Source organism: Heptranchias perlo, chromosome 13 (genome assembly GCF_035084215.1).
Source record: "Heptranchias perlo isolate sHepPer1 chromosome 13, sHepPer1.hap1, whole genome shotgun sequence".
Classification (NCBI taxonomy): domain Eukaryota; kingdom Metazoa; phylum Chordata; class Chondrichthyes; order Hexanchiformes; family Hexanchidae; genus Heptranchias; species Heptranchias perlo.
The window spans coordinates 50534658-50640398 of record NC_090337.1 but is presented as its reverse complement, the minus strand read 5'-3'; the positions used below and the strand labels follow the sequence as shown (position 1 = coordinate 50640398).

At 43.0% G+C, this 105741-nt stretch overlaps 3 protein-coding genes, 2 long non-coding RNA genes and 9 other non-coding genes across 23 annotated transcripts; 3 read left to right on the top strand and 11 right to left on the bottom strand.

The window, feature by feature from the left end:
• Positions 1 to 8767: 8767 nt before the first annotated feature.
• Positions 8768 to 17897, bottom strand: LOC137331584 (uncharacterized). Of its 8 annotated transcripts, none has more exons than XR_010965522.1 (11): positions 17788 to 17897; positions 16888 to 16954; positions 16041 to 16084; positions 15256 to 15405; positions 14501 to 14552; positions 12192 to 12320; positions 11712 to 11752; positions 10974 to 11125; positions 10393 to 10447; positions 10053 to 10087; positions 8768 to 9119 (listed from the first exon to the last, which is right to left on the bottom strand). It is a non-coding gene; the product is annotated as an uncharacterized lncRNA (long non-coding RNA). The 8 variants fall into 8 exon arrangements; XR_010965523.1 differs by having other exon boundaries at positions 10974 to 11128; positions 15256 to 15402; XR_010965521.1 differs by having other exon boundaries at positions 15256 to 15402.
• LOC137331771 (small nucleolar RNA SNORD49) lies at positions 10173 to 10242 on the bottom strand. The gene has a single exon (XR_010965542.1). It is a non-coding gene; the product is annotated as a small nucleolar RNA SNORD49 (small nucleolar RNA).
• On the bottom strand, positions 10524 to 10597 carry LOC137331775 (small nucleolar RNA SNORD65). The gene has a single exon (XR_010965546.1). It is a non-coding gene; the product is annotated as a small nucleolar RNA SNORD65 (small nucleolar RNA).
• LOC137331777 (small nucleolar RNA SNORD65) lies at positions 11201 to 11272 on the bottom strand. Its single transcript, XR_010965548.1, has one exon. It is a non-coding gene; the product is annotated as a small nucleolar RNA SNORD65 (small nucleolar RNA).
• Positions 11828 to 11898, bottom strand: LOC137331780 (small nucleolar RNA SNORD65). The gene has a single exon (XR_010965551.1). It is a non-coding gene; the product is annotated as a small nucleolar RNA SNORD65 (small nucleolar RNA).
• Positions 12381 to 12451, bottom strand: LOC137331781 (small nucleolar RNA SNORD65). Its single transcript, XR_010965552.1, has one exon. It is a non-coding gene; the product is annotated as a small nucleolar RNA SNORD65 (small nucleolar RNA).
• On the bottom strand, positions 14952 to 15025 carry LOC137331778 (small nucleolar RNA SNORD65). Its single transcript, XR_010965549.1, has one exon. It is a non-coding gene; the product is annotated as a small nucleolar RNA SNORD65 (small nucleolar RNA).
• Positions 15464 to 15535, bottom strand: LOC137331776 (small nucleolar RNA SNORD65). Its single transcript, XR_010965547.1, has one exon. It is a non-coding gene; the product is annotated as a small nucleolar RNA SNORD65 (small nucleolar RNA).
• Positions 16165 to 16236, bottom strand: LOC137331772 (small nucleolar RNA SNORD49). Its single transcript, XR_010965543.1, has one exon. It is a non-coding gene; the product is annotated as a small nucleolar RNA SNORD49 (small nucleolar RNA).
• On the bottom strand, positions 17032 to 17105 carry LOC137331779 (small nucleolar RNA SNORD65). Its single transcript, XR_010965550.1, has one exon. It is a non-coding gene; the product is annotated as a small nucleolar RNA SNORD65 (small nucleolar RNA).
• Positions 17898 to 19761: 1864 nt separating the features above from the next.
• Positions 19762 to 59472, bottom strand: LOC137331582 (ubl carboxyl-terminal hydrolase 18-like). 3 transcript variants are annotated; one of them, XM_067995469.1, is made up of 14 exons: positions 58997 to 59468; positions 53601 to 53738; positions 53275 to 53445; positions 51887 to 52031; positions 49625 to 49721; positions 42744 to 42889; positions 41496 to 41575; positions 30692 to 30841; positions 27562 to 27657; positions 27171 to 27329; positions 25737 to 25868; positions 24369 to 24442; positions 22467 to 22518; positions 19762 to 20824 (listed from the first exon to the last, which is right to left on the bottom strand). In XM_067995469.1, the coding sequence occupies exons 1-13, from the start codon at positions 59321 to 59323 to the stop codon at positions 22476 to 22478; spliced, it is 1758 nt and encodes a 585-aa protein (XP_067851570.1). In that variant the 5' UTR covers positions 59324 to 59468; the 3' UTR covers positions 19762 to 20824; positions 22467 to 22475. The 3 variants fall into 3 exon arrangements, with proteins under 3 accessions (XP_067851570.1, XP_067851572.1, XP_067851573.1); XM_067995471.1 differs by lacking the exon at positions 24369 to 24442 and having other exon boundaries at positions 58997 to 59472; XM_067995472.1 differs by lacking the exon at positions 30692 to 30841 and having other exon boundaries at positions 58997 to 59470.
• LOC137331583 (uncharacterized) lies at positions 21145 to 43281 on the top strand. Its single transcript, XR_010965520.1, has 3 exons — positions 21145 to 21379; positions 23103 to 23156; positions 43226 to 43281. It is a non-coding gene; the product is annotated as an uncharacterized lncRNA (long non-coding RNA).
• Positions 59473 to 65333: 5861 nt separating the features above from the next.
• Positions 65334 to 66523, top strand: LOC137331095 (uncharacterized). The gene is made up of 2 exons (XM_067994697.1): positions 65334 to 65568; positions 65954 to 66523. Exons 1-2 carry the CDS (start codon positions 65424 to 65426, stop codon positions 66082 to 66084), a joined length of 276 nt encoding a protein of 91 aa, XP_067850798.1. The 5' UTR covers positions 65334 to 65423; the 3' UTR covers positions 66085 to 66523.
• Positions 66524 to 72002: 5479 nt separating this feature from the next.
• On the top strand, positions 72003 to 82466 carry si:ch211-212k18.15 (uncharacterized protein LOC563681 homolog). Its single transcript, XM_067995468.1, has 4 exons — positions 72003 to 72161; positions 77341 to 77438; positions 79154 to 79327; positions 81211 to 82466. The coding sequence occupies exons 1-4, from the start codon at positions 72074 to 72076 to the stop codon at positions 81670 to 81672; spliced, it is 822 nt and encodes a 273-aa protein (XP_067851569.1). The 5' UTR covers positions 72003 to 72073; the 3' UTR covers positions 81673 to 82466.
• The last annotated feature ends 23275 nt before the right edge of the window (positions 82467 to 105741 follow it).

The following is a 105741-nucleotide window of genomic DNA, read 5'->3' as shown; positions in this document are numbered from 1 at the left end:
TTGAGAATTACAGGAATAATGTTTGTTTAAAATACTTAAGAAAAAGGGAAAAGCAAGGTGATGACATTTGAACCAGTCTGTGGTATCTTCCTATGTAATCTGCATGTTGAGTGAGCCTTGTTCCATCTTGGGTGGTGATGCTGCCAATATCTACAAAAATAGCTGTCTCCATGGCTACAGAATGTGTAAATGCCAGCTGGGAAGTTTGACCTTTAAAGGAATTTAGATACCCATAATGCAGTATGCTATTGTTCCGTTTGCCAGTCCGGATATCAAAATTGTGATAATAACCTGTTCGATTACCCACTCTATTCATATCAGAAACTGTGATGGAAGGCATAATGCCAAAAGTTGCCTACTAGTAATTGTGCCAGATATCTGTAAGTGTTAGTCTTTTTATGCTTCATTTTAGTCATGGAAAAGTGGATCACCTGCCTGATTCTAATCTTCCTCACTCACACATGCTCCAAAATGGCACTGAATAAAGCATTAGAAAACAAAGAACACTTTCTTTGGGGCCTTTCTTCAGATAAAATTCCTTACTTTCAGTTTTATTTTTTCCACTGTCTTCCATGTTTTTTCCCGTTGTTAACTGTTAGCTAAGGTGTCACGATATCCCAGGACTTTGCACCAATTGTAGAGTTCCTACTCCACAATCAGTCATCAGATTCATACAGTCAATGATTCACTATGCTTGATTTCATGTCACACTACCAAATAAAACACTTCCATTTTGTCACTAATCAATACTGATAACATAAACACCTCAGTCCATGCTGATACTCGAATAAAATAATGCCCAGCTTATGTTAAAAATTCACAGAATACTACAAAGGTACTAGAAACACTTTAAATCATGTAATATTTCTCACAGGAATTCTGCGATCCATCTTTTTACATGGGAATTTGTGATAACAATTTAGCTTAAAGCTTCTGCAAAAGATGATTTTTAAAAGATCATATTCATTTGTGAAATATTACAAAAGATTTTGGAAGATCACATCAAAGATTCATTATGGCACTTGAGTGCCGTAACCTACAGGGCTACGGACCAAGTGCTGGAAAGTGGGATTAAGCTGGATAGCTCTTTTTCGGATGGCACGGACATGGTGGGCTGAATGGCCTCCTTCTGTGCTGTAACTTTCTATGATTCTATGATATTTCAACAGGTCACACCCAAAATGGCTCCTTAAAGCATGACCTTCCACAACAACACTACGCTTTGTTTTCCTCATAAAATTAGTTAAAACTCACGTGGAGGAAAATGCAACAGTTTGCACTTGAATTAAGGTGCCAGGATCTCGTACTAGTAAATATTTTCCAGTTTGGAGCTGGAGAACCCCATTTATTTCTCCTCCTCCTTCAATCTAAAAGCAGTAAACACCATCACTCACACCTAAGAACACCAGCTATGTCTCCCACTGAAAACTCATTAACAGGCAAGTTAGTGGTAATGGCAGAGTTAAAAATAAAATCACCTTCAAGCTGCATGTTATGCTTCATAAATTCAATGCTATGCATAGCAGCATCACAGAAGTGTAAATTGCAAAGAAAGAAACTGATTAAATAAACATATGAAGCTGAAGATTAGGAAAACAGAAAACATTCAGTCTGCTTCCAACATTAAGGATAGCAAATGCAAAAGATTATTCTAATAGGCTATTTTTGAACAAAGCAATGATGTGTTGGAGAAATGGAAATATAATATAAATATAAATATAATGAAGCTCCAGACAAACAGAAGAGAACAATGGGGCAGGTGCAACCGTGTTTATCCAAACATGTTGATCTAACATTTTGGACCCAGAAGAAGAGCTTGCATGACTAATAATGGAGGCAGCATAAATTAGACTGAGATCAGTAAGCTCAGTCATTTTAATAAGATTCCATGCATATCAAGGCAAGGAGAAAATCTCAGTACCTGACTGTGAGATCAAAATGGTAAACAGAATAATAAAAACAAATATAATTTGCTCAGGATTTCTCTGTGAATTATACTGAAAGAAAATGTTTTCTGAGCATACCAATATCCTCTGCATGAGGACGGTGTAGCCTAGATATTGTGGCGGGGTGGAGGGTGGGGGGGGGGGGGTGGTGAATACCCCCAGACATATGGCAAGGCTGGATGGTATGGGTACTGATCCCACCATAATTTCCAGAGTCAGTATGATTTGGGCAAGCTCCTGGTGTTGTAAATGATTGATTAGAAACTTACCCATTTGGGCCCAGGAATTAGCATGAGCTGCAGGCTTTAAATGTCTGCAGCAGCTTAAAGGGCTAGCCATTCTCAGAAGAGTTGCTCAATGTAAAGATCTGCTGCACTGGTGTTTAAAAGGTTTGGTGCAGGGCAGAACCTCCAGATTTATTGATGCAGATGTTGAACTACTCCTGCAGGATGTTAGGCACAGGACAAAGATCCTCTTTTGAATGGAGAGAGGGGCCCCAATGGAAGGCGCCAGTGGAGGGAGGTGACCAGGGCCGTAAGTGTCAACTTCACAATCCCACTTAATGCCTCAGTGCAAGAAGAAATTTAAAGGCCTTATCAGGTCAGGCAAAGTAAGAAGATTCAGCCACACTGTCTAGCATACCTACCACTTAAACTGATCTCTCCTCACTCTGTGTTAAAATGCTTGAGATGCTTACCATCAATGCCCAGGAGGCAGTACAACAACTTGCATTTATATGGCACCTTTAATGTAGTAAAACATCCCAAGACGCAGTGCCCTTCATGCCCCCAGCCTTCGACTGAAAATGATCCTTCATTCACAGCTCTACATGCAATCAGCTAAAAGCATTGCATAGAATCCAATTACTTAGTGTATGCATCCATTATCTCTCACCCCTGCCCCACCAATAATGGGCCACTTGCAGGTACAAGTACCTGGATTTTACTGCAAAGATAATTCTCACATTGTGCCTTTTTTTAAATGAAAAGGCAGTCCATAATAGCGAGTAGAGACTGGCAACAGGTGGGGAACCTCCAAGACTCAGACAAATTACGTTCTATTAGGTGGAAGTCATGCACATCCTAGAAAGAGAGGCCATTTAGGTTGTTGGAGACAGTGAAGTGGGTAGGCATGTGCCAGTTGATTCCTTTGAACATTCTGCTTCTCTTCCTATTGTATCCTTCATCAATTGTCAGTGAACCATATCATGAATCCCCCATATCACTTCTTTGACTGAAACTTATATGAGCTCCACTCCTTAGGAGATTCATTTTAGCCTCACTTCCTCCTCTAAATGTGCCACAGCAAAGACACAGGCCCCATAGCATCTAGTGAGGCCAGCACTTTCAGCATACATCCTCACTCACTCTATCCCTCCCAAATGTTAGCTTGGCTCAGTTGATAACACTCACACCTGAGGCAAGAAGTTGTGGATACGTGCCCTACTGCAGACTTGAACACATAATCCACTCTGACACTTGAGCACAGGGAGTATTGCATTGCTGAAGTAATCAAGGCACCATTTGTTCAGGTGGCTGTAAGAGATCTCATGGCACTTGAAAAAGAGCAATTATCTGATCATATATTTATTTGCTGTTTGTGGGGCCTTGATGTGTACAAATTGGCTGTTGTGACTACTTACAAAACAATGACGGCACTTCAAAATATAATCTGTTGTAAAACATCTACTGATATTCTGAGGGTACTATATACAGTCCCCACCGCATATAGTGGGCACATTGGTGTTGGTACATGAAGAGGAAGACGTTGCTGGTCGATGGGCCGAGAGGCATCGCCTCTTGACTGAAATATGTTGACCTGCGGGGCATTGAAGAGAACAATGCTTGCAGAGCATCAAATGTTTGTGCAGGTATCTGGTCAACATGTGTGTGCTTGACATGGTAGCTTGGGTCATGAAGGCCACCAGCAGTATGTGTAGCCCATTGGAGGACCACTGTAGTCCACCACCTGCAAAAGAAGCCCGTGACCTGGCTTTAAAGGTGGCCTTTGTTTCCTGCATGGGCACTCTGCTCCCAGAGGCCTCAGGAAGAATGGAGAGGGCTCTTTTCTGGTTTGGGCAGGCTTGGTGAATGGTTGCAGACAAGTATCACAGAGCTTCGATTATCTCTTTCCCACAGATCAGCAGTCGTGCAGAGTCAGTGCTGAGTACTATCTGCATTGTAGGAAGGCAGATGACTGCTGTCTCAGGATAGCTGCACAAGCATGACCTTATGCCAGCCCCACTCTGATGCCTGCACATGTGGCTAACAGGATGCTGGACCAGGTTTGCCATGCAGCAGCACAAAGTGCTACGGAAGGTATACTGCAGGATGAGGGCTACCTCAATCCCAAGAGGACAGAGGTTCGGCTTTAGTATTGGGAGTGGGAAGAGAGGTCAGGTAGAGTGAGCCGATGTGTCACAGGGGCATGGTCTGAGTTGGCCAGTCAATGAGTGACTTGCGATAAATGGGATTTGCCTTAGTGCTATCCGCATGTCTTCTGAGGATTTGAGTAGAAAGTGGCACCAAGAGTAGATGGTACAGTGCAAGGCGAGTCTTGTAGATATAAGTCTATAAATTAAATCTCTACTTCTTCCAGTTCTGATGAACGGTCATCAAACTGAAACGTTAACTCTGTTTCTATCTCCACAGCTGCTGTCTGACCTGATGAGTAATTCCAGCATTTTCTGTTTTTATTTCAGGTTTCCAGCATCCACAGTATTTTGCTTTTGTTTTTGTGTTTAATTCACTCCCACTTCTCTTCCAGGAATGCCCACCTTAAAGAAGTTCTGCTCTTCTCTCTGATGGGATTGCCGTTTGTCTCTTTTACCTTGTTCACCTTCATTGTTTTCTGTTCCCTTCCCATGTTTCATCAGGTATCTACTAAAACTCACTTTCACAGCCACATCTCTTTCCTCAACAACTGTGGCCGGCTCTGATTTATTCTAACTTAAATTTCACTTTTTGTGTTTCGAATCCACCCATGATTACAGATATCTCCATGATATTCAGCGTTCCTCAAACCACTGCTGTCGCCGCTTTTTGAGATCCACGCTCAACGCCATGTGCTGCCACATGCACACTGTCAACCTCTCTTCAGCAGCACCGGCTCACTCTATTTCACTCTAGTTGTCTTGGTCCGCAGTTCCATTTCATCCTTCGTCTCATCAAAAAACATTTTTCTTCCTTGTTCCTGAACAACTCTTAGTTACCAACACCCCTCCTGATTCTTCTTCCCCTCCACTTTCCTCTGATCCCATCCCTCCTTCCAATCTCACCCATTATTGTGTTTTCATTATCCCCTCTGACCTTGAATGATCAGTCCTTGGCTTCATCCCGTTATGGCCCCATCACACTGAATTGAACTCGACATGATGCTGAGCTCGTCTTCCGTCACCTTGGCCTCTGTGCCCACTCCTTTGGCCAGGAGTCTTCCACTCCCACAGGGGACCCTGTCACCCGTCTTCAAAATTCTTGTTTCACCTGGATCCTTTCCTCTAGCCTCTTACCTTCTCTTGATCTTTTCATTGGGAACTGCTGCCGTGAGATCGGCTGTCTCAATTTCTCTACTCACCTCACTTACTCTAACCTCCCTCCCTCTGAACTTGCAGCAGTCCGTTCTCTCAGGTCCAACCCTGACATTAACACTAAATCTGCTGACAAGGACAATACTGTTGTCGTTTGGCAAAGAGACCTCTATCTTGTAGAGACTGAACGCCAACTCACTGATACCTCCTCCTACCTCCCCGGGACCATAACCCCAAAGCTGAACATTAAGCCATCGTTTCGCAGATCGTCACTGACCTCATCTCCTCCCTCCTTCCCATGATCAACAGGACTGCCCTGGTAGACTCATCGTTTCAGCCTGTTCTTGCCCCACAGAACTTATTTCTTCCTACCTCGACTCTTTTTTCTCCCCTTGTCCAGTCCCTTCCGACTTACATCCGCGACTCTTCCGGCACCCTCTGCGACTTTAAGTTTCCCAGCCCTAACCATCTCCTTATCATGGACGTCCAGTCCCTCCACAACTCCATCCCCCACAAGGACTGCCTGCAGGCCCTCCACTTCCTCCTTGAATGGAAGCCCAATCAGTCCCCATCAAACACCACTTTCCTCTGCCTGGCAGAACTTGTTCTTGCATTGAACAACATCTCCTTTGACTCCATTCACTAAAATAAAAGGTATCACTATGGGAACCTGTATGGGTCCTGGTGATGCCTGCCTTTTCTTGGGATATGTGGAATATTCTTTGTTGCAGTCCTACTCAGGTCCCCTCCCTCACCTTTTTCTAGTACCTTGATGACTGCATCAGTACGACCTCCTGCTCACCCCAAACTGGAAAATGTCATCAACTTTGCTTCCAATTTCCACCCGTACCTCACCTTCACATGGTCCATCTCTGACTCTTCCCTTCCTTGACTGCTCTATCGAGGCTGTCAACCAACATCTACTCTAAATCAAAAGCAAAATACTGCAGATGCTGGCAGTCTGAAATAAAAACAGAAAATGCTGGAAAAGCTCAGCAAGTGAGGCAGCATCTGTGGAGAAAGGTAACTTTCAGGTCGAAGACTTGTCAGAACTGGAAGATGTTAAAGAGTTAGTTTTTAAGCAAGTACAGAGCTAGGGAAAGGGGGAGGGGAAGAAAAGGGTAAAGGGCAAGAGTGATTAAATGACAAAAGGGATGATGGTGCAAGGCAAGAAAGGTGGTAATGGGACAAGAAACAAAAGATCAGGTTAGAGTAGCAGTAAATGGCAACAGCAGAACCATAACCAGCAGCTGCAGTCCACTAAATTCAAAAAAATTAACATTTTTTTGAAACAAAAACAGCAGTGGTTATGGTATTAAGTTATTAAAATCAATGTTGAGTCTGGAAGGTTGTAGAGTGCCTAAACGAAAGGTAAGGTGCTGTTCCTCGAGCTTCATCAGTATAAGAGGCCGAGGACAGAGAGGTCAGAATGGGGAATTAAAATGGCAAGCGGCCGGCATATCTACTCTAAGCCCACCGACTCCCACACCTACCTTGATAATACTTCTTACCCTGCTTCCTGTAAGGACTCTTCCATTTCTCCCAGTTTCTGTCTCATCTGTTCCAATGATGCTTCTGATGTCCTTTTTCCTTAACTGAGCCCATCCCATAGTTCTGCCTCACCCCCTTCCCCTCCCTCTCAAAATAGGGGCCCCCTTATTCTCACCTTACACCCCATCAGTCTCCATTCAACAGATCATCCTCCACCATCTCCAGTGCGATACCACCACCAAACAAATAGGAGTAGGCCAATTGGCCCCTCGAGCCTGCTCCGCCATTCAATAAGATCATTGCTGAGCTGATCCTAACCTCAAATCTAAATTCATGTCCAATTTCCTGCCTGCTCCCCGTAACCCCTAATTCCCTTTACTTCTAGAAACACATCATCTCCTCCCCTCAGCAGGCTAGAGGGAGCGTTCCCTCCGCAACACCCTGGTCCATTCTTATCAACCCCAACACACTCCCGCCTTCCCACACAAGCAGAGGAGACTTAACAGCTGCCCTGTCACCTCCTTTCCCACTGTCCAGGGCCTCAAACACTACCAGATGAAAGAGTTATATACTTGTATTTTTCTATTTAGTATACTGTCTTCTCTTCATTGATCACTTTGCTTCAGTTCAGTCCACATAACCAAGCTGCTGGTTGCATTTTAATTCTGCCCCACTCCCAGCTCTGTCTGCAGCCTCCTACACTGTTCTAATGAAGCTCAAGGAACAGCACCTCAATAGGCATTTTACAGCCTTCCACTCACTGCTCCCATTTTTTCCCCCCAGGCAGCAGGTGCTGGTTCTGCTATTACTATTTAAAGCCCCTCTCGACCCATCTTTTGTTTGTCTCATTACCACCCCCTTTTCCTTTACATCATTGTGCCTTTTGTTAAATCACTCCTGCTGATCAGATCTTCCCTTTTGTCCTTTCTTCCCCTATACTTAGTAACTGTTGAATCTTTTTCCTTCCAGACTGATGAAAGGTCATTGAGCTGAACCATTAATTATCTCTGCATAGCCACTAAGTATTTCTAGCATTTTGATTATCATTTAAGTGAAAAAAATGACCATCAGGGACAATGCTGTCAGTTGTATTAGGGAGGGCAAACCTGTAGGCTCTATTAGGGATCCTAACTTCAGGGGCTGTTGCAACCTTGCACAATTTTTATTTTTCAAGTTTATTATGGGCCCCTGTCCAGCTTTATGTCCACCTGCCTGGAATGTTGACTATGTCAAGGCCCTTATATTTACTTAGTGCCTAGCAATCATCTTTCCTGGAAGAATCACTTATACACGTCTAGGGAAATTAGCCACCACTAAACTCACGTGGTCCACACTGTTAGTTCTACTATAATGTAGATATTTAAAATTCAAGATGCTCTAAAGCAAGTTTAGATAAAATTTTAAGCAGTGGCTTAGCAATTCAAAACCTGGTAAACTAGTTATAACCTCAACATTTCATAATGCATTTATCTGCTTTTTAAATGTGTATCCATTGCCACCACCATCAGCCAATAAGGTGGAGGCAGGGTACAGCCAGAACTTGTGTACTGTAAAATACATTGGCTGCAAGGTCTAGTTTCAGTGAGTGTCTACAAACTACAACCAACAGAACTTGTGTAAAAATCAATCCCAGTCACTTACTGCTGTGTGGTCTTTGGGTGTGATTAACAGGGCAGTTACCCACCATCTCCATTCTGGCCATGGATATCTAAATACATTCTAAGTGCATTACTATCACATTATAGAAACCCAATTGGCTAATCACACTATAAATGAGCTCATGTTATTGTACATATCAAAAGAATTCACAAGTTTCTCATGTATTTATTTATGTTGTTCACAAATCTACATCAGTCAACTGTTACTCCATTAGCATACAGATGTAGGAGAATTACAATCAATAACAGCACAAAACAATCTAAGATTAAATTTCACCTAGGGCACAAGCATTGCAAATCCAGCTCAATGCCAGCTACCCAATCTTGTGTTGCTCATGAACAAGGTGGACCAATGGTCAGCATTACTGGCAGAAACCTCATTGAACGTAAATCCATTATTCTCATCCAATCATACTATACTCCAACAGATCACAAGGCAACAGCCAACATCATATGAAAATAGTGGTTTATAGGTATTTTCAATAGCTCTTCATTGTGCTGTGAAGAAATTAAGAACAAAGTTTAGAACAGCAGCATTTAACACAAATGTAGGATTACTGGATAATTACTCAGCCCAACACTAATTACAGGTGCATTTGAATCATCCAAAATCTCCTAACCCAATTTAACAACCCCCACCAGCCTTTTTTTTTGTGGGGTGGGGAAGCATGATCATTGCTGGGGCAGCTCTCCAGTACCTCAAGCAAGCAATCTTCACACAAGACTAACCAGACCACAAAAGACATCAAAGCAAGAGTTCAATCATGTCCTCAACCATCCAAGCACACTTTACAGTAGGGATCATGGGACAAGTGCCATTAACACTGCCATTTAACCAACTCAGCAGATTAAGGATTAAACATATTAGCCTTCCCAGCCTTTAATGCCATCATCCAATACCTCATTTCAGAAGTAGTTTAGGCTTCTTTCAATAAAGACCTCTCCACTTTAATTTTAAACCAAATTGCACAAGCCCTCATGTCAAATCTACTATGATGGTGTCTAACCATCTTAGACATTTAAATCTACCAACCAAATGTAAAAAAATCTGAACAGACTTAATAGGAACTTGTTTACAGTGCCTTTAATGTAGTAAAACATCCCAAAGCACAGAAGATAAACAGGAGTAGCCTATTCAGCCCCTGAACCCAATACTGATGACATTGTACATAGCCCCATACAATGAAAAAGGCAGAAGCAAATCATAAGTTTCACACCAGTTAATACAAAAAGGTCTGCAATTCTAACATTTTATGGAAAGATATTCTGACAGCAGCAATTCTTCAGCTTAATGAGAAGTGTCTTAACCCCATGGCCAGCAACATTAAAAAGTCCCAACTCAATAACCAAAAAGCTAACGTCACACTCAAAAAGCACATCACTTCTACCCAATGTAGGTATAAGTAATAATTTGGGTGACTGACTACTCACCAATTCAACACCCCATTTGGCTTCTGTACAAATTGCTGGAAGAGAGTAAAGAAACAGTATTCAGAAGTCATAGTATCTTTGTTTTTTAAAAAAAGGTAGCACTTTATCCCCACCTGAAAAAGTCAGAATTGAAAAAGATCATCAGTTTTCGCATCTGACGGCACTTCCTATTTGGATTTTCATCATTTAGAGATGGGGTTGAGTGAAAATTTGGAGCACCAATTTAGCATACAAAGAATGAGATGCAATTCAATTTAAATATTGGTTAAACTTGACAGATTAACATGCATTGCATGTCTGGGCTGAGATTTCACTGATTTTAATCAATCACAAAGCTCACCTGTCAATAACTTTCAAGCATACAGATAAGAATCCAGTGTAACAACCATCAACATCTAAGGACATGAAAAGAGAAACCAGTGTTTAGAATGGTCCATTTTCCAGCATTTACACAAAATTGTCTAACATTGTGATCAGATAACCATTACTCAACACTGTTCAATCTGACGGTAATTCCAGCTATTTTGAGTTTAGTTTCATCATCCACAAGAGCAAGTCTTTTAAAAATTGCACTTTTAAAATGCTGCATTCAATATGAACACAATACAAGTCAAAAAAGGCACTCAGCTTTCAGTATTGACAAGACAACCAGAAATATTATTCAATATCCATAGCCATTAAATTAGATAATCTCAAACACTGCAAGTTTCAATATTCACAATGTCCTGTTTGTTACCCAAGGCTGCAAATAAATTTAGTTCATAACTGGTTTAAAAATTAACCAAATCCAAGTTTTTCTACCAGTCTTCAGTAAGAACCTGAATAGGTAAGAATAAGGCTTTATGTAATTTAGGACACCTGTAAACACTTCACACACAATTAATTGCAGTCATTTGTAAAGTGAATACCACAACATCCCACCTTCAGCAATATCACAAGAAGCCAGGTATACTGTTTTTGAAAGTTGCCTGTGCCACAGAGAACTCCCTGGCCATCTTCAATTATGGCAATGGACTCATATCCAAATAGGCAGTATTGAAAAGGACAACACCTTAGACAAGGTGAAAAGGTGCCTGCTTTGGAAGAACAAAAAAATTAGAACAAAAAGGCAAATCGACTCTATTTACATTAAAAATGATGCCAGACATGATCAGAAAACCATTGCTCAACACTTTCCAATCTGACGGTAATTCCAGCCATTGAGTTTGATTTCATCATCCATGTCACTACAGCACAACCTTGTACCCTGCATTTGACAATTACTCGCAACAGATTACCATAAGCACATGTAACTTCAAAAATAAATAAGGACAACAGTTCAATGTATTACTCCCCAGTGCTGACCTGAAATGTCAGCCAAAATTAACAATGGAACAGGAGTAGGCCATTCAGACCCTTGATCCTGTTCATCATTCAATGAGATCATGGCTGATCTATATCCCAATCCCACCCACCTTGGCTAGCAAAAATCTTAGCAATCTCAGGTTTAAAATTAATTGAGCAAGCATCTACTGCTTTGAGATAGTTTCACTTATACCACATTGTGTGGTATTTCCCCAAGTCCTGGAATGCAGCTTAAAGCCACAACATTACTTGACAGATTAACCAACAGTGTGTCTAGGCAGAGATTTCACTTTTTTGCCATATCACAAAGCTCACCTGTCAATGAATCTTTCAAGGACACAAACAAGCATCAGCACCTAAGGACACAAAAGAGAAACAAGTGCTTAGAATGGTCCATTTTCCAGCATTTACACAAAATTGTCTAATGCTGTGATCAGATAATCATTACTCAACACTGTTCAATCTGACGGTAATTCCAGCCATGAGTTTAGTTTCATCATCCACAAGGTCAAATCCTTTAATATATTGCATTCAATAATATGGAGTGCAATAAGTCAGAAAATATTATGCAAGTTTCATTATCCAAACTGTCCTGTTTGCTAATCCAAGGCCACAAATAAATTTAGTTCACAACAGGCTGTTTAAAAATTAACCAAATCCAAATATTTTTACCAGTAAGAAAAAAATGGAAGTTAGGAAGAGGGCTGTATGTAATTTAGGACACCTATAAGCACTTCATGCAATTGCAGTCATAAATAGTGAAGAACAGTTCAACAAAATACAATGAAGTCCCACCTTCAGCGAGGACACAAGTGCCACTGGGAGAATCCCCTGGCCATCTTCAATTATGGCAATGGGCTCTTTTGTATCCAAATAGGCAGTTAATACCAAAAGGACACCTTAGACAAGGTGAAAAGCTGCCTGCTTTGAAAAAAAAATTAGAAGACACTTCAGTTTTCTTTATTTAAAAAGGCTACCAGGCACGATCAGAAAACCATTGCTAACACTTTCCAATCTGACAGTAATTCCAGCCATTGAGTTTGATTTCATCCATGCCACTCTACAGCACAATCTCACACCCTGCTTTTGACATGTAATTTCAGATAAAGGCCATACCATGTCATTTCTAAAATTAATCCAAAGTTTTAGTTCTAAATCCTCAACTTTGTTGCATCTCATGCCTTTGGTACTTGGCTCAGTCATCAGTGACAACCCAGATATAGTTTTTGAAGGTTGGTTGTGGCATTGGGAGAGCTCTCTGGACAACTTCAAATATTGCAGTGGGATCTTGTGTATCCAAATAGGCAGCTAGTCTCTTAGCCAAAGGACAACAGCTCAGAAAATGTACTACTCCTCTATGCTGACCTGAAATGTCAGCCAAGATCTGCTTAGCATAGGAACAGGAGTAGGCCATTCAGACCCTTGAGCCTGTTCTGCCAGTGAGATCGTGGCTGATCTGTATCCCAACCCTATCCACCTACCTTAGCAGAAAATTTACAGCACAGGAAGCCATTCAGCCGATTGTGTCTGCCAGTCGAAAGAGCTTCCCAGCCTAATCCCACTTTCTTGGTCCATAGCCTTTTAGGTTATAGCATGTAAAGTGCATGCCCAAGTACCTTTTAAATATGAGGGTTTCTGCCTCTACCACCCTTTCAGGCAGTGAGTTCCAGACCCCCACCCTCTGGGTGAAAAAATTATTCCTCAGCTCCCCTATAATCCTTCCACCAATCACTAAACCTATGCCCCCTGGTTATTGACCTCTAAGGGAAATAAGTCTTTCTTGTCCACTATCCAGGCTCCTCAATTTTATACACTTCAATTAAATCACCCCTCAGCATCCTCAGTTCCAAAGCAAAAAACGCCAGCCTATCCAATCTTTCCTCATAGCTAAAATTCAGCCATGGCAATGTCCTCGTAAATCTGCTCTATACCCTCTCATCTTTCCTGTAATGTGGTAACCAGAACTGTATGCAGTACTCTAGCTGTGGCCTAACTACTGTTTCATACAGTTCTAGCATAACCTCCCTGCTCTTCTATTCTATGCCTCAGCTAATAAAGGAAACTATCCCATATGCTTTCTTGATCACCTTATCTGATCTGTGGACATACACTCCAAGGTCCCTCACTTCCTCTACACCTCAATATCCTCACATTTATTGTGTATTCCCTTGCCTTGTTTGACCTCCCCAAATGAATCACCTCACTTCTCTAGACTGAATCCCATTTGCCACTTTTCTGCCCAGTCCATTGTTATCTTCCTACAGTCTACAGCTTCCTTCCCATCAACCACAGCCAATTTTTGTATCATCTGCAAACTTCTTAATGATTTAGACTCAAATGTAGGGGACATGATTTATACCACAAAAAGCAAGGGACCTAATACTGAGCCCTGCAGGACCCCACTGGAAACAGCCTTCCAGTCACAAAAACACCTGACCATTACCCTTTGCTTCCTGCCAGTCAATTTTGGATCCAATTTGCCACTTTCCATTGGATCCCATGGGGGTTTACTTTTTTGACAAGTGCCACATGGGACCTTGTCAAAAGCCATGCTAAAATCCAGACTACATCAAACGCACTACCCTCATCAACCCCCCTTGTTACCTCCTCAAAAAATTCAAGTTAGTCAGACATGACCTTCCTGTAACAAATCCATGTTTACTATCCTTGATTAATCTGTGCCTTTCTAAATGAGTTTATACTGTCCCTCAATTGATTGCAATAATTTGCCCACTGCCAAGGTTAGACTGACTTGCTGACCTGTAATTACTAGGTCTATCTTTTTCTCCCTTAAACAACAGTACGACGTTAGCAGTCCTCCAATCCTCCACCTTGGCACCATATCCATTGGCTAGCAAAAAAATCTAATCAATCTCAGGTTTAAAATTATTAATTGAGCTAGCATCTACTGCTTTGAGTGTCTCATACTAATACCACACTGAAGTGTTTCCCAAGTCCTGGAATGCAGCTTGATGCCACAACTCCACTGTGGCAAGTGCCAACTGGGTGGCAAGGATAAATCTCCATGACCAATTTGTTGAGGGGAAAGGTGTTTAAAGTGTGTTTGATATTAGTCTAGGTGGACAGCATTCACTTAAACTCACCAATTCAAATATTCCATCATAGTATCTTGTATAGTAGTTCTTGTATCAATTGCTGAAAGAACAGATCAATATTCAGTAATTTCACAACTCAACCTTTAAGTTTCAATATATGGTATCAGCATTAAAACAGGATCAGTTCAAATCTGGCAACACTTTCTATTTGGATTTTCATTATTCAGAGATGGGGTCTAGTGAAAATTTGGAGCACCAATTTAGCATACAAAGAAATTAGATGCAATTCAATTGAAGTATTGGCTAAACTTGACAGATTAACATGCACTGCATGTCTGGGCTGAGATTTCACTGATTTTATCAATCACAAAGCACACCTGTCTGAATCTTTCAAGCATACAGATAAGAATCTAGTGTAACAACCATCAACGTCTAAGGACAAAAAAAGTCCTTAGAACAGTCCATTTTTCAGCATTTACACAAAATTGTCTAACATTGTTATCGGATAACCATTACTCAACACTGTTCAATCTGACGGTAATTCCAGCCATTTTGAGTTTAGTTTCATCATCCACAAGATCAATTTTTTAAATTGCACGTTAATATATTGTATTCAATTATGGAGTACAATAGAAGTCACAATGCACTCAAGCTTTCAGTATTGACAAAACAACCTGAAATGTTATTTATTCAATACCCTAATCACCAATAAATTAGATGATCTCAAACTAATTGGTAAGCACTTCAAAGAATTGCAGTCATTTATATAGTGAAGAACTATTGTTTTGCATACAAAGTCCCACCTTCAGCAATGACACAAGGAGCCAGGTATACTGTTTTTGAAAGTTGGCTGTGCCACTGGGAGAACACCCGGGACATCTTCAATTATGGCAATGGACTCTTGTATCCAAATAGGCGGTTAGCATCAAAAGGACAAAATGAAAAGCTGCCTGCTTTGAAAGAAAACAAAAACACTTTAGTTTTCCATATTTAAAAAAAGCCACCAGACATGATCAGAAAACCATTGCTCAACACTTTTCAATCTGACGGTAATTCCAGCCATTGTGTTTGATTTCATCATCCATGTCACTATGGCACAATTTTGCACCCTGTGTTTGAAAATTACAGGCAACAGATTACCATAAGCACATACCATGTCATTTCTAAAATTAATCAAAAGCTTCAGGAGTTCTAAAACCCCAACTTTGTACATCTTGTGCCTATGGTACTTGGCTGAGTTATCAATGACAAGGACCCAGGAATACAGTTTTTGAAAAAATTGACACTGCAAGAACTCCCTGGGCTACTTCAAATATTGCAATTGGTTCTTTTGTATCCAAATAGTTAGTATCTTATCCAAATGATAACATCTCAATGTATTACTCCTCTCATCACTGACCTGAAGCACCCAAGATCTGCTTATGCCTTGGAGTTCAGCTTGAAGACACCACCTCATTGTGGCAAGTGTTCAGTTGGCAATGTCAATTGGGTAGAAAGGATAAATAACCATGGCCAATTTGTTGGGAGGAAAAGGTGCTTAAAGTGTATTTTATATTAGTCAAGAATGATAGCATTCGACTAAACTCACCAATTCAAATAGTCCATCGAAAGAAATGGCCCCTGTATCAATTGCTGAAAAAGAATAGATCAATATTTAGTAATTTCACAACTCAATCCATGCACTTAAAATGTTTACATTTCAATGTTTGATTAATCAGAATTAAAACAGGATCATCAGTTCTCGAATCTGACGGCACTTCCTATTTCAGATTTTCATCATTCAAATAGGGTACAGTAATACAAGGCTTTTAATTCTCAAAAGCAAAATCAGTCTGTGAACACTATGGTAGCAAGAACACTGCATATATAAAGCACCTTTCAGGGCACCCCAACACACTTTACAGCCAATGAAGTGAAATTATGGCAAGTAAACATGGCAGCCAATTTGTGCACAGCAAGGCCTGACAATGAGATAAATCACCAGATAATTTTTTAAAAAAGTAATCATGGTCAAGGATTAAATGTTTGCCAGAACTGGAGAACTGCCACACAATCTTTTTCCAATAGTGGTGTGGACTCATTTACAGCCACCTGGCAGAGGACAAAGCCTCCGCACAGCAGTCCACATACAGTAGTGGCCACTTAGATTATGTTCTAGTGTCTGGCCAAGACTCAATGTTTTCTTGTAAGGTAGAAGGGGGAAAGCTTCCTTTGCCTAGAGAGCAAATTGCTTTACAATAATATTAACAATTCTCCACTACTGCACCTATGTATAAAACTAGGCTTGGTGTTAGGCAAGTCTAGGGCAAAGAGTCAACACTCACTACAGAACATGACTCAATTTTCAGATTTTAGTGCCATAACACAAAGTATGACCCTATAGGGAAAACCTTAATGCAGTTTCTTGTATGGTATGAACAAAAGGGCTCACTGACCTGTTAGAGCAGTCTGTGCTTAGAATCTATCCAGTGCCCCTTCTACTGCTGTGAAAACTGCCACCTGCTTTAAAAGAGGAAACAAAAATTAGAACAAAGAAATGATCAGATTTCAGTATTTACATTTAAACGGCCAACAGGCATGATCAGAAAACCATTCCTCAACACTTTCAAATCTGACGGTAATTCCAACTATTTTGAGTTTGATTTCAGCACAACCTATTTGGAAATTACTTACCTTAAGCACGTGTAACTTCAGATATGATCAAATCAAGACTATGCCATTTTAAACTGTCATTTCTAAAACGAGTTTTAGAAAGTCTACATTGGTGTTACTAGCTCCACGCTGCACGGAAATTACTGACAGCGACACGTGGCTTCACTTGTCTGCAGTTCATCCCGTTACCCGGACAGTTTACCCGACTCTCCGCGAGTGAGGGCTCGTTACTGGGCGGTGGAAGATCTATAAACAGAATGGTTTAGTCGGAGCTACTGCTCCTGCATTTTGTAACCCCCTCGATCCCCACCGCCGCCATTTTGTCGGTGTAACACGTGCAGCCCAGACTCGGCTGCACAGCCAAATTCACCCACCCTTTCTGGAAGAAACCAGATATAAAGATCAGTCGAAACTGCTGCCGAACCAACACTTGAAGAGTTTGGATCAGTCACCAAGTGAAAGCAGCACTGACGGCCGGTCTGCGTCTCAGGTTAAATAGACGGTCCATTCCCGAGGAACTATCACCCCCTTCCCCCCGCCCGCCGGGCCCCTCCTCAGCCAGCGAGCTCCGCTCACAAAGACTTTTAAAAAAAATAGAAAATTAGGTTGAGTGCGAGTTACTCTCTTACAACAACCTTAGATAGCCATATGCGATCGAATTACTGTTATCAGGAGAGGTTTACCGATAGAATGGGTCGGAGGAGCGAAACCCCAACGTCCGCTCTCGACCAGCGCCGTCCCCGAAAAGACCGACCAGCGCCCGCTCACTTCCCTACAGTCCGTGCGAGGGCCGATCAATGACGTCACGCCAATCTGGAACCATCGATTCAATCCGGATCATTAACAATCAGGAAAGTCATAAATGACAGCTAGGAAATATAAATCCACGGTAAAAGAATGTGTATTTAAAAATGCACTCCAATATTTTTACGTGTTTAATGATGGGAGTTGGTTTATGAATGGGACGGTCGGGACACGTCACTTCCGCTCTGCTTAAATTCAGGCGCGCGAGGGTGAGGGTTTCATAATGATAAAGATGGAGGTGGTGTGAAGAGTAATGTGGATTCGTCGTTAATGGGCTGGTCGCTGTTATACTGGGGACTGTACTATTAAGTACACATAGTTGCCTGTCTGTCATGCAATTTTTGTGACAAAGGAACGTGTAGGAAAATTTATATGTAATCCTGCAATTTGTTAGGTGAAGTTTTGCTTCTGCAATCTCTGCTGGTATTTTTTAAAATTTAATTGGGTTTCGCTATCAGGAGTCCTTTTGGAAAAATTAGCCACAAGAACGCCATTCTACGGCTAAAGGTTCTATTATCTTCAATTGCTATCCTAGCTCCTATTTCCCCCCAACCCATTCGCTTTCCCCTGTGCTATGCATCATTTCACATAAAGGAGTCTGTAACAAATATTTGGCACGTGATGTAACTATAAAATCAGAAACCGGGATGGCAGATTTAATGCTGGTGCACAAAGCCACAAGCTAATTATTCCTGGGGAGGGAATTTGCTCCCTTGAGAAATTATGAACTTTGTATTAAAATGGTGCATTTTGGAACACTTCAACTTCAGTTGATAGATTTTTAAATCTTAATTTCTGTGAAGTTGGTCACTATCTTGAGTTAGATATTTAGGGTTATAAAGGCAGAGGCATTTTTGTCAACTGGATGAAAATGGACTGGGAAATAAGAGTTTGTACTGAATATTTTGAATTTGGTTTGCAAGGTTTTTTTTAATTCATTCATGGGATGTGGGTGTCGCTGGCAAGGCCAGCATTTATTGTCCATCCCCAATTGCCCTTGAGAAGGTGGTGGTGAGTCGCTTTCTTGAACCGCTGCAGTCTGTGCGGTGAAGGTTCTCCCACGGTGCTGTTAGGTAGGGAGTTCCAGGACTTTGACCCAGTGATTATGAAGAAACGGTGATATATTTCCAAGTTGGGATGATGTGTGACTTGGAAGGGAACCTGCAGGTGGTGTTCCCATGTGCCTGCTGCCCTCGTCCTAGGTGATAAAGGTCGTGGGTTTGGAAGGTGCTGTCGAAGAAGTCTTGGCGAGTTGCTGCAGTGCATCCTGTAGATAGTACACACTGCAGCCATGGTGTGCGTTTGGTGAAGGCTGCTAGTGTATTAAGTTCATGTTTAATATTTTGGCTTTGTTTCAGTATTGACATGGTATGTTACACTGGTGAAAAATGTCCTTCAAATTTCACCAAAGAATCTTCAGAAAATTCCAGGATTTTCCACAAACATCTACTGACTGCTTGTACAAGAACCACATCAAATGAGGGAAAGTTTCAAATGCATCAATGTAGACATCAAAGTTGAGCAATGTCACATAAATAGTCTGAATGCATTGTACTATTTTCATTTTTTGCTTACAAAATGGCAACTACATTAAATCAGCACTAAACTGAGCCATTTCAGATAGAAAAACTTTAGCCATTTGCTTTATTGAGAGAGTATGCAATTATATGAAAGGTGAGAGAAGAAAATGAGCAGAATATGTAATTTATTGAAGTTTTATTATATGGTCTGAGATCCCATGAGTTGTAACAGTATTTTCAGTTTAACAGTTGTGCAATGTTAGAAAATGTCAAGATTTGAAATAGTTTTATCACCCCCTCCCCCCCCCCCCCCCCCCCCCCCACATATGCTGGTGCTTGGAATAAATGGGGTGCAGGTAGATCCAGCTTAAAAGTTTCTCGTATAGTTCAAAAGATGGAATGGAGATTAATTCAGGTGCAGCCTAGGCTTGTATCTAGCTCCGTTATTAACATTTAATTTCTTGAAGCTTCAAATAAGGTCAAAAGTAAGGCAGCATGTCCTTGTTGGGACAGGTTCCTATGTAAACTTAAAAAAACATTTGTGCTGTGCCAGCAGCGAAGTACAAACTGGTCATGTGCTATGACTGACATTCACTAGCAAATATGTATACGTTTCGAGAGAAGATTGGTAAGAAATAGAGCAAGTTATAGCTTGCTTTTTTGGGAAAATAAGCTACTAACCCACAGTCAAAGTACAAATCCATCACCTGACTCCAAACAAGAAAATACAGAACAATTTAATCTTAAATAAATGTCATATTCAATGATTCACAATAAGTACACCAAACAATACACTATGGCACAAAAATGTGAGCACAAAATGTAACAAACACTGATTTAGTTACATTAATACATTTAAACATTGGTACTTCAAGTTAAGTGTTTTACAGATTTAAAATGACATTACAGTTATAAGTATGTAAAAATACAAAATCTATTTTCACTTTTACTAGTGTCCTGTTAATCATTCTCGTGTTGAAAATCCATGTTCAAGCCTTTATCAAAATTACAGTCTTCACCCAAAAGGCTTCACGTGTGAGCCTAGGCAGTGAATACTGACTGTTGTGGTGGGGCACCAGAACCAAGTCCCTTCTCACTGCTCACACAGGTGCTTCGAGCAAGGCTTAATGTGAAGCAAGTCAGCAGTGGAACTCACCCATCCCCTAGACTGAGAACACTGAAGCCAATAACCTCTCCACTTTCAATGAACTCAGCGCAGACCTGGAGCCATTAGAGGATTCTCTACTACAGACGTTTTGCTGCAACCCAATTTAGAATTTTAACATTTCATTTAGATTTTAAAAAATTAGGAAAGAAAATTAACAACTTATGAAGATCTGAAAATGTTGCAATATCTTGATAGAAGTAAGCATCCTTAAGGTCCATCATGTTCAAGCTTTAATCAAATCAGAACAATTTTTATTGTAAAAAGTAAAGTCTTGTAAATTCTGAATATGTTTTTACATTTTTCAAAGTATATTAAAGTCACAATTTATATTTTAAAAAGATCAGTGCATTTTGCACTGTGAAAAACTAAATTAATTTGAGTATCTGTTTGCTCTGGATTGTTTAACTGACATTTTCCTATCTTCTTGGTTAATGTGAAACTATTTTTAATGCACCTTTGCTTCAAAATCAGAATACCTTTTGTAATTCGGTTAGCATGCAGATTTAATTTTGTACCTTTTTTCTCATTTCCATATGGCACATTCATAAGAGTTAATGAGAATATATTAATGTCTTCCAGCAGGTGAGACATTTTATTGAAAAAAAACTGAAAATCTATTGTAAAACCACAAACCCATAACTCAAGGAAGAGGAAAGAGGGCTTTGATCCCAGAAGGAAGGACAGCAAGGTGTATATCCTTACAGTGAAGGAGAACGAGAGTCAATAACCCCGATAAGTCAATATTTGCAAGTTGCAATGGACATCCAGGATGCAGAATTAAAAGTAAACTAACTCTATATGCTATTTAATAGGTGAATCTCATTTGTCTGCAGCACTTGTACAGGTAATTTTCTGTTTTACATTGCCGTTCCTCCAGGGCAATGCATGGTCAATCCTCCTGTGTTGTCTTTATACTGAATTTTTCACACCATTGCTGCAGTGAGATTTTAAGTACACTGTGCTAAAGGTGCAGTACAAATCTAATCATGCATGTCCAAGAGATGCTCTGCCGTTCTGCAAACCTTTCTTTTTAATTTAAAAAAATCTCCAGTGGCACAGGTAGCTGTATTTTAGTTTTTAATCAATTTGAAAAGCAAAGGCTGTCGTGTAAGACAGGAATTAACCTGAGACAGAAGCTGCCGTGCAGAACTCCTTATTTATGTTTGAATAGCCATTGGTAGAGGTCTTCCCACTACCCTTCCCCCCCTCACTACAGAGTAATAAAATGACCAACGTAACCATGCTCCCTGCTTGCATCACTGCTTAAATTCTGTCGGTAGAAAAATTATAGGTGTAATGTAACTACGGCACTCCTTACAAGTCTGGTTATATGCAACTTTATTCATATTTGACTTGACCGCATGTATATAATGGGGCTTTGCTCAATTCTCAGTACCAAGTTCTGATAATTAACTGGTGTGAAGATGTAAAAATTATATCTAAACACTTGTAGTTGGTACTGAATGGTCAATGACTTACAATGCACTCCAGAATGTGGCTTGTAATAATAGCCCCGATTTTATCCTAACCCACCCGGTGGAAACGGGGCAGGTTTGGGTCGGATGCCCGCTTGGTTTTATGCTCCAGGTGGGGTAGGTTAAAATTGGGACTAAAAGGAATGTTATATCACTCTGAACTTTTGTGGGAGAGACCTTCAATTATGCAACACCATAATACTGATGATTCTTGGGTTTTTATACTGTGACAAAAGCAATCGCATCACACCATAAATGCACCCAAAGGTGGGGGACAGAGATGAATAACACTGCAAGAAATCTTTACTCTAGTGAGAATCTTTCTTAATTGGTTTTGAAACCTGTATTTTTTGTGCATTTATCATAAATATTTCAATAAATTATGACTGACTAACCTGAAATGATCAATTGATCCTCTTATAAAAAAGAAGATAAGCTGTTCCGCCCCTAAATAGAATGAAAACTGTTAGAATTAGATAGCACATAGGAAGTCACATATATTTACATGCAGTCATAACCGATACATCAGCATGACAAAGTTTCATCCAAATGTAGGGGCAGGACTTGTTGATGATGGTAGCATGAAAAAGAACTTGTGTCAACTTAGCAGTTTTACCATTCTGTCCAGTGCTGGCAACAAGAAGCTACCATTGGCACCTGATGGAGCGAGTTGGTTGGGGGGAAAAAAATTAGAAAAGTGAGAACTTGCTACTTAGTTGCTCCACACGTACCCAGTTGGAGGCGAGTTTATAAATGCCAAAAATGGCACTAAGCCAAGTGAAGTCCACCACACCCACATTAACACTGGGAAAGTCAAGTATGTGGCAACATTGATCTGATAATTAGTAATAGGAGTTCTGGACCTTTATGATTTGAAAGTAATTTTCAACCCCTGTAGCAAGGTCAATTTGGTATATGACTAATTGAATGGTTAAATTGAACAAACAGCACATTCTTTTAATGAAACTATTTGTGTAAGGGTGTACTACATACATTGCTACATATTTGGTTCTTTTCTACCCTTCCTGTAGATTTTTTGCCCCGTGATCAACCTCAGACTTTTTGGCCTTTAATCATCCTCATAGGTGAGTCCCAATTCCCTATGCTTCAAGAGCATCTTCAGCAACTTTGATATCTAGGTAAGCTTTCAGTAACATATCCAGGATAATGAACAGAACAACCTTTCTGTTAATTAGTTCAGCTACTGGAATTATCCTATGCCTCCACAGGTTCTTTCTCTCATCTTCATTAAGCAGTAGATCATTACATCATCGGATCTTGCTTTAGGTTTAAATTATTAAGCAAATTTGTTTAACAAAAGTTGAACAAGTAAATAAATAATAATGGAAATCCTATCTAGCTTGACAGGTAAAATATAAAATGGTTGCAATCTAAATACTAAGCTATTCTTTAAATCTATCTTTTAATATGCAGTGCTTCTTTTACCATAGTATCATAGTAGGTACAGCACAGAAGGAGGCCATTCAGTCCATCGTGCCTGTGTAGGCTCTTTGAAACAGCTATCCAATTATTCTCATTCCCCATCTTCTTCCCCATAGCTCTGTAAATGTTTTTCCTTCTAGTATTTATCCAATTCCCTTTTGAAAGTTACTATTGAATCTGCTTCTACTGCACTTTCAGGCATCTTGTACATCTAATCACTGCAGGAGCTGTCTTGTGTGAAGTACATCTCTAAGAGGTTCCAAAGTGACTCTCCCAGATTTGAACAGCTACAGCTCCTTAAATATCCCCCAAACCAGTTACAGTTACAAAGAATTCCCTGGACTAATTCGAAAATAGCTGGCTGTCATACACATAACTGAACAAATCATGCAGTTTGTGTTTGTTTGAAAGTAGCTTATCTCCTCCCTTAAGTTTGCAGTGTTTGTATTGAGGTAAAGTTTGGGACATTACTAGCCAGTATTTTTAAAACTCCTTATGATTTGTGACAATTAAAGGAAACACTACCAAGCTAAAAGATAAAAATTTACTTCACCATTTTCAAATATTTATTCACTATTAATTACAACCTTTGTACAAAGCATGTATTATTTTACATGTGATTTTTTAATGCATTTCTGTTTTGGTGCCTTTTTTGAAAACAACTTGTGTGAATATATTTTGCTTTAGAACATAACCCTTAAATGTAACTCTTTTTCTTTCATTCCAAATCCTTTCTGTGAAAAAATGGTAAAAAAAATCTGAAATAATGTGATAATTTTAGATTTTCAATTAAATTTAGCATTAATCTGCTATACATTAAACAAGGTTGATTGAATGTATTGCAAAAACATTACATCTGAAGTCCATTTAGACCAGGAGAAAAGCTGTCTGATGATCCAAATGTCATTTTAACTTCTTCCCATGTTGCCTGTCAGAGCAGAGATAAACAATATTTATAATACAAATTAACTTGCACGATCTGAATATCTAGGTACAGCAGCAATATTAGCTAATTGACATAACACATTCTTTTGAGAGGCAAGTGGCTTGAACTAATCTCTTTGATCATGTTGGCTTCCTTATTCCCTGGGCAATGCAATTTACATTAAAATGTCATGGCTTTTGTGTGCCATTTATGACAGAATATAAAATGGCTATTTTTACTGCAGAAAACTATACTATTCAATAAACCACACATTGTGATTTTTAAAATTTGGATTTTATGGAAACAATATTACAAAAGAGAGCATCTGGTGGGGGTGGGGCGGGGTTTCATAGAGACCTCACCAGAAGCAACCCACAATGCATAACATTAATACACCAGTTGACAATTTAAAGTAATGATGACAATAAGCCATGGAATATGATACAATGTACTACTTGTGTCACCAAGTGTAACACCACTTTTCCATTTTTGTGGGCTATAAATCATATTCCATGACTTCTCATTATATACCCTTTTTATGGCAACTGTTGGAAAAACTGGATAAGTACACACCTATGCCTTAGGAATTTGTCAGTTTTTAAAATGATTGCATGTGAGGATTTCAAGTTAAAAGTTAGATAAATTTTAATTAGTCATACTGGTTAACTGACTACATTTTGGATAGAAGGTGTGCAGTTTAGCCAGCGAACTTTGTATTAATATGCACAAATCGGAAAGACAAGAATACTTTATTAAAGTATATGTTATACTTTATTCTCTTAGCTAAAATAACTGTCATGGGATACCAATAAATCATCTGCCTCACAGTCTATTATCCTGCCTGTTCCATGTGTCTCAAACTCCACTGTTCCACCTAATCTAAGTGCTATATAGTCCCATGTCCCCTCTACTCCACCGTTTCCTCTTTGTCTGATTCAAATTGGCCTCTTGGTCTGTTTTCCAGACATTAAATACCACTCCGAATCTGCCCAGCAAGACAACAAACATGTCAGGCCGTCTGATGCTGGAATCCACACTCCTGAGCTCATCCAAAGTTTACTTATATCTGTCCTATAGTGACAGCTACATACTGGTCAGCAACATAACCCATCTAAACAGAGAACAAATGGCTAAGTAAATTGTGTCTACAAAGGAGTTCATCTGATGCAGCACTACCAATAGTCAGGCATGGTCTACAAATAACCAGCCTCAAGCAACCCATACAGAGGCAACAGTGTGAAAAATGGGATTGATGTTTTAGTTTAACACTCTGTATCTTAAATATACCAGAATTTACCTTCGTAACATATTCATCCCTAAAGCAGTACCAGTCCATTTCTGGGAAGCTCCTTATATAAGCATAATAATGACCGAAGGATGTGCTGCCTATATGCACAATCACAGATAGGAGTTTGTATTGCCATTTGTTCTGCAAAGGAAAATGCAAACTATTAGCAACAACAGTTATATAGCCGCTTTAACATAAAGAAATGGACCAAGGTATTTCACAAACAGGCATAAGGAAAAGGGATGCCGAACCAGGGCGGGAGAGATTAGGAAGAGCGATCGAAGGCTTAGTCGAAGAAATGGGTTTTTAAGGTTGGATAGAGAGAGGTGGCAAGGTGGAGAGATTTAGGGAGGGAATTCCAGAGAGGCGATTGAGGGCTCAGCCACCAATGGAGGGGGGATATATACAAGACTAGAATCGGAGGAACAAGCAGTGGGGAGAGCTGGAGGAGATTGCAGAGATAGAGTTGGACAAGGGCATGGGGGATTTATAGATGAGGATAACAGTTTGAATTCAATGTGTCAGGGGATGGGGTGCTAGTTTAGATCAGTGAGAACTGGGGTGATGGGTTAGCGGGACTTAGTGTGGGAACGGATACGTGTGGCAGAGTTTTGGATTAGTTGGAGTTATGCAGGGTGAGAAAGGGAGGCCAGAAAGGAGAGTGTTAAGAGTAGTCATGTTTGGATGTGACAATGGCACATACAAGTGTTTTGTTGGAGAGGGGAGAAGTGGGAAATGTTGCAGAGATGGGATGTAAGGCTTTAAGCTCAGCTCAGGGTTGACCAGGATGCCAAGAATGCAAACGGTCTGGTTCAGCATGAGTATGGCTGGGAAAGGAATGGAGTCAGTGGCAGTGGAATGGAATTTGTGGTGGGAGCCAAAGACAATGTCTTCAATCTGACTGATTTTGAGCCAGAGGAAATTTTGTCTAATCCAGGATTTCATGTTGGACAAGGAATCTACAGCATGAAGGCAGTCAAGGAGTCAAGAAGTGATGGAGAGCTAGAATTGAGCATTATCAGCGTACATATCAAAGCTTACCCCATGCCTCTGGATGATATGATATGGAGATGCCGGTGATGGACTGGGGTGGACAAATGTAAGGAATCTTACAACACCAGGTTATAGTCCAACAGTTTTATTTGAAAATCACAAGCTTTCGGAGAAAGCCTCCGAAAGCTTGTGATTTTCAAATAAAACTGTTGGACTATAACCTGGTGTTGTAAGATTCCTTTCATCTGGATGATATCACTGAGATAAGCAAGAGGATGGGACCAGAAGGAGATCATTGGGAGTAATGATGCGAAGGAGAGAAGAAAAGCCATTGCTGGAAAGCACTGACTCTGTTTGGATAGGTAGAAATGGAAGGGCAGTCACTCGGAGCTGGACAATGGAGGAGAGGCAGTGTAAAATTCACATGCAAACTTGTGCATAAAAACACACCATTTGGCTGTGATGTTCTTCGTTGGAATTACCAAAATGCAAGCTCTCAGGAAATGCCATAAAATCATAGTTTTTGACTGCTTTCCCCAAATTTGTAGCAAAGTCAAAGCGTTTTAGCTGTAGGCATAGTATTTGTGGAGAAGAAAGCACTCTGTAGCCCTGTTAAAGAAAAAATAATTATCAGATAATAAAAAAATTAGTTACATTTTTAAGAATTTTCAGGCTGGACTGAATGTCTTAGAATTAAAAGCAAACATACAAATACCAAATTCAGTTGAGAGTTATATGGTACATTATTACTCTTGTAATACAGAAGTGACAAATACAATATTGACTATTTGACACAAGAATGATAAATCGTCCAAATTTGATTTGGTAGGTCATTACTTGCCTGTACTGATGTTGTCTTTTCTCCACACTGGTCACAGTAGCACTTGTTACAAGCATCCAACTGCTGGGGTTCAAAGAAGACATCAAGGGATTTCTCCTGGTTAAATGTAAAATAAAAGTATTCAATGTTAAACCAGAAAAAAACCCAGAAATATGTGGTTTACTTACTTTGGGTGGGACATTAAGGCAATCTAATTTCAAAAATATTATGGATGAAGGAGACAATGGCCTACATCCTACATTTTAAAGTGAATGATCTTACTTACATTCCCATTTATTACCCCTTCCCTGGCTCGTTTGAAGTCAGTCTTTTCTCTACATCCCCCACCCTTTCTCCCTCCCCATCTGCCTTGACTTTGTCTTGATAGGATTGCAACTAGTCCAATCTTGGACCAGACAGTTGGGCTTTTGATAGTTATGCCCAGAAACTTCTAGCCATAGCCTGAGATCAAAAGATCTATTTTTTTTTTTAAAAATAGAAAAGTTCATTTTCCCCCCACGTACATTTGTCTCATGATTTGGAGGCACTAGTTATTAAATTAAGGTTTTGAACGACTTTTCAACGACAGCAAGCAAGCAGAAGAACTTAGGCCCCTTAGCTTGTCCTTATTTCTCTCCCGGTTCAGTTCTAGATTTAGCAAAAAGTGGCTAAATCCCCCATAACATGTTTTGACTCTGCATCTGCTTCTTGGCACACATGGTATTCTTAAAAAAAAATCATGTCATTGCTTTTTAAAGGTATTCTTTAGCTTATTTTCAAAAGGGTTTATCTTTGAAAACCAATTCTTGGACCTATAGGAAATTTGACCTCAGCATATGACTGTGTGGAAACAAATAATAACTGTCATTGATGACTAAAGAGGAAACAATCTAGATTAATTTTCTCTCCTAGATATTGTTTAACTCGCTGAAGTAACACAGATTCCTAGTTAGATTTCACTCCACAACTCCCATTTGTATTGTACCTATTACCTCCTAGAGTGTACAGAAAGGGTAGTGATTCATATGTCGATCAAGACAAATCCCATCTATTTTTCTCCTGCTTCATGAAACTATCCTGCCTGTACTACATTCACAGTATTTAACCTACCTTCTCAGCTTGCTGCTTCTGTATCAGTGAGAAAAGTTTAAACTGAAAAAAATGCAATTAAAGATTGTATTGTTTTAAGTAATAGTATATCAGGTGCCTTTAAGATGTTGCTTGCTTTCATTTATTTGGGGAGGTTGCAAATGATACTGAGAAATGTAAGTTTTATAATTAGCTGTTGTACAAAACTACAACAAGCTGGTCAAAGTCAGCAAAGTTTTGCATTCCATCAGATAATCATTGAGGGAATCCATGAATACAGGGGAGGTCTGCCTGGAGTGCAAACAAACCGACATGGCACCTATTTTCAAGAAAGGTGATAAAACAAACCTGGGTAACTGGTAAAATAATGGAATTGACCATTAGGAAGAAAGTTAAGGATTATTTATATGAAAATAACCAGTAAGTAGCATCTAACACTATTTTACAAGGGACAGATCCTGCCCAGCCAACCCCCTTTACTTTTTGGAGGAAGTGACCTCTCCAGTGGACATTGGAAAGCCCTATGATATTGTGTACTTAAACTTCCATAAAGCTTTCAATAAAGTTCCACATGAAAGACTCCTACACAAGCTTGAAGCAGTTGATATCTTAAGTAAAACTTTGAAGTGAAATAGGAAATAATGCAAGAAAGGAAGCAGCAAGTAGAAGTTAGGGGACTAATGGCCAATTGTTGAGATAAGATGAATGGATTGGCCCAGAAATTGGTGCTAGGGCTGCTATTGTTTCTGGTCTCCATAAATGACATGGATACAGAAATGCAATGTAGGTTGGTCAGTTTTACAGATAATGCTAAATGGTGGTAGGGGAGCTGGGTGGAATAGTAGTAGAGTCTGATGGAGCAGCTAAGAAATTACAGAAGAGCCAAGACAATATTTGCAAGTGGGCAAAACTATGGCAGATAAACTTCAATACTTTCAGCATGGAAAGGATTTGAATGCAAGGGGACTTTATAGAAGTAAGAAAGATACTAAGTGGAATAGAAAAGATTAATACTGAGAACTATTTATGACTACAGGATAAGGGGACATGAGTATAAATGTAAAAAGCAAGTTCAGGTCATATGTCAGGAAGCACTAATTCACACAAAAAAATGATTAATGCCTGGAATAATCATCTGAGTGGGGTAGTGAAAGCAAAATCTCTGGAATCATTTTAGTAGTTTGATGCTGTGATGAGGGGGATTCTGTGGGAGGATGAGCTTGATGGCTGAGTGGCCTTTGTCATCTGTACTTACCTTTAGGTGAAATATTCCCTTCTAGTTCAGATTACGTGACAGATAAATCCAAATTCAACATTAGCATTTTTATTTCATATGCAAAAAGTGATTTAAGTTTCTAAGTCAATATGTTAATTAATAAATGTTCTGTACAGACACAGTGACCAACAATAGGTCAGGAATGCCTATTACTGACTCCTTTGGTTCCTCAGATATTTGGGCTGTCAAGGTTATTAAAGCTCAATAAATTATTTCTTTGCTTTTGGGGAAATCAATAATTCACAGAGAAGGAATTCACATTTTTGAGATAACTGGCTGTTTCCTGATACTTGCATGAAATGCGATTGTCAGAATCACTTTTAAGATTGCCCTTATACGGTTTATTTTTGCCTGAAAGTGTGCAAAAGTGCATTTAAACTTTTTAACCACAAAAATGCTAATTTTGAAATCAATATAATCATTCCCAATGTCTGGATTTCAGAATTCATTAAAATAATTAGCCAACTGCAGACATCGATAATACCATCATTTGTGACATAATAATACTTGGTTATTGAACAACTTTCTGGAACTAACAAAGCTAGGGAAAACCATGCTCAATAAAAAAGCCAATCAAGACTGGGATTAGAATTTTGTTTCAATTCCAGTTATCAAATCAAACAATGAAGGGTTTTCAATGTCAGGTTCCACATGGGGATAAATCCACACCAGACTCCATTGAGAAGAAAAGTTTATTTTTATGAATGAGACTTCAGAGACTATTAAAGGTCTACTATTAAAACATGACATCATGAATCAAAATGGGATTTAAAAAATAACACTTACTATACACTTATAACATTTCCCTGTTGAAGGGTTGTAAAGAGAAAGAGGAATAGTCAGCAGGTATCCAACCTGCCTGAATTCTTGTAGGCATTTTAAACATTTTGTATATTCCTCTGTGATTATAATATAAAGATTATTAATATCTTCAACCTGTAGAAAAAGAAATATAAAAATGTAGAACAATATTATTAGATTTCACTTTTCAATTCTCTCCTGGCACCATTGTAAACTTTGTGCCTCTTTTTACCTGGCTTCTGCTAGGTCTTAAAGTGGTATTTTATTGTTGAGTTTTGGTTATGACACAGGGATCAATATATTTTAGAATACACCAAGTAATGACTAGTGGCTGCCTACATCTGATACAGTTGATTCCACTTCAGTGAATGTCTGCTGAGAAAATGGAAGCTGAAAATACAAAAGCCATTTCTGTCTATACTTTGTGTATTCACTCCGGTTAAGTGAATAATGTTTTCTCCTGTTAAGTGCACACCTTTTGGCCCAGGTTATATGTTTAACATTTTAACTGTTCAAATTACAAACATTCATCTAATACCTAAATTGCACCACTTCTCACTTGTACAGTCTGGCAAATATAATTTAGAAACAGCAACATTTTGGAGAATATTTCACTAGAATTTAACAGTACGTTGTGCAAAGGAAAGATTTTACACAGAACTTTTGATCAATGAATAAATACACCCAGTAAAAAAAAACAAGAAACTGCAAATTCTGGAAACCTGAAATACAAACTTCAATGCTTGAATTATCCAGCATCCAGAAGAACAAGGATATATTAATGTTTCAGGTTGGACCCTTCTTTAGAAAACTGTTGTGACAAACAGGTTGCTTGTTGTACAGGAACCATTTATTACTGGAGTTCTGGTCCTGTGATAATGTACCTTCAGGAGCAATGTTACAGTCAGCAACACTACCTGTTGTTCCACATTGTACTACCTTAATGTCACAAACATTTAGAGTGTGTCTGTTGCCTGAAGGCACCAAAAGAAATCATTTGTTTAAATAAAAATCCTAACTGCGTGTCTGTATCTGCCATGGTGTTGTTCACAGTAAGTTGGATGATATGCTTTTCTATAAGGACAGCAGTGTTGTATCATCTAATATATAGTGTATTTTCTTGCTGCTTAGGTAAAGTGGTGCACCTTTAAAGCCACAAAGTCTAAGTTATTAAATAAACGTTGGGTGGGATCAATCAGAGTTGACTGCTCTGCAGGTCAGAACCCTGATGGATTGGTGGCTGGCTTTCTTGGTAAGGTCAAGCAGATGTTACATTCTAACTCCCGTGTCACTCCTTCCTGGCTAAATCTGCCTACGACTCCAAAATTATCTTGGAGAGTAGAAACAACTCTAAATTCCTATTCTCCATTACCAATCGTCTCCTCTGTCCTCTTCCTCTGCTCCCTCCTAAGGACAAGAAGTCTAACTGCTATCAAGTAAGTTCTGAGTGAGGTCGGAATAGTTCTTGAGATAGCAGATCAGAATCCTGTCGCTTTTAAAAAATTTTCTAAGTGTTATTGGTAAGGTCACTACAGACATTAGGTTCCAGTGTCAAATGATTATTTTTGTTTCTTTATGTTTTTTTATCAATTGTGATGCAGAAATTTTAGTGTGATACTTGGTGTGACTGGAGGAGAGTGGCAGATAGGAAAGAAATGACAGGAATTGTGCACTATATGTAATGTTTTAAAAATACTAGTAAATCTCCGTGGCCTTGATCACTGTTAGTCAGATGAAATGATATGCCTTTCAGCTGAAGAGGTTTCACTTACACCTCTGCAACAAGTTTTTTTTTATTCGTTCACGGGATGTGGGTGTCGCTGGCAAGGCCGGCATTTATTGCCCATCCCTAATTGCCCTTGAGAAGGTGGTGGTGAGCCGCCTTCTTGAACCGCTGCAGTCCGTGTGGTGACGGTTCTCCCACAGTGCTGTTAGGAAGGGAGTTCCAGGATTTTGACCCAGCGACAATGAAGGAACGGCGATATATTTCCAAGTCGGGATGGTGTGTGACTTGGAGGGGAACGTGCAGGTGGTGTTGTTCCCATGCGCCTGCTGCCCTTGTCCTTCTAGGTGGTAGAGGTCGCGGGTTTGGGAGGTGCTGTCGAAGAAGCCTTGGCAAGTTGCTGCAGTGCATCCTGTGGATGGTACACACTGCAGCCACAGTGCGCCGGTGGTGAAGGGAGTGAATGTTTAGGGTGGTAGATGGGGTGCCAATGAAGCGGGCTGCTTTATCTTGGATGGTGTCGAGCTTCTTGAGTGTTGTTGGAGCTGCACTCATCCAGGCAAGTGGAGAGTATTCCATCACACTCCTGACTTGTGCCTTGTAGATGGTGGAAAGGCTTTGGGAAGTCAGGAGGTGAGTCACTCGCCGCAGAATACCCAGCCTCTGACCTGCTCTCGTAGCCACAGTATTTATATGGCTGGTCCAGTTAAGTTTCTGGTCAATGGTGACCCCCAGGATGTTGATGGTGGGGGATTCGGCGATGGTAATGCCGTTGAATGTCAAGGGGAGGTGGTTAGACTCTCTCTTGTTGGAGATGGTCATTGCCTGGCACTTATCTGGCGCGAATGTTACTTGCCACTTATCAGCCCAAGCCTGGATGTTGTCCAGGTCTTGCTGCATGCGGGCTCGGACTGCTTCATTATCTGAGGGGTTGCGAATGGAACTGAACACTGTGCAGTCATCAGCGAACATCCCCATTTCTGACCTTATGATGGAGGGAAGGTCATTGATGAAGCAGCTGAAGATGGTTGGGCCAAGGACACTGCCCTGAGGAACTCCTGCAGCAATGCCCTGGGGCTGAGATGCTTGGCCTCCAACAACCACTACCATCTTCCTTTGTGCTGGCTATGACTCCAGCCACTGGAGAGTTTTCCCCCTGATTCCTATTGACTTCAATTTTACTAGGGCTCCTTGGTGCCACACTCGGTCAAATGCTGCCTTGATGTCAAGGGCAGTCACTCTCACCTCACCTCTGGAATTCAGCTCTTTTGTCCATGTTTGGACCAAGGCTGTAATGAGGTCTGGAGCCGAGTGGTCCTGGCGGAACCCAAACTGAGCATCGGTGAGCAGGTTATTGGTGAGTAAGTGCCGCTTGATAGCACTGTCGACGACACCTTCCATCACTTTGCTGATGATTGAGAGTCGACTGATGGGGCGGTAATTGGCCGGATTGGATTTGTCCTGCTTTTTGTGGACAGGACATACCTGGGCAATTTTCCACATTGTCGGGTGGATGCCAGTGTTGTAGCTGTACTGGAACAGCTTGGCTAGAGGCGCAGCTAGTTCTGGAGCACAAGTCTTCAGCACTACAGCTGGGATGTTGTCAGGGCCCATAGCCTTTGCTGTATCCAGTGCACTCAGCCGTTTCTTGATATCACGTGGAGTGAATCGAATTGGCCGAAGACTGGCTTCCGTGATGGTGGGGATATCAGGAGGAGGCTGAGATGGATTATCCACTCGGCACTTCTGGCTGAAGATGGTTGCAAACGCTTCAGCCTTGTCTTTTGCACTCATGTGCTGGACTCCGCCATCGTTGAGAATGGGGATGTTTGCAGAGCCTCCTCCTCCCGTTAGTTGTTTAATTGTCCACCACCAGTCCGAGCCCGCATGCAGCAAGACCTGGACAACATCCAGGCTTGGGCTCATAAGTGGCAAGTAACATTCGCGCCAGATAAGTGCCAGGCAATGACCACCTCCCCTTGACATTCAACGGCATTACCATCGCCGAATCCCCCACCATCAACATCCTGGGGGTCACCATTGACCAGAAACTTAACTGGACCAGCCACATAAATACTGTGGCTACAAGAGCAGGTCAGAGGCTGGGTATTCTGCGGCGAGTGACTCACCTCCTGACTCCCCAAAGCCTTTCCACCATCTACAAGGCACAAGTCAGGAGTGTGATGGAATACTCTCCACTTGCTTGGATGAGTGCAGCTCCGACAACACTCAAGAAGCTCGACACCATCCAAGATAATCAGCCCGCTTGATTGGCACCCCATCCACCACCCTAAACATTCACTCCCTTCACCACCGGCACACTGTGGCTGCAGTATGTACCATCCACAGGATGCACTGCAGCAACTCGCCAAGGCTTCTTCGACAGCACCTCCCAAACCCACGACCTCTACCATCTAGAAGGACAAGAGCAACAGGCACATGGGAACAACACCACCTGCACGTTCCCCTCCAAGTCACACACCATCCCGACTTGGAAATATATCGCCGTTCCTTCACTGTCGCTGGGTCAAAATCCTGGAACTCCCTTCCTAACAGCACTGTGGAAGAACCGTCACCTCACGGACTGCAGCGGTTCAAGGCGGCGGCTCACCACCACCTTCTCAAGGGTAATTAGGGATGGACAATAAATGCTGGCCTCACCAGCGATGCCCACATCCCGTGAACGAATAAAAAAAAAAGTTACATCCTCAGAAAACTCCAGTAGATTAAGCATGATTTCCCTTTCATGCTGACTTTGTCCAATCCTGTTAATGCCCTCCAAGTGTTCTGTTATCACATCTTTTATAATAGTTTCTCGCATTTTCCCCACTACTGATGTTAGGCTAACTGATCTGTAATTCCCTGTTTTTTCTCTCCCTCCTTTTTTAAATAGTGGGGTTACATTTGCCACCCTCCAATCTGTAGGAACTGTTCCAGAGTCTATAGAATTTTGGAAGATGATCACCAATGCATCCACTATTTCCAGGGGCCACTTCCTTTAGTACTCTGGGATGTAGATTATCAGGCCCTGGGGATTTGTCAGCCTTTAGCCCCATTAATTTCCCTAGCACTTTTTTTTTTACGAATACTGGTTTCCTTCAGTTCCTCCCTCTCACTAGACCCTTGGTTCCCTAACATTTCTGGGAGGTTATTTGTGTCCTCCTTTGTGAAGACAGAACCAAAGTATGTGTTTAATTGTTCTGCCATTTCTTTGTTCCCCATTATAATTTCCTCCATTTCTGACTGTAAGGGACCTACATTTGTCTTCACTAATCTTTCTCTCTTCACATATTTATAGAAGCTTTTACAGTCAGTTTTTATGTTCCCTGCTAGTTTACTCTCATACTCTATTTTTCCCCTCTTAATCAATCTCTTGGTCCTCCTTTGCTGAATTCTGAACTGTTCCCAATCCTCAGGCTTGCCGCTTTTTCTGGCAATTTTATATGCCTCCTGTTTGGATCTAATACTATCCCTAATTTCTTTTGTAAGCCACAGTTGAGCCACCTTTCCTGTTTTATTTTTGCGCCAGCCAGGAATGAATAATTGTTGTAATTCCTGCACACGTTCTTTAAATATTAGCCATTGCCTATCCACCGTCATCCCTTTTAGTAAAGTTCCCCAATCTATCATAGCCAATTTGCACCTCATACTTTCATAATTTCCTTTATTTAGATTCAGGACCCTAGTTTTGGATTCAACCACTTTCACTCTCCATCTTAATGAGGAATTCTATCATGTTATGGTCGCTCTTCCCTAAGGGACCCCGCACAACAAGATTGTTAATTAATCCTTTCTCATTGCTAGGGCACCCGCTGGGCACTGAGCACGACTGGGAGAATGCAGAGAGGCCACACACAGCAGGTCAAACTGCGAGGAGAGGGAGGACGAGGAGTTGCAGGGCACTGAGCAGGAGGCCCTACCCAATGAGGGCCTTCAGGGATCAATTTTCTTACCTCAACATGACCGAGGAGGATTGCATTCAACGCCTGAGGTTCACCAAGGAAGCCGTGACCGAGATTTGTCAACTGGTGCGGCCAGAACTGCAGCATCAGAGCAGAGCAAGGACAGCATTGCCTGTGGCTGTGAAGGTCACCGTGGTGCTGAATTTCTATGGCTCAGGATCTTTCAGGCCTCTGCTGGCGACATGTGCAACATCTCGCAGTATGCAGTGCACTGCTGCATAAGGGAGGTCACAGATGCACTGTACCGCATGAGGAACAGGTTCATCACCTTCCCTCTTGACAGAGACAAGCAGAACGAGCGAGCATGGGGGTTCGCCCACATTGCTGGCTTCCCAATGGTGCAGGGTGCCATTGACTGCACACATATTGCCCTGCGTGCCCCGCATATCAACTTGGCTGTCTTCATCCACCGAAAGGGCTTCCACTCCCTCAACGTGCAGCTGGTGTGAGCCCACACGCATCGAATCATGGAGGTCGATGCCCGCTACCCTGGGAGCAGTCACACGCCTTCGTCATGCGGCAGTCCAACGTGCCAGCTATCTTTCACCCACCTCGGCAAGTCAAAGGCTGGCTACTGGGCAACAAGGGCTATCCCCTCACGCCGTGGCTCATGACTCCAGTCAGGAACCCACGCACATGTGCACAGCATGCCTGTAATGAGAACTATGCTGCCACACGCAACATCGTGGAGCACATCATAGGCCTTCTCAAACAATGCTTCTGCTGCCTGGACCTGTCTGGAGGAGCCCTGCAGTACTCCCCTGAGTGGGTGGGCAGATTCGTGATCATATGCTGCACAACCTCGCCATCATGAGGGACCAGCCTTTGCCACCAATAATCGGAGAAGACCCTGAGGCAGAGATGGAGGAGGAGGAAGACGCTAGGGTGCAACAGGGACCACATGCCTTGTCTGCAAGGGTTCTGCGTGCTCGCCTGATCCGTGCCTGCTATCAATAATGTCAACTACATCCCCCAACTCACCACCAGTCCTACACTCTCCACCCTTCCGCTCCCACAAGACAATCCAATCGCCCTCCATCTGATTGCACATTGGTTTCCTCCTCTGTTCATCGCACAAATAAAAACCACCACTAAATGCAAATTCAAAGTCACATTTATCAATGAATAAATGAAATTATGGTAACAGAACTATTCACTCTTGTGCATTACCTTAGTGCCTGTTGTTCGTGTGCCTTTACCAATCCTAGTGCTCCTACGAGGTACTTCACCAGTGGCTGAAGCATGGGTGTGGGAGGTTGCTCGAGGAGCATGCAGATGGCCTTGGAGGACAACCTCAAGCAGCTCTGGGCTGAGAGGGCCCGGCTTCAGACTGCACCATTTCAGCATGGGCTGCAGCAGTCTGGCTTGGCTGGCTGATAGGCAACAACAGGGGCAGTGGCGGAGTGGCAGGTATGGGAGCAAGAATGCTGTCATCCTGAGAGAGGACAGCAGGTCCGACTGCCATGGCGCCACAGCCACTCTCCCAGGGCGGCGCCTCAGCAATCCTGGTGATCAGCTGGAGAACGGATTGCTGGAGTGCTGTGGCGCCCTGGAAGTCCTGTTCCACAGTGGTCCCCAGAGCCACGATAGCAGCAGTCTGAGCTTCCATTGCAGCAATCTGAGCAGCAACCATAGCTTGCAGACCTTTGATAAGATCGGTTTATGTTGCAATGGAAGCTGCGACATTGGGCATCAGACGCTGCATCATGGTGGGTTCCACAGGTGTGCTGATGGAGGTGACCATCCATTCCATGTTGGAAAGGATGGGCTCCAAGCTCTGTCTAAAGCCCTGTGCCAAGTTGGAGCTGGACTCCTCCATGCTCTTTCTCATGGTGCGCAGGCTTTCTGGCAGGTTTTCCAGTGCCCCAAGCATTTGGTGGTGTATGTCCATCAGCCGTCTTCTGTAGTCTGGCCCATCGAAGTCCTCATCTGACTCCTCTGCAGCAGAACTAGTGAGCGACCTCACCCTCTGGCGAGCTGGCACCTGTGGTATCCGTTCCCTCCGCCCGGGTCCTGCGCACTTGTGCCCGGCGTCTCATCACATGCAGATCCCTTCTCTACCCTAGCCTCTAAACGACGTGCAGTGTCAGTATCTGAGCTGGTGGAAGTGAGTGTCAGATCGAGTGACGGTGTGGCTTCAGTGTTCTCTTCCTCCTCCTCCTCCTCCTCCTCCTCCTCGGACGGTGCCGCCACGTGTTCTTGGGTATCTGCAATGACAAAGGGAAACAGGTTGAGCTGTGGACCGGGGAGAGGAGCAAGTAAGATGTGTGTGCTGACAGCATCTGCAGCATGTGAGTCAGAAAAGATTATGGGAGGAGGGAGATGTGGGAAACAAGAAGGAGCATTGGATATGCAGAGCGTGGCATATTGTCATGGCTGAAGCGATGGCCCGCCCAATGATCTGAAGCACTGTCTCCTCTGGGGGGGGTGGGGGGGGTGGTGAGGATGTGTAAGTGTCCCCGTCCACCCTCAGGTCTCTCCTGCTGCTATGCGCCACCTTCTCCTGCAAGACAGAGGACAGTGCGTCAGTGAGTATCCTGCAAGGTATGTGGGTGATGTGCCTGTTGTGGTCGAATAGCTGCCAGTGTGTGTGACCTGTGAATGGTGGTTGTGTGGCCTGCAAGTGTGGTACTATGTGCGGGTGAGATGCAGCATGCCAAGTGCAGCATTGTGTATGGATGGGCAGTGTTTTTTGGTGGGTGCGTGATGGGGGGTGTGATGCGTGGAGCAGTGGTGCAGTTGGTAGGAGGTGCCACTTGCATTCACTCACCTTGACCACTCGTGTCAAATCATTGAACTCGTTTCAGCACTGCACCCACGTGCATGGCGCCATGCTCCTGGCGTTCATTTCCTGTGCCACAGCCTGCCAATGCCTGCGGAGCTGCAGACTGGAGGGTCTCCTGCCACCCTGTGGGTACATGTTGGCCCTCCTTTCGTCCACCCCTTCCATCAGGGCCTCCAGTGCATCATTCACATGGAGTCTGAAATTTACTGATCTCTAATTGACCTCAACTACAATCAGCCACAGTTATAATCAACTACAATCACCCTAGACTTCTACAGGAGAAGCTGAGCAATGATCTTAAAAAGAACAGACCTGATTTACAGGTTATCATTGCAACCACGATTATCACTGAACTCTGCTTAAAATATGAGTATTTTATGAGTGTAGCCTGCATGCTCCCATCTGTAAAGTTCCCTCACCAAACAATAGTTAAAATCTTATTGACCTGAGACTATGTTTACTTAAAAAAAATAGACCCTGTGGTCTTAAAAAAATACAGCTCCATCTTATTAGTAAAATGTGTTGTGCACTACATGGTAGAACAGTCCTGTCCTACCACCGGAGATCATCTTGTATTATATAAAATAACTTTTTACTTTCATGGTTTATGATGCCACCATAAACCTTCAACTGAATTATAGCCTTATAATTCGTTACATAGTACAGCAATGTTTGCTCTATGTAAATGTAAGAAAAAGATGTAAAAAAAAAGTCAAGCAACATGGTTACATCACTTTATTCTGGTTCCATTTATGTCTTTGCACATATAAACACTGTAAATGCTTCCCTCATAGACTAGAGAATTTTGCCCTCTCTTTGCAATGAATCATTGCTTGTAACACGATCTAATACAATACTCACTGATTAGAAGGATATTAACTCTCTGAATAGAGGTCTTGACAGATAAAGGAAACCTTTTTCTGATGAAGTGTAGATAGTGGAGAGATGTGAAGAATAGTAATTATCTCAAGGAACCAAGAAAGGAAAAGTAGTCGAGGGGGCTATAATTGAGTTCAGTGACCAAGCTACAGAGGGGGAAGGTTATCCAGGCTTCCACTCCTAATCACTATCCAGTGAAACCTGCTTGAAAAGGCATGTGTGTGGACCCTAGATGAGGACAGGATTAGCAACATAGGAACAGGAGTAGGACATTTAGCCCTTCAAACCTGATCCGCCATTCAATGAGATCATCGTTGATCTGTGACCTAACTCCATATACCCACCTTAACCAGAGGTATTAAGGGATATGGGGCTAACAAAAATCTATCAATCTCAGATTTAAAATTAACAATTCAGCTAGCATAAACTGCCGTTTGCAGAAGAGAGTGCCAAACTTCTACCACCCTTTGCGTGTAGAAGTGTTTTCTAACTTCACTCCTGAAAGTCCTGGCTCTAATTTTTAGGTATGTCCCCTAATCCTAGACTCCCCAACCAGTGGAAATAATTTCTCTCTATCTATCCCTATCAATTCCCCTTAATATCTTGAAAACTTCGATCAAATCACCACTTAATCTTCTGAATCCAGGGATTACAGCCCTAGTTTGTGTAATCTCACCTCGTAATTTAACCCTTGGAGTACAGGTATCATTCTAGTAAATCTACGCTGCTCTCCCTCCAAGGCCAATATACCCTTCCTAAGGTGCGGTGCCCAGAACTGGACAAAGTACTCCAGGTGTGGTTTAACCAGGGCTTTGTATAGCTATAGCATAACTTCTACCCCCTTGTATTCTAGTCCTCGAGATATTAAGGCCGGCATTCCATTACCCTTTTTGATTATTTTCTGTCCTGAGCATGATATTTTAATGATCTTTGTACATGGACCCCTAAGTCTCTTTAGACCTCCACTGTTTGAGCGTTTCACCATTTAGAAAGTATTCTGATCTATCCTTTTTAGGTCTAAAGTGGATGACCTCACACTTGCCTACACTGAAATCCATTTGCCACAGTTTTGCCCATTCACTTTATCTATTAATATCTCTCTGTAATTTTATGCTTCCAGCTTACAATGCTGCCTATTGTGCTTGGCAGTGATGCCCTCCACTATTGAATAACTTACTGACACTCACTCATGAAGAACGTTCATTCGGGTGAAGTACTGGTGGGCTGCCTAGTATCTGTGGAACTGTACTCTAGTAAAATCCAATCCCTTTACAAGAGCAGATAAAGCATTGGAAAGAAAAAAGTGAACATCTCTAGATTTGTTTTATTTGATCATCCCATAAAATTTAGTGCAAATTCATAACCTGCTCAAACATGCAACTTTATACAGGCCTATGGTCTCATAGAATAATAAAAGGATTTCATTCCTTCAGTACTTACAAACTCCGTCTCCTTCAGCTGATCTCGTAATAAACTAAAGAGGGAACGAAATATCTCTTCAGCATCCAGCTGAATCCCCACTTAAAATAAATGTAGAAATAAAACACCTTACACATTTGGGAATACTGTACATTCATTGCAAAAATATGACTGCACCCTATGAAAAATTACTATATCCTATAAAAAGGACTGCAACCTTTAAGAATTTAAACTAGCACTAAGTCTAAGGATTTGCATTATATACTGAAATCGCTGTTTCCTCTGTAAGACAGATTGGGTGCAGTTAAACAGATACAGTTAAACCCTTTTGATGCTGATATCTTGCTTACTAGTTCCATAAGATAATCCTCGAAGGAGAGAGTATTGTCCCAAGTGGTGCACATGTTATTTGCCAAGGTTTTTTAACCCCACTTCTTGATGCAGATTTGCATTGTGCCAACTTTTCTCCTCAATGTTTTCAACTCTTAATAAACAATACCATGCAGTACTATTTAAACCTATGAATACTGTACATTAAAGGTGGTATGTAGATATCCAAATTCCTACACAAGTCACAAAGGGTTATCTGTACACTTGTTATGATCTCTTAGTGCTACATTACTCTTACGTTTTATGTGTTTTTATTCAGTGAATACACTCCCGTTAAAAAAAATCTTTGAGGTTGGTGATAGTTTGGTGGTGCAGCACATTAGTGTATCAATGCAATGAGCCATGGAAATGTAGCACATGGTTTCAGGCCATGATTTCTCACAGGGAGTTCCCAATCCCCGTTGAGGCATCAAGGGAAGGCAATGCACAAAGATAATGGGCTTTTCTTGGCTGGGTGGAAAGTCAGATGACAAGTGAATATGGAATTCTCTGAGACCTTCTCAGAGCCAGGTTTGTCTGATCTGCAAACTGGAGAATAATGTGCTGAGGGACATAACAAGAGATGAAAATATCTTTTAGGAAATAAAATTAATGAATAGAGATGATAGGCTGAGGTTAGAAAATCGCCAGATGGGGAATTGTGGGGGGATGGGGGAAATTAAGCCACAACACATTAGTACAGCAATTTGTAGCAGTGCCTTCCAAGACGTTATTCCAAATAAAACATTACTACAAATGTATTAACTAATAAACCTGCATTATCTCATTTATTTTCAGATATTCAACTGACTTCATCAGATTTTTACAGACTCTTTGGTCAACAGGTTAAATATCCAAAGTCAAGTTAAATATCCAAACTGAAGCTGTTAGTATACTTACTGGTAATGTGGTTTAACACCAAACACTGAATAAATTTATCAGGTGCCACAATTCTCTGGGTGGTGTCTTGCAGATACTTGAACACTTTGTAAAGATGATATGGGATGTGGTTATTGTCTTTTTTCAGAACGCCTTTCTGTCGACACCTATAACAAGTGAACAAAAGAAATGAATCCCCATAAAGCTAACACAATGGAATCATGTTCAATGTAATGAATAGGAATGGACAAAAAAAAACTGAAAATAGCCATGTCTTTGGTGTTTTACTACTTGATGAAAAGTGTACCATTCAGCCATGACCTGTTTTGTCTCGGTATAAACAGACTTTCTGTTGGGTTATAAAGCGTAACTAGAAGCAATCACAAAGAAGTTTGCCTCTGCAATCCTTGAGATATTTCACAGCAAATATCCGCAGTTTTTGTTGTTTAATAATTTAATTTACTTTGTACTCTCTGTTTCTTTGCATCATGCACTTTTCCCAGGACAAGATAAAGACTTGTTTCCAGGACTGCACCAGTCGCTTTACAGCTGTTAGATGCTATGTAAGTGCAATCTTGGTAATTAGCCTTGCAAATTCTTTTTCTTTCCTTTGTGTTTGTACTTTGCTTCTGTTCTGTGCTACTCAATGGAAGCACAGTTTAGCTAAGGAATACACCATACAGGGGATCGAGAGCGTAAACCCCATCCCACCAATCAATGTATTTCCCTCTCTCCAATTTCTTCCTGTCCTCTCCTGAAGGGCATGAATCATGCTGAGGTATAGTTGCACAGGAGCCAGCTGCCCTCTGGTATCTTGAACAACTGTCCTTTCTTGTATGAGCCCAGATACTGATCACAGGGTTCATTACAGCTGAGCCTGGTCCTTTGGCCACCCAATATCCACATATGAGCCCATTCCAGCAATGCAATCAGGAATAAGAGGCTTGCTTGATTTTTCCTCCCTAGGTCATGGGGTTTGAGGGCAACTGTGGTATCTCCACTATAACCCGATTTGAGATTGGCTACCTCAGCAGAGACTGGGAATCAAATATTGGACATTCCTGGCTTGTATCAGGCGGTGCTAGGTGGGATGCTTGCCAACTGAGCTATTGTGGGAACTGTTACCAATTTTTATATCACCACATTGGGCCGGATTTTGCTGTGAAAATAACGGTGAGGCTAACAGCGCTCACCATTATTTATGCACAAATCGGACAGCAACTGCCGGTGAGCGACATGCGCAGTTAAACACGAAAATCCGGCAGTTGTTGTCCGAGATGCGCTGCCCCTCTATAAGCTGCACAAAAACGGCATCTCACCATCTGGCTCCCCATTCAAATGTATTGAACGCGTGAAGTTCCTGTACTGACATCGTAGATATGGACTAAAATCGCCACAGAAAGTTAGTGCTTAGCCATTCAGTCTAAGTACCTTTTTTAATAGTGTGGTAATAATTACAGCCCACAGCCAAACAACCTCTCTGGTGCTGAAAATTAACTTTTACAAGTGTGGAATCTCATCCCATCAGCTTTTAATTATTGTTGGTTATTTTTAAAAAATTAATACTTTTTTTTACTTTCTCTTTCTGTCTCTTTTATCTCTCTCTTAATCCAATCTTTCTTTCCCTCTCTATATTTTGCTTTCTGTACTTGATTTAACATTGATTTCACTATTCTAACTCACGCTTCCCGGTTCAGACTCTGTGCTGCTCATTAACAATTCTTCAATCTGATTGGTTGCGGAGATACACAGTTGCTTGCCCTGTTCACACAGGTCCCAGATGCCCTGTCGAGGGTGCTGCGCTGCCCTGCAAAACCCTATAGAAAGTCTATGGGCTAGTGCAAATCTAACAAATGGCTCACAGCAAAATTTGGCCCTTTAGGCCATTCCCTACCATTTATAAACAAGATGTGGAGATGCCGGTGATGGACTAGGGTGGACAAATGTAAGGAATCTTACAACACCAGGTTATAGTCCAACAGTTTTATTTTAAAATCACAAGCTTTCGGAGATTATCTCCTTCGTCAGGTGAGTGAGTGAAAGGTTCTCAAATCGCATATCTTATATTAGGCTGGGACACGATCACACCAATCAAAGGTGTCGTTGATGTTCAGACAGGTTAGCCACGGAGAACAGTACATCCCAGTATACTGAATACACAATGGGTCAAATTACAAAGCCAGAGAGAGAAAGAGACCCGAAAGGCAGAGAGAGAGAGAGAGAGAATGTCCAGTTGTATTAAAAACAGATAACTTTTTTTTCCTGCTGGTGGGGTTACGTGTAGCGTGACATGAACCCAAGATCCCGGTTGAGGCCGTCCTCATGGGTGCGGAACTTGGCTATCAATTTCTGCTCGACGATTTTGCGTTGTCGTGTGTCTCGAAGGCCGCCTTGGAGAACGCTTACCTGAAGATCGGTGGCTGAATGTCCTTGACTGCTAAAGTGTTCCCCGACTGGGAGGGAACCCTCCTGTCTGGCGATTGTTGCGCGGTGTCTGTTCATCCGTTGTCGCAGTGTCTGCATGGTCTCGCCAATGTACCATGCTCCGGGGCATCCTTTCCTGCAACGCTACCACGGCAACCTCTGCAAGACATGCCAGATCATCGACACAGGTACCACCATCACACGAGAGGACACCACCCACCAGGTACATGGTTCATACTCCTGTGACTCGGCCAACGTTGTCTACCTCATACGTTGCAGCAAAGGATGCCCCGGAGCATGGTACATTGGCGAGACCATGCAGACGCTGCGACAACGGATGAACGGACACCGCACAACAATCGCCAGACAGGAGGGTTCCCTCCCAGTCGGGGAACACTTTAGCAGTCAAGGACATTCAGCCACCGATCTTCGGGTAAGCGTTCTCCAAGGCGGCCTTCGAGACACATGACAACGCAAAATCGTCGAGCAGAAATTGATAGCCAAGTTCCGCACCCATGAGGATGGCCTCAACCGGGATCTTGGGTTCATGTCACGCTACACGTAACCCCACCAGCAGGAAAAAAAAGTTATCTGTTTTAATACAACTGGACATTCTCTCTCTCTCTCTGCCTTTCGGGTCTCTTTCTCTCTCTGGCTTTGTAATCTGACCCATTGTGTATTCAGTATACTGGGATGTACGGTTTTCCGTAGCTAACCTGTCTGAACACCAACAACACCTTTGATTGGTGTGATCGTGTTCCAGCCTAATATAAGATATGCGATTTGAGAACCTTTCACTCACTCACCTGATGAAGGAGATAATCTCCGAAAGCTTGTGATTTTAAAATAAAACTGTTGGACTATAACCTGGTGTTGTAAGATTCCTTACATTTATAAACAAAATATATTGCTGTTTCAAATAAATAATGAGTACAATTTGAGCATCAAATTAAACATTAGATTCATTTTTGATATGTCCTATAATTAATGGAGTAATCAACACAGATTTGCATCTTAACCTAGGAGATAGAAATCTATAACTTCGAAGTGTATCAGAAAATGACAGGTCACTGAAAACTCAAGTGTTTTTTTCCTTTCATGGACTGCCAGTAGGTGGCACTGCTGCCCAGCAGTGTGTGGCTGCCTCAGGATATGTGTAGAGCCCCAGTACGCAAACACCAAGTGTCACTACATGCTGGGTTTCCACCTGTTCAACACACTGAGAAGGCTGGGTCTGGCCACGCTGGCCGAGCAGGCGCAGGACGTCCATCCAGCTGGACCGCCCCCCCCACAACCTGTCCCAGGTGGAGAAGTTCCTGAGGAGGAACCCCTTCAACAAGGCCGTCAGACAGTGGTCGATATGAAACGCTCTCAGAGTCCTGCAAGGAACGGAGAGGGTGGACTCGGTCAGTTCCTTTCATGACCAGACGGTCGAGGCCATTTGGCAGATCATCTCATCCCCGGAACTGACCAACAGGCACCAGGATGTAGTCTGGATGGTGGCGAGAAAGGCCCTCGCAGTGCGGTCCTTCCAACACGCACGGAACATCAGCGCCACCGCGAGCTGCCCTTGAGGCTGTGACGGGGAGGAGACCGAATTCTACCTCCTGATGGGCTGCCCCTTTGCGCAGAGGGTGTGGAGAGAGATGTGTTGGTATCTGTCCCGGTTCATCCCAGACAGTTCGGTATCATAGGACACTGTTCCCCGGGACGCTCACCAGGACTGATATCACCTGTGGATGGAAGACCATCAACTCAGTGAAGGAGGCCCTTTGGTTCGCCCAAAACATGCTGGTCTTCCAGCTGAAGGAGTTGGCACACTCCAAGGTGCAGGAGTACGTGCTGCGGGATGCACTGAAGCAAGGTGTGACCTACACAAAGGCCACCGTTTAGAGCCCTCCCGCCATTGTATACCGAGGGCCTGGAATCAGGGAATAACCCCCTCGGGCAGAATGTAAAATGATAAATGAACATAACAAAATGTACTGTATCTGTAACCAGTAATGACTGTAATGCAATGAGGCACCCTAGGGTGCCATGAACAGTATTTACAGTGTATGGTGCGTAACTATTGATTGTACCGGGACTGTTGATTTGTACTGTATGTACCGTTGCAAATTGTATGACCTGTATTGTATTGTTTGAAGAGTGACTTGAATTGCATTGTATGTACCTTTACAAATTTTATGAATAAAGTTTATTTTGAAATAAAGAAAAAGCAGCTGGTAAAACTGGAGTGTGTTGATAACCAATTTTATCATCAATATATATTTTTTGGACTAAGTTATCAATGAAGATGACCTACAAGTAACACACAATACATGAATGCATCAGTAAACACCCCATTTGATGGCTGAACTGTACCTCAACTCCATTTACTTGCCTTGGTTCCATATCCCTTGATACACTTACCTAACAAAAATCTATCAATCTCAATCTCAAAAATTCCAATTGACCCCCAGCATCCACAGCCTCTTGGGAGAGAGTTCCAGATTTCCACTAGTCTCTGTGTGAAAAAGTTCTCACTGATTTCACTCCTAAAGATTATGTCTCCTTGTTCTGGATTCCCCCGCTAGAGGAAATAGTTTCCCTGTATCTATCCTATCGAATCCCTTTATTATTTTGGAGACCTCGATTAGATCACTTCTCCACCTTCTAAACTTAAGGGAACACAAACCAAGTTTATGCAACCTGAACTCATAATGTAACCTTTTAAACCCTGGTATAATTCTGGTAAATCGATGTATATATCTTTCCTGAGGTTCAGTGCCCAAAATTGAACGCAGTATTCCAGGTGGAGTCTCACCAAGGCTCTGAACAGCTGAAGCATCACTTCCTCACTTAAAAATTCCAACCCCCATGAGATGAAGGTCAACATTCTATTAGCCTTTTTGATTACTTTTTGTACCTGTGCACTAGCTTTTCGTGATTTGTGTACACGGACACTTAAATCCCTTTGCTTTCTCCACAGCTCCTAATCTCTCACCATCAAGAAAATATTCTGATTTGTCCTTCTCTGATTCAAAGTGGAGGACCTCACACTTCCTCATATTGAACTCCACCTGCCATAGTTTTGCCCACTCACTTAGTCTGTCTATGTCCCTTTGTAACTTTCTGCTCCCATCTACACAACTAACTGTGCCTCCTAACATAGTGTCATCTGCAAACTTGGATATACAACTCTCTATTCCTTCATCCAAGTCATTAATACATATGGTGAAAAGCTGATGTCCCAGTACAGATCCCTTGGGAATGCCAATCAGAGAACGTTCCCAGAAATCCCGTCAAATATGCTATCGTAAGACCAACAGTGATCATCTGCCATTTCATTCTTGGTCTGCCAACATGGGAGTGACCAAGAAGATAAAGGAGAAGTACCCGAAATCTTTGGGTGATCAGCCTGTGGATTGCCCTCGTGGAGCAGTACAAGATTCTCAACTTCTTTGCTGGGTGTGCACCCCTGTTGTGCAGTTACTGGCATTATGATAATGACATCGTCGGTGGGTCAAAATCCTGCAACTCCCTACCTAACATGACCCTTGCGCTGCCGGAATCTCTACCATTTTATGTTTAAATAACATTAAAATATTATCAAATTTTAACAAGATCAGGTCAGATAGGGAGGAATGTCTATAAAATAAACCATTTCTTGTCACCCGATCAATCTGACTCTTCACTCTATAATCCCACTGTGATTATTTCTACACTGATAATACTTTCAGAAGTTAACAGATGGATTGCTTTTCCATCAGCAGAGTCACATTTTGTTGGGTAGTTTCATGCTTCATGAAACATTTGACGTTCAGCTCTGATGCTCCTGCTCATCCTCTGACCTGGGATTTGTATTGATCTTTGCTGTAATTGCTTTCTGCTTTCCCTCTCTAGTAATTGGGAGATCCTAAGATGTCTCAAGTAACTCTGACTTGTTATGTGTGATCTTAATAAATAAGTCTGCTTTTGGATCCTTAAACGGCTGTCTACATGGTTACACTGTATGTCACCTGGTTTTCCAACAGATATTTACATTTGGCACGAAGAACATAAAAGATTTCACACTTGTTCTCTGCATCATCTGCTTCTCACTTCCATGACATTTCCATGTTAGTTTGGATGGAAGCAAATACCACAACACAACCTGTTTTAAACTGAATTGGGAAAAATCAAGTTTACGCCATGGCATAAAGTCAGTACTAGTGCCATGCCATAACAGCCTTATCTCTAGATTATTACTGGTATCATGAAGGGTGAAATTCAGAGTCTGGATTCCTTAAAATGAGTAACACACATATCAATTTTAAAAATATAAAATTAGTTTAATATAGTATTGTGTGTGTGTATATGGTAAAGAAATATAAAAAGCTATATCACAAATATGGTTAAGTTTGCAAAATATTGTAGAGGTTAAACTATGTGGTATGAAAAATAGCCTTGATTGTTCTAAAACAAAAACCAAACAGGTCAGCAAAACTAGAAATTACCTCAAAAGTAAGTTTTTATATTCTGGAGTCATAAACAAGGTCTGCAGAAGGGCATTAACACAGCAGTTGTTGCCTGTGTTGGTGAGTCCCACAAATACTATGAAAAGAAATTTTATATTGTTATATTATACACTTTGTTGTGATCTCCTTTATGTTTGATGATATGCTGCTGCAAACATCTTTTAATTCGATGACATTTAAAGTTCAGTCAGGCTGTCAACAAACTATGCTGTGCATTCTCCCCCAAGGTATTTAATCTATTCAGGAAGTAAGTAAGTAAAGCAATTATATAACACATTTCACATCCAATGAATTACATTTTTGTAGTCACTATCGTGACGGAGGCAAACACAGCAGTCAATTTGAACACAGTAAATTTCCACAAACCTGTTTAAATAGCACTGCTTGAGGTGCAGTGTAAAGACTGGAAATTTGGAATATTGTCATAGAATCTGTTACATCCACCTGTGCAGGCAGACAGGGCCTCCATTTAAAATCTCATTTGACAATGCACTCCTTCAGTGTTGCACTGAAGCATTAGCCTAAATTATGCAATCAGATCCTGCAGTGGGACTTGAACCCACAATCATCTGACTTCAGAGGTAAGAGTACTACTAGTGGGCTAAGCTGGTGCTCTGGAATTTCATTCCACACACAGCATTCATATGTCCACCAAATGTTTGCATATCTATGCCTAAATGGATGACAGTTACATCGAGTCTACAGCACAGAAACAGGCCAACTGATCTATGCCGGCGTTTATGCTCCACATGAGCTTCCTCCCACCCTACTTCATCTAGCCCTATCAGCATACCCTTCGATTTCTTTCTCCCCCATGTGCTTATTCCTTAAATGTATCTATGCTATTTGCATCAACTTGTGGTAGCGTGTTCCACATTTTTATCACTCTTTCGGCAAAGAAGTTTCTCCTGAATTCTCCATTGGATTTATTAGTGACTATCTGATATTTATGACCTCTAGTTTTGGACTCCCCCACAAGTGGAAACATTTTCTCTATGTCTACCCTATCAAACCCTTTCATAATCTTAAAGACCCCTATCAGGTCACACCTTAGTCGTCTTGTTTCTAGAGAGAAGAGGCCCAGCCTGTTCAGCCTTTCCTGATAAGTATATCCTCTCAGTTCTGTTGTCATCCTTGTGAATCCTTTCTGCATCTTCTCCAATGCTTCTATATTCTTTTTATAATATGGAGACCAAAACTGTTCACAGTACTCCAAGTGTGGCCTAGCCAAGGTTCTATACAAGTTTAACTTAACTTCTCTGCTTTTCAATTCTATCCCTCTAGAAATGAACCCCAGTGTTTAGTCTGCCTTTTTAATGACCTTATTAACCAGGGTTGCTGCTTGTAGTGATTTGTGAATCTGTACCCCGAGATCCCTTTGCTCCTCTACCCCATTTAGACTCTTATTAACCAAACAGTATGTGGCCTCCTTATTCTTCCTACCAAAATGCATCACCTCACACTTATCTATATTGAAGTTCATTCTGCAAGTTTATTCATGTCTTCTTGCATTTTGACATACTCTTCCTTTGTACTAACTACACCCCCCAATTTGGTGCCATCTGCAAATTTCAAAATTGTACTTCTTTGAGTAAAGATTCCATTATCTTTCCTACCACCAATGTTAAGCTAACTGGTCTATAGTCCCCTGGACTTGTTCTATCTCCCTTTTTAAATATAGGAATCATATTAGCTTTCTGTCAGTCCTCTGGCACTATTCCCTTTTCTAATGAATTTTTATATATATGTAATAGTGCCCCTTCTAATTCTTCCCTAATTTCTTTTAAAATGCATGGATGCAATCCATCTGGACCAAGGGTTTTATCCTCTCTATGTTTGATTAGTTTATCAATTATTTCCCCCCTTTCTATCTTCAATGTCTTTATTTCTTTTTTGATCTCTTCTTCTAATGTCACCTTATTAATCTCCCTGGTAAATAATGTGATGTGAATGGGGTTCTTGCTAAACATAAAGGTCGTTGTGTGCTGTAATGGCTGTATATGCTGACAATATAGCAATACAGATGACATTCATAGAAAATAAAATCAATACGGGAAACGGATTAAGTTATTCCAAGTTGCTACCATCGGCAATGTAAACCCCCATCCAGGGAAAAGAGCCTATGGGACAAAACTGCATCTACTGAAGAGGCAGATTTGTTTTTTAAAAGTCTGTTTTTCATTGTTAGCTTCACTTCCAGTGTGTACTCCAATTCAGTCTATCACATCAGCACGCACTTACTTTGATTATTACAGTATCTTGTGGGTCTCCTTTGTTCACAGTCTAGGTCAACAGTGTTTTTTTCATGGTTACTGTAATCTGTTGTGTGAACCTGGATTGTGCTTCTAAGAGAATGCTGCATTAAATCTCTGTTTAATTTTATTTCCTGAAACAGATAAACATATGGAGCTGAATCATTCTGTGCGAAAGATCATCGACCTGAAACGTTAACTCTGCTTCTCTCTTCACAGATGCTGCCAGACCTGCTGAGTATTTCTGGCATTTCCTGTTTTTATTTAACAAGAGGTCTGTGACAACATAATTATGTTATTTCAGTTGAAGGAATATGTCTTGCCAGTGTAACCTGTGTCAAGTTCCATATTTCAAATCACCATCATAGAATAATGCTGCCTATTTCACTTAATGTACAAATACCTCTTTTCATTCTGTATATTATTGACCACAATGTCATGTCACTTAAACACCAATGAATGGAAAACATGGGCAATCCTTTACTGTCAAATATTATTTATATCTGAATCCAGGGGACACGTAGTTTTTAGTGAGTATTGATATGGCCATGAAAAAGGCCAACAGTATTTTGGGTTTTATTAATAGAGTATAGAGTTCAAGAGTAAAGAATTAATGATGAGTTGTTCAAGCCAATGCTTTGGTTACAGTTAGAGTACAGGGTGTAGTACAATACTCCATTGTAGAAAATACATTAATGCCATAGACAGCATACAGAGTAGATTTACCAGGATAACAGGGACAAGAAACATAAGATAGTGGGACTATTTCCACTGGAGCAGAGAAGGCTAAGAGAGGATTTAATTGAGATTTTTTTTAAATTATAAAAAGGTTTTGAAAGGGTAAAGAGGGGAAAACTATTTCCTCTGGTTGGGGAGCCAGGGACAGAGTTGGGGGGGGGGGTCAATAATTTAAAACTGTCACTAAGAAAGTGATGAGAGGTAAAGAGAAATTTCTTTACTCAAGATTGTTGTTAGAGCATGGAATGCTTTGCCACAGTGATTATTTGAAGCAGACTTCATTGAATTTTTTTAACAGGAGAATTGAATAAATATTTGAAGCAGAGGAAGAATCAGGGCACTGGGAGAGAACAGGGCACCAGGGTCAGTTTTGGATTGCTTCAGCAAAGAGCCAACGCAGACACAATGGGCCTGCATGGCCGCCTTCTGTGCTGCAAACTTTTATGGTTCTCTCTTGCTGAATCACCTTTGTGATTCTCCTGTGGTGCCAGTACCATTTGGGGAAAGGAGTTGCATTCAACTGAGGATAAGCAATTTGGCATTTTTTTTAGGGGGGAGGTTTGTCATACTCCAACATGGTTAAACAATTTACAAATGCATCAGTCAACCAATTCTTGATATCAAAGATGAGATCACTACCTTTTGCACATCTGAGATTGTTCGGACATTTGGTTCACTAGACTTTACTAAATGTATAGAACTTGGATTCCTTTTGTCCATGCTTAACAAATCTTGTCTTATGTTATCTCTAGAGTATGGTAGTTCTTCGTAAATCAGCCCACTACACTGGACTTGACTGGTGTAATCTCTCTGTAAGAATCAGCAGAGCAATGTAAAGATTAAAGCGCATCTAACCTTACTGCAAGAATCTGTACTTCATATAAACACCAAAAAAATCATTTGATGATGAAGTTAATTTTTTAAATAAATAAGTACATTTAAAAATACTGTTCAATCACACTCACCATAGACTCCTTTTTTGAATAACAGGGATGTTGCCTTAATCTGCAAAATGTGCCTTGACTATCCACATCCTGAGTGAAATCTCCAGAAGGTATTTCTCTCATGTTTTTTCCATCATATGACTTATCTGGAAATCTTTGCTATTATCAACAAAATACATACATAGTATACATGTACAATATAATATAACCTGGCATAAAGCAAACCTGTTATAAAACTTTAGCTATTGTACAGTGCCACATTCTGCTACTATACACCTTCTCTGAACAAAATCAGACAAGATTTGTAAACTTGCCATAAATGTATTTGTCCAATAACAGTAACATAATTCTGGAGGGAACATATAAATGCTTGCCCCCAATATGTCCTGGGCAATTACATATTTTTAACAGTTTGTTTTGTAAACAATTCAATTTATAAAATGTTGTGATGTCAGGCAAGGCAAACCCTTTGGATTACTTTAGCTTCCTGCTAACCCCAAGCCTAATGCTTTGATCTACCTGCCAAACCAATTTCTAGTCACTGGATTGCTGTTACAGCTGATTCCTGCTCCCAGTTTCTATCCTCACTGGTATACCACCGTAGGCCTCTCGTCCCCACCTTCCCCTCCCACCACATCACAACCCCTAATTGTCTGTGATCACATACTCTGACCGTCCTCCACTTACCCACACACCTCCTGCTCCCTGGAAACTTTACTCCCAGCAACTGATCTTCATGATGTTAAGCCACCACTGAATTGTTAAACAGCAGGAATTCTTTACAAGCACTTAACCACAGAAGTTTACAGCACTGGAGGAAACTGTTCAGCCCATCGTGCCTGTGCCTTTGTTAAATCCCACTATCTTGTCCTCTTCCCAATAGAACCATAGAAATTTACAACGCAGAAGGTTAGAAGTCTACAGTACTTAAACTGAATATACTACAGGTATATTACATTACAGGTAGGATGGTGCCTGTATTATATTGGGGCTAAATTCTGCAGGGGTTCCATAACTCTGGTGGGAGACCAGAACTTCGTTGAAGTTCAGCCAAATACAGTTTAACTTATTGTTGAGTTGGATTTAAAAACAAAAACCAAAGCAGCACATATTGTCAATTTTTATCAGCACATGACTTTTTTTTATATATAAATGTTAATGCATTTTCAGAGGTACTTACGATCAAACCAATACTGTAGAAACTGGAATTTTCTCCACCTTGTGGCAAATAAGTGGAATTGTTGTCTCTTAGCAGTGAACCGTGATTTCCTAGAGATGGATCATGAGAGATGTGGCCTTTTGCAGGTAAGTCACTCAATCTGTGGCCTTCTAGTGGTAGATCAGGGGAATTAAAGCTTCTTCAGGATAGATCAAGGGAAACAAGGCCTATTGCAGATAGGTCGCCGGAATCATTGCATCTCGTGGGTAAGTTAGAGGTACAATGGTCTCCTGTGAGTAGTCATTGGATCAGTGACCTCTTCGATGCAGGTCTGCTGAACTGTGGCCACTTAGGAGTGAGTCACTTGACCTGTGGCCTTTAAGACACAGGTCATGAGAACCATAGCCTTTCATGGGTGAGTCACTGGAACAGTGACTTAAGGGTGTATGAGGGGAACTGGTGGCCTTTTAGATACCGGCCTGTTAAGGGGAAGTTAATGGATGTGTGGCCTCTTGAGAGTAAGTCAGAAGAAGGATGGCCTTTTAGCCAGTAGGTTGCTGGAAACATGACCCCTAATGGTTAGGTTATTGCAATGGCCATTGCAGTTGAAAACTGGAATCAAAGACTCTGTGATAGAGGATGTGAAGTAGTACCTTTTTGCAGTTGAATAACTGCTAATTTTTTGTGATCGAAGACTGGGATTGCAGTAGTTCTGAGGGAAATAAGTTAGAATCATAGAATCTTACAGCACAGAAGGAGGCCATTTGGCCTGTCATGCCTGTGCTGGCTCTTTGAAGGAGCTGTCCAATTTAGTCCCACATCCCAGCTTTTTCCCCATAACCCTGTAAATGAGTCCTCTTCATGTACATGCCTAATTGCCTTTTGAAAATTCCTATAGAATCTGCTTCTACCACCCTTTCAGGTAATGCGTTCCAAACCTTAAGAACCCTCTGTGTGAAAAAAAATCCCCTCATTTCCCCTCCAGTTCTTGTGCCAATTATTTGAAATTTATGACCTCTGGTTACCAACAAACTTGCCAGAGGAAACAGTTTCTCCATACTTGCTGTATCAAAATCCCTCATAATTTTGAATACCTCTATTAGGTCTCCCTTTAACCTTCCCTGCTCTAAAGGAGAACAATCCCAGCATCTTCAAACTCTCCACATAACTGAAGTCCCTCATTCCTGGTATCATCCTGGTAAACCTCCTCTGTACCCTCTCCAAGACCTTGACACCCTTCCTAAAGTGTGGTGCCCAGCATTGTACACAATACTCTAACTGAGGCCTAACCAGTGATTTGTAAAGGTTTAGCATGGCTTCCTTGTTTTTGTATTCAATGCTCCTATTTACAAAGTCAAGTATCCCATACGCTTTCTTAACCACCTTATCAACTTGCCCTGCCACCTTCAAAGATTTGTGAATATGCACCCCGGGTCCCTCTGCTCTTGCACCCCCCCCCCCCTCCCAAAATAGTACCATTTAGATTATACTGCCTCTCCATGTTGTTCCTCCCAAAGTGCATCACTTCAAACTTATCCGCATTAAATTGCATCTGCCATGTGTGTGGCCGCTTCACCAGTCTGTCTATGTCCTCTTGAAGACTGCTACTATCCTCCTCACTATTTACTATGTTGCCACGTTTTGTATCATCTGTAAACTTCAAAATTGTACTGCCTACACCCAGGTCCAGGTCATTTATATATAACAAAAAAAACAATGGTCTTAATACTGACCCCGGGGACCCCTCTGTATACTTTTCTCCAGTCAGAAAAACATCCATTCACCACTACTCTCTGCCTCCTATCCCTCAGCCAATTACGTACCCAAGTTACCACCATCCCTTTAATCCCATCCTACTTTATCAAATGCTTTTTGAAAGTCCATATTAACAACTTCTACTGCACTGCCTTCATCAACCCTCTCTGTTACTTCATCTAAGAACTCAATCAGGTTAGTTAGACATGATTTGCCTTTAACAAATCCGTGCTGGCTGTTCCTTATTAACCCATGCGTCTCCGAGGGAGAATCAATTTTGTCCTTGACAATGGTCTCTAGAAGTTCTCCCACCACTGATGTTAGACTGATTGGCCTGTAGTTACCAGATTTATCCCTCTCCCCTTTTTGAACAGGGTTGTAACATTTGCAATCCTCCAGTCCTCTGGCACCACTCCCATATCCAAGGAGGATCGAAAGATTGTGGTCAGAGCTTCGGTTATCTCCACCCTAGCTTTCCTCAGCAACCTAGAATGCATCGCATCTGCACCGGGGGACTTGTTAACTTTGAGTGATGCCAAACTATTTAGCACCTCACTTCCATCTATTTTTATCCTATCCAATATCTCTACTCCCTCCTCCTCTATTGCTATAGTAACTTCATCCTCTTCTTTTGTGAAGACAGATGTAAAGTACTCATTCAGTACCTTAGTCATGCCCTCTGCCTCCACAAGATTTTGTTTTTGTCCCTAGTCAGCCCCACCATTCCTTTGACTATCCTTTTACTTTTTTTTTGTTTATAAAAAGATTTTTGGGTTCCCTTTTATGTTACCCCCTAATCTTTTCTCATATTCTCTCATTGCCCTTCTTATATCCTTTTTCAATTTCCCCCTGCACTCTTTATATTCTGCCTGGTATTCTATTGTATTCTGTGCCTGACATTTGTCATAAACCTCTTTCTGTGTTGTTGTAACCTCTATTTCCTTTGTCATCCAGGGAGCTCTAGCTTTGGATGCCCCATCTTTCCTCCTTATGAGAATATGCTTGGTTTGCACCCGAACTATCTCTGCCTGAAGGCCTGCCATTGTTCATTTACTGTTTCCCTGGCCAGTCTTTGTTTCCAGTCCACCTTTGCTAGATCTCTTCTCAATCCACTGAAATTGGCTCTCTTCCAGTTGGATATTGTCACCTTTGATTTTTCTTTGTCTCTTTCCATGACTACTTTAAACCTAATCATATTATGATCACTATTACCCAGATGTTCTCCCACTGAAACACACACCACTTGCCCTACTTCATTCCCAGAACTAGATCCACCATTGCTTCCATCCTCGTTGGGCTAGAAAAATATTAATTAAGAAATTCTCCTGTACATATTTTAGGAATTCTTCACCCTCCATGCCCTTCACACTGGTTTTTTTCCCTAGTATTTTTTAGGGTAATTGAAGTCCTCTACTATTACTGCTCCATTATTTTTACATTTCTCGGTCAAATTGCCTTTGTAGCCAGCTTTAAAGCAAAATAACAAGTTTTGTATACAGCGCCTAACAGCAATAACTGCACTTCAAAATAATTCATTGCATGCACTCTATGACACGTCTGAAGCCACGAGGTGCAAGATGTCCTCTAATGGTTGGGCCTTGGGAATTTTCTAAACTTTGTATGGAATCCTTTTAATGCTGGGAGAAAAGTGACACTCTTGCTGATTCTCTCAACATAAGCAATTAGCTGCTTGGGGAATCAAAGTTCTGCACATATATCCCAGGACTTTTTACTACATTAAAGGCACTATATAAATGCAAGTAGGATGCAAGTAGGGTCTTGTAGGGTGAACTGGTGTTGACTCAGTGTACTGTAGTATGTGCACCATACAACAACTTGCATTTATGTAGCGCCTTTAACATAGTAAAACATCTCAAGGCGCTTCACGGGAGCATTACCAAACAAAATTTGACATTCAGCCACATAAGGAGATATTAGGTCAGGTTGGTCAAAGATGTAGGTTTTAAGGAGCGTCTTGAAGAGGGGAAGGGGGGTAGAGACTCAGAGTGGTTGAGGGAGGGAACTCCAGAGCTTAGGGCCTAGGCAGCTGAAGGCATGGCCGCCAATGGTGAAGCGATGAAAATCAGGGATGCGCAAAACTAGAGAGTGCAGAGATCTCGGAGGATTTTAACAGTAAAGCATTTGATTTAGAGTCTGTTAGATGCTTTATTTTGCACAGTAATTTTTCTAATCCAAATCAGATTTTTACTGTTTATCTAAATGTATTGTTTAAAATAGGCATACCCCTAAAAACTGACGTGCATAAAAATAAGTTTTACTGTGTATATACAGGATTAACCTATTAAATATATACTCTGTTCAGTGCTGCAGAGTGATGTATCTTGTTGAGGGCATAAGAGAAATAGAAATATTTGATTCGGATGGGGCGAAGAAAGCAAACCCCCAAAGTGTTTTTCTCTCCTCTGCGGCTACAGAAAGTTTTATCCAGGGCTCCAATTGTTGACAGTGAGTTTACAGTAGCGGGGATGAGTTCTGCTGTTACCTGGGTTGTTTCTGTATCCCCGAGGTGCCTCTGGACTGACCATTGCAGGGTGCCGTCCCCGGTCCGGGGACTAACTCTGGTCTCAGAGCTGCTCCGGATCCTGGAGCCGGTGCTGGTGCTGGTCCCTTGGCTGGTTCTGACCTGGGGCGTGGAGCTGAATCTGGCCTGGATTCGCCCCGTTCTCTCCCGACTGCTTTGGTTGTTACGCGGGGAGGAGGATTCCTCAACTCCAGTTTCCTCCGCAGATTTAGAGCTTTTACCGATCGTCTTTCGAGATGCAACTTCACTGTGGGCGACGCGAGGACGGGTCCTATTACCGAATGACATTATCGCGGCTTCTAAACCTCACTGGTTACATTTCACAGAAACTGTCTGTTTCACACTTTATTGTCGCGCCATTTTATAGTCAGAGCTGCAGAAAGTGAAACTCTGCGTTCTTGGTTCCCTACGACACGTAACAACGAGCTACCTCACCAGACAAGCAACAAGCACTGCTGCAAATGCACAGCAGATCCACCAACACCTGGAAAACATATTTACAGCATTTTCTGCTTTTTAAAAAAAGTTTCAGATTTCCAGCAGTCACTATTTTTTTAAATCTCTACCAAAAGAATTCTCCCAAATCAGGGCAAGATTTAAAGCTAAGATTGTCCACGTTAGGGGCTTCTGGCTGACTGGTTTGTTTTCAATGTTGAATGAAAGTCCTGCTGGCTGAAACATTGGTTTACAATGGTTCCCTCACCCTATAGGATCTGTGAAAAGATCTTAAGTGGTTCGCAAAGTGATCCCAGGTTATCTGCAAAGTCATCAGGTTTTGTCTATTTTATCTATTTGTTGATTTACTAGCAGCTTAATTATGTTGTTGCATGTTAAAAATATTTTCTGCAATGACAACAACTCACACTGGGGGTAATTTTGACTTTGGGCAATAGTGTAAAATGGGCGATATCGAATCAGCCTCCTGTTACACATCTCCCCGGATTTTCATTTCAAATTGGGAGAGATGTGTAACGACTGACTGATCCGATTTCACCCATTTCACACTATCGCATTCTTTCGGGAACCAGGACAGGGCCCTTTGGGAGTGTTAATATTAGGAGAGGCTCCATGGGACTCTGCCAATAATTGCATGCTCCCCTCCCCTCCCACCCCGCCACAGAGAGAAAATTATTGAGCTGAAATCAACAATTCTATAATTTACACATTCAGAGAGATTACAAATGATTGCTTCCCACACAAAATGCATGTCACACCCAAGTCTGCAAAGGGAGTGATTTAATTATTCAAACTATTCAAAATATTAAATTAATGTCAAAAGTAAAATACCGTGGATGCTTAAAATCTGAAATAAAAACAGAAAATGCTAGAAACACTCCACAGGTTAGGCAGCATCTGTGGAGAGAGAAACAAAGTTAACGTTTCAGGTCGATGACCTTACATCATTGACCTGAAACGTTAAATTAATATCTATAGTCTTTCACATCTTTGATTCCAATATTTCAATAAATTCCACATTCTCTTGTTACATCATGCAGTCCTGTGGTATCGAGACAAACTTAAGGTACCGTATCAATTTACTATAATTCTAATTGCATAAATAATCTCATCTGAAGAAATTATGTGAAATTACCTGCTGTTTGCTAAATGCACATAAATAGTAAATGTATTCCAAAAACCCTGTTTACAACATCACTGCACATGGCAACTATAGGAGAAGATTTTCTCTGTGTGTTATGTGTAATAAAATTTTAAACCCATTCTTTATAAATAGGTTTTATTTATCTCCATGCGTCAAATTATAGATTATCAGAAACACAAGCAGACTTAGTGGCTAACAGATGGAGTTGTGATGTAGCTCTGTGTGGTTTTAGAGATTGCAAATTAACTGCTGGATGGATTCCATGATTATTAAGCATTATTATTAAATGTGATTTAGGATTTTTATTTTTTTATATAAGAAAGGGGGGTTAGGGTGTGTTTTATTTAAAACAAATCAATAAACAAATGATAACAGTCAAATAATAATTTTATTGTATTGATCCAGGATGCACTCCAGCCCCTGCAGTGCCCACTGGCTGCGGAAAGACTCAAGTGTACCAGCAAACACCGCGTGCTCCTTCTCCAGGGGTGATTTAGGATTGGTGTAATTGACACGGGTTAAAACACTATTGTTGCTTTGAAGCCCAATGCAATGAAAGCAGGTGGATGCTGTCATCTTAAAAGAGACTGCTCTACATCAAAGGAAAAGACATCCTTATAATCCAGGCATTCTCTCGTTGTCTCCAGTCTTGTATTTGCCGAGCCTCAATAAATGTAGAGGACAACAGGATGTGAAACTAATGGAATATACAATCAGGGGCAGTGCATTGCTAAGAACATGTTGAATTAAGAATTACAAATGCTGCCTTTATTTTGAAACGGTCAACCCAGTTTGTGTAAAGCACAAGTTTGGCTATTGTACTGTTATGGCTGATATGTCTTCCTCTGTTATTTTTATCTGTAAATAAATGTGGAAAAGTAGTTTTAGCCTGTATGCAGTATAGCAGTGTACTATTTTTCAACCATCTAAGATAACAGGAAATGTGGGGGTGGGGGCAGGGGCAGGTGGGCATCCTATGTATTGTCTAATAAGTCATTAATCACTTCGGGTTAATTGTTAGACTTAGCCTATGCTGTCATACACAGCAGAGAATAAAAATACAGCTTTTAGCCTGTTTATTGACACTTTAGTTTAGCCAAGAACAACAGAATGATGTTTGGGGGAATGGGAACGCACACTGAAACATGTGATTGATCACTTTTACTAATATATTTACCACACTCAGTAAGTGAAGCCACCCAGTAGAATGCAAGATAAAGTGTAAAGCAACAATTGGAAACGAGTCATATGACCATTGCTAACAACTGGCTTACTTTGTGGTGATAGTTACTGAAGCAGGTTGGTGAACCACATTCTAGAAAGACATATGACATGTTTCAGAGAGCAATAGCTTCATATTTTAGTGAAAGTTATTTAAAAAGAAAGAGGGCTGTGGGCTAAAGAAGCCATATGCTTACACCAAGTTGTCAAAATGCCTGGTTTAATATCGCAAGAATTAGTAACATTTCAAAAAAGAGAAGACTTCAGACAGTGTTTTAAGGTCAAAGCTAGAAGTTTCACAAAAAAACTTGCTGTATAGAAAGAAAAGCCGCCAGTAAGAAAGACAACATTTTGACCAAATTCGTGAATTTTTTAAGAAGTCATTTCCTGGAATGCCAAAACAATTCTGGCCTTTTACTATATATGGGCAGGTTATGCAGACTATGGAGTCCTGTCTTATAGTATGGGATTGGACATCATTTAAATCTAAATAAGATTGCCCATTAAAATAAAAACAGATAATGCTGGAAATACTCAGCAGGTCAGGTAGCATCTATGGAGAGAGAAACAGAGTTAACATTTCAGGTCGATGACCTTTCGTCAGAACTGGAAGAATTTGAAGACTTAGCAAATTTTAAGCAAGCCAGGGATAGGTGGGGTGGGGGGGGGTGGTGGGAAACAGAAGGAAAGAACAAAAGGGAAGGTCTGTGATAGGGTGGAGGGCAGGGATGATTAAATGACAAAAGGGATGATGGTGCAAGGCAAGGAGGGTGGTAATGGGACAAGGATAGAAAAAAAAGCTGGGTCTAGAGGAGCTGTAAATGGCAGCAGAATCATTACCAGCACCTGCTGTCTGAAAAAAATGGTTATGATCTGAAGTTATTGAAATCAATGTTGAGTCTGGAAGGTTGTGAACTGCCTAATCAAGAGATGAGGTGCTGTTCCTTGCGCGTGTGTTGAGCTTCATTGGAACAGTGTAGGAGGCCAAGGACAGAGAGGCCAGCGTGGAAGTGGGACGGAGAATTAAAATGGCAAGTGACTGGAAGCTCAGGGTTACGCTTGCGGACTGAATGGAGGTGGTCAGCAAAACGATCTCCTAATCTGCGTTTGGTCTCCCCAATGTAGAGGAGACCGCATCATGAGCAGTGAATACAGTATACTAAATTGAAAGAAGTAGAAGTAAATTGCTGTTTCACCTGGAAGGAGTCTTTGGGGTCCTGGACAGTGGGAAGGGAGGAGGTGAAAGGACAAGTTTTGCATCTCCTGTGCTTGCACGGGAAGGTGCCGTGGGAAGGAGAGCGGGTGTTAGGGTTGATGGAAGAGTGTCACAGAGGGAACGGTCCCTTTGGAATGCTGAAAGAGGAGGGGAGGGGAAGACGTGTTTGGTGGAGGCATCACGCTGGTGGTGGCAGAAATGGCGGAGGGTGATCCGTTGAATGTGGAGTCTGGTGGGCTGGAAAGTGAGGACAAGGGGGACCCTATCATGCTTCTGGGAGGGAGGGGAAGGGGTGAGGGCAGAAGTGCAGGAAATGGGACAGACACGGTCGAAGGCCCTGTTAACCCTGTGGAAGGGAATCCTCAGTTGAGGAAAAAGGAAGACATACCAGAAGCACTGGTATGGAAGGTGGCATCGTTGGAACAGATGCGACAGAGACGGAGAAACTGGGAGAATGGAATAGAAACCTTACAGGAAGCGGGATGGGAGAAAGTATAATCAAGGTAGCTGTGTGAGTCGGTGGGCTTCTAATAGATATTGGTTGATAGCCTATCCTCAGAAATGGAAATAGAGAAGTCGAGGAAGGGAAGAGTCGGAGATGGACAATGTGAAGGTGTTCCAAAAAGGTTTGTGGAAGAAAATATAGACTAGCTGCCTATTGAATGGGAATGGATGTTAACCCTAGCCCATGGTTCAATGTGTTATGTAGCAATTTTAGGATAAGGGAAAAAAAGCTCCACAGTTTTTGGAATGCAAAGTCTTTGATAGCTGTTGTCCAGTAGGAGGTGCCAATGTCTTGTCCAAAGTGGGGAATAATGAACATTTGAGAGGAGTAGTAGAGAAAAATAGGGTCTGTTGGAAAACCAGCTCAAGTCATAACACAGCCAACAACATAAAGTCTTAGATTTTCCTCTGTGGTAATGTTCCAACTGGAAGTGCATTGGGGCAGGAATTCTACCCACTGGCGTCACCTTGCTCTGACTCGGAATCTTTTCCATCCCCATTAAGGAATGATTATTGGCATCTGGGTTGGATTTCATATGATAGCAAGCCATCTACTTTCTTCTGAAAGGAGAAAGTGACCATAACCAATGCCAGAGAACAACAACAGGTGATGGATCCCCCAGCCTCCAGCCTCTCACCCCATTTCAGGAGGAAGTCCTGAAGCTTTCGGACGGGCATATAAGGAGAAGCAGTGGGTGACAATAGATGGGGAGGTGCCAGCTGCAAGTTAGATCTAAATTCATATTTTCAGGTCTCTTCAACAGCTCAGCACACAAATAATCTGTCATCACAATAGACTGTGAATGTTTATAGTCATAACTTGTATTGAAAGTGCTATGGCTGCTCACATACCCATGCTAACCTCTCTTCTTCCCTGCCCTTCTAGGTGTGCCACAATAATAAGCAGAGGAAGTGCAGCAAGAAAAACCTAGCCCATCTGCATCAGAGCTACCTGCCCCCTCTTCACACACACCATCATTCACTCTCTCCCTCCCAAACACTAACCCAGAGACACTCATTGGGGTGGGGGGGGGGGGGTGTAATATGGGAAAGTAGCTTGTGAGCCTGAGAGAAGTGCACAGGTTAATAATGCACAGTGCATGATAGGCCAGGAGGAGTTGGTGGTGGAAGATGAAGAGGCACCAACTGTTGACCAGAGAATCAGGAGACATCAGCCTTGGTTGAGCCTTAGGGCTTAGATTTCACGGGTCCTGGCCCCTCAGATGCCTGCACATGTGACAGAAATAAATCAGGGCTAGGCTGCCATTGTAGTCGATGAAACATAGCCTGCAGCAAACACTATCGGAGCCTCTGCTGCCCTCAGACAAGACACCTCAATACTTAAAAGACTTGGGAGGAAAGCACAAGCAGCCACATTACCACACTGCCCCCCCCAGCCCCCCGCCAATGAGGGAGCAAAGTAGATTAGGACAGAAATGGCACAATTGTCGGCACCAAGGGAAACATCTACACCCCGAGAAGCAGTGTTAAACAGTGTTTTCCATTTCCAACTGCTCTGAAACAGTCCAAAATCGGGTAGTAAAATTGAGGAAAATCAAGCCAAGAAAGTCTGGAGGATGGCCACGTAATTTGCAGGAACTTAAATAAGATGATCTTTCCAGAGTGTGCAATTGTTCCTTTATTGTGTTGTGGAATAGTCCTAATGTGGTAAAACGCTTGTAGTTTAATAATACAATTCGGGTGGAGCATTTTAAGGAAATTGCTTAGTGCTGCAGTTCCATCAAACTGCCTGAAACTAAAAGTGAAACTGAATCTAACTTGTTTACAATAGATTTCGAGAACTACGGAGGAGAAAAATCAGCTTGCAAAACCCTTGTTACGGTACAATGGGGAAAATCTATCAAGTGTTTGTGATGGGGTTCAAAGGGGAAAAAATCACTTTAGATATTTCACAGTCAGAGACAGAATTTAATGAGATGAAGGTCCTGAAGTTCAAGGAGAAACTGCAGGAGAGATTGCCAGGACAATCAGGTACGTGGGTAAAGAAGTGCTATATGTCTAATGAGTGGCCGTGTGAAATCAAAGGGATGAAAATTGGGTGGGTTCTACAATGGGTGGGCAATCCGCTCCTCCAGGTGATGAAAGTTGAAAATTGCCTCCCAGAAGTTGTAAACACTAAATGGGAGAGTGGCTGTGTGTGTCACAGCAGAACTGCATTATGCTGATATTGAAATCTTTGGGTGTTATAGGGTTTAACCCTAACTTTGGATTTCACCTTTCTGGAGGTGATGCTGGATCTAAATGTATTTAATCCTAAAATCAGAAGATTTAGTAATGATGATATTTAGGATGTGTTTGCGGTTGTGTTTAAGTTTGGATTTTTCTCAGTTTCTCTCTTTGTTTTTTTCTGGAATAGTCAGCGCAGAGGATCTGCGTCTCCTTTTTGCCAACAAGCAATTGGAAGATCAAAGCAAATTCTCTGATTATGAGATCAAGGACAAATCCACAATCATGATGGTGCTACGTCTGCCTGGAGGAATGTTATAGTGAGAAAGTTTAGAGAGCTAAACTCACCTCTGAAGAAATCCCAAGATCCTGAAGATTCTGTATAATCGAACTTTGGTGACCCTCATCTCGCTATGTTATTACAGAGGAATGCAGTCACAACCATGGTCTTAACAACCATACATGTTATGGCTTTAAAAATTGTTCTGTTAACATTTATATGTGGAGGTTAAGTACTTGTACTGATAAATCTGTCAACTGATTATATTTAACTGAGTGCTGAACATGTAGAAAAGCTTGTTCTTTTGGTCTGCTGTCCTTTTTGGTTAAATCTATACCAAATTGTTTCAAAATGTGGATTTATTTTATGATTTGAAAATTCTCCGTGTTTTTCCAGTGATTATTTAGTAGATGAAAACAAATGTGCAATTTTTCTAACTTTCACTGATAAAAGCAAATATTAAAGTACATTTTACATATGTTCCTAGGCAATAACCTTATTTTCTGATATCATTACTATTAAGTATTATATTTAAAAGATCATATGATGATGTGGGCACTTACAGGGTTCCTTCCCAATAGGACCACATGGAATTATTATTAATATTCTCAATAATTTGGTTGTGCAGTAGCACGTGAAATTAATGGATTTAGAGGTTGATAATTATGACTATAATCAATAAAGCACATCAGATATTTGTCAGTAAGTTCCATCAGTTTCCACCCAGGCACAACATTAGTTGATGAGCAGCAACTTAACTTACTGACAGCAGCAAGTTAAGACACACAATCAATGCGTAGCCTAAATAATTAGAGCATATCACCTTATTGAGCAGGAAATGTGTTTCATGAACCCTAACAGACACCAGGTAGGTTCACCATTTTGAAAAATAAACTACTATATAACTTTAAAAATTTCCTGTAAGAGATCCCATGCCACTATTTGAAGAACAGCAGGGAAGTTCTCCCCGCTGTCCTGGCCAATATTTATCCCTCAACCAATATCACTAAAACAGATTATCTGGTCATTATCATATTGCTGTTTGCGGAACCTTGCTCTGCACAAATTGGCTCCCACGTTTCCTACATTACAACAGTGACTATACTTCAAAAGTACTTTAATTGGCTGTAAACACTTTGGGATGTCCTGAGGTTGTGAAAGGTCCTATATAAATGCAAATTCTTTCTTTCTTTAAAGTGGATGTACCTTTGGCATTAACGAATCTACATTGAAGGGAGCAATCTTGAGCAAGGGAAATTGTTGCTCTCTCCCCCAATCCATTCTACAGAAGAGAGGCCTAGGAAGTTGATCAAAACTCAAAATACTGCAATTGCTGGAAATCTGAAGCAAAAACATCAAACACTGGAGACAGTCAGCAGATCAGGCTGCGTCTGTTGAGAAAACACGTTAATTGACATTTCAGGTACAAATCCTTCCTCAGAACAGTGTCAACATCAACTGACTCACGTGTTTTCTCAACGGATGCTGTCAGATCCGCTGAGTGTTCCCAGCGTTTTCTGTTTTTGTTTCAAAACATTATTTCAGAAGGCCATTATATATTTTTTCAAAAATTCTTTGCAGATCAGCCCCCTTGCTCAGGAGGCCAAAGAGATAATGGCCAAGATCAGGTGGGTGGCCTTCCCTATGGGCTGGCGGGTACTGGAGTTTGCGGCAGGTAAGAACCAAAGATGTGTCCGAAGTGGCACATGTGCCCACCTGCCCGATGCAAATCAGGTGTCCTATCCTGACCCCACAAACGCCATGAGGTCACTGCTGGTGGATACCATTGGGTAACCACCAGGATCATGACCCGAGGTATTTAGGAATCACGGTCCTTAAATAATCCTCTTCTGATGATACACAATTCACAGTGCATTTTTGTACAGGTAGGACCAGTGCACAGAACTTTATGGTACTCAATCCCCCTCTTGGTAACTTACACCTGGACAATACTGAAAACCAGACATTGCTACTCATTGTGTAAGAGCTGGTGGCCTGGTACATTAATGCACTAATGCACTGCACCATGGAGTGATGGGAAGTAATTTCTCTCTTGTGATTATATTTGAAAAGTTCCTGATCTCAGAGGAAGGCATTGAGTGGATGCGCAAGTGGAAAATTGGGAAGTAAGCTAATCTATACCATTCACACATGCCTTGTTGTGGTCATCTCAAGAACTGTGCAGGCAGATAGTTGGGAATGGGTTGCTGCTGTTTGGTCATTTGCGAGAGTTTTAGTGTAAATAATGGGAAGGTGTCCAGAAAAGGCTGTACTACTATTTTAATATTTCTAGATGACACTTACCAAGAACAGATTATGGGAATTGTCCATAGATTTCCAGTACTCTGGCACTTGTGAGCCACGTGGCTATGCTGGCCCATAAATATAATGAATGTGGATTTAAATATTGAATTCTGTATAGTCCCTGGCCTGATCCCTGTTCTGTGCCGAACTAGCTGATCTCAGCTTAAAGAGAAAAGAGTTATAAATACTACAATTGAAAGTTTGTGTGCGTATGGACATCTGGACATCAGATGAGAATAGGATCAGTCTCGACTGTGATAGGCTTTTCTGTTGAATATTCCGCTAACACCTACTGTCTAGGCTCACATAAAATAAGGGCCACTTGAGGAAAGTGCCAGAAAGAAGCCATTGCCCATCATGAGTCATTGGCCCAGAAATCGGGCTGCGTAGCGTTCATTTTTTCAGGCTCTAGGTGGCCTACTAATGCCCCAAAATGATGGGCTGGAAGCGCACGCAAACTTCCGGCAAGACCAGTTGCGCCGAATGGCCTATTTCTATGCTGTACATTCTATGTAAGTGTGCCGCCCACTATATTGGGTAAGGACACACAAGAAGCGTCCTTTACCCACCCATGAAGCAGGCGTTAAGCCTTTGCATAGGCAACTGAGGGGCCTAACGCCTGCTTAAGGTCCCCACTCGAACATTGGTTTGCCCTGAGACAGGCAGCGCCAGCTGCACTAGGCAAATCAGCCCTACCGAATGCCTACAATAAAGAAGGTAGGTAACTTACCTGAATGTGATGTCGGGCGGCTCCTCCCGACACCACATTAGAGAACCCTCCCGATCGCTGCTGCTGCTGCCCACCCCCGAACCCGAGATCTCTGACTCTCGATCCATGAGCCATGATCTCCCACCCCCGCGGCCCTGCGTTCTCTCATCCCTCCATCCCCAGCCAGATCCCTGGACCCACTTACCTGAAGGCCAGTGTAGCACTCGCAGCAGCCCGATTTCTTCCCAGTCCTATCCACTCTTCGCCAGAAGGCTGCAGTGTTACGCAGGCTCTGTGGCAGAGGTCCGAGGCCCAATCTCAGGGCCACCTCAGACCTCACCATTCTGGTGCAGGGTATTTACCCTATGCCCCCCAAGTACCCCCGGATTTCTAGGCCACTGCCTTTAGGAGAGGAGTATAATAGGAGAAAATGAGGAGGAAGAAATAAATGTCATTGTGATTTCATTTGTCCATTTGTCCCCTTCAGTGAAGTGAAGGTGTTAATCGGAAATGGTAACAATGTCATTTTGAAAATAGACTGTATGGAAAAGTGAAAAAGCCAGAGGCACAATCTTCATAAACAAACCCCAGATCCTGTAAATCGCCAGCACTTCCTGAGAAACGAAACTAAAACTAACCAGTGCAGTTTTTTGTATTATTGTATTACATCAAAATTAAAAAAGGCAAAACAAGATTTCAAGAGGCAACACCTTTATGAATAAACTGTTTGTAATTTTGCATCCACGCTGCCACTGTCCCTTTAATCCCGTGGGCTTTACTTTTACTAACAAGTCTATTAGGTGGTACTTTATCAAATGCCTTTTGAAAGCCAATATACACCACATCAACAGTACTACCCTCATCATCCCTTTCCGTTACTTCAGCAAAGAACTGATTAGTTTTGGTTGAATATTAATATGTGTATATTATCGATTAAAAGTCTTGCATATGGCAAAAATATCTTGTCTACATTACCCTTACTTCCTGTGTTGTGATTTATTGAGAAATGTTTTTATGTCAACATTTATAACATAAAAATTCTAGCCAACATTTATAATGAAAAAGATCTATGTCAACATGTGCATGTCACGTTGTAATAACAGGCCTCAAACCACTAGGTGATGCTGTTACCCCTCCCCACTCCCATCGTCCACATCCTCCACCTCGGCTGTACCACAAACTACCTTTTTCCCTTTCCACTGTCTCTCAACATTTCCCTACTTCTGGCTCTTTGTTGGACCTCTTTAGACTTCACTGCTTACTCTACAACCTTTCTTTGCCATATTGCAAAATGTAAAAATAATTCTGGGTTGTTAAGGTGCTGCTGTGCCCTAGCTGCTGATCTTTTTGCCACTGTGCTTCTCCTGTACCCTTGAGACCATTCTGCCATTTTTTTTTCCACCTCAGCTCTAAAATGAAACATGCTTCCAAGCCACTTATGTTTTGCTCCTTGTTCTTCTGCTTTAAACCCTGCTCAGCTCTGACTGCTACCTTGCCCCACCGCTCATTCTTCTTTGCTGCTCACTGCCACTGTGCTACGCTTCTCTTGTTCTCCTCATGACCATCCTGCCACGCTCCTCTGACTGAGTATGACACCAAGGAGCCCTAGAAAAACTGAAATCAATGGGGGTCAAATGGAAAACCCTACAGTAGCTGGAGTCATACCTAACACAAAGGAAGATGCTGGGGTTGTCCGGGACCAGTCGTCACAGCCCCAGGACAACACTGCAGGGTTCCTCAGGAAAGTATCCTTGGCCCAACCATCTTCAGCTGCTTCATCAATGACCTTCCCTCCATTATAAGGTCAGGTGTAAGGCAATTCCCTAACAATTCCACAGTGATCATCTCCATTCACAACTCCTCTGATAATGAAGTAGCCATGCAGCCTACAGCTGGACGTGAATAACATTCAGCTTGGGCTGATAAGTGGCAGGTAACATTCATCTGCCACATAAGTCCAAGGTAACGACCACCTAGAACAAAAGAAAGACAAGCCATCTCCCCTTGGCCTTCAATAGCACCACCATTGCTGAATCCCCTACCATCAACATTTTGGGGGCCACCATTGACCAAAAGCTTAACTGGACCAGCCATATGAAAACTGGCTACAAGAGCAGGGCAGAGACTGTGTACTCTATGATGAGTGGCTCACCTCCTTACTTCTCAAAGCCTCTCTACCATCTGCAAGGCTCAAGTCAGGAGTGTGATGGAATACTCACTCCTCACCTGGACGGGTGCAGCTGCAGCAACACTCAAGAAGCTCGACACCACTATGATCAGAGCAATTTGCTTAATTGGCGCCTCTATCATCAGGCTCAATATCCACCCCCTCCATCACCAGCGCACCATGGTTGCAGTTTGTATGGTCTACAGGATGCACTACAGCAATTCACCTAGATTACTCTGAAAGCAGCTCCCTCCCCTGTGACCTCTACCGCTGAGAAGAACATAAGCAGCAATGTTGTGGAAACACCAACACCTCCAAATTCCCCTCCAAGTGACGCACCATCTTGACTTGGATATTCCTTTAACGTCACTGGGTCAGTATCCTGGAATTCCCTACCTAACACCATTGTGGGAGCACCATCACCACAAGAACTGCAGTAATTCAAGGAGAAGGCCCATCATCACCACCTTCTCAGTGTAACTAGTGATGGGCAATAAATACTTGGCAGTGTCACCCACATTCCAAGAACTAATATAAAAAGATCAAAAGTTGTCCCTGAGCCTCTGTGTTCAGAATTGAGTGTAACAGTTACCATGCTGAAAACAATTTGTTACTTCTAGTCCACAGTAATTTATTTAACACAAGGAAACACAATATCTAAAGAGACAGGATGTGACTTATATCCAAGATCGGCTTACCATCTGCCAAATAGGCTTGCAGCTGCGTTGTGCAATACAATTTGATTGGCAGAGAAAGCTGTTGTTTTCCGGGACTGTGTTATTGAAGGGACTTTCCAGTCAAATTGATACTCAGTGTTTCAGCACAAAGATTGGACTTTGCAGCTTGTAAGATGTCAACAGAACCACAGCAAACAGAGAAACGTTACGATCCAAACGATCATACTCTGAAATTTGTGAAAAGGAAGGATGAAATCACAGGTAAATGCAAATATATATGTTATATTATGTGCAGTATTATTGTGATATAAACCACCAGCAGAATTTACTGCTTGAGTCAAATCAAATACTTAGCTTTTACCTGTAAAAACATAATCATGGATAAACGTGATATATGAATGTTTTTATTGTTATTATGAGTATTTTGATTTGGGTAAATATTGTTGTGCTTTCAGAATGTGGCCTGACTTTATCTGATTGTTAGCCGACTTCCCGTGTACAGATGAATATTCTGATATTCACAGATATACTAAGGGAAAACTAGTGAAGCAATTAAATTATTCAATACTTTGTCTCGTACATTTTTTTTTTATTCGTTCACGGGATGTGGGCGTCGCTGGCAAGGCCAGCATTTATTGCCCATCCCTAATTGCCCTCGAGAAGGTGGTGGTGAGCCGCCTTCTTGAACCGCTGCAGTCCGTGTGGTGAAGGTTCTCCCTCAGTGCTGTTAGGAAGGGAGTTCCAGGATTTTGACCCAGCGACAATGAAGGAACGGCGATATATTTCCAAGTCGGGATGGTGTGTGACTTGGAGGGGAACGTGCAGGTGGTGTTGTTCCCATGCGCCTGCTGCTCTTGTCCTTCTAGGTGGTAGAGGTCGCGGGTTTGGGAGGTGCTGTCGAAGAAGCCTTGGCGAGTTGCTGCAGTGCATCCTGTGGATGGTGCACACTGCAGCCACAGTGCGCCGGTGGTGAAGGGAGTGAATGTTTATGGTGGTGGATGGGGTGCCAATCAAGCAGGCTGCTTTATCTTGGATGGTGTCAAGCTTCTTGAGTGTTGTTGGAGCTGCACTCATCCAGGCAAGTGGAGAGTATTCCATCACACTCCTGACTTGTGCCTTGTAGATGGTGGAAAGGCTTTGGGGAGTCAGGAGGTGAGTCACTCGCCGCAGAATACCCAGCCTCTGACCTGCTCTCGTAGCCACAATATTTATATGGCTGGTCCAGTTAAGTTTCTGGTCAATGGTGACCCCCAGGATGTTGATGGTGGGGGATTCGGCGATGGTAATGCCGTTGAATGTGAAGGGGAGGTGATTGGACTCTCTCTTGTTGGAGATGGTCATTGCCTGGCACTTGTCTGGCGCGAATGTTACTTGCCACTTATGAGCCCAAGCCTGGATGTTGTCCAGGTCTTGCTGCATGCGGGCTCGGACTGCTTCATTATCTGAGGGGTTGCGAATGGAACTGAACACTGTGCAGTCATCAGCGAACATCCCCATTTCTGAACTTATGATGGAGGGAAGGTCATTGATGAAGCAACTGAAGATGGTTGGGCCTAGGACACTGCCCCGAGGAACTCCTGCAGCAATGCCCTGGGGCTGAGATGATTGGCCTCCAACAACCACTACCATCTTCCTTTGTGCTAGGTATGACTCCAGCCACTGGAGAGTTTTCCACCTGATTCCCATTGACTTCAATTTTACTAGGGCTCCTTGGTGCCACACTCGGTCAAATGCTGCCTTGATGTCAAGGGCAGTCACTCTCACCTCACCTCTGGAATTCAGCTCTTTTGTCCATGTTTGGACCAAGGCTGTAATGAGGTCTGGAGCCGAGTGGTCCTGGCGGAACCCAAACTGAGCATCGGTGAGCAGGTTATTGGTGAGTAAGTGCCGCTTAATAGCACTGTCGACGACACCTTTCATCACTTTGCTGATGATTGAGAGTAGACTGATGGGGCGGTAATTGGCCGGATTGGATTTGTCCTGCTTTTTGTGGACAGGACATACCTGGGCAATTTTCCACATTGTCGGGTAGATGCCAGTGTTGTAGCTGTACTGGAACAGCTTGGCTAGAGGCGCAGCTAGTTCTGGAGCACAAGTCTTCAGCACTACAGCTGGGATATTGTCGGGGCCCATAGCCTTTGCTGTATCCAATGCACTCAGCCGTTTCTTGATATCACGTGGAGTGAATCGAGTTGGCCGAAGACTGGCTTCCGTGATGGTGGGGATATCGGGAGGAGGCTGAGATGGATCATCCACTTGGCACTTCTGGCTGAAGATGGTTGCAAACGCTTCAGCCTTGTCTTTTGCACTCACGTGCTGGACTCCGCCATCATTGAGAATGGGGATGTTTGCAGAGCCTCCTCCTCCCGTTAGTTGTTTAATTGTCCACCACCATTCACGACTGGATGTGGCAGGACTGCAGAGCTTTGATCTGATCCGTTGGTTGTGGAATCGCTTAGCTCTGTCTATAGCATGTTGCTTCCGCTGTTTATCATGCATGTAGTCCTGAGTTGTAGCTTCACCAGGTTGGCACCTCATTTTTAGGTACACCTGGTGCTGCTCCTGGCATGCTCTTCTACACTCCTCATTGAACCAGGGTTGATCCCCTGGCTTGTTGGTAATGGTAGAGTGAGGAATATGCCGGGCCATGAGGTTACAGATTGTGCTGGAATACAATTCTGCTGATGGCCCACAGCGCCTCATGGATGCCCAGTTTTGAGCTGCTAGATCCATTCTGAATCTATCCCATTTAGCACGGTAGTAGTGCCACACAACACGTTGGATGGTGTCCTCAGTGTGAAGACGGGACTTCATCTCCACGAGGACTGTGCGGTGGTCACATTCTACCAATACTGTCATGGACAGATGCATTTAGCGACAGGTGGATTGGTGAGGACGAGGTCAAGTAAGTTTTTCCCTCGTGTTGGTTCGCTCACCACCTGCCGCAGGCCCAGTCTGGCAGCTATGTCCTTCAGGACTCGGCCAGCTCGGTCAGTAGTGGTGCTACCGAGCCACTCTTGGTGATGGACATTGAAGTCCCCCACCCAGAGTACATTTTGTGCCCTTGCTAACCTCAGTGCTTCCTCCAAGTGGTGCTCAACATGGAGGAGGACTGATTCATCAGCTGAGGGAGGTTTCCTTGCCCATGTTTGACCTGATGCCATGAGATTTCATGGGGTCCAGAGTCAATTTTGAGGACTCCCAGGGCCACTCCCTCCTGACTGTATATCACTGTACCGCCACCTCTGTTCTGCCGGTAGGACAGGACATACCCAGGGATGGTGATGGAACAGTCTGGGACGTTGGCTGAAAGATATGATTCTGTCAGTATGGCTATGTCAGGCTGTTGCTTGACTAGTCTGTGGGACAGTTCTCCCAATTTTGGCACAAGTCCCCAGATGTTAGTAAGGAGGACCTTGCAGGGTCGACTGGGCTTGGTGTTTTGCCATTGTCGTGTCCGGTGCCTACTGGTCCGATGCCGGGTAGTCCGTCCAGTTTTATTTTTATTATGACTTTTCGTAGCGAGATTTTACAACTGAGTGGTTTGCTAGGCCATTTCAGAGGGCAATTAAGAATCAACCACATTGCAGTGTGTCTGGAGTCAGATATAGGCCAGACCGGGTAAGGACGATAGGTTTCCTTCCCTGAAGGACATTAGTGAACCAGATGGGTTTTTACGACAATGCGGTAGTTTCATGGCCATCATTACTGATACTAGTATTTTAATTCCAGATTTTTATTTAATTAATTGAATTTAATTAATTAATTGAATTTAAATTCACCAGCTACCATGGCAGGATTTGAACTCATGACTCATGGATTTTAGTCCAGGCCTCATGGATTATTGGCCCAGTAACATAACCACTATGCTACCGTACCCTCATGCAAGATTTAAACATTTTTTAGTGTCATCCACAAATTTGACATGCCAGCATAATCATGGTACATACAAAGTCCCACTCCCAGATGTGTATCGAGAAGTATAAAATAGCTGTGCAGAGTTGGATAGAATTGTGCAGAGACTTTGCTAATGTTGATTTTTAGCAGGTGGGATACAGGTAGATCCTCATTCAAGGTTGCACTAAAACAATTGATTGCTTTTCTTTCTTTGCTTCTCTCTCATTTCAGTCTGTGGAAATTAGAAGTGTACTGATTAAAATGCCTGTGGTTACAAATAAATTAACATTTTGAAAGAGTTATAATAAAATTCTAATGAAGGAATTCTGAATTCTGGAAGCCATAATTGTCAATTCTATGAGAGATTCTGCTGCATGAAAAAAATGACCCACTCTACTTGGAAAATAAAGTAACAAATATGAAAGTGTACCTTGCACAATGGTGATGGCAATTGTATATTCACACTTTTAGTTTCACAGCTCAGGTTACCAGGTAGAAAATAACTTCTCACACCATATATTAAATATTGTTTAATAATTTCCTTTACAAGGTTTATATCAATGTTTTTGTTGCTGATTAAAAAAACGTCATCAGTACTGATTTTGAAGAATGTACCTTTAGTCTAACCTACATCATTAATATTTTTTTTGTCAATGCCAATGCTCATTCAGTCTAGGGTTGCCAACTCTGGTTGGACATAAGCCCAGAGGTTTATCACATGACCTCCAACCACCCAGTCAAACAGCCATTTTCCCATCTTTAATATGTTTATAACTATTCAACAAAAGTGTTCAAAGAAAATGGAATAAAACCCACTTTTTTTTAATGCCGCTATGTTTTTTCTCCCGGGTACTCACAGCAATGTCCAGGAGATTAATCTTTAATTCCTGGAGACTCCGGTTGGTAACCCTAATTCAATCATTGTATTCCACCCCACTTCTAACTGAAGATATACCAGCCAGGCAGCCTGTGCAGCATGCTGCAAAAATGGCAATCAAGAATATTGGGAGAAAAATGCATTCAATTGTGCATTTTCTTTGAGAATATTAGCAGCTATTTTAGAAGTTTGGAAGCCATTTTGAAATCGAGTAGGAGCAAGAACACAAACAAAATTTAACTGATAAATACCATTTGATGTTTTGCTTCTCATGCCTATCTTCAAGTCAAAATTTCCATCAAATACAAGAGTCCCTGTAGATCTAGGGGGTTAATTTAAACGCCAAGAATGGGTGGGTTGGGAGCGTGTGGGAGTCGAAAATAGTTGTTTTTTTGGGTCGCAACCACAACGTTTTTGGACTTTGCATTCCCAGCGGGAAGCCTGTACTTTTACATGCCGATGTTAAACCCGGAAATAAAGACGGGTTGCAGTTGCAACCCAAAAAACAATTATTTTCAACTGCCACCAGCCCCCAACCCACCCGTTCTTTGGGTTTAAAATCACCCCCCTAGGAGTCTTATGTTTTCTAACCTGCACTTTAGTTACTGGCAGTTGGCCATTTCCTAAGCAATCTTGGAAAAGTGACTGTGCTACTTGTTATTTCAGGAGATGATGATCCTAATATTTTGAGAGCAGAAATGTCCTGCAAACATGCAGTAGATCCAAACTCGCTGACTGGTTGGTGTCGAAGCCTTCTAGATCAGGTAAGCATTTTTGGCTTTATAATTGAACCCGTGTGAATTTAAAGGAGCTCTATATCTGAGTAAAAATATAAATATAATATATCATTATTCCTCCTGCAGTATTACTTTTTTAATATTGTTTTTTAAAATTTAGATTTTGGCAAGTGAATCTCTTCCCTAACCGACTCATCCTTCTCCTTCCATGTCAGGTGGAATTAAATATGCAAGTGACCCTATCAAGGGGGTACCAGACCACATGCTGCCTCCGGAAAACAGGGCCATGTTGCAGGCGGTCAGGAATGCATAACCTTTATAAAAATTCATTCTCGGATATGGGCATCGCTATCATTTACTGCCCATCCCTAATTGCAGCCTCCTCAGCCTGGTTGCTACTCCACTTCTCATTAAAAAGTATATTTATTTCAAATTTGGCTGATTGTTTTATTGCTACAATATTTAATTCTACCATCAACAATGTCAAATGAAAACATGCAGCTTCTTTCCCAATATCTAACCAATATCGAAGCAGATTGTACCCATTTGATGCACACTGTGTGCAACACATGTATTTCCATTCACTTTTGGACTTTTCTGGATTTTTGTGCTTTTTTTCTACTAATGTTTACAGATTCATTTGGATCATTCCCCCTTCCTTACATAGACACAGGTATGTTGGCCCCAATGTAACAGTGTACTTTGAGCCTGTGATTTATTTAGAATGGTGTTATGTGCATTGCTTTACCTGTTGTAGGTGTTTTCTAACAATCTGGCAGAGACAAGTCTGAATCATTGCTCTTAACTACTACACCTCGCATTTAATATCCACCTCATTGTAGAGTCTTTTCTACCTTCAGGATTTTTCAATGCACTATCTCACACTCAACTTTACTGATATAATATTCTGGTACTAGAGAGCCTGTGGAATATCTGTCTAATGTTGAGATGAGGTCAACTATCAGGGCTACATATGGGAACACACATTAGATATGAATCATACTGTACCTTCTTTAGATGCCCTTAGAATTTCCTCCAGATGTAAGACAGCAAAGGGAGACCTAAGGCAATAAACTAAATATCCTGGAAGGATTTCCATTTAATACTGAAGATAAGAGGTAGAAACCCAACTTATCCTGTGCAACACTCAATTGAACAAAAGCACTTTCAATATCTCATATACCAAGACATGGATCTCACATTCGATTTGATAACTTTATAAATGTCTGATGTTGATGTGGTCAAAACATGTTAAGAGATACATAGAATCTACAAAACAGAAAGAGATCATTCAGCCCAACTGGTCTATGCCAATGTTTATTGGTGTTCATACTCCACATGAGCTTCCTCCCACTCTAATTACCTCTTCCCACCTGGCCCTGTATCTCTCTATTCATTTCTCCCTCATGTAAGCATCAAGTCTCCCCTTAAATGCATCAATACTATCTGCTTCAGCCGCTCCACGTGGCAGCGAGTTCCATATTCTCAACACTGTCTGTGTGAAGAAATTCCTCCTAGATTCTTTATTTGATCTTTTTGTGGTTATCTCATATTCATGCCCCCTTGGGGAAAAATAAAGCTTCACATTCCCATACCAGGAGTCAAACCCAGGCTGGGAATCCTGACCATTAGACTACATGGGAACTGAGTGAGGAAGTTGGGCACTGAGTGAGGGAGTCTTTTCTGCCACTCACTCAATTGAAGTTTTATGACATAATTTTAATTTAACTTTGGAACTGCAGGGTCAGTATAAGTTCTATTGCCCGGCGCTGAAGGAGGGAACTACAGAGAAATGTGGACAGGAATGGCCCTATCACGAAGTCCGCAAACTGGCAGTACTGAACAATGACGAGCAGCGATATTTTGAGGAAACTGTTGCTGTGCTGGCTGCGGCTGAGTACTGTGAATACAAATCAGTAAGTTTCACAATAGGAATAACAATGCAAGAGAACTGTGCTATTGAAAATGAGGATGCACATTAAATATAGGCAATAAGTAAAGGTTTTGGATTATTTTCTGATTACCAAAGTGATTTCACACATTACTGCAGTTGCAGAAAGAAAGATTTTTCAAAAGCAGTTAACGCAAAGTCAATCATTTCTGACATTTGAAAAATGATAACACACAGCACTGACTAAAGTATAGAAGTGTTGGCCACCAATTAGAAGTTCCAATAATGTTGTGTGCAAGTGCAAAACAAAGAATGGCATAAATTACAAAAGAATTTAGACATTTTTAACTGTATAACTAACCCTAGGTACCACACTTGAGTTGGTTGTGGTGGGATAGAGCTTATGGTCTAGACTGATGCTCATACAGCAGCAAATACTCAGAAATGGAAGACAGAGTCAATCTTTATCTAGAACTAAACAAGTATTGACTGAGGGATGCAACAGGTTAGCACACCAATATTTCAATGTTGTGGCCTGGGCTTAAAAAGGGTTATCACTGAGTAGTTACATACGAATTAAGAGCAGGAGTAGGCCATTCGGCTCCTCGAGTCTGCTCTGCCATTTGATAAGATCATGGCTGATCTGATTGTGACCTCAATCCTACCCTCCCGTCTACCTACTATAACCTTTGAATCCCTTGTTAATCAAGAATCTATCTAACTCAGCCTTAAAAATATTCAATGACCCTGCCTCCTCCAGTCTCTGGGGAAGGGAATTCCACAGACTCACGACCCTCAGAGAAAAAATTTCTCCTCATCTCCGTCTTAAATGGGAGACCCCCTTACTTTTAAATTGTGTTCCTTAGTTCTAGTCTCTCCCACAAGGGGAAACATCCTCTCAGCATCTACCCCTTCAAGTCCCCTCAGGATTTAAATGTTTCAATAAGATCACCTCTCATTCTTCTAAACTCCAATTTATACAGGCCCAACTTGACCAATCTTTCCTCCTCATCCCAGGAATCAGTCGAGTGAACCTTCTCTGAACCGCCTCTAAAGCAATTATGTCCTTTCTTAAATAAGGAGACCAAAACTGCACACAGTATTCTAGATGTGGTCTCACCAATGCCCTGTACAATTGTAGCAAAACATCTCTACCTTTATATTCCATTCCCCTTGCAACAAATGACAACATTCCATTTGCCTTCCTAATCACTTACTGTACCTGCATACTAATTTTTTGTGATTCATGTACCTCAGAGTTCTGCAATCTCTCTCCATTTAAATAATATACTGCTTTACTATTCCTGCTGCCAAAGTGGACAAGTTCACATTTTCCCACATTATACTCCATCTGCCAAATTTTTGCCCACTCACTTAACCTATCTATATCCCTTTGCAGACTCCTTATGTCCTCTTCACAACTTACTTTCCTACCTACCTTTGTGTCATCAGCAAATTTAGCAACCATACATTCGGTCCCTTCATCCAAGTCATTGATACAGATTGTAAATAGTTGAGGCCCCAGCACTGATCCCTGTGGCACTCCACTCATTACATCTTGCCAACCTGAAAAGGACCCATTTATGCCTACTCTCTGTTTTCTGGTAGGCTAACCAATCCTTTATCCATGCTAATATGTTACCCCCCGCCCCCCCCCCCCCCACACACACACACACCATGAGCTCTTATTTTGTGTAGTAGCCTTTGATGTGGCACCTTGTCAAATGCTTTCTGGAAATCCAAGTACACCACATCCACAGGATCCCCTTTATCCACGTTGCTTGTTACTTCCTCAAAGAACTCTAATAAATTAGTCAAACATGATTTCCCTTTCACAAAGCTGTGTTGACTCTGCCTGATTGCAGTTATTTATTTCACCAAGTTCTTTTCTTTATTTCTTGTCAAAAGTGTCCAGGATGTGGAACATTTGTTGAACGCAGCGACCTGACTAACCTGAGTGTCCACTGCACCATCTGCACCGCCGAAAAAGGGAGTGTTTCTGAGTTCTGCTGGCAGTGCATGAATCCATGGAAGGGACCTGGCCCACGTTCTGACCGATGTGACAATGAAGGATGCACCAACTTAGAATTAGAAACACTTCGCTTCTGTCCATTAATTAACCTCCCAGAAACCGTAGTGAAAAACTGCCCTTCTATTCGAGCCTGCCCTACCTGTGGCAAGCTGCTTGAACATAACCAAAAAGGGTGTAAAAATATTATATGTTGCAGGTGTAATATTGAATTTTGCTTTGCCTGTCTTGAGCTGACAGTTACATGCCAGGCAAACAGACAAGGGTCATGGTTTGATCTTTGCGCCAAAGAGATTGCACCAAGGCAAACTTCAATCCCAACCTGGAATCGCAACGTATGATGCTCGCAATAAAGTGGTACATTGGTACAAAAACATCCTGCAACACAGAGTGGTAGAATGTGGACGTGTCAAAAGTTTGCTCTCACAATTTTTTTGTGTTATCGGAATGCTTTGATGTATCACAGCACATTCTTAGACATCTGACATCTTATGCGTCATATTCATTTTAGTTACTGCAAGACCAAGCTTTAGTTGGGAATTATTGAATTTAGTCTTTAAGGTCAGTTTCCCTCTTTTGTCCCAACAACCAGATAACATTTGAATCCTTGAGCCTCATTTATCACTGCATTATCCTTATTTGTACATAACCCTGTAATGTTTTCAGACACCAAGATAAATACTTCTGTGATATACATATTCATTTCTTGGCACTGAAATTCATTTATTGTTTTGATGAAATATTCTGTGCTTGTGTGGAGGTATGTTTGATTGTGATTGCCTGAGATAATTATTTGAATTGTAGTAGCTTAAAGTGTTTATGTTGAGTTTCGTACTTCTAAATTCAAAGCACTTCGGAACTTGTGTGATTGGCTTTTAAGTTATACATGCAAGGCTTAGGTCTTAAAGTGGTTACAGGCCATCATCATCTCATGTCCAGCTTTGGCCTACGACTTCTGCTGTTGAGGCCACATGATAGCCTGGAACCACTCAACTTTCTCCTCTCTCCTGTGTAGTCTGTAATCTCAGCTGTCTTCCATTGCTGTTTTTCCTGAATCCATCAATCCATTGCTTGCAAATCCTTTGTAACTTCTAGTGCACATATTTCTGAACAATAAAATCAGATTGAATAAGTATATTAAGAGAAACATGATGAAATTTCTTCACGTGACTTTGTTAAGGCACTTTTATAGTACAGAGATTAGCCGACAGCAGAGGCAACACTGCTCTCCCTCCAGAGTGTAACTACTCTAACCAATAGAATTGTGGACTATGGCCCCGATTTTCAAATGAAATTACGGGTGCGTTGGAGGCGGTGGGGCTGCGAAAGTCGGGAAAATCCCGAGCGGGTGAGGAAGCCAGCCACCCACCGACTTCCGGGTTTCCCGCAGACGCGCCTGTGTGCACACGCGCTTCCCGAATGCGGAAGTCCTGTCGGCGGGATGATAGTTAAAGAACCAAATGTACCTTTGAGGTACTTAAGGTACTTTATTTCTGACATGGTAGATAGTTAATCTGATTTTAAACTTACCTGGGCTTTCCCACGGCTTCCGATTCACACCTGATGAAACCAGGGAAAGGCCTGATCAGACAAAAATAAAGTAAATAAATTAAATAAAAAACCATTGCACAAAGTTAAAAAAACAAAATAAACCTACCTTTCCACCGATGTCACCTGCACCCCTCTTCTCCGATGTCCGATGTCCCCTCTCCCACCGATGTCTCCCTCTCCGATGTCCCTCTCAGCCACTGATCTCCCCTCTCCGCCCCCCCCCTCAACCCCCCGATCTTCAGCGCCCTCCACTCTCTGTTCCAGCGCCGGATGACGTCTCCATCTCTCTCTTTCTCTCCCTGCCCCTCCTCGGTGTTGCAGCTCCTGTCGGCAGCCAGCCTGTCAATCAGGCTGGCTGCCGGGCACGAAACCTGGAAACAACTTTAATCACCATCAATTACATTGCGATCGTGTCGGAAAAGGCAAGTTTTTTTTATTTGGGTTTGCCCGCGCACTTTCACCACCCCCACCCCCGCCGCTGCCATCCTGCCACCATTTCAAAATTGAACCCAATGGATCTACAGATGTGCCATTGGGTTAAGGTGGGGTTATGAGTGAAGTAAATATAGGGAGCCAGGCTCTTATATTTGCAAAATTGTGCAAACATCAACTCCAGTGTAAAAAAAATACCAAACTTCTCAGAAATACATGGGTACAGGCTGACAGGAAGAAAACATAAGGACAGTGATGGTCTATTGTTCTATTCTAACTATTATGTTCACATTTTTTCACAGTTGTGAAAAGTGATTTTTTTTTATATCCAGCTGTGTGGGTAGAGATCAACAATCTGACTTGGTAAATCCAAGGGGCTTCAAACCTGCTGAAAAATTTAATCAATTATTTAAATAACAATTAAGCAGATTAAACCAGTGTAACAAAATATTTATTTTAAGCCCTATTTTAACAGGATAAACTTTACTAGAAAGCAATTGGGTCTCTGTGTTACATAGCAAGGCCCAGAGAGCAGCACCCAACTGAAATAGGGAGAGTGGCACATGAAGGTTGCTCTATCTAGAAGGGAACAATTGCACAGGTAAATGTAAAGCACCTCTATAGGGACTAATGCATTAACACCATAAGAACTTGGTTTTAACTATTACTGGGAGACACTGATACCACTGTATTAAATGAGCAGATTAATCAGTTATCAGTTGTCACCAAGGGATGTGAACTTCTCCCTCAATCATTTATGTTGACATAAAGAGGTTTTTTTTGTATATTAAAGAAATGGATTCTATTATTTTATGCAGTTATTGATCGTATATACAATATTACTGTTAACCTTACGTTCATAATCAGTTAAATAAACTTTGTGCAATAACATACAAAGGCCATGATTTTAGAATCCAATTGTGGGTGCTTTGGGGGCACGGGGGGGGGGGCGCTCCGAATATCGGGGAAATGCTGAGCGGGTTCGGAAGCCGGCTCCAACCTGCCGATATCTGGGCTCTCCACCGATGCGTCTGTGTACGTGCGTGCCTCCTGAATGCGGAAGTCCCACCGGCAATTAAAGCCTGCGGGATGACAGTTAAGACAGTTAGTTAGATAGTTGCAGTATTTGAACTAGTTAACTTCATGGTCATTGAGGCATGGGACTGATTTTCATTCAGCCTTAGCATGTTTCCCGTGCTGTGTGAAACACTCCCTGTTCTACCAGACGTGGTTCAGCCAGCAGCCAGTTGGACATTCAAATCCCTGTTTGACAGATGGGGATAAAGGGTGAGTTATTGCAGCAGGGCACTCAGTTCTTTCAGACAAACTTTTGGCTGGGAGATCCTTGTGTTTTCACTGAAAATTCTTAGTTTCCACTCAGAATTGTTCTGTTTACACATATTTACCAACTTTTCGGACTCCCTAAAACTGATACCATCAGGATGGGGGGGAGCCATGGCTGCATTCACCACTACATCCGAGGACGAGCAACATACCATCCTCGCCAGGCACGGCGTGCACTTCCGCCACTTGGAGCTCCACAACACAGTGTTGCACCACAGGCACCTGCACAAGAGCACAGAGGGCAACAACAGAGGGAGCGACCTCTCTGAGGACCAGTACATACGGAGGCTCAGAGTGAGTCGCCAGGTGGTCACAGACATCTGCAGCCTCCTTCATGCTGAGCTGCTCCCGGGCCGAGCGGCGTCTCGTTATCCGTCGCAGTTAAAGTCATCACTGCCCTCAACTTCTTCGCCTCCGGATCATTCCAGGGTGCCACTGGGGACATCGCCGGGGTCTCTAAGTTGTCTGCGGACAAGTGCATAAGGCGGGTCAGCAACGGCTTGTTTCGCAGAGCCTCGCAATATGTCAACTTCCCATGGACGACCTCAGCCTGACGGAGAGGGCAGTGGGATTCCACTCTGGCTTGCCACGGGTGCAGGGTACAATCGATTGCACCCATATAGCAATACGAGCACCTCCACACAAGCCAGGACTGTTTATCAACAGAAAGGGGTATCACTCCAAATGATAACATTTAATGTGACTTTAACAAAAACCAAATACAAATAAAAACATGACCATCTGTCAGACACCCTTCGTGATCACAAATCCTTAGCCTTCCTCTTCCTACCGCTTCTACGTGGTGCATCCCCTGTGGCTGCAGCAGAGTTAGTGGCAGGTTGCTCATGTTCATGTCCTGACTGCTAAGATGCTTTGGGCCTTAACCCTCTGGGTTTTGGAGCCCCTGAGGGTCCCTCCAAGACTGCTCCACCTACACCTGTGCAGGAGCAGACTCGGCCACCTGGAGAGGAGGCAGCATTGTGGGTACTGGTTGAGAAGTGGGCAATGGGTGAGATGGGTGAGCACTTTGAGTGGCGTCCCCACTTCCATGTCCCCTTTCGTCATCATCCCTCTCCAGGACCAGGCCCTCATCACTCCTACCACTCTGCTGGACAACAGTTTGGAGGACATGTACGATGCCTTGGAAGCCCAGTTGTAAAGTATCTGTCTGCCTGTCTAAGGCGGCAGAATGCTGTTCACCCTGAGTCCGAACAACCGTTGTAGGGCCTCATTTGTGAACGGAAGCTAACCTTCTCTCCATCGCAGACATTCCCACACTTACCTGCGACACTATCTTAGACAGTTGCTCACGTCCCTGTGACAGTATCTCAGAGATTCCCTCCCGTACCTGTGCCACTATTCCACTCATGCAGGAGTTGGACTCCTCCATCCTCTGCGCTATTGTGAAGAGTGCACATGGCACCTGTCCCAGTACCTTGCAAATGTGCTGCTGTCCCTCGATCATTCCCCTTTTAAAGGATAGCCCCTGGCGTTCAGCATCTGCGTCTAGCTGATCAGAGCCAGGAGAGGAGTGTGCCCACTGACGCGGACTCTCCACAGCTGCCCCTGCCACCAGTGTCTGCTCGTGCTCACTTGTGTGTGGTGACTCATCAGGTGCTAACCCAACTAACTGACTACTAGGACCCACCGAGGTGTGAGTATCTGGTGGATGGCTCACTATGATGTAACGGTTCACCTTCAGATGCCGGCCGGTCTTCTGAGGAATCGCCCTCTGCCGTCACTGCAGTCGTTGAAAGGCCTGTAAGAGAATAGAAGGCAATATTAAGCATCATCACAGATGTGCCATGTTGCGATGAGCATACTGAGGTGTTGAACATGGCAAGTATTGTTAACATCAATTCATATTGTGTGTGATGAATGTTAAAGTTGTGTCACCAGACATATGTGGGGTGCCAGTCTCGGCGTCCCCATTGGACAGGTACTCGAGGGTGCGGCTGATCTTCAATGCCTCCTGCTCTGCGTGTGTGAGGACCATTACTTGTTGTGGTCCCTCTCCAGTCCTCGCCCTCTCACGTGCATTTTGTGCTCTCTTCTCCTAGAAGAGGAGAAAGAACAGATGTGTCAGTGGAGTAATGGTGAAATGGCCAACCGATGAATGCATTGCTTTGGGTGAGGCTGACAAAGAAAGAGATCCATCAGAGGGTGAGTATGAGACAGAGCCATCACATTGGATGAGGATTGGGGTGAGTGGTAGTGGTGGAGTGACTAATGGGGAGGTGAGGAAATGCTGAGGAAGTGCAGGTAAGTTGAGGATGAGCCTTAAGTGGTGTGAGGAGTGATGTGATAGAGTAGTGTTGGAAGTGCAGAATGAGTTGGAGGGGGGGGCAGGGCGGTGATGTGCCCCACGGAATGTAGGAGAATCAGTAAGTGTACTCACTTTTGCTGACCAATTAGATCATTGAAGCGCTTCCTGCACCGGTCCCATGTTTGGGATGTGTTGCTGCTGCTGGTGACCTCCTCTGCCACCTCGAGCCAGGCCTTCTTGGTGGCAGAGGCAGGGCACTTGCTCCCGTCCGCGGGGTAAAAGACTTCCCTCCTCCTCCTCACCCCTTCCAGTAGCTGCTGAAGTGAGGCGTCGCTGAACCTTGGAGCAGCCTTGCCCCTGTGCTGCTCCATATTGTGTGTTTTCTGGTCTTTGCTGCAGCAAAAGCCTTTGGAGCAATGGCCCTTTAAATAGAGCAGTTCCAGCTGGCAGCCTGTCCTGTGAATGCGCAGTCGGCCCATTGCATGGCTTTCAGACGGCAAAGCCACGTTAAGGGTCACCAATTAACTCACGATCGCGTGGGAAACGGTCGGATTTTATTAGTCGGGTTACCCGCATGCCCATTGACCCCCCACCCCCAGACTCCCGCCGCCGTCCCACCGCCATTTAGAAATCGAGCCCAAAATTTTGCTTTGAGTCTTTGAGGTCTCTCAATTAAACAGTAACTTTTATCAATGCTGCATTATTACTACTCTTCCTGGGATCATCCCTCTGATTTGAATATTTAATACAGTGTTGGATCATGGCACAAAATTATTACACAATGCTACAGCCAAATAATTTTTTTCTGTCCTCAGATATCTTTTCCCACTTGATTAGCTTTCCCAAGTTGGAATATAATGATTGGATTAAAGCAAAGTTACAGCCATCCCTGAAGGAACCACTGATAATTTTCCTTTTGTGGATGTGTAATAAATAAATGCAAGTTGTTGTTGTAGTTGTTGTAACACTTCACTGGAGTCTGTGTTATTTTTTGACATAAAAGAATCATTAAATAGTTGTCTTTTTAAAAACAAAACCTTGTTAACTGAAATTTAAAATACGTATTTAATTTCTTAGAAAATATAGTTTTGAATGTGAAAGTATTTAAACCATTTTCACTTCCCCTTTTTTAGACTGTACCACCTCCTTCCCTGGTGGGCAACTGAGATGACCTGTCAGGTCTTTGAGAAACGCAGCTGTATTATTGGCCAGGAGGACATGTGTCAATACAGCCTGGCACAACTTTCTGCCCAACTCAAAACATCCTACCCTTGATGCCTCACCAAGACGGCACAGCTGAGACGAGGGTCAGAGGCAGAGCCTTAAAAGTTGCAGATTGAGAGCTTTGAAAGCATCATGGCATAAGTGTGAGTGTGTTTTCGTAGATGTAGATGTTGCAAATTGTGAGGCGAGCAGTTAGGATCCACTTTTGTCTATACTTTCCTAAGACTTTATCATAAAAGGGGAGGAACCCTTGTGGCTCTTCGTTGGGTAATTTGTTTTGACCTTTAAAGAGTTGGTGATCCACCACACCCCAAGGTTTAATTTCAGTGGCTTCGGTTTCTCAATATTTCTTTTTTTTAAAAAAAACCTGTTTATCATTCCAGCTGACAGTATTTTCCAAATAAGACTATACTTACACTCTTGTTTAGAAAAGATAACAGCCTCTCAAAATGAAGAATGAGAAGTATTTTGACAACACCACTGGGGAGGGAGGGCCAGTTTCGATGATACTCTATTCTCCCCACGCACGCACAGTATCTTCTTGTAATGACAGTGTGCATTTGTGATCTAAGAAGTCAGTGAAACTTTACATCAAAACGCACAGACTGGTGAAAAACCTTACAAGGTTGCGTGACTAAAACTCACTAAATAACTCTAAGAAATTAATAAAAATTTAAATGAAGTTGATTTTTAAAAAATCCTGATAAACGCGAGCTCTTTTTCCTATCTGCTACTGACCACAAATAATTTGCAGTCAAATTGTACCTGGAATTAAAAAGTTGTGGGATTTATTTACCCTCGATTTTTGCGCAAAAGCTTCGATTAAATTGAAATTGTAGAACCTCAAGTCACATCGTCCCCTCTGTAATTTTGTTGCTGGGCTCCCCTAAATTGTCTTGGGCGTTTTTCCCTGAGGAGCGGTGGGTGGTTAGATCTGTTGATGGAAATGCCCCCAACCTGATGGCACTCCGCAGCCTGGGCTCTGTCACTCTTCTTATCAGGTTGCTGGGTCTTGAAGTTTGAGAAAAAGTGATCTGCTAGATGGGAATCCGGAGCTGGATAAGAGCAAGGTGGATACAAGTTGGTGAAGTGACTCTTGGCAAAGTGACATTTCCTGACAGTGTAAACAGGAGAAAGAACACGAAACGCAGATAACACATACAAGCAATGGCTGTCTTCACCTCCAATTTATATTTTTAAAAGAAACATGTTTGGGGTAAAAGAGGCTAGAAAGAGACGAAATGGGAAGCGGATGAAATCATGCGTGTAGGAAACAGGAGCATTTAATGAAAGCTGTCCCAAGTGTAATTTGTGTTATGTGTCGCCTGAATTTAGGAATGATATTCATACTGCAGTCACATTGTATAAGGTGCAGCAAACCACCGAGGCATTGGGGGAAATTTTATCCTAACCCGCCTGTCGGGAAACCAACAAGATCGGGTGCAATGCTGGTTTTATACCCCACCCGATTTTACTCTCCATCGAAGTCTATTTTACACGCCATTGAAGTTCCAGCCTGGACAGTTAGGTTAAAATTATCTCCATCGTTTCTACTCTTGGAAAGGTCCAATTAAAGTACACTGGGCTAGAATTGGGCCGTGTGGCGCCCATTGTTTCAGTGCTAAACGGCCTCTCGAAGTGCCAAGATGGCGTCTTGGTTGTGCACGCATGTTTCTAGCATGACGTGTGCCGGACGCCATCTTGGTATAGGTATTAGCACATGCAAGGAGATTGAACGCTGGCAGCGTGTAAAGTGGGGAGAAAACGCGTACCATCAGTGAGCAACGCTGATTTAAAGTGATAGACACCATTTTGGAACTTAATGCTCAACACAAAGCATAGTCTTAACCACACACACCTGAACATGTCTTAGACGGCCTGGAGGTCCCCCCACCAGCGCTATTTAAAGGGACCATGCAGGTGTTGCAGGTTAGTTGCTGGATTATTGCTTTTGGCTGCTGGTGGTATAGGAAGTGTTTTTTGAAGCTCCCTATACTTACTGAGAGTTGCTAGAGTACATTTGAGAGTGGTTTGGCAGGTACTACCTTACAGTGGTTCAAAAGGTTCCTGGCAACAATGGGTGGTCTCCTAGGGCTCCTGCTGGGCATTGAACATGACTGGGAGCATGCTGCGAGGCCACGCATAGCAGGTCAAGCTGCAAGGAGAGCGAGGAGGAAGAGGTGCAGGGCACTGAGCAGGAGGCCATATCCAATGAGGGTCTTCCGGGACCAATTCTCCTACCACAACATGACCGAGAAGCATTGCATCCGACGGCTGAGGTTCACCAAGGTGGCCATGACAGAGATTTGTCAACTGCTGCAGCCACAACTACAGCCTTAGAGCAGGGCAAGGACAGCATTGCCTGTGGCTGTGAAGGTAACTGTGGTGTTGAACTTTTACGGCTCGGGATCATTTTAAGCCTCTGCTGGCGACATGTGCAACATCTCGCAGTATGCAGTGCACTGCTGCATAAGGGAGGTCACAGACGCACTGTACGAGACGAGGAACAGGTTAATCACCTTCCCTCTTGACAAAAACAAGCAGAACGAGCAAGCATGGGGGGTTCGCTCGCATTGCTGGCTTCCCATGGTGCAGGGCACCATTGACTGCACACACATTGCCCAGCATGCCCCACACATCAACTTCGCTGTCTTTGTCAACCAAAAGGGCTTCCGCTCCCTGAACATGCAGTTGGTGTGCGACCACACACATCGAATCATGAAGGTCGATGCCTGCTACTGTGGTAGCAGTCACGATGCCTTCGTTATGCAGCAGTCCAACTTGCCAGTTATCTTTCACCCAGCTCAGCAGGTCAAAGGCTGGCTACTGGGCAACAAGGGCTATCCCCTCAGGCAGTAGCTCATGACTCCAGTCTGGAACCCACGCACACGTGTAGAGTAGGCCTACAATGCGAGCCATGCTGCCACACTCAACATCGTGGAGCACATCAAAGGCCTCCTGAAACATCGCTTCCACTGCCTGGACCGTTCTGGAGGAGCCCTGCAGTACTCCGCTGAGTGGATGGGAAGATTCCTGGTGGTATGCTGCAGGCTGCGCAACCTCACCATCATGAGGAAGAGGCTGAGGAGGAGTAGGACGAGCTGAGGAGGAGGAGGGGGAGAAGCTGGAGGAGGACGTGGAGGAAGATGCAAAGGTGTAACAGGGAACACGTGCCTTGTCTGCAAGGGCTCTGCGTGCTCGTCTGATCCATGCCGGTTATCAATAATGTGAACTATGTCCTCCAACTCACCAAAAGTCCTACACTCCCCACCTGTCCGCTCCTACATGACCATCAAATAGCCCTCCATTTGATTACACATTGCTTTCCCCCTCAGCTCATCGCACAAATAAAAACCACCAAAAAGGCAAATACAAAGTCACATTTATCAATAAGCAAATTAAATTATGCAAACAGGACAGGCCTATTCACCCTTGTGCATTCTCTTGGTGCCTGTGGTTGGTGTGCCCTTACCTATCCTAGTGTTCTTACCAGGTGCATCCCCAGTGGCTGGAGCACGGGTGGTGGAGCATGCAGATGGCCTTGGAGGACAACCTTGAGCAGCTCTGGGCCGGGAGGGCCTGGCTTCAGACTGCACCATCTCAGCATAGGCTGCAGCAGTCTGGCCTGGCTGGCTGATAGGCCACACCGAGGGCACTGGTGGAATGGCAGCAGGAATGCTGTCGTCCTGAGAGAGGACAGCAGGTCCGACTCCCATGGTGCCACTGCCACTCTCCCGGGTCGGCACCTCAGCAATCCTGGCGATCAGCTGGAGAACGGAGTGCTGGAGTGCTGTGACGCCCTGAGAGCCCCATTCCACAGTGGTACCCAGAGCCTCGAAAGCAGCAGTCTGAGCTGCCATTGCAGCAGTCTGAGCTTCAACTGTAGCTTGCAGACCTTTGATTACATCGGTTTATGCTGCAATGGAAGCCGCGACATCGGCCATCAGATGCTGCGTCATGGTGGGTTCCACAGGTGTGCTGATGGAGGTGACCACCCATTCCAAAGGATGGGCTCCAAGCTCTGCGCAAAGCCCTGTGCCAAGTTTGAGTGGATTCCTCCATGCCCCTTGTCATTGTGCGCAGGCTTTCTGGCAGGCTTTCCGGTGCACTAAGCATTTGGTGGTGTATGCCCATCATAGAATCATAGAAAGTTACAGCATAGAAAGAGGCCATTCGGCCCATCGTGTCCATGCCGGCCGAAAAAGAGCTATCCAGCTTATTCCCACTTTCCAGCATTTGGTCCGTAGCCCATTAGGTTGCGGCACTTCAAGTGCTCATCCAAATACTTTTTAATTGAGTTGAGGGTTTCTGCCTCTACCACCCTTTCATGCAGTGAGTTCCAGACCCCCACCACCCTCTGGGTGAAAAAAATTCTCCTCAGCTCCCCTCTAATCCTTCTACCAATTACTTTAAATCTATGCCCCCTGGTCACTGACCCCTCTGCTAAGGGAAATAGGTCCTCCCTATCCACTCTATCTAGTCCCGTCATAATTTTATATACCTCAATTAAATCTCCCCTCAGCCTCCTTTGTTCCAAAGAAAACAACCCCAGACTATGCAATCTTATCTCATAGCTAAAATTCTCCAGCCCTGGCAACATCTCCTCTAGTGCAATCACATCTTTCCTGTATTGTGGCGACCAGTACGCTGTACGCAAGCTGTGGCCTAACCAATGTTTTATACAGTTCTAACCTAACCTCCCTGCTCTTATATTCTATGCCATGGCTGATAAAGAAAAGTATCCCGTATGCCTTTTTAGCCACCTTATCTACCTGTCCTGCTACCTTCAGGGATCTGTGGATATGCACTCCAAGGTCCCTTTGTTCCTCTACACCTCACAGTGTCCTCCTATTTATTGTGTTCTCCCTTGCCTTGTTTGCCCTCCCCAAATGCATTACCTCACACTTCTCTGGATTGAATTCCATTTGCCACTTTTCTGCCCACCTGACCAGTCCATTGATATCTTCCTGCAAACTACAATTTTCCTCCTCACTATCAACCACACGGCCAATTTTTGTATTATCTGCAAACTTCTTGATCAAGCCCCCCACATTCAAGTCCATCAGTCGTCTTCTGTAGCCTGGCCCATGGACGTCCTTATTTGACTCCTCTGCAGCAGAACTAGTGAGCGACCTCGCCCTCCTGCGAGCTGGCACTTGAGGTATCCGTCCCCCTACCCAGCTCCGGTGCACTTGTGCTCGGTGTCTCACCACGTGCAGATCCCTTCTCTACCCTAGCCTCAAAAGGACGCGCAGTTTCAGTCTCTGAACTGGTGGATGCGAGTGTCAGATCGAGTGACGGTGTGGCTTCAGTGTCCCCCTCCTCCTCCTTGGACGGTGCCGCCACGTATTCTTGGGTATCTGCAATGACAAAGGGAAACAGGTTGAGTTGTGGATTGAGGAGAGGAGCAAGTAAGACATGTGTGCTGACAGCATCTGCAGCATGTGAGTCAGAAAAGATTATGGGAGGAGGCATATGTGGGAAAGGAGAAGGAGTATTAGATATGCAGAGACCCCCTTCATCGGGACCTCCAGCGCGGCATGTTGTCACGGGTGCAGCAACGGCCCGCCCATTGATCTGAAGCACTGTCCCCTCTAGGGGGGGTGAGGACTGTAAGCGTGCCTGTCCACCCTCAGGTCCCTCCTGCTGCCAGCTGTTATGCACCACCTACCAACAGAGGTCAGTATGTCAGTGAGTATCCTGCAAGGTGTCTGGGTGCTGTGCCTGTCATGGTTGAATAGCTGCCAGTGTCTGTGACCTGTGAGTGGTGATTGTGTGGCCTGCAAGTGTGGTACTATGTGTGGGTGAGATGCCAAGTGCAGCATTGCGTATGGATGGGCAGTGTTTGTTAGTGGGTGGGTGACGGGGGTTGCGATGCATGGAGCAGTGGTGCAGTTGGTAGGATGTGCCACTTGTCACTTGCATTCACTCACCTTGACCACTCATGTCAAATCGTTGAACTTCTTTCAGCACTGCACCCACGGGTGCATGGTGCCATGCTCCTGGCATTAACTTCCTGGGCCACAAACTGCCAGTGCCTGCGGAGCTGGAGTCTGGGGGGTTCTCCTGCCACCCTGTGGGTACATGTTGGCCCTCCATTCGTCCACCCCCAACACCAGGGCCTCCAATGCATCATCGGATGTATGGGGTCCGCTCTTGCACCGGTGCCGCCATTCTTCCGGCCATCTTTGCCTCCCCCCAGTGGACGGTGCATGTGCCATTTGAAATGTGCCCCTGTACCTTTAAGAGGTGCAGGCTGCCGATGACCCGCACCGGCCACGCCCCATTTAGGGCTTCCCAATTAGCTCTGTGGATCCAGCACTACCTGGGCTGCTGAGAGGCTGCACGGAGCTATCATGCTAATTAGCAGGCAGTGAGACGTTCATGTGCTGCCTGCGCAGGGGCCACCGGGCACGGGTTAGTAGAGGATCGGGCTACCCGTGCCCGATTATTGGCCTTATCCAATTTAACCCCCTAAAAGTATTAAAAGTGAGTCAAGATGGCTCCGGGGCTGGCAGATTCCTACAGAGCTCCTTTGCTGTGCAACTCTATCCCTGGCCATCCATTGCCACCCTTTTCCCTTTCTCCCCAAATCTCCTCTCTTCCACTGTTAAAGTCCCCTTGGCCCTAATAATTGGTGCATTTTAGCCTTAACTACAAGTTCAAGCTGCAAGTTTAAAGTTACCTGGGCCCACTGCCCATCCCCCGACCATGCCTGCTGTTTGTTTTCATCAGTGAGCACTGGATCTTTGCTCAAATTTGGCTTTCCCAATTCCTGGGCTTCTCTACCGTCAAGAGTAAGCTACTCCGCTGGACTCCACTGCAAGACTCATCTGCTGTGTCTCTGATCTGCTATTCAGTTGCTTAAGTTTTACGGTAACTTTGCCTAGTTTACAGCCCATTCCCCTCTGCTGCTGTTTCCTGCTGAGCTTGTGCCTGTCCTATTGGTCCTACTGGTTTTTCAGGTTTATTTTGCTACAGTGTGGGTCCTGGCCAGGATTCACTCTCCTGGGCCGAAGTCCATTTCTACGCTGCTTCTGGATCTGACAGTGACCTCCAACTTCGCCACTGTTTTTCTGCCCCACGACCGATTCTGCGCATCTCCTGGCTCTTCATTCCCACGAAAATACCTCCAGCAGTGCATCCTACGACACTCTACCCTTCAAATAGCTTCTGGACTCACTCACCCTCTACACCTGTCTCCAAACCTGGACATCAGTTCGTTGATGCATCAAGCTGACTCCACACTATCTATGTTAATGATATCCCACCACAGGACCTCTGACTTTATTAATAGTTCCCTCTCCTCAGGTACTGTCCCCCTCCCCATCAAATCTGCTGTCATCACCCCCCTCCTCAAATAAAACACCCTTGACCGCTCTGTCCTTGCAAGCTACTGCCCGATCTCCAACCTCCATTTCCTATCCAAAGTCATTGAACGTGTTCTTGCCTCACAAATCCATGCCCAGCTTTCCCGCAACTCCATGTTTGAATCCCTCCAATCAGGTTTCCGCCCCTGCCACAGTGCTGAAACGGCCCTTATCAAAGTCACAAATGACATTCTATGTGACTGTGGTAAACTATCCCTCCTCATCCTTCCCAGCTTGTTTGCAGCCTCTGACATGGTTGAATACACCATCCTCCTCCAATGCCTCTCCTCCATCGTCCAGCTGGGTGGGACTGCAGACGCCCGGTTCCATTCTTACCTAAAATTAAAATAGAACATGCTGGAGAAGCTCAGCTGGTCAGACAGCATCTGTGGAGAAAGAAACAGAATTAATGTTTCAGGTTGAAGATCTTTTGTCAGAACTGGAAGATGTTAAAGAGTTAAAGTTTATAAGCAAGTACAGAGCCAGGGAAAGGGAGGGGGGAGGGAGGGAGGGAGGGGAGAGGAGGGGAGGAAAGAACAAAAGGGAAGGTCTGTGATAGGGTAGAGCACAAGAGTGATTAGATGACAAAAGGGATGATGGTGCAAGACAAGGAGGGTGGTAATGGGACAGGTTAAGAAACAAAAGATGGGTCTGGAGTAGCTGTAAATGGCAACAGCAGAACCATTACCAGCACTTGCTGTCCAAAAAAATGGGAGCAGTGGTTATGATCTGAAGTTATTGAAATCAATGTTGAGTCCGGAGGGTTGTAAAGTGCCTCGTCGAAAGATAAGGTGCTGTTCCCCAAGTTTCTGTTGAGCTTCAATGGAACAGTGTAAGAGGCCAAGGACGGAGAGGTCAGAGTGGGAGTAGGACGGGGAATTAAAATAGCAAGCGACCGGCAGGTCAGGGTCACACTTACAGATTGAGCAGAGGTGTTCAGCAAAGCAATCACCCAATTTCCTCCTCAATGTAGAAGATACCACACTGTGAGCAGCATTGAAAGAGGTACAAGTAAATCGCTGATTCACCTGGGAGGAGTGTTTGGGGCCTTGGATGGTGGGAGGGAGGAGGCGAAAGGGCAGGTGTTGCATATCCTGCGCTCATATGGGAAGGTGCCGTGGGAAGGAGAGCGGGTGTTGGCGGTGATGGAAGAGTGGACCAGGGTGTCACGGAGGGAGCTGAAAAGGGAGGGGAGGGGAAGATGTGTTTGGTAGTGAGATCACACTGGAAATGGCAGAGGATGATCCGTTGAATGTGGAGGCTGGTGGGGTGGAAGGTGAGGACAAGGGGGACCCTATCCTGGTTCTAGGAGGGAGGGGAAGGGGTGAGGGTAGAAGTGCGGGAAATAGGATGGACATGGTCGAGGGCCCTGTCATACTACAGTGGAGGGGAATCCTCGGTTGAGGACAAAGGAAGACATGTCAGATGCACTGGTATGGAAGGTGGCATTGTCAGAACAGATGCAATGGAGATGGAGGAACTGGGAAAAGGGAATAGAGTCCTTACAGGAAGTGGAGTGGGAGGAAGTGTAATCAAGGTAGCTATGGGAGTCAGTGGATTTATATTAGATATTGGTGGACAGCCTATCCTCAGAAATGGAGATAGAGAAGTTGAGGAAGGGAAGAGAAGAGTCCGAGATGGACCACGTGAAGGCGAAGGAAGGGTAGAAATTGGAAGCAAAGTTGATGAAATTTTCAAGTTCGGGGCGAGAGCAAGTGGTGGCACCGATACAGTCATCAATGTACCTGAAAAAGAGGTGAGGGAGGGGGCCTGAGTAGGACTGGAACAAGGAATGTTCTACGTATCCCACAAAAAGGCAGGCATAGCTGGGATCCATATGGGTTCCTATAATGACACCTTTTATTTGGAGGAAGTGAGTGGAATCAAAGGAGAAATTGTTCAACGTAAGAACAAGTTCAGCCAGTCGGAGGAAGGTGATGGTGGATGGGGACTGGTTGGGCCTCCGTTCAAGGAAGAAGTGGAGGGCCCGCAGGCCATCCATTCTTATCTATCCAGTTGTAGCCAAAGAATCACCTGTAATGGCTTCTTTTCCCGCTCCCACACCATTACCTCTAGAATTCTCTAACAATCTATTCTTGGCCTCCTCCTATTTCTCATCTACATGCTGCCCCTCGGCGACATCATCCGGAAACACAACCTCAGGTTCCACATGTACGCTGACAACACCCAGCTCTAGCTGACCACCACCTCTCTAAACCCTTCCATTGTCTCTGATTTGTCACACTGTTTATCCGATGAGCAAAAATTTCCAACAACTAAAGGTTGGGAAGACCATTGTCTCTGGTCCCCACCACAAAATCCGTTCACTAGCTACTGACTCCATCCCTCTCCCTGGCTATTGTCTGAGGCTGAACCAGACTGTTCGCAACCTTGGCGTCCTATTTGACCCTGAGATGAGCCTCCGACCACATATCCGCTCCATCACCAAGACCGCCTACTTCCATCTCCATAAAATAACCCGTCCCCGCTCCTGCCTCAGCTCATCTGCTACTGAAACGCTCATATATGCCATTGTTACCTCTAGATTTGACTGTTCCAATGCTCCCCTGGCCAGCCTTCCATCTTCCACCCTCCATAAACTTGAGCTCATCCAAAACCCTGCTGCCCATATCCTAACTCGCACCAAATCGCTTTCATTCATCACCCCTGTGCTCGCTGACCTACATTGGCTCCCGGTCGGGCTTCGATTTTAAAGTTCTTATCCTTGTTATCAAATCCCTCCATGGCCCCGCTCTTCCCTATCTTTGTAACCTCCTCCAGCCCTACAATCCTCTGAGATCTCTGCGCTTCTTCAATTCTTGCCTATTGTGCACCCTGATTTTAATCGCTCCACCATTGGCGGCCGTGCCTTCAGCTGCCTAGACCCTAAACTCTGGAATTCCCTCCCTAAACCTCTCTGCCTCTCTACCTCTTGCTCCTCCTTTAAGACACTTCTTAAACCCTACCTCATCTGTACTAATATCTCTTTATGTGGCTTAGTGTCAAATTTTGTTTGAAAACATTCCTGTGAAGTACCTTGGATCATTTGCCTACATTAAAGGCGCTAAATAAATGCAAGTTGTTGTTATTTTTGTTATATTAATTCTCTCGCTTCACCTGTAGCTATCTTGTAAGAAAAGCATTGTACAAGCTTTCTCTGAATATTGCTAACCTTGTTAGGAAAAACATTATATAGGCTTTTCTTCTGAACAAGGTCTTCTGTTCTCTGTAATAGTGTCAACAGGCTTTTGGTAACCTTGTTTAGATAATGCACCCTTGAGTAAGGCAGTAAGGGAGAATGTACAAAACATGACCAGACAGATGGTCTGAGAAAGCAGGGCAAAGACCAAGGGAAGTCGAGATTAAACTGCATTTATTTCAATGCAAGAAGTCTGATGGGCAAGGCAGATGAACTCAGGGCATGGATGGGTACATGGGACTGGGATGTTATAGCTATTACTGAAACATGGCTAAGGGAGGGGCAGGACTGGCAGCTCAATGTTCCAGGGTACAGATGCTATAGGAAAGATAGAGCAGGAGGTAAGAGAGGAGGGGGAGTTGCGTTCTTGATTAGGGAGAACATCACGGCAGTAGTGAGAGGGGATATATCCGAGGGTTCGCCCACTGAGTCTATATGGGTAGAACTGAAAAATAAGAAGGGAGAGATCACTTTGATAGGATTGTACTACAGACCCCCAAATAGTCAACGGGACATTGAGGAGCAAATATGTAAGGAGATTACAGACAGCTGCAAGAAAAATAGGGTGGTAATAGTAGGGGACTTTAACTTTCCCAACATTGACTGGGACAGCCATAGCATTAGGGGCTTGGATGGAGAGAAATTTGTTGAGTGTATTCAGGAGGAATTTCTCATTCAGTATGTGGATGGCCCGACTAGAGAGGGGGCAAAACTTGACCTCCTCTTGGGAAATAAGGAAGGGCAGGTGACAGAAGTGTTAGTGAGGGATCACTTTGGGACCAGTGATCATAATTCCATTAGTTTTAAGATAGCTATGGAGAATGATAGGTCTGGCCCAAAAGTTAAAATTCTAAATTGGGGAAAGGCCAATTTTGATGGTATTAGACAGGAACTTTCAGAAGTTGACTGGGAGAGTCTGTTGGCAGGCAAAGGGACGTCTGGTAAGTGGGAGGCTTTCAAAAGTGTGTTAACCAGGGTTCAGGGTAAGCACATTCCTTATAAAGTGAAGGGCAAGGCTGGTAGAAGTAGGGAACCTTGGATGACTCGGGAGATTGAGGCCCTAGTCAAAAAGAAGAAGGAGGCATATGACATGCATAGGCAGCTGGGATCAAGTGGATCCCTTGAAGAGTATAGAGATTGCCGGAGTAGAGTTAAGAGAGAAATCAGGAGGGCAAAAAGGGGACATGAGATTGCTTTGGCAGATAAGGCAAAGGAGAATCCAAAGAGCTTCTACAAATACATAAAGGGCAAAAGAGTAACTAGGGAGAGAGTAGGGCCTCTTAAGGATCAACAAGGTCATCTATGTGCAGAACCACAATGTGAGATCCTAAATGAATATTTCACATCGGTATTTACGGTTGAGAAAGGCATGGATGTTAGGGAACTTGGGGAAATAAATAGTGATGTCTTGAGGAGTGTACATATTACAGAGAGGGAGGTGCTGGAAGTCTTAACGCGCATCAAGGTAGATAAATCTCCGGGACCTGATGAAATGTATCCCAGGACGTTATGAGAGGTTAGGGAGGAAATTGCGGGTCCCCTAGCAGAGATATTTGAATCATCGACAGCTACAGGTGAGGTGCCTGAAGATTGGAGGGTAGCAAATGTTGTGCCTTTGTTTAAGAAGGGCGGCAGGGAAAAGCCTGGGAACTACAGACCGGTGAGCCTGACATCTGTAGTGGGTAAGTTGTTAGAGGGTATTCTGAGGGACAGGATCTACAGGCATTTGGAGAGGCAGGGACTGATTAGGAACAGTTAGCATGGTTTTGTGAGAGGAAAATCATGTCTCACGAATTTGATTGAATTTTTTGAAGGGGTAACCAAGAAGATAGATGAGGGCTGTGCAGTAGACGTGGTCTACATGGACTTTAGCAAAGCCTTTGACAAGGTACCGCATGGTAGGTTGTTACATAAGGTTAAATCTCACGGGATCCAAGGTGAGGTAGCCAATTGGATACAAAATTGGATTGACGACAGAAGACAGAGGGTGGTTGTAGAGGGTTGTTTTTCAAACTGGAGGCCTGTGACCAGCGGTGTGCCTCAGGGATCGGTGCTGGGTCTGCTGTTATTTGTTATTTATATTAATGATTTGGATGAGAATTTAGGAGGCATGGTTAGTAAGTTTGCAGATGACACCAAGATTGGTGGCATTGTGGACAGTGAAGAAGGTTATCTAGGATTGCAACGGGATCTTGATAAATTGGGCCAGTGGGCCGATGAATGGCAGATGGAGTTTAATTTAGATAAATGTGAGGTGATGCATTTTAGTAGATCGAATCGGGCCAGGACCTACTCCGTTAATGGTAGGGCGTTGGGGAGAGTTATAGAACAAAGAGATCTAGGAGTACAGGTTCATAGCTCCTTGAAAGTGGAGTCACAGGTGGATAGGGTGGTGAAGAAGGCATTCAGCATGCTTGGTTTCATTGGTCAGAACATTGAATACAGGAGTTGGGATGTCTTGTTGAAGTTGTACAAGACATTAGTAAGGCCACACTTGGAATACTGTGTACAGTTTTGGTCACCCTATTATAGTTGGGTTCCAGGCTGGGGAGTTAGGATACAAGAGGGATGACTCTTTTTTGGTTGGCTAAATATCCTGACTCTTGCTATATTCAGGCTAAAATAAGACTGTTTTCTGTCTATCTGTAATCTCTGGTGAACTTTTCTCTGTGCTTGGCTGGCAACTATAAGAGAAACTTTTATCAGCTGTTTAATTGGGATGGTGCAGAGGTGCTCCATGAAGGTATAAATCTGTCCATGTTTAAGATCAGAAGTTTTGGTTAGAATTCAAAATGACTTCTGAAGTGTTTGATGTTAAGGGAGGGGTGAAATGAATTACATCATTGCTTGCGCTGTGCTGGATGAAGCATGGAATATTTTGGCAGTTGCACCTGTTTGGAGTTCCCATGCATGTTTGTGAATAGTTAACCATCATTATGGATGTACCTAAAAGATATTGTGGGGATTACTGCAAGTGAATTAGCAAATTCCACATTTTACAAACTACGCTGTTAAACTCCAATTGTTATGGATTGAACCAGAAGACCTGACTGGCGAGGACTGTTCCCAACAGACCTAACCAGCATATAAATTACTACCTTTGCTTTAAAGGGCCAAAAAATAGGTTACATATGCTTGTGCAGAAGTTAAATGGTCTAATTCTAGAGTGTAGAAACTGTTTTTTGGCTTACCTTAAGTGGTCCATGGCACCTTCATCAGTATGATTTTTTCAGCTTGTATAACATTATTTTGATCATTCAATTTGCCATATACATAATCTAACTTGATGCTTCAGTGCGATGTATGAGTGCTGCATTGGCAGGTGCCATCTCTCCAAGGAGACTTTCCCCCCCACCCCCCCAACATTGTCCGAGCCAACATTCTTTCCTCAACTAATGATATCAAAAACAAATGAACTTTCTGTTCATCTCATTGCTGCATTTGCCCACTTAACATGTGACCACTCAAACCTTCCAAAGCTTGTCACGTAGCAAATTGTTTGTTTTTTTGCGATATGATGAGATACTGTGTAAATGTAACTTGATTTTTTTTTGTTTTTGTCTTTTGAGACAATCTCAAATCAGTTCCTAATGAATTGCATCCAGACAGTGAGAAATGCACAGCCTTTTATAAGTTCCATAGAAGCAATTCTAACTGTTTTCCCCCTGAAACACAATTTCCATAACTTGCCATTAGTTCTAATGAGCTATTACTCTGTTTCCTTGGTGATGTGGATCACATACTTGTAATGTGTAATTAGCAGAATCAAAAGTGATAATGTTGATTTTAAAGGGCATTATGTGAGACCGAAAGATTACTTAAAGTACATCACATGTTACTTGGATGCTAATTTTGACTGATTTTAAAAGGCCTTCTCCATTCTGGCATAACATTTTGAAAGTTATTAAGGATGTGAGAATATTTTCATTGGCATGATGGACATTGCAGTCGTCATACCAATTAGAAACTATTCACCTGCCATGACTTTTTAACTTTCATCTTGCAACATTAAATTTTTTGGACAGTGAGCTAAAAGAATGGGGAGCAGTGTCTTCTGTTTGTATGCCCACTAATGCTTTAACATCCCTACAAGCTGTAGATGATGGAAATCTCTAGGCAAATGGTGATTTATGCAATCTGTATCCAAGAATCAAGTTGTCCTACACCCCACATTTTTCTTTATTACCCAATACCTGACCTTGCTTTGCTCTCGCCCTTCCACCCTCCCCTTCTTTAGCATTGTCCCTTTCAATCACTGACCCCAGCCTTGCTCTTTCTCCTGCTACAGTCCTAGACTCTAGTCCCTCTTGAATCCAAACCATGGCACCTCTTTCTGTTCTGCTCTTAGTATTCCACCACGTGCATCATAGCGCCTGTCACTGGCCCATCCAGCACAGCAGCCCTGGTGATCTCATCCTTTGCTTTGAACAATCCAGCTTGCTCCTCAAGGCATTAACTTCTCTAAACCTCTCCCCAACCCTCATTTCCATTTGACTCTGCCCTGCTGAGTCTGCCAGATTGTTAACCATTGTGCTACTCCACATTGGCACCTGAATGTTTGCTCATTTTGTGAATGCTACCTAAAATCTCTGTATAAATCTATGTCCTGATAAACTACTTCCTCCTCTGGCACTTCACCTGTTTTTCATCCCTCTCACCTCATTTTAAAATAATCATGTACCAATCTCTCTGGTCCCGTGGCAACTTCAACACCAAGGTCCCTTCTTTTAGCCTCCGCATTGAGCAACTTTTTTCTTTTGATTTCAACCTAAACTCCCCTGGCTCCTACTCTGATTTCTCTGCCCTCATATATCCTCATGCAATCTCACTCTTCACTTAAATTCTCCCATCTACATCCTTGGCTCCCTTCTCTTCCTCATGTTTATGTTGCCTTTCGATTATCCACACTCCTAATAAGGAATTACTTGGTTTGGGTGAAAAAACCAGTACTGGTGAAATTTCTAGAACCACTGTTTAATGTTGACACACCACTTTTCTGTACAATTCAAACTGAGCTGAAATATAATGTGCTGCCTTGTATTTATCATGATGTGGAGATGCCGGTGATGGACTGGGGTTGACAAATGTAAGGAATCTTACAACACCAGGTTATAGTCCAACTGTTTTATTTGAAAATCACAAGCTTTCGGAGGCTTTCTTCTTTGTCAGGTGAGCGAGTGTGAGATTCCATGGAAGGTTACCGCATTTATATTCAGAGAACAATATCTGGTGATTGCAGATAATCTTTCCAACTGCCCGTTGTCAAGGCAATCAAAGTGTTCAGACAGAGTGATGTTACCTACAGGACCACCGAATATACAAACGGCCAGAACAAAAGACAGACAGAGAGAGGGAGAGAAACATCCGAAAGGAAGAGAAAGACAGAGAATGACCCGTTGTGTTAAAAACAGATAACATTTGTTCGCTGATGGGGTTACGTGTAGCGTGACATGACCCCAAGATCCTGGTTGAGGCCATTCTCATGGGTGTGGAACTTGGCTATCAATTTCTGTTCGACGATTTTGCGTTGTCGTGTGTCTCGAAGGCCGCCTTGGAGAACGCTTACCCGAAGATCGGTGGCTGAATGTCCTTGACTGCTAAAGTGTTCCCCGACTGGGAGGGAACCCTCCTGTCTGGCGATTGTTGCGCGGTGTCCGTTCATCCGTTGTCGCAGTGTCTGCATGGTCTCGCCAATGTACCATGCTCCGGGGCAGCCTTTCCTGCAACGTATAAGGTAGACAACGTTGGCCGAGTCACAGGAGTATGAACCATATACCTGGTGGGTGGTGTCCTCTCGTGTGATGGTGGTGTCTGTGTCGATGATCTGGCATGTCTTGCAGAGGTTGCCGTGGCAGGGTTGTGTGGTGTCGTGGACGCTTTGCTCCTGAAAGCTGGGTAATTTGCTGCGAACGACGGTCTGTTTGAGGTTGGGTGGCTGTTTGAAGGTGAGTAGTGGAGGTGTGGGGATGGCCTTAGCGAGCTGTTCGTCGTCATCGATGACATGTTGAAGGCTGCGGAGAACATGGCGTAGTTTCTCCGCTCCGGGGAAGTACTGGACGACGAAGGGTACTCTGTTGGTTGCGTCCCGTGTTAGTCTTCTGAGGAGGTCTATGCGATTTTTCGCTGTGGCCCGTCGGAACTGTCGATCGACGAGTCGAGCGTCATATCCCGTTCTTACGAGGGCGTCTTTCAGCGTCTGTAGGTGTCCATCGCGTTCCTCCTCGTCTGAGCAGATCCTGTGTATTCGCAGGGCCTGTCCATAGGGGATGGCCTCTTTGACGTGGTTCGGGTGGGAGCTGGAAAAGTGGAGCATCGTGAGGTTGTCCGTGGGCTTGCGGTAGAGTGAGGTGCTGAGGTGCCCGTCTTTGATGGAGATTCGTGTGTCCAAGAAAGAAACCGATTCTGAGGAGTAGTCCATGGTGAGCTTGATGGTGGGATGGAACTTGTTCATGTTATCGTGTAGTCTCTTCAGTGATTCTTCACCATGGGTGATAGAAAGAAAATGTCGTTGATGTATCTGGTGTATAGCGTTGGTTGGAGGTCCTGTGCAGTGAAGAAGTCGTGCTCGAACTTGTGCATGAAAATGTTGGCGTATTGGGGTGCGAATTTGGTCCCCATGGCTGTTCCGTGTGTTTGGGTAAAGAACTGGTTGTCGAAGGTGAAGACATTGTGATCCAGGATGAAGCGGATGAGTTGTAGGATGGCGTCTAGGGATTGGCTGTTGTTGGTGTTGAGTACTGATGCTGTTGCAGTGAATCACTGAAGAGACTACACGATAAAATCAACAAGTTCCATCCCACCATCAAGCTCACCATGGACTACGCCTCAGAATCGGTTTCTTTCTTGGACACACGAATCTCCATCAAAGATGGGCACCTCAGCACCTCACTCTACCGCAAGCCCACGGACAACCTCACGATGCTCCACTTTTCCAGCTCCCACCCTAACCACGTCAAAGAGCCCATCCCCTATGGACAGGCCCTGCGAATACACAGGATCTGCTCAGACGAGGAGGAACACGATG

What these genes read in the sequence shown, in the direction of transcription:
- si:ch211-212k18.15 (XM_067995468.1), top strand. Translation starts at nt 72,074, where the DNA reads ATGTCAACAGAACCACAGCAAACAGAGAAACGTTACGATCCAAACGAT. An exon ending in AAGGAAGGATGAAATCACAG is followed by an intron (nt 72,162 to 77,340) that starts GTAAATGCAAAT and finishes TTGTTATTTCAG; the next exon opens with GAGATGATGATCCTAATATT. An exon ending in GTCGAAGCCTTCTAGATCAG is followed by an intron (nt 77,439 to 79,153) that starts GTAAGCATTTTT and finishes TTGGAACTGCAG; the next exon opens with GGTCAGTATAAGTTCTATTG.
- LOC137331095 (XM_067994697.1), top strand. Translation starts at nt 65,424, where the DNA reads ATGGGGAAAATCTATCAAGTGTTTGTGATGGGGTTCAAAGGGGAAAAA. An exon ending in GAGATTGCCAGGACAATCAG is followed by an intron (nt 65,569 to 65,953) that starts GTACGTGGGTAA and finishes TTTCTGGAATAG; the next exon opens with TCAGCGCAGAGGATCTGCGT.
- LOC137331582 (XM_067995469.1), bottom strand. Translation starts at nt 59,323, where the DNA reads ATGTCATTCGGTAATAGGACCCGTCCTCGCGTCGCCCACAGTGAAGTT. An exon ending in GGGATACAGAAACAACCCAG is followed by an intron (nt 53,739 to 58,996) that starts GTAACAGCAGAA and finishes TGTTGATAATAG; the next exon opens with CAAAGATTTCCAGATAAGTC. An exon ending in GGTGTTAAACCACATTACCA is followed by an intron (nt 41,576 to 42,743) that starts GTAAGTATACTA and finishes ATTTATTTTAAG; the next exon opens with TGGGGATTCAGCTGGATGCT.